Here is a 144179-nt window from a genome sequence, read left to right as displayed (position 1 = left end):
TGTAACGATGAGCAGCAGAAGCAGCCCTTGTCCCACATAGCGGTTCCCCACTCGCCGGCTATCCCCAACAGGAGTGTTATGACAAAAGCCACCTTAGCTGTCTCCGAGGGGAACGCGGAGGGCTGCAGTGAGAAAAACAGTAAGCACTGAGAAAGGAATGTGCAGCATGACCCCGCCTCACCTGAGTATGGAGCAGGAGGGTTGAGACAAGGTTCAGAGCGTCCGATGCTGGGGGGAACCGCTGGGGCTGGTGTGGGGGTTTCCACAGTGGGACCAGTATCGGGAGGCAGGCGAAGTTGTTGGACCAGTGACGTGAGCTCCGCAAGCTGGGACGCCATCATCTCAATGGCGCGGTTGGAGGTGGAGATCTGGTCCTGCTGGCAACCCAACAAAACTCCCTGCTGAGCGAGTGCAGATCGAAGGTTAATGTTCTCCGCTGGATCCATCCTGGCTAGATGGTTCTGTCAGAAGGATGAGTCCAGAGATCCAAGTGCGGAGGCAATGTAACAGAATTTACTGAATATAAAACACAACAGAGCTGGTGAAGCATGAGGGGAACCCAGCACCTGCAGTGTGGAGATGAAGACTGTGTTCATAGGCTTGTGTGCGATGTGGTAGTGTGGAGCGCAAATCCATGAGGAATCCTCTGGAGGATAGTGTGTTCCTAGGTTTGTGTGTGTCGTGGTAGTGTGAAGAGCAGATCCAGTGTAGAGAGGTAACCAATGAAGAATACTCAGGTGAAGTGTCAAGGTGAATGATGCAACCAACAGGATGGTAACCACAATCCAGGCACTACGGTGAAGACTGGCAACCAATATAGAAAACATGCAACAGGACCGACTAGGGCAGAGAGAGTGTGATGAGTAACTAAACACACAAAAACAATTTAGCAATGAACACAAAATAGAGTGGGGTAAATATAGGCAGAAAACAAATCAAGATCAGGTGCCGCACATCCGCTGAAAGTTGGCATGATCAGCGTTCCCATGGAAACGATCAGGGTTCCCATGGAAACACTGATTCCGCGAGCCAGCGGCACCTGAAACACATGAAGAGAATGTAAACACAAATGGAACAAACTGGCGGACTCACCGAGACCATGACAGAATGACATTCTCAGAATGTTCTACACTTTTTTCAAGACTAGATAAAACTATTTGTCCAATGCTGAGCAAAAAACTAGCTTTCGAACATTTTAAAACTTTTAAATGTTTGAAATCTAACCCTCTTCACCTCGGATCGCATTTGCTGAGCTTCTTCAGAAAATGTAAATTGCATTATGACCCTAAAATACATTTTAGATGCCAATCAAGTTGGTCATTAAAAGTTGCTGGGCAAATATGCGGGACATAATGCAGATGTGATGGCAATGCTTTAGATTAGATGATTGTTCAAAATAGCCTATTGAATATCAGGAATGTATCATATGTAAACCCTGATATTACCCTGATTATTTTTCTTTAATAGCAGTGCACACAGCATATACACATAGATGGATGGTCCTTATCCTAAGACTGAAAGTTTCCCCCATTACTTGGTGCAGGTTGCCAGCTTGAACAGGGCCATGACGATTCACTTTCGGGTCAGAACAGGTGGCAACCTGCAATAGGCGCAACATCAGGACCGATTTTACAGTCCTATCAGAAGGGCAACTGCTCCCTTTTGATTGCAATTCCTCCTCTTCCGATTGCATTTATTTGTGAAATTAAAATGACAGTAAGCTGGTTAATTTCAAAGAATTGTCTCAATACTCTCCCCATTTTACCAAAACTTTTTACCAAAAAAAATTAGGGCGAAAGGTACACAATTAGCGATATACACACATTTCTGTATGGAAACAGCTTAAGGGCAGATTTCTTTTGCAATTAACCAAAACTTATGCAACAAAGTGTTTTTTTTTAAGCATGACGTCATCACGCACACCATTTTTATAGATGAAAGGCCATTTGAGTTGAAACAACATTTTGCTAATTTTTTTAAAGCATTTTCACTTTGTTGATAACAAAACAGTGCAAAAAGTGGATGGAAACTAGGTTATTGTCGAACAGATTTTGAAGGAGAGCTCTAACGAAAGACAATTGGGAGGAGTGCTCTGACGTGACATCGGCTGATGTCAGCATTGAACATATTTCGAAGGAGAGCTCTGACAATGATAACTGGAAGGAGTGCTCTGACGTGACGTCAGCTGACATCATCGTTTGGTAAGAGAGGTTTAATGATTACAATTCAGAAGAGAGCTCTGACGTGTCGTCAGTTGACGTCATCATCGAAGAGATTTGGAATAAAAACTCTGAGGAAGATAATTTGGAGGAGAGCTCCAATGTGTCATCTGTCGACGTCATCGTTTGGGAAGAGAGGTTTGATGAAGATAATACAGAGGAGAACTCTGACATGTTGTCGATGTCATTGTTGAAGAAATTTGGAAGGAGAGCTCTGACATGAGCACTACAATACCCACACAGACCTCTGTCAACTGTCAGAAGACAACAGTGAAAAGAACCATCAAGCCACCGTACACCCAGGGGATCCAGAAACTGGCCTCATTGCACTGGGCATTTAGGACCCTGGCCTACTCTGACAGTGGAATTGACCAGTCCCATGGTGAAGAAGAACCCAGGCTCACAAGCATTAGTGACCAGCCCAATAACCTGGTCGATCATCAGTCTCTGGGCCCTAACACAGCTGAAGCGGTGATGGTCTTGTGAAAGAAAATTGGCTGTTGGAAAAAAAAAATTGTGCAACAAAAAAAGTGGCCATTTAAAAAATAAAATATTGTATCCCAGATGCAGCTGTTCAAAAAAAAAAAAAAAAAAAAATACTGAATGCAAAAAGAAAATGTGTGCAAATAAAATAAAAATACAAGGCACAACAAGAACAGATGGTGCTAGTGTTTTTTGTGTGCAATTAATAAATAAATGGCAACATCAAACTGCTGAAAATAATGATTGTTCCCTATCTGTCACTCACTCGACGTTGTGTCGATGTAGTGACACTTGGGGTCACTCTTGGGAGCCCGAGACACCTCTGGTCTTTAAAAGGCCAATAAAAAATGGCGAATGGTATTTGCATGCCACTCCCCCGGACATACAGGTATAAAAGGAGCGGGTATGCAACCACGCATTCAGATTTTCTCTTCGGAGCCGAACAGTCATGCTCACTGAGCTGAATTCCCACGACTGTTCATTCACCTCTGCTGGATTTGATGGTGCATTTCAGCGGCTTCTCCCCCCTCTGCACTGGTGCAATGCAGAGAATGCCCCTGGGCGCTTCGGCAGAAATAAGAGTATATTTCTCTAAAAGAGTATATTTCTCTAAAAGAGCGGCACACATGGAACGTCTTTTAAAAGATGCGTCTTTTTAAAGATGCCTTTCCGATTGTGTGTTATTCCTGGTTGCGCTCGTTATCTCTTGCCTTCTGACGGTCATGATCACTGTCTTTCGTGTCTGGGCACTGCTCATGCGGAGACAGCGTTTTTGGATGGTCATGTTCTCATTGCGAGGACATGTCCATGGCAACGATGCGGTCGCGGCTTGCCTTCATAAGAAAGCAAGCCACCCCAGAGGCTCCCCGCCTCGGTCCTTTTACCCACGGGTATGAGGCCAGCGCGGCTAGCACTGGGGGCGATTTGGGGACCCCAATGGGACCGCCTCCACCGGGTATCCCCCCGTGGACCTCCCATTCCCCAGCACGCTCGTCTGCCCCGATTGGGCTTCCGGATGAGTCCGCCGGCTCGTCTCTCGGCGAGTTCGACCTCTTATTCGGAGCCCGCGAAAGTGATGAGCTCTTGAGCACAGCATCAGAGAGCGGGCTCGTCCAGTCGGACGCGGAAGTCTCAGCTGGGCTCCTCCCTTTGGGGACGATTGCCCAGTCACAGGCTGATGCGGAGATGACAACATGCTTTCCCGGGCAGCCGTGAGTGTCGGATAGAGTGGAACCCTCTGCTCTTCCCTGAACCCTCGCGGCTTGATGATTGGTTCCTGGGATCACGGCGCCAATCCAATTTGCAGCATTTTTGTGTTGATTTACAGTGACAATCACAGTTTACTCGTGTAATTTGTGTCAATAATGGAAAGTGCAATTACCTGTAAATATTTTAGTACATAATAACTGAATGTGCAGCTAGCAAGCAAATAATAATAAATACACTCAAAAAATAGCATATGTGTAATTGGTGAAACCTGAGATGGCTAATACAAGTTCATTCCAAGAGATTTCAGAGACCCTTAATTATTTTTATGTAAAAAATGTCTGCTTTAAAGTAATGTTCAAATAGTAAACCTACTATAAAACTGTAAACTAAAAACACAAATGAGGACTCATAATAATAATGCCTGTCACAAGTATCGCCTGATCCTCATTATTTGATCTAACATTTTAGAAGTATTTTTAGATTTATATATAAAAATTAAAAAAATGCTCAGCAGTTAAGCCAATGGTCAGTTTTTAGTTTTTAAATCAGGTTTTAAATCAGTTTGAACCTAGCCCTTTCAACAGCATGTCATATACACAAACCTGGCATCAAAGCAGCAAATGCATAGATGGTGCAGAGGTGTATTTACAACTCTTCCCCTCCCCAAAACTACGTTCAATACCTCAAACTACCTTGGTTAGAGTTTTTTCAAGTAATAACAATGAATATTTTCAGTTGAAGTCAATTATTCACTTCATCAAATTATTAGTGAATTATTCATTATATTTCATTATAGTGAATTATTAGCATCTTCAAATTTCCCCAGTGTTTCAAAATGGCACAAAAACAAATCTATGCTTTCTTTTACTTTAATCAAAAAGTAGCTGCAGCTCATAAATTATTTAAATTATTTATATAATCCATAAAAGCCAAACAAATTTTTACCAAATCTAAACTCTACACACCTCAAGCTGAACTGATCTTGGCTGTTTTCTTCTTTCCTCTTGAGGTTGGGGGAAGAAGATGCAGCAGCAAGAGAATTGATGGCATTTTACTAATGTATATGCACTGAACCCAAGTAAGTAAGGGATAATCCAAGGCAAGGTTTGCGTTAAACAATTTTAATGCATGAGGTGGAGGCGCGAAGCGGTGGTTGCCTCTGGAAGAGCATTCAAATCATTTAATGCACAACTAGCCATAGATTATCTCGCTCATACCATGGTCAATTGCCAGCATTAATTAATTCCAGCTCTAATTTATTTTTGCAGCGCAAATTTCACCAGGAAGAATACGTTTCATTATACCTAGAGTTCTGCCCATTCTAATTCAGACACAGAAATAAAGTAGTGATAAGTTTAAATTTATTTGAATTAATTAAATAAAAAGCTGTATGAATAATTGGAAAAATTGGCAATGGAGTTTTTTGGAGACCAAAAACTCTGTGAATTGAAATGCACATTCCAGGAATAATAATAGCCATATAATGTAGAAGGGTTGGCACTATTATAGAACATGTAATGTTTAATTTCTATTTTTTGTCATTTTTATATTAAAGAGGAAAAACCGGCATTGGTGACATGACAGTTGTAAAAGTGCCACTTACATGATGAGGGGGAAATCATCGAAACACTCTGAAACCTACAGACATTGACCTCTGAGACATCGGTATGGTATCCATCCATTAAGGCTACATGATTGATTGAATTAAGAATGAAGGTGCTTTCACGCTTGGTTTGCTTGCTTGGTCTGAACCCAGTTCATTTAATCCGCTGGTCACTAATCTATTTGCGAGACCCAGTGCGAAAGTTCGAGGCAAACATCTGTGTTCTGCAACTGCTACCAGGTCCTTGAATAATGTATAACGTGCGAGTAAGGACAGCCAGTACAGTTTATGGTGCCCCCCATGAAGGTGCCCCCCTAGGGAGTTGGTGCCCTACGCAGATCACTTTATAGATCTAGAAGACATTGAAAGTCATGATTCCCAATGCACAATTATTTGTACACTTAATGGTGAAATCCTCTTTACAAAGAGTTAAAAGCAATTGTTAGTGCACAAACTCATCATGTGGTTTAGGTATTGATTTTAGATAATTTATTAGAACAGATTTTTAGAATGAGTCCAGAATTTCTTAACCATGTGATTCTTCATATCTGCAACCAGATGTGCTTTGAATCTCAGCTAGTGTTTTAATTCAGTCATGCTCTATGAAGATTTCATACCCTTTGGATTAGCCTTCAAAACAGTTTTAACTTCACCCACTTGCAAGAATGACATGATGGAGTATTATGGCACGGAAACAAAAAATAATATTTATTATTCTAAACAAATATTTTTTATAGGTCATTTTTAATAGTGTCATGTTTAATATAAGAAAGGTAGAATTTAGATCTAATCGTACAGTAAACAACATCTAAATCTTAGTATTCTTTTTATTTCAAGCATGGCACTACAGAAAATCACTCTTTTTATATCAGCTAAAAAGCAAATATCACTTTTCTTGCAATTAACACTACATTTCTTGATGAAATATGTTGGAATCAGAGCTTTCTTCAGTCTCTGGAATGTTCAAATTTGTATGCGTTTCTCCAAACTCAGGATTTCCTGAGCACAATGAAAGTACATTTAAAAAAGTTAGTTTAATAGCATTAAGCAAGATACGAAGTTAAAACTGACCTAAACAAACGAGCCAACGTCAAGTTGTGTGTGGGTGATCCTGCTGCCAAACTCTCAGAACCGAAAACTAGGGATGGGCGGATCAATCCTAAAGTATGGATACTTCCGACACTGATGTTGTATCAAAAATATCGATCCTCACATAAAAATATCGATAAAAAAATAAATAAAAATTAACTAGGGATGTTATTATTTGGTTACCATGAACATGAACAATAATCATAAGCTTCAAAGTGAAATAAAAAGGATTAGGTTATATTAGCAAATACTGGTGCAGGATGGGAACTATGGTTTTACTACAGTAATATTGTAGTAAACTGTGATTAATTGTGTGGTAACTATGGCTCCCTATCTGTCACTCACTCGACGTTGTGTCAATGTCGATGACAATGTCACTTTTGGGAGCCCCAAACACCTCTGATCTTTGAGAAAAGGCCAATGGGAATTGGCGAGTGGAATTTGCATGCCACTCCCCCGGACATACAGGTATAAAAGCAGCTGGCTTGCAACCACTCATTCAGATTTTCTCTTCGGAGCCGAGCGGTTGTGTTTCACTGAGCTGAATTCCTCCGCCGATCCATTCACCTCTACAAACTGCTGGATTTACGGCGCATTACAGTGGCTTCTCCCCCTCTGCACCGGTGGTATACTAAAAGAGTATATTCTTCCTCTGAAAGAGTATATTTTCCTCTAAAAGAGTGGCACTCACATGGAGTGTCTTTTTAAAGATGCCTTTCCGTTTGTGTATTCTTCCTGGTTGCGGTCGTTACCTCTCCGCTTCTGACGGCCACGATCGCTGCCTTACGTGTTTGGGCGCTTCCCACGTGGAGACAGCGTTCATGGACGGGTCATGTCCTCACTGTGAGAACATGACCATGGCAATATTGCGGTCGCGGCTTTCTTTCATCAGAGGGAAAACCACCCCAGCAGCTCCCTGCCTCGGTCCTTCTACCTATGGGTATGAGGCCATGTCGATTAGCATTGGGAGCGATTTGGGAACCCCAATGGGAGCCACTCCACTGGGTATGCCCCCACAGACCTCCCATTCCTCAGCATGCTCGTTCGCCCCGGTCGAGTTCTGGGATGAGATCGCCAGTTCGTCTCAGGGTGAGTTCGCAGTCTCATTTGGGGCTCGCGAAGAGGATGAGCTGTCGATCGCAGCATCGGAGAGCGGGCTCGTCCAGTCTGACGCTGAGGACTCAGCTGGGCTCCCACCTTCGGGTGTGGTCGCCAAGTCTCAGGCTGACACGGAGCTGGCGGCCATGCTTGCCCAGGCGGCCGTGAGCATCGGACTGGAGTGGAACCCTCCACTCCCCCCTGAACCCTCACGACTTGACGATTGGTTCCTGGGCCCAGAGCGCCGCTCACGGCCACGCCCCGTCCCAGTCCCTTTCTTCCCGGAGGTGCATGAGGAGCTTACGAGGTCATGGCGGGCACCTCTCACTGCCCGGACCCGGTCTCTCAGCTCCTCCGCTCTCACTACCCTTGATGGTGGGGCTGCCATGGGGTACTCGGCGATTCCCCAGGCGGATAAGGCGGTTAACCTGGCGGAACAGCCCGAGTCTCCTGTCCAGGGCCTGTAGGTTTACGCCGTCTCTGGTGGCTAAGGCCTAAGACACGCTCATGTCGCATGTCGCAACTCGCCCGCCATCTCCTCCTTTGGAGTCAGCAGTAACTGAAGTCATTGCGGGCCACTCATATCCCAGGCGAACTCAATCGCGCAATGGACGTGCTGTTGTGACGAGTAACACTCAGAGGTGAGTGGAGACTCCACCCCAGGTGGTCCAGCTGATTTGGAGTCGATTCGGCAAAGCGCAGGTAGACCTGTTTGCTTCCCAGGAATCCTCCCACTGCGCAAGTATGCGTTTCCCCCAGTGAGCCTGCTTGCACAGACCTTGTGCAAAGTCAAGGAAGATGAAGAACAAGTTGTGTTGGTGGCACCTCTATGAGGCAGCTATATGCCTTGAAGTGGCGTCTGTTCACGAATTGGTGTTCTTCCCGAGGTGAAGACCCACAGAGGTGCGCAGTCAGGTCAGTGCTTTCCTTCCTGCAGGAGAGGTTGGAGGGACAGCTGTCCCCCTCCACCTTAAAAGTGTATGTGGCCGCCATAGCATTTGAAGCATGCATTTACTGTGGAAATATAATTAGTAAGTAATAAAGATGGGCAAATGCAATGGCGCTGTAACAAAGTGAGCACATACTTTCTCTGAGGGATATAGCTCTTTAGTCATCAATGATACACACATACATCAAGACTCAGAATGCAAATCGCAACAACGGTGATAATTAACAAACTCATTTTCAGATTCATGCCACAATGTATTGTGGGTGTCCACATTGTACAGAACTCAACACTGGCACCCAGCATGCATTGCGGCATGAATCTGAAGATGAGTTTGTTGATTGTCACTGTTGTTGCATTTTGTATGCTGAGTCTTGATGTCTGTGTGCAAGGATTTTGTGCTGCGTGTTCAGTCTGTACAGATCTGACGGAGACAGAGGGCCTAGGATTCTGACTCTCCAGTTGGCCAGCTGCTTCTCTAAGAAGCTGAGACAAGCCAGACGTCTTTGATGGCTTAATAATGTGGAAACGGCATGAAACAGTGCAATCAACGAGAATTGACCAATGACAGCTTCTGTAACATCTGGTTAATGACTGATGACAGCAATTTAGGCACCGCCAGGGTTGGGAGGGTTACTTTTGAAATGTATTCCACTACAGATTACAGAATACATGTTGTAAAATGTAATTTGTAACGTATTCCGTTAGATTACTCAAGGTCAGTAACGTATTCTAAATACTTTGGATTACTTCTTCAGCACTGGTAGATTTTTTCACTTGTTTTGACTATAAAAACTCTGACAGTACAGTAAGACAAAATACACATGTTAAAAATACATTCTCTGAACAACCTAAATATCTTATGCAGTGTTGTTTCTAAAACAAGATAAATCAAATTTCTTGTTTTAAGGATTTTTAGATATTTTTACTGGAAAACAGTACAAAAATTATCAAGAATACTATTTTTGCCCTAATATAAAAAGTCTTACTAGAAAAAATAAATTATGATCCAACGTGAATTTTCTTGATAAAAAAATATGATCGTGCTGGTAACATGTGCATGTAAAATGGCTAGAAATAGCACTTTAGCTTAGTGTAAAGCTGACAATTTACACAAGGTTTATTTCTATTTCTTCTGCTCCAAACTTCAAACTTACTTCTCTGTCTGCTTGTATGAATGTAACACATCATAAGAAAGTGTTTCACCGCTGTTCAAATGCACTTTGGATCGCATCATTTATATGTATAAATGTTTTCCATCTGAAAGGACTAAATATTAAATGAAACAAATGACAATAAAATGCAAAGTAATCTCTTCAGTAATCAAAACACTTTTTGAATGTAACTGTATTCAAATTACCAATGATTTAAATTATAACTGTAGTGGAATACAGTTACTTATAGTATTTTGTATTTTAAATACGTATTCCCGTTACATGTATTTCGTTACTCCCCAACCCTGGGCACCGCCCCATCCTGTCTCGGTGGGAAATCGATAAAAGGGCAATAGATAATAAAAAAGCAATAGGCAAATTAAAAATACAATTATCAGTCACTACGTAATCACATATTAATAATAAAACATCTATTTCAAGATAAATTCTATATAATAAATTGCTAAATTGAATATTGCATTTTTTATCTGTGTATCTGTGTTTTTATTAATTGGTTATTTTTTTATTATCAAATTGTTTATTCTTTTTATTTATTTATCCACATGTGTATAATTGATTGATTAATTGATTTATCGATTTCTCAATTGATTGATTTATTTATCAATTGATTATTGTGTGTCACATATGGGCTCCCATATAATATAGACCATTTCAAGGACATAAACAATACCAAAGGAATTAGAATGCTACTGCACATGTCTTGCCCTGAAGCATTTCCGGTAGCAGCATTTTATAATCGAGTACTGTGATAATAAAATGACTAGCATGTACTTTTAGAGTCTATCTAAAACAGAACAAACGAGACGTGCAAAAACTGAAAATAAACAATGATGTGCCATTACTTGATCCTTTAAATATTCTCAAAGGAGATCAAAAGTTTACCTGAAGTGATGTGTTGTTGATACAAAGTGTCTACGACAGAGAGGCAATGAAAGTGTATCGTAGTTGAGATGCTCACAATTATTTCCTCAGCGTGGCAAGGTCAGGAATATTGGATCACTTCTGTTATAATTAAAGAAGCTGTTAACACTGTAAGCGCATCACTTGCAGACAAGGTACTGTACTTTTTTTATTATGATTAAAAAACTTTGTGTGTGTCTTTCCTCTGCGGTAGCTTCCATACTACTCCAGCTAATTTGAAATCTTAGCAGTGCAAAACTGCAAATATTGTTGAATTTTGTGTGACAAATTGCTTGGTAAGTTCCTCATTTGTAAGTTGCTTTGGATAAAAGCCTCTTATAAATGATGAAATGTAAATGTAAAGAAATACTCTGACTTAACTAGCCAGCTAAACACTTCCTATTTGTTGGCAAAGATGTCCTTCACCTACCAGAGATAAGATAAGATATGTGCTACAGTTGTTAATACTGCACATATCCAGCCATCTCGCTTCACTGCAGCGGTTCATGTGTCCATTTGTCGTTGCTTTTTTGGAGATCTAAACACTTCAATTTCTGTTACTTCCAGGCATCCAGGGGAGCATCCTGTCACCGAACAACATGGTCCACATTTCAATGACATTCTAGTACAATTGTATTAGTAACGTTAATCGTGTTTGAATCACTTTGAATGAAGCGCCTTCTGCTGTTGTTTTAAACAAGTTTGACAACTAGTCTGAAATGTTCAAGGGACAAAAACATCACTTCCTTAAACCAACAAATAGTCCTTGAAATGGTCTATATAGTGATGCCATCTGATGGTAACATGGTACTGAATGATTACCAAATTCATACATCAAGGTATTTGCATGGTACATTAAATGGTACTGTATGGTACTTTTTTGTTTGTGTAGGCTCTATGATTTTTGTTGTTGTATTTTTATTATGCTAGGCTTTACCAGAATGCAGTCTTTCATTTTTGCCTGCTCTTGAAAGATGCATTGTAGCAGTTTGACTTGATTGACATCTGTTGAGAGGCCTTGAGGTGAGGTAATCTCACACTGCAGTACCTACCCTTCTTCAAATGTGTCCTCTGGTGCTGCCTCAAATGTTTTTAAAACAGCTTGACAAGCCATACTGCGGTCTCTCTCCCCTTCATTCATCTCAGCATGAAGTGTTGACTGCTGCTCTACAGAAACAGCGGTGTCACTCTGCAGGAAGTCATCTTGCCTGAACCCATAATTTAAGTGCAAACGGGTCATCGGTGGGGAGCCGACAGCCTCTCTGATCGGCTTGTCTTCATTCTGCTCACACTGCTGAGGTAAGTGCAAGACTGCAGCAAGGGAGCTGTCATTGGCTGCTGTCATTCACCATTTATTTTTGTGTGCACACCTCTACAGATATTTTTGACCACTGATGGAAATTATTGGAAATTATTGTAACACCTCATTTTAGTCATTTAGTGAATTATTCCTTCTGATGTTTGTGCAGTGTAATTGTGGTATGGAGCAAAGACAAAAAGACAAGCAATAGCCTAAACAACGCAAGACATAGCTAGATTTTTATATTTTCTGGAGGTAATGCTAGAGATGGTTGTGTGGGCAAATCTCACTGCCACAGTGCTAATGGTATTGCTTTGTGGTTACTGAGTGTTTTTTTTAGCATGTTGCCATGTGGTCACTAGGGTGTTCTTGGTGATTACTAGTGTATTACTACAGTAGGTGGTTTTATTAAATGTATTTTTTAAAATATTGTATAATCAACATGTGTAATGTTATAATCATTGTTGGGTGTAATCTAATTACAAAGTAATTACCTACTGTAATCTTATTACTTTTAGTACAAAAAGTAGTGTAGCACATTACATTTTAAATTCTTGTAATCAGATTACTGTCACTGAATTTCAATTAAGTTAATTACTTTTAATCACTTTACTTGGGTTACACATATTTCTCAAATAATATTTTATATGTAGAGTACATTTAAAACAAGAATTACTTTAATGTATACATCTGTCCACATTTTGTAATAGCTGAAGTGTGTGCGCCCCCTAATGAGTCAATAGACAAAGAGGAAATATAGACATTATTTTGAATTTATTGAGCGGAAAAACAAAAGCTTTTCCATCCTGGTCTCATAGTAAAAATATTTTAACTAGTTTTTTATGCAAAATCACTTTTATGTGCCTCATTCTATGTATTTCTGCAGTTTTCTGGTGAAATAAACCTTAGACAACAACAGTGACTTTTATTCACTTTCACACAAATAAAACTAATAAAACGGCAGATTAACACTTCATAAACAATCTTTTTTTGCTCTGTGCCCCACACAATACTATCTTGTGATATCTAAACACTTTTAATATAACGCATGATTTGAAAGACAACATTTTAATGCTTGCATTATATAACCAACTACATATTCAAGCTTCCTCAAGTATGACTACCTTGCGCAGTGGTGCAACTGATAGAGCGTTGGACTTTGAACCCAGAACATGGGGTTTGAGACCATCAAAGCATGTAAGTTATCAACTGCTTTTATGACACTGTCGGCTAGGTTTAGGTGTCAGATTTAGGTTACGGATGTCTGTTTTGTTCACCTCACATTTGCTTTTATCACACTATCTGTTAGGTTTACGTGTAGCATTTAGGGCAGGGATGTCAGTTTTGTTCATTTCAAAATAGAAAAAAAATGTCATCTCACATTTGCTTTTTATGACACTAATGGTTAGTTTTCTGTTAAACGTTTTGGTTAGGGGGCATGTTTTTTATTTATTTTATTTTATTTTATTTATTATTGTTATTTATTTAAGACTCCATAGAGCATTAAAGGAATGTTCCGGGTTCAACACAAGTTAAGCTCAATCTGAAGCATTTGTGGCATAGTGTTGATTACCACAAAAATTAATTTAGAAAACAGCAAAAATGGAGGTTATAGTGAGACATTTGTTATGGAAGTGAATGGGGTAAATTCTGAACATTAAAATACCCACTTTTTCTAAATTATAGCCACAAGACATAAACAATATGCATGTAAACATGATTTTAGTGTGATAAAATCATTTATCAACATTTTCTTTGTACGGAAGCCCTGAACCGCAAGATGGAGAAAAAAAAATTACAGTGAAAAAAAATAATAAAAATAGTGTCTGTTCCTTCCTGAGCCTAAGTCTTACATTTTTTTCTCTCTTCCTAATTTTTTTTCCCTCTCTACAAAAAAGTTTTTTTCTCTCTCTTCAAAAAAAAAGTTTTTTTCTCTTCAAAATTTTTTTTTCTCTCTTTAAAATTTTTTTTTTCTCTCTTCAAAATATTTTTTCTTTTTCTCTTCAATTTTTTTTTTTCTCTCTTCAAAAAAATGCATGCGGTACCAACCTTGGCCACCAGGTGCCACTATCAGTAAACATGTAATCTTATGCTTTTAATGCTTTCTCTGTTGCTATATAGCTGAATAATATTATTATTTAGTTATTATTATATATTATTATTTATTATTTATTTAAGGGTTTGCAAACCTTAATCAAGACAAAATCAGGTTACATATGTTTGATATGGCATTCGTTGTCGTGTAACAACTAGAGTTATTTTTTTGTTTGAAATTGTTGGTCTTTCTAAACCATCTATGCGTTTGCTCAGTGTTACATTGTGGAAGCAAAGGAAAGTATTGAGGAAAACGGGAAACATGGGGAAATTATTATTATGTCTGTCATTTTGAAGTGTTAGGGGTACATCTGGTAATGTTAATATTTTTGTAAGTAATCTAATTTCTAAACAAAAGACTGAACGGGGATGACATGTGCAGACTTTCATGGTGGAATTTAATTATAATAATATATTTTATTATAACAAGTTGTCTATGCTTTTGAAACACACTGTCTACTGCAGAAGTGAAGAGTTCCAGATGAAGAATGTCAAATAAATATCCAAATATTAAAATAACAATTCCTTTAACAATTATAATTTATAAATACATTGTAGCCTATATGCATCGTTGACATGTGTAACACCTGGAGTTATTTTTTAGTTTGAAATTGTTGGTCTGTCTAAACATGAGCTAGACAGATACGGTGATGTAAAATGCTCATCCTAAACAAATTGGTGAGGGGTGAGGAATCACCTATATTAGGCCTTTCGCTCCCCGGGTTCCGCCGGGGGGAAGATTTTTATTAAAATATATATTTGATAAAATGATGGTCTAATTTGACATTTTGTGGTTTTAATTATTAGTAGTTTAGCAACTTGATTCATTCTCAGGTGTTAGGGGTTCATCTGGTAATGTTAATGCATGAGTCAGTAGACTAAACGCACATTCAACTGGACGACTGCAATGGAGATATAACGGAAGATACTTTCAGGGATTGAAAGAGACTTTTAAGAAAATATGTTTTTAAATATAATTGTAATTTTTTTTTTCCACCTTACGGTTCAGGGCTTCTGTATATTTGTAAAGTTACAACAAATATTACAATTTCGTTACCATGACGATGTAATGTCAACAAACCCTGAAACGTTAAAATGACTGTAAAAATGACAATAAACTTTACAGTTCATATAATACATGATTTGTAACAGAAGAATGAATGCAAGTGCTTTTATAAAATTATAAGCTTCAAATTTCTTTTTAAACCCTCCAAATATTGGCACCATTCACTTCCATTGTAAGTGCCTCAATGTAACATCGATTTTTAATTTTTTTATTTATTTATTTATTTATTTTAAGAAAAGGAGGAACAAGTCAAAAAAATGTTTGTGGTAATCAACATTATGCCACAAATGCTTTCGATTGAGCTTAACTTATACTGAACCCAGAACATTCCTTTAACCTGAAAAATGTCATCTTTTTGGGGAACATTAAACTCGCTTTTAGCGCCCCATAGTGGGCATTTCACCTTGAAACTGCAGCAATACATGTTTTGAACCATGTAATTTCATTTTGCAAAAATGTAGCTACAGTTATATCATTTTCATGAGATCAGGCTGAGCTTTTTGGTGAAAGATGTTTTAGAAATTAACTTAAATGTACTAGTAATGTGGTTACTTTTTTGATGAAGCAATCAAGGTAAGTAATCTAGTTTCAATTATGGAGTAGTAATTAGTCATATGTAGTGAATTACTTTTTTTAATTACTTACCCAACATTGGTAATGAGTGATATTATCTAATCAAACTGAACTTGGGAAATCATGTCTGAATGAGTGACTTTGCAGCTGACTTCATATGTTTGCTATATGTTGCATGATCAGAATTGTTTGAAACTTGTATGCAGGGGCGGGTTAATGATTTCTGAGGCCCCAAGCAGTCGACCAACCCGGGGCCCCATTTCAAACATTTTGCATAAAAAATTACATAAAATGTATTTTAAATCATAATTTTAAATTCATCCTATCAACCGTTGTACCAGTGATGGCAGTAGCTTCGCTACAAATAGTGAAGCTATTAGCTTAACTACATTTCTGAATAGCGAGGTGATAGCTTTGCTAGTTTTTAAATCAATCAACTTTTCAGTAGCGAAGCTATATTTTTGACTAGGTAGCGGCGTAGCGTTGACAAAAGCTACTCCGCTACATCATGCTTTGTACCCGGTGTTTACTATCACCAGTTTTGAATCAAAACTAAAGATGCGCAATCACAAATGAATCGCTCATCTGAGTCGGTTCTTTAAAATTAATTGGTGACACGTGATAGGAAAGCAGTGTGAATCGGTTCGCGATTCAATCTGAATGACTCAGAAAGCTTGCGCTCGCGCTTCTGAATCATTTTATAACATAAAAATAATGGAAAATAAAGATAATGCTGTTTGCAGTGGATCTATAATCAATGGAAGCGAAACCTGCAAATGCGTCCTAACGTTTGCCAGTGATGAAGAAGGTCTTTATAATGTTCAGCATGTTTGCAGCTTGTAAATGACTTCTGCAGGTAAATAAAGTTTCCAACCAAAAGTGAATCAAAATATGTATTAGCCTACACGAAAACACATAAAAAAGTACCATGACATTACCATGTTTTTTGGACATGTACCATTACCTAGACGAACTATGTTAATACAGTGGTAGGCTATATGAATATGGTAATCATATAGCGAAGTACCATGGTATTTTATTAATTACCTTGAAGCGCCATGTAAATACAATAGTATATTAATATTGTAATCATATATCAATTTACCATGGTTGTAACATGGTATACTTTGAAGTACTTTGAAGCACCATGCAAATGCAGAATGGTGCATAAATATGGTAATTGTATATCAAAGTACCATGGTATTACCACCTCATACCATCAGAAATCACATTGTTATTGCATAGATGTGCTCACACACACACACACACACACACACACAAGAAATTTGGCCTCTGATTATATTTCCTGTAATTCTGTGTCTAGCTGCTATATTTCTGTATTGTATAGATGAATATATAGATGAACAGTATACTGTATGTACGTAGAGTTTTTATAGAGGAATGTGCTAATAAAATTATGTTTAAATGGGTATGGGTTTGTGTGGAGGTAGTAGTATAAATATGAAAAATAAAATGTAAAGATAATGACTTAAAATGTTGAACACATGGGTTTGTATAAGTAGCATATCTAAATATGAATTTACATGTTTGTTTGTTTGTTTGTTTTTTTACGTGCACATACCGGTAGGTATTGCACCATTCTGTATACTTGTATACTGTATTGCATTAAACTGTATTATACTGTACCATGGCTTTGATAAACGTCATGTGAATACATCTTTTAGATGCTTTGTCTATGAAGGTATGTTCTGTGCATCTGAGGTTGAAAAAATATGAAGTGGCTTAAATGTAGAAAGCTACTTTTAGCATGTAGCTTGTAGTGTAACTTGCTACTTTCTCTGAAGTGTAACTTTTAGCTTAGCTTAACTAATTTTTCTGTTGAGTAGTTTGTAGCTTAGCTTGCTACATGTTTTTAGTAGCTTGCCCAACACTGCCAAGTACATTCAAAATGTTTAATGAGATAAAAATCTAATTAAAGATAACGAATGCATGTTTTCCAGTTTTTCCACAATACAGTGATGAAAAAGCAATATTTACCTACAAATATTTTTACAAAACCCTTTTTTTTCTTTCTTTTTTTTTCTTTTTTTATGAACAGGGTGTGCAAAACCTACTACTTCACCCAATAACATTTTGGAATTCAGTTGTTATTTATTAATATTATAACCCAACATTTATTTATTGTTGTCCAGTTTATCATAATAATATGATACAGTATTATTATTACTTTGAGCACTGTATACAATATTAATATATTCCTGTCTTATTTAATTTACTTTCACCTGGAGCTTATATTCTGACGTTGAGGGTGTATTTTATGTAAGCATTGTAGGCAACATTCGTAGATTCGTAAATCAGTCACCTCTTTGCAACTTAACTTGTTCAGAATGTTACATTTTGTGGCATCTGCACTAAAAAACAATCTAGACACTGTTCAACAAATGAAACAGAATGCAGGTGTCTCGGCATGCATTTTTGAAACCTGCTCTTATTAATTTGACACAGCGTCTAAAAATGTGCCGGTCCTCCGTGAGAAACTGAAGAAACAGTGAGACGCGGTGCAGCAGGTATGGATGTTTGTGCAGCGCGTTTACATAGGAAAACAATGGAAAAGCAGAGCAGACACACGCAAAAACACCTTCCATGTGAACAGCCCCTAACTCATCGTTCGCACCTATTTGTAAGTGAGAGCGCGTGCGCGAAACAAGTTCGGACGGCCTATATATTTTTTCATAAATTACAATCCTTAACCATACTTGAAAAACTCACCTGTCCCGACCCCGGCAACTTCTAACGTGAACCCCTCTAAGACCGCTGACAACAGCGTATTCGCGCATGTACCCAGAACTTCATGTCACTCCTCAAGCGTTATTTGCTGAGTTTTCCTACCGGGGCAGGCGCCCCCTACGTCTGGGGCCCCACGCAATTGCCTGGTTTGCGTGGTGGTTAAAACCGCTACTGCTTGTATGTATTGCTAGTCGGTATCAAATCAAGTGCAGTGCTATCATAAAGTGGCAATTCAGAAGATTCTGAGGCTTCTTCAACTTCAGGTCATTTCATGTCCAAGGGTTTGATTGTGTGGATGTGCTTTTCTTGTGCAGACAACCTGGGTTTGTTTCTGCCTTTTGTCCCACTTTTTCCTATTCTGTTTCCTGTCTCAACTCTTGATATTTCCTTTAATACTACTTACAATTATAAATAAAAAAGGTAACAGTTTAGTTTAGGGATCAGAAATTAGACTGTAATTCATGACTAATAATTACACTTGTAAGTGACTAGTTATGGACTTGCTTGGCATTATAAAGTATTTATTAAGCCTTTAATTGGCTGATTTTTCTTATTCTTGCTTTATAGCCCCTTTATATTTGCTTTTATCATAACAATGAATTTCTTAGCTAAAAGCAAAATATATCAATAGCTTGTGTGATGCAAAATACATCCTTTATAGGTTCTCAGTACTCTATGTGAATGTGTGGCTTATAAGTATGAAATACATGTAGAATGCATATAGTATTTCAACAAAGAAGGGAAGGTTAGAGTTAGGTTTAGGGGTAGGTGTAGGGTGTTTGTGGGACTCTAAATAAACACAATAAACATGCTGCTGTGATGCCCCTGTACTGTATGGTAATATTTAATAGTATCTGCCACTAATTGGATATAACACTATTTGTATTTGATCCAAAGAAGACGCTTTTGGTTGCTTACACTTTAGCCTCTGCCAAAAAAAAAAAAAAAAAAAAAAACATTGTTAAAAATCTTTACTTTCTATAAATCTACAGTGTTAGAAGTACCTGAAGTTGAAGAAGCATACTTATACTTAATTGTTAGTACAGAAAAACAACACATTTTAAAACAGTAAAGCTCAGGAAACCATAATCAATCAAACAGACATCTAAGTGTATTTTCTAAATGTTCTATATATTTTTTTTTTTTTATTATTTTTTTTCCTGTGGCTATCAAACTGATAAAGCTCTACACAGTGTAAAGAACATTCAGTCATTCACATATATTGCACTGCATTCTTAAGAGACGTTTACCTCATGAGTGATTAATTCAGAAGGGAATGTTAATGGCACTTCTTCCAGTCTGCTGTAAAATCAGTGGCACATTGCTTTCTCGAGTGGCTGTTGAACAGCTCTGTGAGTTGGTCTGCCCGCTGTCTGTCTGAGTGTAATCAGGAGTGGAGTCTCAGTGGAGTGTGTGATGGGCTAATTGACTCTGAATTAAAGAAGGAAAGGAGAGCACAATGGAGCGGTACAGAATTTAGCTGGCAGGAGGGTGATGGGAGTGATGAGGTACAGTCACATGGACAGACTCAATCCCTTCACTGCAAATTTCAACATCTCACACCAAAATGAATGTGCTGTTTCGCACACTGTGGTTTTAAATAACATTTTCACAGACTTCACCAAAGTTCACAACAGTTTGCTTTTGCTGACATTGGGGGTGGAAGCGGGGCCAGTGCCCCCATGTCAATAGACCTAGCCCCACTGATGGCCCCTCCTAAACTTGGAGTGGTAGAATAGTTAGAGTGGTATTCTCATTTTCCATCCCACTGAGAGTTTAGTGACCCCACATCACAGTAAATATTCCAAACTAATTATATTTAGACAAAACCTCAATGCATAATGAATGCATAAGAATTTTAGCAGAGTAAAGTTAAATTCAAGTAAAATTTTCATTGAATATTCGCTTATATTCACATTTTAGAGACCGTTTTAAAAGTCCACACACTGTGCTTAAACCTCGCTGGCATCCAAGCAATCAATTCAACTGACTTGCATGTCCTATCTTAAACACTGTTACTTAAAACATTTACACATTGTAAAGGTTGTCATTTTTTATGTATGACTTACACTTTAATTGAATGTGTGAATGCTTGGACACTGCCAACGTTGGTTTATGGCCATATGATATAGTTATATATTATTTAACCTAATAGTGCTAATGATATCTTTGTAAGATTGTCAGCTCCAAAGAGTGCAGCTAGGAGAAACCGAATGTCAAACGAATAACACCTACAACTAACTTAGTTTAGCGACAGCTCCTGATTTGGTTCTGCATAATGTATGTTATACATGCTGTTTTTTATTGTTTATAAAAATAAAAAAAAGTTTATATTAAGTTTACTTTCCCACTTTATTATCATAAAACCCAGTATGTATCTTCTGATATTCTGCACTATTGAATGCACCTGAGTCCAACTTGTTAAAGATCAGTCTTATTTGGCAAGCAGTCATTGTTTAGAGGAAATATTTGTGTATGTGTACATTTGTCAGGTTTTAATTTCTGAAACAACTTAAAGTATACAGACTAACATAGCTGACACAAAATACTTTTGGGAAGTTGGCATTCCCTATGGTATGACATGCCATTCTCCATCTAAATCTTTGTAAAACAGCATTTTCTACAATTACTATGTATGCAGCTTTTTTTAATCTCATAGTAATTGAGATTCATACATTTAAAAAATAACTTGTCACACTGTAGGGACATTTAAAATTAACTAGAGAAATAAAATAAAACATTGCTTAAAATGGCAACAAAAGAAATGGTGACCATTTACAAGACGTTTACAGAATGATAATAATGCTTAAATTCTAACCTAAAATCTTGATTGGTCATTCATTTTACATAATTATTTTACCGCATTATTAGTCATTCTAAAGAACAGCATGGCAACATGGCCATAAGTTTGTAGATAAAACCAGAATGCTAGGGTGTATTGACTAATTGAAACATTTGCCATATATTTTAATAATTTTTACTTAAATTTGGTAAATTTTCAGCTGTGTTAAAAAAGAAGAATTATGTCAGTAATTATTAAAACAGCAAATGTTGTTTTATACGTGTACAGAGGACATTTAAGGTATAAAACAGTTGACCCCCTACAACACACCCAACCTAACCCTAACCGTACGTTTCCACTGGCGTGGAAGAAGTCCGCTCAAAGCCGCTCACAACGCTAGGGAACAGTTTACTGCTGCTGTCAATCCCACAATCCACCTCTCGAGCTTGTAATGAATTGAAAACGCTCGCTCACCTTCACTCAAAACGCACCAGTGGAAATGTACGGTTACCCATGTGTGGAATTGTCACCCACTTTTGGAGCTGGCCCGACCCCCTTTTGGAGTAACCCCTCCCCCATCTGGAGTGACTCCACCCTCTTTTGGAGTTTCCACCCCCGTTTCGAGATACCTACTTGGAGCGTTCGCAGCAGTGTTGCCAATTTGGGGAATTGGTCACCAAATTTTGAGATTTTCTCACAGTTGCTGCTACTTTTAATGATGTTTTGGGACAAGGAGCTATTTTGGCTATTTTTAAATAGATTTTTTGGCGATTTTGGGCAATTAATTATTAAACACACACACAAAGTCATGCTATGTGTTAAGAAGTCAGATCTAACAAAATATGCATTGACCACTAAGCACACTGCGAGTGCAAAACCCTTTTCCGATCAAAAGCATGTTTGGATGGACTCATTTGCATCACTAAGAATTTGTCTGTTGCCAAAACTGAATGTACCTTAGCCCTTTACATTGCTAAATATGGATCAATTAATTTACCACTTAGAAGATTTATGTAAAGCCCGTTTTATGGCTGCTGCTATAAAATTACACACATTGTTGGAGAACTTGTTTTGTGCCCATTTTGATATATTTTTTATAATATATACATACATACGTAGGCCTATATATAGGAAAAGGGTATAGCTACAGGCATAGCTCCAAAAATGGGCGTGAGCTCAAAATCACCATTAAAGATATAGGGAGCCCCTAACCTAACCCATTCCCTAACCTTTACCCTTTTGGAGTTGGTGCAACCCCCTTTTGGATTAACTCCACCCCCTTTTGGAGTAAACCCAGACTGTTTTGGAGATTCCGCCCCCATTTGGAGGTGTCCGGCCTGCAGCTATACTTACATAATATATAGTGAGTTTTCTTATTTAGCGACTTTTTGTAAAAATAAAATTGAGACTTTCAAGGGTAGTTCTGGAGTTCCCTATCTGACACTCACTCGACGTTGTGTCGATGTAGTGACACTAGGGGTCACTCTTGGGAGCCCCAAACACCTCTGCTTTTTGAAAAAAGGCCAATGGGAATTGGCGAGTGGAATTTGCATGCCACTCCCCTGGACATATGGGTATAAAAGGAGCTGGTATGCAACCACTCATTCAGATTTTCTCTTCGGAGCCGAGCGGTTGCATTCAGTGCACTGAATTCAATTTCTCCCTAACGATCACCTCAAACTGCTGTATTTTACGGTGCATTTCAGCGGCTTCTCCCCCTCTGCACCCGTGGAGTGCAGAGAATGCCCCTGGGTGCTTCGGCAGAACAACAAAAAGAGTATATTCTAAAAAAGAGCATATTTGCAATTCTAAAAGAGCGGCACACACGGAACGTCTTTTTAAAGATGCCTTTCCGTTTGAGTGTTATTCCTGGTTGTGGTCATTATCTCTCCGCTTCTGACTGCCATGTCTTACATGTCTGGGCGCTGCCCACGTGGAGACTTCGTTCATGGATGGGTCTTGTCCTCATTGTGAGAACATGACAATGGCAACGTTGCGGTCGCGGCTTGCCTTCGCAAGAAAGCAAGCCACCCCAGCGGCTCCCCGCCTCGGTCCTTCTACCTACAGGTATGAGGCCGCGTTGGTTAGCACTGGGGGAGATTTGGGGACTCCAATGGGACCACCTCCGCCGGGTAATCCCACACGGACCTCCCATTCCTCAGCACGCTCGCTTGCCCTGGTTGGCTCTCGGATGAGACCGCCGGCTTGTCTCAGGGCGAGTTCGACTTCTTATTCATGGCCTGAGAAGACGATGAGCTATCGAGCACAGCATCAGAGAGCGGGCTCAACAGCTAAGCGTCTAGGCTTTGGCTGGGCTTCCCCCTTCGGGTGTGGTCACCCAGTCTCAGGCCGACGCGGAGATGACAGACATGCTTTCCCGGGCAGCCACGAGCGTTGGGCTAGAGTGGAACCCTCCACTCTCCCCTGAACCCTCGAGGCTCGATGATTGGTTCCTGGGCCCAGAGCGCCACTCACGGCCGCACCCCGTCCCGGTTCCCTTCTTCCCGGAAGTGCATGAGGAGCTGACAAGATCATGACAAGATCTACGGTGCCGCTGGATAAGCCACCTCCACCTTGCATGCCATGGCTCTCCTGCAGGTACACCAAGCCAAGGCGCTAAAAGAGCTGCACGAGGGTAGTTCTGACCCGGGATTGATGCAGGAACTGCGCTCGGCGACCGACCTCGCTCTCCGGGCGACGAAGGTCACGGCGCGGTCTCTCGGGCAGGTGATGTCCACCCTGGTGGTCCAGGAACACCACCTTTGGCTCAACATTGTCGACATGAGAGAGGCTGACAAGGCACGGTTCCTTGACGCCCCCATCTCCCAGGTTGGCCTGTTCGGTGACACCGTCGAGGACTTTGGCCAGCAGTTCTCGGTGGTGAAGCAGCATATTACCAGCATATACAGGTAGACCTGCCCGCTTTGGTACGCCCTGACCAAGGCACCCCTCGGTATAGACGCATTGGCACACAGCTGGCCCCCGGGATTATGCAAATACGCGTTTCCCCAGTGAGCCTACTTGCACAGACCCTGTGCAAGGTCAGGGAGGATGAGGAGCAGGTCATCCTAGTAGCACCCTACTGGCCCACCCAGATGTGGTTCTCGGACCTCACGCTCCTCGTGACAACCCCCCCCCCCCCCCCCCGGCGAATTCCCCTGTGGAAGGACCTTCTTTCTCAGGGATGGGGCACCATCTGGCACCCACGACCAGACCTCTGGAATCTCCATGCCTGGCCCTTGGACGGGACATGGAATACCTAAGTGGCCTACCACCCACAGTGGAACACACGATCACTCAGGCTAGGGCTCCCTCTATGAGGGGCCTGTATGCCTTGAGTGGCGTCTGTTCACTAAGAGGTGTTCTTCCCAACGCGAAGACCCCCAGAGATGCGCAGTCGGATTGGTGCTTTCCTGGGCCCTGACCAGTGGTGCCTCTTTGGAAGACATCTTTGCGAGGTTCTATAATCTCCGGGTTGAGCCGGCTTCGTCCCGTGTGTTGTCAGGTACGAGCAGGTAAGTTCCGGAACAGCTGGCCGGGTGTACCACTTGCGCATAGCGCCTTTCCCCTCCCATGAGGTGAAGACGTGCGCTTTTGACTCATTTTGACCAGTCGTGTTCACAAGCTGTGATCCCTGAATGACTTTCCTCCTTAGCCCTGTGGCAGACGAGTTTGCGGAGAAACTCGCTGCCGGCCCAGTACGTGTGCTGTAGAAAACTTGTAATTACAGTACATCCAACATCATGTGAACACACCATTAGGCTAGTAAATGTAAAACATTTTACAAATTTGCCAAGACTACATCTCTAAGGTTGTCACGTCTAGATGTGTTCATGTTCATGTTTTGTGTTTATGTCTTTTATTTTGAAAAGTAGTTCCATGTCATGTTATTTCCTGTTTCCCTGCCATGCCATGTGATTTCCTGTTTCTGTGTCAAGTCATGTGATTTATCCTGTTTCCCTCATGTTCATGTGTCTTGTTCCTATTGGTTCATAGTCTTGTTATTAGTTCTGTTATGTCATTGGTTGATGTTTCCCATGTCCATGTACTTAAGCTTCATGTTTTCCATTGTGTCTTGGTCAAGTATTGAATGTACTAAATGTTGGTGTAACGTTATTTCCATGTCAAGTCATGTCAAGTTAAGTCATGTTAAGTCAAGTTAAGTCAAGTCCAGTCAAGTTCATGTTTATGTTTTGTTCTCGTTCACGTTTATTAATAAACTGCACTTGGGTTCTACACTTCATCATCATCATCTGCCAGCCTGCCAGCCAATGTTACAAAGGTTAGGCTATATTCATTATAAAATATTATAATGTCCATTCACTATAAAACAATGCAAAGTGTTTTTAACAACAAGATCAACAATTTCAAGAGAGGCATATGCATGCAAACAAACAACCACCAAAACTCTATGCATAAAGAAAAACTACATACATTTTGAAGAGATTAATAGCTATTATATATCGTAATATATCTTAATGTCTTTAAAGCTTGTCTTGAGATTTACATAAGTTTAAAGCATTGTATCAACTGTAAAATACCTCCAGAAAAAAAATAAAAATAAATAATATATATATATATATATACAACATATTGCCAAAAGTATTCGCTCACCCATCCAAATAATTGAATTCAGGTGTTCCAATCACTTCCATGGCCATAGGTGTATAAAATGAAGCACCTAGGCATGCAGACTGCTTCTACAAACATTTGTGAAAGAATGGGCCGCTCTCAGGAGCTCAGTTAATTCCAGCGTGGTACTGTGATAGGATGCCACCTGTGCAACAAGTCCAGTCGTGAAATTTCCTCGCTACTAAATATTCCACAGTCAACTGTCAGTGGTATTATAACAAAGTGGAAGCAATTGGGAATGACAGCAACTCCAAGGCCACGTAAAATGACAGAGCGGGGTCAGCGGATGCTGAGGCACATAGTGCGCAGAGGTCGCCAACTTTCTGCAGAGTCAATCGCTACAGACCTCCAAAGTTCATGTGGCCTTCAGATTAGCTCAAGAACAGTGTGTAGAGAGCTTCATGGAATGGGTTTCCATGGCCGAGCAGCTGCATCCAAGCCATACATCACCAAGTGCAATGCAATGCGTCGGATGCAGTGGTGTAAAGCACGCCGCCACTGGACTCTAGAGCAGTGGAGACACGTTCTCTGGAGTGACGAATCATGCTTCTCCATCTGGCAATCTGATGGACGAGTCTGGGTTTGGCGGTTGCCAGGAGAATGGTACTTGTCTGACTGCATTGTGCCAACTGTGAAGTTTGGTGGAGGGGGGATTATGGTGTGGGGTTGTTTTTCAGGAGCTGGGCTTGGCCCCTTAGTTCCAGTGAAAGGAACTCCGAATGCTTCAGCATACCAAGAGATTTTGGACAATTCCATGCTCCCAACTTTGTGGGAACAGTTTGGGGATGGCCCCTTCCTGTTCCAACATGACTGCGCACTAGTGCACAAAGCAAGGTCCATAAAGACATGGACGAGCGAGTTTGGTGTGGAAGAACTTGACTGGCCTGCACAGAGTCCTGACCTCAACCCGATAGAGCACCTTTGGGATGAATTAGAGCGAAGACTGCGAGCCAGGCCTTCTCGTCCAACATCAGTGTCTGACCTCACAAATGCGCTTCTGGAAGAATGGTCAAAAAGTCCAATAAACACACTCCTAAACCTTGTGGAAAGCCTTCCCAGAAGAGTTGAAGCTGTTATAGCTGCAAAGGGTGGGCAGACGTCATATTAAACCCTATGGATTAAGAATGGGATGTCACTTAAATTCATATGCGTCTAAAGGCAGATGAGCGAATACTTTTGGCAATATAGTGTATATATATATATATATACACTGGTGGCCAAAGGTTTGGAATAATGTACAGATTTTGCTCTTATGGAAAGAAATTGGTACTTTTATTCACCAAGGTGGCATTCAACTGATCACAATGTATAGGACATTAATAATGTGAAAAATTACTATTGCAATTTGAAAAAAAAATTTCAGAGCTTCTTAAACTACTTCTCATAAAAAAGTCCTCCACGTGCAGCAATGACAGCTTTGCAGATCCTTGGCATTGTCAGTTTGTCCAGATACTCAGGTGACATTTCACCCCACACTTCCTGTAGCACTTGCTATAGATGTGACTGTCTTGTCGGGCACTTCTCACGCACCTTACAGTCTAGCTGATCCTACAAAAGCTCAATGGGGTTAAGATCCATAATACTCTTTGCCAATTATCTGTTGTCCAATGTCTTTGCCCACTCTAACCTTTTCTTTTTGTTTTTCTATTTCAAAAGTGGCTTTTTCTTTGCAATTCTTCCCATAAGGCCTGCACCCCTGAGTCTTCTCTTTAGTGTTGTACATGAAACTGGTGTTGAGTGGGTAGAATTCAATGAAGATGTCAGCTGTGGACATGTGAGGCGTTTATTTCTCAAACTAGAGACTCTGATGTACTTATCCTCTTGTTTAGTTGTACATTTGGGCCTTCCACATCTCCTTCTGTCCTTGTTAGAGCCAGTTGTCCTTTGTCTTTGAAGACTGTAGTGTACACCTTTGTATGAAATCTTTTTCAAGCATTGTATAGTCCTTCATTCCTCAACTCAGTGATTGACTGATGAGTTTCTAGAGAAAGCTGTTTCTTTTTTGCCATTTTTGACCTAATATTGACAAGACATGCCAGTCTATTGCATACTGTGGCAACTCAAAAACAAACACAAAGACAATGTAAAGATTTATTTAATGAATCAAATAGCTTTCAACTGTGTTTGATATAATGGCAAGTGATTTTCTAGTACCAAATGATCAATTTAGCATGATTACTCAAGGATAAGGTGTTGGAGTGATGGCTGCTGGAAATGGGGCCTGTCTAGATTTGATCAAAAATGACTTTTGTCAAATAGTGATGGTGTTGTTTTTAAATCAGTTTTGTCCTGACTATACTTTGTGATCAGTTGAATGCCACTTTGGTGAAATAAAGTACCAATTTCCTTCCGAAACAGCAAAATCTGTATATTATTCCAAACTTTTGGCCGCCAGTGAATATATACAGTATATACAGCAATATGGTTTCAATGATCCAAAGAGCATCTTCTATGTACCATGTGCTAATAACCAAGAGATGGCGTTGTTTCCTATTTGATAGTTGAATTATCCAACTGCTAACCAATACACAGGTGAGGTGCCTGGCAGGCAGATGCTATTATATCACCTTTAAGAACAGGCCTTTATACCGCATTACATTTTCGTGAAAATATAGTATATAAAATGTAAGTGAAATAGAAAGGATGTTATAAAATTATTATATGAGAGGAATAAATGGACGATCTTCTTCATCCATCCTTCTTCCAACGCGCACGTGCATCCTCAGTCTAGTCTAATCCAGATATTATGCAAAAACACTAACAGCTGCCAGAATCCGTGAGGATATGACTAGGATATTTCCATTCACTGACTTCAAAATAGCCCCGCGTCTGTCTCTAATAACCATACAGACAGTTAAACACACCGCAGTCCCAGAGCAACCCCTGCATCCCGCCAGCTCGCTCGCTCGCTCCTCTCTCTCTCTCTCTCTCTCTCTCTCTCTCTCTCTCTCTCTCTCTCTTTCAGCGTCCCTTGATTTCTCCTGATGCGCTGAACTTCCACTGACCGATCAAACTGTGAGATCTGAACTGAAAGCCCAAGACCTCTCTGCTGTTTTCTGCCACTCGGATTCAGGTAAGATGGGGACACCCTTCAGTTAGGGCTGTGTGTGTGTGTGTGTGTGTGTGTGTGTGTGTGTGTGTGTGTGTGTGTATATATATATATATATATATATATATATATATATATATATATATATATACTATAGTAATTAGTTCATACAATATTCTTAAAAGACTGATAGTAAACTTACTCAAACTTTATTGTGGACTATTTTTATGTAAAAAAAAAAAAAAAAAAAAAAAAAACATTTTGTGATCTTAAACACAGTGATAACACTTCACATTAATGTTCCCGTTGTTAAGGGTTTATATAAAGAGGCTCATTTATGTTTAATAATTCATTTGCAAATTGACATGCATTTATAACAGCATGCACATAAAGGGTCACTTTCATGCAATACTAGCCAAAAGTGGACATGCACAAAGTGTTTATCAAGGAGTTCCCAACATTATAGACCAATGTACACAAAGTTCAGTCTGGTTTAATGGTCATCAGGCTTTATTATGTGATATATGCTGTGAATGAGCATGAAGATCTGAAAAGTGTTTTTGTAGAGGACTTTAGGACTTTAACTTGGACTTGGTAAGTTAGGACAGCACTCGGAGTAGCACCATTCTTTTGACATCAACGTGACAAGGAAAGTGCCAACACAAGTGAGTCAAGACTTTATAGTTACAAATGTAAAAATGACTCCTTTTAACCTGACACTATAATAGTCAAATATTATGATTTTCATTAATATGTACGAATAAGCGTATTTAATAAGCATTTATAACATGGTTAAGTTAAAATGCTCAGTATTTGGCAAGTATAGTAGCAAAGTCACCCTAATTATTCATGTTGTTATAACTGCATATCAAAGATTTATAATGCATTTATAATTCACGTGTTAGTCATGAATGAACCCTTTTATGAACCTTTAACAAAGGGAACATTAAGGTGAAGTGTTACCAACATGGCTCTATAATTCTGTAATTTCAAGGTAAAGTTATTCAAGTTATTTAAAGATGTTGAGGAATGTTTTGCTTTAGTTCAGACCAGCTGTGTAGGATCCAAGTTGGTTTGGCCAGACGTATTTGTTTAAATCCCACAAAGTTTAGATAACAGCTAAACAAAGCTCTTCAAATGTATTGTGGACTTGCATAGTTAACTACTGCAGCTTTTGACTTCATACGTTTTACTGTATATATAAATTATGCCAATATATCTATCAAATCAAATTAGTATCAGTACTATTTTGGATTGTGCTATCTGTGCTGTGCTGCTGGAACAGTCAATTTTGCATAAGTGTGCTTCAAAACTTTCTTTTGACAGTGATCCCTCATCCAGTGATGTTTTAAACATCTAAATTGTATTTTGATTTAAGATTATGAGATATTTAAGAAAGATATTTTTTATTTTAGTGTCATGCCCCATGCTCATTTTCAAATCTTGTTTATTAAAGAATTCTCTTTCTTTTTATCTTTTTCCCACTCTCATACTCTAAAGCCATGCTGAGAGAGAGACTGTGGGATATGGTGGTTCCCATGGTGTTATGGGGTGTCTGGCTACCCTCCTGTCTAGGCCAGACCACTTCACCCTCTCAGGATGGAAAAATCAAGATTCGTCTGGCCGGATATCCCCGCAAGCACAACGAAGGGAGAGTGGAAGTGTTTTACAATGGAGAGTGGGGCACTATCTGTGATGATGACTTCACGTTGGCCAACGCTCATGTTCTATGCCGCCATCTAGGGTTCGTGGAGGCAACCAGCTGGTCGCACAGTGCCAAGTATGGAGCGGGCACAGGTGAGTTAAAAATGACTCAGACTGATAGAATCAGCACTTGATTCTCAGCCCTCGTGTTCTGTTCTGAGATGTCCTTTATGTTTGGTGCCCCAGACCCAATGATGTACATAAAAGTAAAAATAATAATGGTAATTATTAAATTAAATCTTTATTTCCCTCTGCATTCTTTTAATATGTTCTTCTGACTTGAATGCAGATATTATTGGAGATTTTATTATTGGAGATGTCTGTTGTAGGACTAACACAAAGTAGCACATACTTTTCAGAAATGAGACTGTTGTCCAATATAGTGAGGTTGTTTCTATGTGGGGTCCCAGCTAAAACACATTGCTGAAACATACAGTAAAACAAATCAAAATACAGAATAGATTGCAACAGTCCCATTAATTTTTTCCATAGGCGAATTAATGTTTAACGATAACAGACCCATCGTGAGCTCTGAGGTTGTTTATCGATGGTATATGCTTTTGTTATTCCAACTTCATCTTTTAAAATTGTGCTACTAGCTGAATTCATGGTAAAGAAGTACACTACCCATGCATTCCAAAGGGAAACGATCCACCAATCAGAGAACTGCGGCAAACAAAGCGCACCAAAAGAGATCTGCAGTGACCATTGACTCCCATGATGCACTGTGAATGACGTAATTGAATCGGCCTCACTACACTCTCAGAGTATTTATATATACTGTATGTAAATATAAAAATATTTTTTTAATAACCTATGACTAACATGAATTACGTTAATGTACAGTATACATCTGTTTGCGTTTTGTGACAGTAGAAGGCTGTGCGCCCCCTAACGAGTCAGTGAACAAGGAGAAAATATAGACATTAGCCTTCTTTGAATTCAATGAGTGAAAAAACAAAAACCTTTCTGTGAATTGCGGCAAACAAAGTGGGGTAAAAAGCTCTGCATCGACCAGCTACTTCCATGACGCAATCGAGTTGGTTTCCCTACACTGTCAAACTACTTATATATTTGTAAATATAATTTCTTTTTTGCAATGAACTTAAAATATATTGTTATTATACTTATAATCAGCAACATTTAATCAATAATTTAATATTTTTCCATAATTTTTATCAGATTACGCCATTCACAATGCTTCATAGGATTGTAGTTCATCAAGACGTTAAAGGGATTGTTCACCCAAACATTTAAATTCTCTCATGATTTACTCACCCTCCTGGCATCCCAGATGTGTTTGACTTTCTTTTTTCTGCAGAATACAAATGAAGATTTTTAGAAGAATATCTCAGCTCTGTTGGTCCATACAATGCAAGAGAATGGTTGCCAAAATTTTAAAGCTCCAAAATCCACATAAAGGGAGCATAAAAGTAATCCATATGACTCCAGTGGTTAAATCAATGTCTTCAGAAGTGATATGATAGGTGTGGGTGAGAAACAGATCAATATTTACATTAAGTCCTTTTTTATAATAAATTAATCTCCCAGTAGGGGGCGATATGCATGAATAATGTGAATCACCAAAAACAGAAGAAGGAGAAAGTGAAAGTTACAGAAACAGGACTTAAATATTGATCAGTTTCCCACCCACACCTATCATATCGCTTCAGAAGATATGGATTGAACCACTGGAGTCGTATGGATTACTTTTATGTTGTCCTTATGTGGATTTTGAAGCTTCAAAATGTTGGCACCCATTCACTTGCATTGTATGGACCTACAGAGCTGAGATTCTTCTTCATTCTTCAGCAGATGAAAGAAAGTCAAACAAATGAATTTTTATTTTTGGGTGAACTATCCCTTTAAATACACAGTTTTGTACCCAGTGGTGGGTGTCATCTAATTAAAAGTAATTAATTATTGCAATTGAATTACCTTTTTAGTAATAAAGTAGTACATTACAGTGCATTACATTTAAGTAGTCCATTACATTTAAAATTCAGATAATCTGTTAATTACTTTTTATTACTTTACTTGGGTTTCACATATTTCTAAAATAATATTATATACTGTAAGTAGAATACATTTAAAACATGAATTACCTTAATTATGTATACATATGTTTGCGTTTTGTGAGAGTAGAAGGGTGTTTGCCCCCTAACGAGTCAACGAACATGAAGGAAATATAGACATTATTTTGAAAAAAACAATATTTTTGTATTTTTTTTTTTTTTTGCAGAAAAATTATTTTTCACTAAAGTCAGTAATCTAATAACAATTGTTGAGTAATTAGTAATTTGTAGCGAATTGCTTTTTTGACTAAGACAACAGTGCTTGTACCTTTTTCTTTTTTTCCAGTTTTCAAATCCTTTTTTGCTTCAAATCAAAGTTTTCCAAGTTGTGATGGTTTGGTTCATGGCTTAGAACTATTTTATGAATCTGAACATTCATTGCATTTATTTGGGTTTTTTATGGGTCCTCTGAGACCTTTGTAACATTTTTCAAAACATGTGATGAAGCTGAAATTTTGTTCATTATCAGTTCTCATAAGATTAAGAAATATCATGAAGTATCAACCTCATACTTCAAAGTAAAGCATGCTTTTTGAGCTAGTATAGGGGCTTTTGGGTCAAACAGAACATGAGGGTTATAAGTTATTAGTAAATTCATGTAAATGTAAATGCACTGTTCTGGCCAGCAATGAAACCACATATATTGCTGAGTTTGTGCTATTTATTCCAAGATTTATTTTCCCATACCTGAAAGTCAGTTTTCTTTATGTGAAAGTTCTGTTGTAAGCTGACCTGGCCAATAAAGAGATGTGTTTCTGCAGGCAAAATCTGGCTGGATAATGTCATGTGTGGAGGAACTGAAAACAGTATAGAGAAATGTGTATCCCGCGGCTGGGGGAACAGTGACTGCACTCATCAGGAGGATGCAGGGGTCATCTGTAAGGATGAGAGAATTCCTGGTTTCACAGACTCCAACATTATTGAGGTAAAAAATCACAAACATGTCACAATGGCAAGCTGACTATGTACATTTCTTTTTGGACTTTGGACACATAACAGCACCCTTGCAACCGCCCCTAACATTGTAGTGGTGGATTCTGCATGGGCAAACATCACTCACATGTCAAACTGTGTGTGAACGCAAGCGCAGCTCTCAAAAACAGGACTGACAACCGTATTCTGCTGCAGTGTGAACAGATTATAAAACAGGAGGTTTGGAGAGGAGAGACGTGCAGAAGTGCTGTTGCTCAGTTCGTGAGTTCAGATTCTCTGTGTTCTTGTCCTGAAGGCAGAAAGAACACAGAGATCTTGACTGGGTGTTTGGAAAACCTTTGGGGTCGCTGCTTTGATACACACCATCAGATTTGTTCACTGGAATGTTGCAAATTACACATTTCAAATCCAGATGTACCAGTGTTCTCCAAAAGTTAGATTAACAAGGAGTATGTTCTTCCCAAAGAACTCTGAAATTATAATTAAAGCAGCATTTGGTTCGAAGAAATGCAAGTTTGTTTGGCATTGAATGTGATTTGTGTTTGTTTTATTTTGTTGTTTAGAGATCTAGATATCTAATCTATCAGTTATCAGTTATCTAATCCATCATGCAGACTGATGACATAACCACACACAATCTCACAGACACACAAATAAACAACAGAAAGCACTTCATTTATCTCTGGCAGTCCGGAGCATGAAAAATCCCATTGGCCCGATCCATATATTAGAACCAGAATATCATAGAACTTGGCAGTGGACTCTTTTGGCTTGGGCCAGTAAGCAACCACCTAGCAACCACTCAGAACACCCTAATAACCACCTGGCAACCACTCACAACACGCTTGCAATATGGTGGCACAGGCAACCGCCACTCGCATTTTTTTCAGAAAATGTTCAACTTTATTTTTGATTTCTTTAGATTTCTAGAAATTCTAATTTGAAAGATCTAATCGATCAATTGGAAACCATAATCTGAATATCGTCTCAATATGAATATTCCATATAATAAGAATATTAAGTATATTCCTTCATTAGATTTAAACATTTTTGTTAGCCATATGAACTACACTCACCTTTGTATCCTTTGTGCACACAAATACCAAGTATGTTTTTGTTCAATTAAACAAAACTGATATTTTTTTTCACCTTTTAACAAAAATCTGAACTTCTATCTTGAGGAGAGACCTCACTTATGAGGTCAGAGGTCAAACCAATTAAAGTAGAACAGGCCAGATGCAAAACTAAACTCATCATATAATCCAGACATTAGAGGGATAGTTCACCTAAAAATGAAAATTATGTAGTTATTTACTCTTTAAAAATTATTCGTTCCAAACCCATATGATTTTCTTTCCAAAGCTCCGTTCACACATGCTGTGACAAATCTACATTTTTTACCTCTGGCACCGACTGGCACAGATGTGGTTTACTGCTGCTGATTTGCCTGGCAGTTCAGCCAGTCTTGGTCCAGATTCAGCTTTCAGTAGATGGTCTTATGGCAAGGTGCTCAGCTGACTTTGTAGACTGTCAGTGGTGAGCGGTTTGAGGTCCTCTGCTGGCCAGACATTTGGAAGTGTTTGTGTACATGGTTGAGGGAATTTGCGCTCTAGCCAGAGCAGAATGAAAGTGGTCTGGATGCACACAATAGAGATCCAAAACCCTCATGTGACATGACTCGTTTGAGCACAAGCCAAAGAGACAGACACAGCCAATAAAAACATACGGAATGCTGCACGAAACTTCGATTGAAACTGAATACGTAAAACAAGAATTCTATGTCTATCAGAAAGAAGTATTTCACTTTCTCATCACAGTACACATGCATATACACAAACTGTCACATACACAACAATCTCAAAGCCAGTACATAATCTTTATCAGTGGTTCTCAACTGATGGGTCGTGATCCAAAATTGGGCCACGGGTCTGTTCTGCTACTGTCCCAGACAGCAGGGGGAAAACAGTGCTAAATGCAATTAATAAAAATGCAAGGAAAAAGAAAATATGTCCCAGACTACAGTTACATATGGCTCCCTGGTTACAGAGAGCACGAACATATTGAGAATCAGAAAACAAATGGTCAGTTTTCCTATTCAGCTCATCTCATAAATGAATAAATTTCATTTATAGGGGACTATGCAATTCATGCTAACATTTTATTGTCGAGGACGTTTTTATGTACAAACAATTTTGGTATAGTTAAGTCCTTTAACTTTTATCCAAAGCTGTGTTGGGTCGTAGGTCCTGAAGCAAAACCAGTTGAGAACCATATTGTTTCACATTTTATGTTTTAGATGCAGGTGGATGAAAACAGAATGGAGAAGATTCGTCTGCATCCTCTCTCCAGTGCCCATGCCAGCCACATGCCAATCACAGAGGGGGTGATTGAGGTGAAGTTTAAGGAAGGATGGGGACACATCTGTAACACTGGCTGGACCAAAAAAAACTCTCGTGTGGCGTGTGGCATGATGGGGTTCCCTTCACAGAGGACTATAGGAAGGATACCACACAGGTAAGGTCATGGCTATGTTGGAATGGAATAATATTTTACTACTTACTGAATACTGTTTGGTATATACTTAACACTGCCTATTTTTTGGAAAATAGTAAATAGTAAGCATTATTCCACAATAAGGGGTGCATTCAGTAAACAGTTGCTGCACTTTTGCACATAATATTTCAGTGCAAAAAGCTTCCCTTAGTCTAGTTTAAGCAGGCACAATCAGCGCTGAAATTGCACTGCATCTAGAGCATTTAAATTGCATTATTTTAATTTATTTTAGTGCAAAAACACCTCCTTTCATTGTACATTCGGCTTATTATATAGATTGCGCTTCATTCTAAAAAATTGCCCACCGCAATTTAAATCGCGCTATCTGACGAAAAAATTAATTTTATTTAAAAGAGATTTTTGTGTACATATAATGTCAATAATATCATCAGTGATTCATCAAATAATGATCAGATTAAGGAAAAGAGTGTTACAACCTGGCACATATCCAGATGTGCAGTGTAGTCATGTGCACTTTCAGCATGTTAAAGAGATGATTCAGGTGTTTGGATCACAGTTGTCAATGATGCTGTTCAGTCCTGCCAAAGTGTGTCAGATAATGGTGGTCTGCTGCATCCTGCGCTATATAGCACCCAGAACTGGGCCGCAGTGTTGGAATTGCATGTGCAAATTGCGTTCAACACACATTTTTGGGTGCGTTTGCGCTGTTGCCTGATCTGCATAAATCTGCATAAAAATGTGCAGACAGCGTGTGCAAATAGCCCGCGCTATTACAGGGTGCAATAAATTCTTAGTAAATCACCCCTGATATGTTTCAAAAAAATAATGTTTAATTCAGTGACTGATGTCCAGTCCAGAACTTTTCTCAGAACATATTTTTTCTGAGCCATTTTGCAGTTCCTTTTAACCAGCTGCCATCAATGTGATTTTTAGTGGATTTTTGAAGTCAGTTCAACCTCAACAAACTTGTGAAAAAGAGTGCTTGTGCTCTCTTTCTTTAGTTTGATGTTTAGTTATCTAATGCAATGACGTCCATACATTTTTAAGTGTGACTTAATGTCCAAATTCTTTTTGGAGGCCACTGTAGTTATTTTGTTGCTGGATATAAAATAAATATTTCATAACAGTTTATTCACAGTTGTAGTAGCTTTGTCCTTTGCACTTGAACAAAACAGGATTTTGAAATCAACATGGTCAGTTTAGAATTCCTCGAAGCTGACTATTTAATTTACTGCTGGCTGCCTCTCTCTCTCTCCAAATGTCTGTATGATCTAGACTATTTTGACTCTTAGTGGAATTTATGTTCTTTTTATGTTGTTTTTGAAAGCTGTGTGTATATATATATTCAATTGTGCTCAAAAGTTTGCATACCCTTGGAGAATTGGTAATACAGTATATGTACCATTTTTAAAGAAAACATGATTGAGCAGGCAAAACACATTTATTTTATTTCTTATGGGATTCATATTTAACTGTAGGTTATAACAGAATGGCACAATCATAAAACAAAACATGGCAACAACGAAAAAAATGAAATGACCCCTGTTCAAAAGTCTGCATACCCTTAGAAATGCTTGTACTCTTAAGCTGTATGTATGTGTGTAAGGGGGTTCAGTGGAAAGGAGGAGGCGAGAACCGGCTTGACAACTTAAATAATAATTTAATGAACAACTTAAACACACAACCAAAAAAACACACAGCACAGCTGTCTGTAATTCTCTCTCTCTCTCTCGAACTGTCGTCCCCGGCCGCCTTTATCCCTCGCGCGCCCCATCAGGCTGATTGGGGAACGGGTGTGTCTCATTCCAGCCCGGCCCCGCCCTCCTCGGCTCTACACTCCTCCTGGCGTTGCCTCAGGCCGGGGAGCCCCCGGCATGACGTACATCCCCCCCACCCTTCCTCTCCGGGGGGGGCGTGCCTTATGCCCCGACTGCCGGTGGGTCCTCCCCGCCTTCCTCGACCTGGGAGACAGGAGGGGAAAAAACAACACAAAATGGCGAGGGAAAGGCCAACTCGGAGCGACAGAGAGAGAGAGAGGAGAGAGAGAAAAAAAAAAACTCACCGGTTCTCTGATGCGCCGTCGCGTGGTCCTCGATCACTACTCCACCCTCTCAGGCGGACTGCAGCCGCTCCTCCCCGGGCGGACCGGAGTCAGACCTCCGATCCCCAGCGGACAGAACGCCCCTCCGCATTCCCGGCGCCCCGTGGGGACTCTCCTCCGCCCCTGGCAGCGGCCCTACCACTCCAGGCGGTCGGGGAGTCGCTTCCCTCCTCCCCCCCATGGACGGCGGTCTTCTCTCGACCCCTCCACGTTCCCGGGGGACGGCAGGGCACTCCTCCGCCCCCGGCAGCGGCTCCCTCGCTCCAGGCAGTCGGGGAGTCCCGTCCCCATTCGCCTCGCGGACAGCGGCCGTTCCCCGCGTCCGGGTGGTCGGGCTACTTTGTCCCCCGTCGGACGGCAGCGGCGCTCCCCTGGGTGGACGGCAGTGTCGAGGACCCTGCGACGGGAATCCCTCCTCCTTCCCGGGTTTCGGCACCAGTGTAAGGGGGTTTAGTGGAAAGGAGGAGGCGAGAACCGGCTTGACAACTTAAATAATAATTTAATGAACAACTTAAACACACAACCAAAAAAACACACAGCACAGCTGTCTGTAATTCTCTCTCTCTCTCTCTCTCTCGAACTGTCGTCCCCAGCTGCCTTTATCCCTCGCGCGCCCCATCAGGCTGATTGGGGACCGGGTGTGTCTCATTCCAGCCCGGCCCCGCCCTCCTCGGCTCTACAATGTGATTTTATTTTTTGTAACTTCATGTACACAGTGCAGTTTTTGAAAGTGCTCTATAAATAAAATTGAGTTGAGCTGAGTTGAATTAGTTCTTAATACTGTGTATTGTCCCCTTTAGCATCAATGACAGCATGCGGTCTTTTGTAATAGTTGTCTATGAGGCCCCAAATTCTTGCAGGTGGTATAGCTGCCCATTCGTCTTGGCAAAATGCCTCCAGGTCATGCAAAGTCTTTGGTCGTCTTGCATGAACTGCAAGTTTGAGATCTCCCCAGAGTGGCTCGATGATATTAAGGTCAGGAGACTGTGATGGCCACTCCAGAACCTTCACCTTTTTAACTGTAAAACCACTGGACCGGACTGTAACTTGGCCTTGTGCTTAGGGTCATTGTCATGCTGGAAATTCCAAGAGCGTCCCATGCGCAGCTTTCGTGCAGAAGAATGCAAATTGTCTGCCAGTATTTTCTGATAACATGCTGCACTCATCTTGCCATCAATTTTCACAAGCTTCCCCATGCCTTTAGAGCTCACACACCCCCAAAATATCAGTGAGCCACCACCATGCTTCACAGTGGGGATGGTATTCTTTTCACTATAGGCCTTGTTGATCCCTCTCCAAACATAGCGCTTATGGTTGTGACCATAAAGCTCAATTTTGATCTCATCACTCCTAATTAAAGTGTGCCAGAAGCTGTGAGCCGTGTCAAGGTGTTGTCGAGCATATTGTAACCAGGCTTTTTTGTGGCATTGGCGCAGTAAAGGCTTCTTTCTGGAAACTCGACCATGAAGTTCATTTTTGTTCAAGTATCGTCGTATTGTGCTCCTTGAAACAACCACACCGTCTTTTTCCAGAGCAGCCTGTATTTCTCCTGAGGTTACCTGTGGGTTTTTCTTTGTATCAAGAACAATTCTTCTGGCAGTTGTGGCTGAAATATTTCTTGGTCTACCTGACCTTGGCTTGGTATCAAGAGATCCCCGAATATTCCACTTCTTAATAAGTGATTGAACAGTACTGACTGGCATTTTCAAGGCTTTGGACATCTTTTTATATCCTTTTCCATCTTTATAAAGTTCCATTACCTTGTTACGCAGGTCTTTTGACAATTTTTTCTGCTCCCCATGGCTCAGTATCTAGCCTGCTCAGTGCATCCACGTGAGAGCTAACAAACTCATTGACTATTTATACACAGACACTAATTGCAATTTAAAAAGCCACAGGTGTGGGAAATTAACCTTTAATTGCCATTTAAACGTGTGTGTCACCTTGTGTGTCTGTAACAAGGCCAAAAGGAGCCAAACAACTATGTGATGATAAATAGCTTCATATGATCACTATCCTTAAATAAAAGACAGTTTTTTTTTTTTTTGCATGATCAGTCATATTTTCAAAATCAATGCCAAAATTTCACAATTTCTGCCAGGGTATGCAAACTTTTGAGCACAACTGTATATATATATATATATATATATATATATATATATATATATATATATATATATATATATATATATGGGTAGTTAACAAATATGCAGTAAAAAAAATTTTTTGTAAAGCAAAATTTTTGAAAAACAAAATATATATAAATACATCCATTTATGTAGTGTAAAGTCTGATATTTAAGAAAATATAAGGGGTCACTAACTTTGGCAATTCTTTCACTGTTTTTTGAACATTTTCACTGAACTGCACTGTAAATGTGTCCTATGGTGTGACATAACAAAAATGAAGAAAATAAAAAGTTTTATTGAGAGAGATTTATTTTCATTGTTAGACACTTATTTTCATATGGTGTTTTTTATTTTTATTTATTATGAATGCTGTCATCCTTTCAAAAATGTTGAAAATTATACCAGTTTAAGATGAGTGATGATTATATCCACCCTAATACAATATTCAACAGTTTTTTTGAATAACATTATTAACATATTTTTGAGTTAAAAAATAAATTTTTGGTTCTTTTATGTGTGTCACAACATAGGACATTATGTCACACTAAAGGACAGAAATGGTAGTTGTTGGATTAAAGAGAAATAAGATGTATTACATTCGAGCATTTTTATTTAACTGAATGAAAGATGATTGAAATTTTTAAATATAATTTTTGCATTTTTCAAAGCAACATTTAAACTATTTACTTTCTTCATCGTTCTCTTAGGATCTCCTCCCTTCTGTGTGGATCCCTGTTAATTTTCTCTCTATACTTTCGTGTTCTCTCTCTCCCAATCATTTTTCTCCCTCAATTCTTTCTGTCCAAAATTGAAACAATCCAAAAATGAAGGACCACATTTTATACTTCAGTAGTTTGCATGTAAATATAATCTTCAATAGAGTAAAGCATATTTGGCCTGCTGTCCGATATTGGAGGGCTCGGAGCTCGAGACTCTACTTGAGTCCTGATTACACCAATCACCCCCCCCCCCCCCCAGACTTTACTTACTTGGGGGCCGTTTACACAACAATGTTTTCAACTAAAAACAGAAAACTTTTTATGTGTTTTGGCTGTTTGTTTACACGACAATGGCGTTTTGGGGCCTGAAAACGCAAACTTTTGAAAATGGGTTTCAAAGTGCACGTTTTTGAAAACGATGACGTCATGCGCACGTGTATTACGTGTTCAGTCTATAGGCATGTGCGCGAGTACTTCAAAACAAAGCGCAAGACATTCAAAACTACAATGGTGGACTACAGGACTGTGTTTGTGCTGCTCAAGATTTTGAGTTTATAGACGCTTCAGATTTACAGTTTTACTGCATCACTACTACGAACAGCGATCGCCATCTTCATTGTTTGTATTCACCGCTCTGTGGAAGAATGCTTATGTGCGCAGGCGCGTAGTGTATCTTTACAAAGCGACATCACCAACTACTGGCCTGGCATGCATAATACAGCATTTTTAGTCGTTTTCGCGGATCTGTGTGAACGGGGATTGTTTTGACAATGTTGTCATCTGTATGCGAAACTTTCAAAAACGCAAAAGGAAAAACTTTTCCGTTTTTAGTATATCGTTGTCATGTAAACGTACCCTTAGATGAATAGTGAATATTTGAAAATAGGTGGAGATGGGAAGGAGGCAGGATGCCAAGAAAGTCTGTCACGGGAAGCAGGTAAGCTGCGGCTTATATACTCCTGCCGCGAGCTGTGATTTGGTAGATTAAAATTGGCATTCTACTCCCGAACCTCAGTTAATTAACTTTTATAACTATTTATTTTCATGACACTGAATAGCAGTATCATCATACATCATATCATCACTATAACAGTACAAATGTTCTGCAAAAACAGCAGAAAGTAGTTAAATTATTGCAATTAAAACACTGAAAATGGTAAAAAAAAAAAAAAAAGAATACAAATTAGTTACATTTTATTTAATTATTTAAAATGCTTCTTTAATAGACCTTGTCCTCTTGTGTGACATGTTTGTCCTCTGGTGTGACAGATGAGGTGGTGTCACACCAGAGGACATTTTCTGTCACACCAAAGGATGTTTCAGCCTTTTGTGTGAGTTAATGACCTTGCTATTCTTAGCTAACATGTCATTAGCAGTTAGCAAGACACATTTGCACAATTTTCCATAATTATGCAGTTTAACATAGTTTTTAGTAAAAAAAGAAATATCTAATTTAGGGGTGTCACACCAAAAGACAACAAAACGTAAACACTTTTAGAGCTTTGAAACAAGTTAAATATTTGAACAATTTAGAGACAAAAACGTACCATGTGCACATGGCCTGGCCTTAACAGGGGGCTTCAGAGACATGACCTTGAATGGGGTTATAGAATCTAAAAAAAGTCGTCCGTGGAATTGCCCGATTTAAAATGAGGATATGGTGTCACACCAGAGGACGTGGTTTTCAGTGACTAAATGTATCAACTTCCTACGCTTTTAGAAATATATGGATGAAAAAAACTAATAGCCATTTACTAAAATAGACACTTGTAAAATTATGCCAGTGGTATTTATCAACATTTTTATGCTTTTCTTTTTAATTTATAAAAGTTCGAATTTATTGAACCTTGCTTGAGACAGTCACACCATATGGCAATTTTGAGATTTGGCTCAAAAAATTTAAAAATCTAATGACAATGCAGTTTGTATAATAACAGGTTGATATAAAGCAAAGAAATGGTTAATCATTTAATGCATTTTTAAATGATGACAATACTATTTATAAATTTTTATCTTGTGTGACAGTGAAAATGCCATGTCATGTCAACAACCCATATATATATATATATATTGTGTTTTAGACAGAGAATCCAGAGATTCAAACGGTTGCATCATTTTAAATGCAGTTTGATGTTTTTTGGACTGTTTTATGAAGTGATTATGGCAAAGCCACATGAAATAGTTTTCTTCATTCCCTCAAATATGACAGATGAAGATTTCATATTAACCTTTTAAAAGATACACACCCACCGAAGGTGCCCTTCTGGACGTCCAGAAAAAAAGTAGAAATTTTAATAATTAATTTAAAATTGTTAAATAAAACAAAATGAAAATCTTGTAATAAGGTACAGAGCCCTTGAAATGGGTACTCTGAAGGGAACAAGGAATTACTGTATGAATGTGCCCTTCGTCTTGTGGAAGGGCCCATTCATTTACTCACTTTGTTGGAACGAGCTTTCGAGTGGCGTCCCCTCCCGCAGCAGTGCCCTTTGAGGGAGCAAAAATGTCGTTTTGAATTTGCCCCGGAGCATCGAAGTCACATCACGGAGCATCAGCTGTTTTATTATTCTGTTTGTGTTTCATGACGTTACAAGTGAAACGAGACAGAAGATATTTGTTTACAGCATATACACTCTAAAAGCTTTTTCTCTAGGCCATTACTTGATATTAATTTAATATGTGAGTGAAATAATATGTTGTTTTCTATTCGCAAACTTTCAAATCGGCACAATGATTTGACTGTATGTTTGACAGTTTGTGTAGAGTAAATAATCATATTTCATAAGTTATGGAAACCGAACACAGTCAATGGATTCCAGTAGTTCAGAAAGACAGGAGAAAAAGAAAAAGAAGCCAAAAGAGAAAGAAACACAAGACAAAAAGTAAAAGTAAAAAAGTAACCATTCAAAAACATTCACAAGCAATTATAGTCATATGCAAATTGAATTAGAGGTGTCATATTACAACACTTTCTAAGACTCTGATAGGTCACTTACTTCAAACATCCTAACACTTTACAAATATGATCTGTTTCCTCCTTCGTGCAAACCATAATTAGTTAGCCATAACATTAATCAATTTCCCATCATTTTTACAGAACTTATGTGCAGATGTCATGGGTTAGCTATCAGTTATGACTACTCCTCTTTACATCGAGAAGGTACCAAGGAGAGCAATTAAAATCCTTTGAAGTTTAGACTGTGGCAGAGTCATGTGTTATGAGGCACCATAAACAATCCAAACACTGAATGATTTAGACATTGCAATGGGTAGGCGTTATCTATTTCCCAGGACTGGAGGTCGTCTCCCTAACTTTAATGGAATGCAGTTTTTCTTTTCACCATCTGCAGAAAATTAAGACAGAACACTACAAAGAGCGTGCACACAAGGCCTGCTAATGCACATAGTCACCTAATATGACAATAAAATCATATCATAACTAAAATATCTCTCTCTCATTCAATTAATAGTGATTAAATTAAAATAGAATCAAATGATTATAGAATAGTTATTTAATTATGTAATAATTCTAACAGATATAGGTTTAGAATGTATTTGTGTCAGTAATTAATGACCTTAAACTTATACACAATGAAACTCTTACATAAACTGAATAAGTGATCAATGAAATAGTTGCAACTCACATACTGTATGTATCAGTATCTGGGAGCCGGGCTAAATGAATAATTACTGTTATTGCATTCCTGATATAAATCAGACCCTCAGTCACACCTCAGAGGACAAATACACAAATGATCTGCAACATTCATAATTATAACATAACCAGAATAAATGCATGACTAAAAATGCATTGATTACCTTTTGATTATAACAATTACTAGTAAATGCATTCAACTCATCAATAGGCTGAAGGGACAGGGGTAAATCCACCCCTTCAGTGTATTATTATTTAAGCGTCTCAAGCGCAAGCATACAATAATTTCCTCATTTATTTTCTGCCTGCAACATGAATAATAAATAATATGTAGCCTACATTTCAACATGTTCACATACTTTAAACAAATTTTTGATGCTACAATAATTGAATAAATACTGTAGAATCCAGAAATTACATGCTTGCATTGCTTTGTTTATTTATGAACATATACTTAGCATTTTGGCTGTGTACTCACAAAACAACGCTGACACACCAATGCAGAGCTATAAATGCAAACCAACAAAGGTCAGATAAAATGTATACCTTATGTATTGTGTTGTAAGTCATCAACAGATTAAAGGCCCAAACAAACTCTACTTAAGTACATGAACGCAGACGCATCTTGCTATGCAAGCTTGATTTCATGCGTCGTTGCATTGTGAAACGTGTCAGAGTGCAATTCAGAACCTAAAGACGCGTCTTTGTGTTATTCCAGGTTGCGCTCGTTATCTCTCGCCTTCTGATGGTCACAATCACTGTCTTTCGTGTCTGGGCACTGCTCACGCGGAGAAAGTGTTCGTGGATGGGTCATGTACTCATTGCGAAAACATGTCCATGGCAACGATGCGGTCGCAGCTTACCTTTGTAAGAAAGCAAGCCACCCCAGAGGCTCCCCGCCTTGGTCCTTCTACCCACGGGTATGAGGCCAGTGCAGCTAGCACTGGGGGCGATTTGGGGACCACAATGGGACCACCTCTGCCGGGTATCCCCCCACGGACCTCCCATTCCCCAGCACGCTTGTCTGCCCCGATCAGGCTTCCGGATGAGTCCGCCGGCTCGTCTCACGGCGAGTTCGACCTCTTATTCGGAGCCTGCAAATGTGATGAGCTCTTGAGCGCAGCATTGGAGAGCGGGCTCATCCAGTTGGACACGGAAGCCTCAGCTGGACTCCTCCCTTCGGGTGCGGTCGCCCAGTCACAGGCTGACGCAGAGATGATGACATGCATCGGGTTAGAGTGGAACCCTCCGCTCTCCCCTGAACCCTCGCGGCTCGATGATTGGTTCCTGGGCTCTAGGTGCCGCTCAAAGCTATGCCCCGCCCCATTCCTTTCTTCCCAGAAGTGCTATTTGGCAATCCCCCCCGTGGATAAAGGCACTCGCGGTGCACCTATGCCCGCAGAGCGCCGCCACCTGGTGCAGGTGCCCAAAGCTCCTGTTCAAGGTCTGTAGGTTTACGTCATCTCTGGTGGCCAAGGCCTACAGTGCCGCTGGACAAGCCACCTCCACCCTGCATGCCATGGTTCTCCTGCAAGTCCGCCAAGGTGCTAAAGGAACTGCACGAGGGTAGTTCCGCCCTGGGATTGATGCAAGAGCTGCGCTTGGCAACCGACCTCGCTCTCCGGGCGACAAAGGTCACGGCGCGGTCTCTCGGGTGGGCGATGTCCACCTTGGTGGTCCAGGAGCGCCACCTTTGGCTCAACCTAGTCGAAATGGGACAGGCCGACAAGGCACGGTTCCTTGCTGCCCCCATTTCCCAAGTTGGCTAGTCTGGTGACACCGAGGACTTTGCCCAGCAGTTCTCAGCGGTGAAGCAGCAGATGGAGGTTATCCGGCACATCCTGCCCCGGCACGGCTCAAGATCCCGCACCCTGTCTGCTCGTTGTCAAGGGCGTCCCCTTGCGGTGACCGCACCGGCTCCGCCACAGCCCGCCCCTATACCTGCGAAAAGCTTCAAAGCGCCACTGAGATGGGCGACCCAGGGATGATGAAACCCGCTGCTCTGGAGCTGGTAAGCAGACCACTCCATCCCCCCAGTCAAGGGCTGGGAGGAGAATCTTTTGTTACCTTTGCATTTAATTGCGCTGCATGCCCAAGTGGCTGCAGTACCCAAGAGTTCAGCAAGAGCAGTTTCCTTGCTCCCTAGGTCACATATCCGTGCACGGCGGTCATCACGACCACCATCCACCACTATTTGGCAGGTTTGGCACTCCAGCAGCGGTCTCCCCGCCCCTGAGGGCCCAGCTGTGGCACAAATCCGCCCCCGATGTGACAGTCTCCACGGGTCATGAGGACAGGCCTTTTCCTCCCCTGTCCCAGGCTGTTCTGGGGGTGGTTACAAGGAGCCAGGTAAGTAATTCGATGTCCCTGAACTCAGCACGGCCACGACACGGTGTGGCACCTCAGGCTCCGCCGCGAGGCCCCACCCGCCGGTACATCTGACGAGATTGTCCCTCCGGCCGAGATGAAGAAGGGGTTTTACAGCCCCTTCTTCATTGTACTGAAAAAAGGCGGTGGGTTGCGGCCAATCTTGGACCTGCAAGTACTGAGCCGGGCTTTACACAGACTCCCATCCTAGATGCTGACACAAAGACACACTCTAGCGAGCATCCGGCATCAAGATTGGTTCACGGCGGTAGACCTGAAGGACGCGTACTTCCACGTCTCGATTCTACCTCGACACACACCTTTCCTGCAGTTTGCATTCGAGGGTCGGGCGTATCAGTACAAGGTCCTCCCTTTCGGTCTGTCCTTGTTCCCTCGCATCTTCACGAAGGTCACAGAGGCAGCCCTTGCCCCGCTAAGGGAGGTGGGCATTCACATCCTCAACTATCCCGACAGTTGGCTAATCCTAGCTCACTCTCGGGATGTGTTGTGTGCACACAGGGACCTGATGCTCTCACACCTCAGCTGACTAGGGCTTCGGGTCAACTGGGAAAAGAGCAAGCTACTCCCAGTTCAGAGCATCTCTTTTCTCGGTTTGGAGTTGGACTCAGTCTCATTGACGGTACGTCTCACGAATGAGCGCACACAGTCGGTGCTGTGTTTGAAGGCGTTCAAACAGAAAACAGCGGTTCCAGAGGCTCCTGGGGCATATGGCATCCTCAGTGGTGGCCACTCTGCTCGGGTTGATGCATATGAGACCGCTTCAGCACTGGCTTCAGACTCGAGTCCCGAGATGGGCATGACGCCGTGGGACACAGAAACTGTGTAAGGTCAGGGAGGATGAGGAGCAGGTCATCCTGGTAGCACCCTACTGGCCCACCCAGACGTGGTTCTTGGACCTCACGCTCTGACGGGAAGACCCCCAGAGATGCGCAGTCGGATCGGTGCTTTCCTTCCTGCAGGAGAGGTTGGAAGGGCGGCTGTCCCCTTCCACCTTGAAGGTGTACGTAGCCGCTATAGCAGCACACCACGACACAGTGGACAGTAAGTCCTTAGGGAAGCACGACCTGATCATCTGGTTCCTGAGAGGCGCCAGGAGGCTGAACCCCTCCAGACTGTGCCTCGTTCCCTCATGGGACCTCTCTGTAGTTCTTCAGGGTCTACAGAGAGCCCCCTTTGAGCCTTTGTAGTCAGCTGAGCTTAAGGCACTCTCCTTAAAGACTGCCCTCCTGACTGCGCTCACTTCCATCAAGAGGGTAGGAGACCTGCAAGCGTTCTCTTTCAGCGAAACGTGCCTGGTGTTCGGTCCAGGCTACTCTCACGTGATCTTGAGACCCCGACCGGGCTATGTGCCCAAGGTTCCCACGACCCCTTTTAGGGACCAGGTGGTGAACCTGGGACTCCCAGGAGGAGGCAGACCCAGCCCTGTCGTTGCTGTGTCCGGTGCGCGCTTTACGCATATATTTGGATTGCACGCAGAGCTTTAGAATCTCTGAGTGGAAAGGAAGTGCTGTCTCCAAGCAGAGAATCGCCCACTGGCTCATAGATGCCATAGCTATGGCATATCATGCCAAGGACGTGCTGCCCCCGGTAGGGCTACAAGCCCATTCTACCATGGGTGTAGCGGCCTCCTGGGCCCCGGCAAGGGGTGCCTCTCTAACAGACATTTGCAGAGCAGTGGGCTGGGCAACACACAACACTTTTGTGAGGTTCTACAACCTCCGGGTGGAACCGGTTTCGTCCCGGGTAGTGGCACGCAATACAAGCGGATAAGCCCGGGATAGCCGGCCGGATGTATCGCTTGCACATAGCGCCTTTCACCTCCTCTGAGCTGAGTGTTCACAAACTATGTTCCCTGGTTGACTTCCTCTGAGCCCTGTGGTAGTCGCGTTTTCAGAGAGACTCGCTGCTGGCCCAGTACACATGCTAACTAAAATCCCTGTTCTGGGGTAGGTGCTCCACATGTGGCGGTTCCCTGTAGACAACCCCATGCGATGTATATCTTCTGCTAATTGCTTTCCCTGTTGGCAAACTGCATCTTCCTTGGGCTGAGGCCCCTCTGCCACAGTCTCCATGCTTGTAGTAACTCCTCCCCCGTTGGGTAGGACCTACCCAAGTTTTCTCCACATGATCGGCAAGACCATGTGACGTATTTTCCATTTAAATATCCCCCCTCTCTCTGGGCAAGGTGTGGTCTCTGCGGTGTCCTCCCCTTGGGAGGGACACCCCCCGACTAGACCTGGTCGGCCCAGTTGGATAATCCCCCTTTTTTTAGGGAGTGGAAAAAAAGGGGAAAAGAGGCCACGACTGGGCTAGCCTGTCTCTATCTTTTGGGTAGTTGACTTGTCCCCAAAGGGCCATTCGACACTCATAACTATGTTGGGGGAGGTTACATATCAGCCTGGTGCACTGGCTAAGAGGCACACAGTTGTCTGCCCGTCACACACCGCCAGTTCACGTAACACAGTTCAGCCAGTTGCGGCGTTTTGTATAGGGACCCCTAGTGTCACTACATCGACACAACGTCGAGTGAGTGACAGATAGGGAACATCATGGTTACTTGCGTAACCTCCGTTCCCTGATGGAGGGAACGAGATGTTGTGTTCCTCCTGCCACTACGCTGAACTACCCGCTAAAATGACCGGACCTTGTCTCGGCTCCTCAGCATAAAACCTGAATGAGTGGTTGCATACCAGCTCCTTTTATAACCGTATGTTTGGGGGAGTGGCATGCAAATACCACTCGCCAATTCTCATTGGCCTTTTATCAAAGACCAGAGGTGTCTCGGGCTCCGAAGAGTGACCCCTATTGTCACCACATCAACACAACATCTCGTTCCCTCCATCAGGGAATGGAGGTTACGCAAGTAACCATGACGTTTTTGTTTAAACTAGTAGACTAATAACTTTCAGAAAATACCATGGTATTATCATTTTTGGACATGTAGGCTACCCATTCAAAACCATGGTGACGAGGTCAGAATGGAAGCAGCAGAGATAAACTGATAAAGTGAGGGTGCAGAGATGAGAGAAGTGAAAAGAGTGATGAAACAAGAAAAAGATTAGAGCCGTATATATATATATATATATATAAGACTGTGTCATTACCATGGTAATACCGTGGTACTAAATGATTATATTCATATTTCATGATACTGTCATAGTACTCCAAGATACTTCAAAAAATACCATGGTTTTACTATGACACATGTTTAAAATATGGGATTTTCACAGACCATGTCTGAAAAAAATTGTAAAATATGGTGCTTTTTGTTAAGAATATAACAGAATAGGCTATTATTTGTCAAAAAGAAATAATGAAAAAAAAATTATAAAATGCTTTAATACTCAAAAAAACAAAGAATTAGTTAAGTATATATAAGTGCTACTCTTAAAAAGAAAAGAAAATAAAAGAATCAGTGCCCTTTATTATCCTTTCGCCCCTGTCCCTGCTGAGGTCTGTGCACGCCACTGCTGTGTGTGTTCAGACGCTCTTGAATATATTATCATACACTTCCCATAATGTGACCAAAATGACAACTTTCATAAGAGTCCACTTATGCAAGTCTGCATATGTTATCATGAATTACTTGGCTGCTTGTGTGAGCACGTACACTTGAGTCCTAACTGATATATGGACTGTGGAGAATGATCTATTACTGCAGTACCCAGTATTAGGTGGGTCCTATGGCTTGTCCATTTTAAACATGGAATGTTTCAGTGTTTTTTTTATGCAGTGTCATAGTAGAAATGAAGAGTGATTATGAAGTCCTTCAATGTTAAATCATTCCCATATGTTGGCTCTGGGCCGTCTGCCATATATTTTAAATGTGTGAGAGGCATGGAAGTTTATTCTGTGGGCCAGTGAAAAATGTACCGAAAACATTTCATACTGAGCAGTGATGTTTGTTCTTGTATCTCTGATTCGTCCTGACAGTTTTGTAGTATTGTAGCATTTAGTAGCAAATCTAATTCATTTGATAATTTGACTTGACCATCATGAGTGATCAGGTATGATGGTTCTTAATGTGTCATTCCGTTTCAACTCAACCAGAGGTTGTTGGTGAAATAAATACGTAAGTGATGATGAAAGCCTAACTATTAAATGCTATGGATCAGTATTAACTGTGTAATCCAATATTGCATAAGATATTGGAGAAAAACTACCGGAGATACACAGAGATAGGTCTATAACTAAAATCAGTTGATTTCAGCACCCCTTGTTGTATTACCAAGGCGTCTTTAGAAATATGAATTTGTGGCAGTTTTGAGGCAATGTTTGGCAGCAGATTGTCTAGCTTAATCTCATGAACACAAGATTTTTGCAAAACAAAATAGCATGTCTTATTATGTTTCACTGCAATTTCACAGTGAAATGTTCATCAGGGGGCATTGAAAGCGAGTGAAACTGTGTCATGATCAGACGAGGTTTCTAAGATGAATATTAGGAGTTTTTAATGAGTAAAACATACCTCCCTAACCTAAAACTTTAACCTAAACCTAACCTATAGTGACCTAACATTAAATGAGAGGTGAACAAAACAGACATTCCTTTTCTTAAGCCAACAACTAAACCTAACCGATAGTGTCCTAAAACAAAATGCAAAAAAATCACATTTTTAGAAGCAACCACATTTGTATCACTTCTATGACACTTTAGTCTCATGTGTCAGCTTGCGTGTTTTGCTGGGCTCGAACTGCAGACCTCCGAGTTCATAGTCTAACACTCTATGAGGTGAACTAACATAGAAGCTAATCATGCTTGGATAAGTGTGTAAATGTAGGTTAGTCTGTAATACAATCATTAAAATATATTGCTTTTTCAAATTATGCATTAAAGTAAAAGTGTTTCAATATCATAACAAAGCAGTGTGTGAGTAATAGTGTGAAAAATACGTGTTTTGTAGGGGTGACAGCTGGGTCCTCAATATGGATATTGAAGAATAAAACTCAGAGTCAGGTTTTGCAATAATCAAATGAGAGAGGTTTTACTGATTGTTCTCTGTAAGTCCAATAGGCATTACAAGTCATTAAGATACAACAGTTAGAGCAGCTGGAGTTTGTTTTGTAGAAGAACACACCTTCGGAACAGTTATGTGGATGGATCTACACGTCTTTGTGTTTATCTCGCCTATTGGCTGGAGTTTGTTTTATAGATTATTTTCTGTTGTGTAATTCTGTCTCACAAAATTTGTACAGAGGCACCGGACTTGAGCAATCTGACGGCAAAGTTATCGCGGGGGCTCTCGGAGGCGTACATGGACTGTTTGAGTTTAGAGGGATGGACGCCGGTTGGCACTGTCGTGCGCAGGGTTAATGCGCATGTTTTTCTTTTTTCTGTTTGTTTGGTTCGGGGGGAAGTTCAGGGTTTGATTGTTGCACTAATGTTGGAATGTGGTCTTTATAATTTTATTTTTGACACACAATCTATTTTTTCTAATATGTCAAAATGTAAGAAATCTGATATTGTGTTTCTTCAAGAAACGCATCTTTCCCCGCAGGAAGCTGAAAAATTTGGGAAGATATTGGGGTGGACATGTTTTCTTTAGTGCTGGCTCAAGTAAGAGCAGAGGAGTCATTACATTGATAAGTAAACATCTACAATTCAAATGTCTCAAACAGATTAATGATAAATTAGGAAGAGTCATTATTGTTTTTGCAGAAATTCAGGGGGAAAGATTGATTTTGGCTAATATTTAGACACCTAACGTTGATGATCAGGGCTTTTTTATAGATCTTGAAGGGATGTTGCAAGCTGCTGGCACCCCTAATGATATAATACTGGGGGGAGACTTTAATCTTTTGATGGACTCAATCCTTGATCATAGTGAAGCAAAAATGTGTAAGCCCCCTAGAGCAACACTGGCACTTCACAGGATGTGTAAAAATCTTGGTGTTAGAGATATTTGGAGACTTTTGAACCCATCTGGTAGGGACTATAAATTTAATCATCAGCCCATAAGATTTATTCTAGAATAGATCTTTTTTTATATATATATCTAAGTCCCTCATTTCATCTGTTGTTGATTGCTCAATAGGAAACATCTTAGTCTTAGATCATGCCCTGGTGAGTTTAGAGGTGTTGCCAAATATTGAGAAAAATAAATCATATAGTTGGCGCTTTAATGTATCCCTTTTTCAAAATTCTGAATTCCAACAAATGTTAAAGGCTGAAATCAATGTTTATATGGAGACTAACTGGTCTTCAGTATCCTCTGTGGCTTGGGAGGCACTTAAGGCAGTTCTAAGGGGTCAGATCATACAGTATGCCTTCGACATCATGATGGCACTGCGGATGGCTGCCTCGGTGTGGAGCGTTCCTATTGTTTTGTTGTTTTTGTTTGTTTGTCCTGTGTTTAGTAATCTTTTTCCAGTCAGTTTTACCAGAGACGAACTGCTGAACATTCGACAGCTTATACCAGACAGTCTTTTCCTGGTTTTTGAATATTCAGATGTTTTGTTGGACATTTTAGTTGGAGGCGTGGCTTTGTTGTTCAGGAGATGCAGGCGAGGGAGACGAGCCGGTGCGCTGGTCAAAATCCACCAGCGTGGCTTTCGAACAGCGCTGCCGAACATTCATCTTGCGAATCTCCGCTCCCTAACCAAACGGACGAACTACATCTCCTCATCCGCACAAACAAGGACTTTTCAACCTCTGCTGCCTTGTGCTTCACAGAAACCTGGCTGAGTGAAGCCATTCCGGACAGCGCGTTACATCTGCTGGGATTTCAGCTGTTCAGAGCGGATCGCGGAGTTAACGGGAAAACGAGAGGCAGTGGAACATGCTTTTACATCAATGAAAGTTGGTGTACAGATGTAACAACATTAAAGAAGATGTGCTGTCCTAATTTGGAAGCGCTCTTTATTAACTGTAAGTCTTCTACTCACTGCGGGAGTTTTCCTCGTTTATTCTGGTGAGTGTGTATACCGCGCCAAATGCGTGTTTGAATGCAGCGCTGCAACAGCTGGCTGATCAAATCACAGACACGGAACAACAATACCCGGACTCAGTTATTATTATTCTTGGGGATTTTAACAAAGCAAATCTCACACGTGAACTGCCCAAATACAAACAGTACATTACATGCCCCACCAGAGACAGGAACATACTGGATCATTGCTACACAACAATAAAGGATACATATTGCTCTGTCCCTAGAGCAGCTTTGGGACTCCATGATCACTGTCTGGTTCATCTTCTTCCAACCTACAGGCAGAAATTAAAATCAACCAAGCCAGTATTAAGGACTGTAAAGAGATGGACCAATGAAGCAGAGCGGGAACTACAAGCCTGCTTCGATTGCACGGATTGGAGTGTTTTTGAGGCTGCAGCCACAGACCTGGATGAGCTCACAGATACTGTTACATCATATATCAGTTTCTGTGAGGATATGTGCATTCCTACTAGGACTTATTTAAAGTTCAACAATGACAAACCATGGTTTACAGCAGAGCTCAGGCAGCTTCGTCAGGCCAAAGATGATGCTTACAGGGGTGGGGATAAAGTCTTGTACAATCAGGCCAGGAACACACTGAACAAGGAAATCAGAGTGGCTAAAAGAAGATAGTCTGAGAAGCTGAAAAACAAGTTTTTAGCTAAAGACCATGCATCAGTGTGGAGTGGCATGAAACAACTCACAAATTACAGGACTCCTACCCCCAACCCTGTGATGGACCAACAACTGGCTCACGACCTGAATGTGTTCTACTGCAGATTTGAAAGGCCCAATCTCACACCCCACACCCACTCTGACCTTCACTTCACACAAACACTAACACCTCCTGCAACCCACCTCCTCCCCCCTCCTGCTACTCAACCTGCACTTAAGATCTGTGAAGATGATGTGAGCCGCGTCTTTCGGAAACAAAAGATGAGGAAAGCTTCAGGCCCAGATGGCGTCTCACCAGCGTGTCATCGATCCTGTGCTAACCAGCTGGCCCCCATCTTCACACAGATCTTCAATAGATCACTGGAGCAGTGTGAAGTCCCATGCTGCTTCAAATGCTCAATAATCATTTCTGTCACAAAGAAACCAAAAATCAAAGGACTTAATGACTACAGACCTGTTGCCTGACGTCTGTGGTCATGAAATCATTTGAGAGACTGGTGTTGGCCCACCTGAAGAACATCACTGGACCCTTTCTAGATCCCCTTCAATTTGCTTATCGAGCAAACAGGTCTGTGGATGAGGCAGTCAACATGGGATTGCATCATATCGTGCAACATCTGGACAGACCAGGGACATATGCAAGGATCCTTTTTTGGACTTCATTTCGGCTTTACAAATATAATACTATTTTGTCATGGAAGGTGGAGTTTTGGCTGTTCAGAGCAAGACAGTCATACTTTGAGTCAGGGGATAAAGCAGGGAAACTTTTGGTTAGATATATAAAGCACAGAGAGTCTTTTTCTACCATTCCCTCAGTGAAAACTGCTAGTGGTGAAATATTTACCTCTGCCATTGATATTAATAATGCTTTTAAAGAATTCTACCTTGATCTTTATAGTTCCACGTCTCCGTCTACTGATGAAGATATTAGAAATTTTGTGGAACCATTAGATCTCCCTAAACTGACGACTGAGCAAAAAAATTCTCTTGAATCTGAGATGAACTTGGAGGAGCTTGACGAGGTAATTAAGGCCTTACCTGCAGCAAGTCTCCGGGGCCAGATGGCTTAGCCGCTGAATTTTCTTATGCTACAGAACTGGCTCCACTTTTGTTAGAAGTTTATACGGAATCATTAAAGAATGGAAAGCTTCCGCCAACCACAACACAAGCCCGGATCAGTCTGATTCTTAAAAAGGACAAAGATCCAAGCGAGAGTAAGAGTTACCGTCCAATTTCCCTGATCCAGCTAGACAATAAAATGTTGTCAAAAATTCTGGCTAACCGATTGAGTAAAGTTATGACATCTCTTATACATATAGATCAGGTGGGGTTTATTCAGGGTTGTAGCTCTTCTGATAACATTAGGCATTTCATCAATATCATGTGGTCAATGGCGAATGATCAGACTCCGGTCGCTGCCATCTCACTTGACGCCGAAAAGGCATTTGATATGGTAGAATGGGATAATCTTTTTTAGGTTTTGGAAATACATGGGTTCGGAAATACTTTTATTGAATGGATTAAGTTACTTTATAGACACCCGGTAGAGGCGGTACAAACAAAAGGATTAATTTCAGATTATTTTACTCTGGATAGGGCACCCGGCAGGGTTGCCCTCTTTCCCCATTATTGTTCTGTCTTGCCCTGGAACCATTAGCAGCTGCGATAAGAAAGGAGGAATATTTTCCAAGGGAGATGGCGGGATGTGTAGCGCATAGCTTTTGCTTTACGCAGACGATATTTTGTTATTCGTCTCTGACCCCACTAGATCTATGCCTTGCCTCCACAGGATTATTAATTCCTTCTCTAAATTCTCAGGATACAGAGTCAATTGGTCTAAATCCGAAGCTTTGGCTTTGACAGTGTACTGCCAGTAACAGCTTTTCAAACGGGCGCCTTCCAGTGGCCCAAACAGGGCATTAAGTATTTGGGCATTTTATTCCCAGCAAATTTGTGTGATTTAGTTAGAGTTAATTTTGACCCTTTAATAAAAAGGTTTCTTGTGATGTGAGTAGGTGGGCTTCATTACATTTATCTATGATTGGGAAGGTTAATGTTATTAAAATTAATTGCATTCCAAAATTCTACTACCTGCTACAGTCTCTCCCTGTAGATGTCCCCCTCTCTTATTTCAAGCAATTTGATGGCATAGCAAAGACCTTTATTTGGAAAGGTAAACGTCCCAGATTACATTTCAACAAGTTACATTGGCCAATTGACAAAGGTGGGCTAGGACTACCCAAAATTTTGTTTTATTATTAAGCGTTCGGTCTCAGACATTTTGCTCATTGGTCGCTTCCACCTGAGAGCCCCTCACTGGTTTTGTATTAAACAGGAAGTCCTTGCCCCTATTTCACCATTGCAAAGCCTTTCTATTAAACTAACTGGAGAAGTTAAGTCATACCCCGTTGTCGCGCATTTGCACGCAGTTTGGACAAAAGTGTCCATAGTGTTTAATTCAGACATTTATTTAAATGTAGCCTCGAACATATGGCTGAACCCAAAATTACGTATTAATAAGTCCCCTTTCTTTTGGTTAGAGTGGATTGTGAGGGGGGTTACTACACTCGGTGATGTATATGAGTGTGGAGTGTTGAGATCTTCTGAAAATTTGGTTCAACATTTTAAGATTCCTAGATCTCAGTTCTTTAGGTATTTACTGTTGCGCCACCTGTTCTATATTATTTTTGGGAGTAGTATAGACCCCCTTAAGTGGTAGATACTCAGGAAGTGGTGATTAGTGCTTTTGGAAAAGGTCCTGTGGCATCGGTGTATTACTCCCTGTTAATTCAGAGTGTGGGGGATGGAGTTTCATCTTCTCTCAAGAGATTATGGGAGAAATAATTAAATTTGGTATTGGAGGAGGGAGTGTGGGCTAGGATTCTAAAAAGCATCAAATCTACATCTAGAGATGCAAGCGTCCATCTGATGCAATTTAAGATTTTGCATAGATTCTATTGGACCCCTCTAGATTGTATAGGCTGGGTCTTAAAGACATACCCACTTGCTGGTGGTGCCAACACAACACATGTTTTTTGGGGATGTGTTAAGATCCAAGAATTTTGGTTGAGGGTTCAGAGTTTTATGTGTGAGGAATTGGAAACTCAATTTTCATTTTGCCCCAGACTCTGTATCCTGGGTGATGGGATGGTTATTAACATTGGGGATAGATATTTAAAAAGTTGGGTCCTAGCCAGCATCATGATTGGCAGAAGAGTCATCCTCAGGGGATGCGGCTGGGGCACCCTCGTTTAGGGAGTGGTGCGGGGAGATGGGCAGGGTGGCAGCATTTGAGGAGGTGTGTGGCAAGGAGGAGGGCCTGATTAGCCTGATTAGGGGCCGGGGCGTGCATCATCGCGGCTCGGCCCCTAATCAGGCTAATCAAGCCAAAGAGAGGAATAAAGGCTGCTGGAGGTGGCAGTTCGGGAGAGAGAGAGAGCTACAGGCAGCTGCCCTGTATGTGTTTATGTTTGTGTGTTTTTGTTTAATTAAATATTACTTTGATGCTTCGCCCGGTTCTCGCCTCCTCCTTTCCCTTTTACCCTGTTACATTGGTGACGAAACCCAGGAAGGAGGAGGGATGCGCCGTAGTAGAGTCCTTGCCACTACCATCCAAAGGAGCAGCCGCGGCCAACCTCCTGGGGACTGAGGAGCCCGGCCGCCTGAAAGTGGAGGAACGACCACTGACCGCAAGGGGAGGAGGGGCTCCCTACCAACCACCTGCAGCAGTCGGGCCACTGCCAGGGCAAATGTAACAGGGTAAAAGGGAAAGGAGGATGTGAGAACTGGACGAAGCATCAAAGCAATGTTTAATTAAACAAAAATACACAAACATAAACACATACAGGGCAGCTGCCTGTAGCTCTCTCTCTCTCCCGAACTGCCACCTCCGGTGGCCTTTATCCCTCTCATCAGCTTGATTAACCTGATTAGGGGCCGGGCGTGCGTCATCACGACCCAGCCCTGCCCTCCTCCTTGCCACAAGGTGATTTTTAGAAGGCTGGGGAAATGGGATTTGTTAGTCAGGAAGTGGGGGGGTTATTTGGCTTTTTTGGATGCTTCTTGGGGAAGGGCTGTGGAGAGGGATTTTTTGTTTAGTTATGTATGTGTATTATTGATGTTGTTTGAAAGTATATCTTTTTTTATGTTTTGATTTTATTTTATTTTATTGTATTTATTTTTTTCATTTTTTTTAATGTTCTAGTTGTTGGTAACCACAGTAGTGTGTGTTTGTGTCGGGTGGGGGGAGAGGGAATGTTCAGGGGGAGGGGTTTAATGTGAATAATTGATTCAGTATTTAATGTTGTGTTTGTATGTTTTATGATTGGAATCAATAAAAAATTGTTAATAACAAACAAAGGATATGTTCTTGCATTCAAACACAGCTGGAAAGAGCACAACTCCGAATGCAGTCTCGAGAGGTGTTTTTCTAAGTTTCAAACTACACTTAACTTGACAGAGCATCCTAAAAATTCTGCGTTTATGACACAATGCAACCAAAGTGAGACTCTCCAAAAGTGTCCATCTGATGCATGTGTACATCTCGAACGAAACTTGATGGCGCCAGTGAGGTCAGCTGCCGTCTCGACTACTCCGACCACAGTTTGCTTTTTTGGCTTTTTTCTCTTGCACTTTAAGTTATTTTAACCTTTCTTACTTCTCACCATGGTTACTATCAATTACGACAGACATACTCTTATCTCTATTGGTCTACAACTTACTCACCCATTGTCGTTTTTAACACCGGACCCATGCTGGCCAAGCGAGATTCTAAGGAAGAACAAAGGACACGACCCGAAACGGCGGCCCCGAGGGAAACGAGCCGGCATCAGGCACAGACTGAGGACTCGCGCCCACCGCACTCCTCTGCCTAGTATTCTGCTAGCCAACATTCAGTCACTGGAGAACAAGCTGGATGACCTCAGGGCCAGGGTTAAGTTCAAAAGGGACTTTAGAGACTGCAACCTCCTCTGCTTCACTGAGACATGGCTGAACCCAGCGATTCCAGACCATGCCATCCAGCCGGCCGAGCTCTTTTCGGTTTTTCGCATGGACAGAACAATGGAGTCAGGGAAGTCAAGAGGAGGTGGTGTATGTCTGATGGTTAACAATAGCTGGTGCAATAGCATGAGTATTGTTCCTCTCACATGTTCCTGCACACCCAACCTGGAGCTTCTGACCATCAAATGTCGCCCTTTCTACCTTCCTTGAGAATTCACCTCGATCATAATAAGTGCCGTTTATATACCACCTCAGGCAGACATGAACACTGCCTTATGTGAACTACATGAGGCTCTCGTTGTGCATCAGACTTATCACCGGGACGCTGCGCTCATTGTGATGGGGGACTTTAACAGCGCCAACCTAAAACGTGCAGCGCCAAACTTCCACCAACACATTACCTGCCCTACTAGAGGCAACAGGACTCTTGATCATTGTTACACCCCATTTAAAGAAGGCTACAAAGCACAGTCTCTACCACAGTGTAGGAAATCAGACCATGTTGCCATCTTCCTCATACCTAAATACAAACAAAGGCTGAAACAAGAAGTTCCGGTTCAGAGGGAGGTCGCTTGCTAGACAGACCAATCAGTGGCCACTCTGCAAGACGCTCTAGATGACGTAGACTGGGACATGTTCCGGCGCAGCTCTGATGACCTCGACGTGTTTACGGAAGCAGTCGTGGGACTGATCAGGAAACTGGTAGATGATACAGTCTGCAAAACCACCATCAGGATGTTTCCCAACCAGAAGCTGTGGGTGGATAAATCCATCCACGATGCTCTGTCATCCTGCACCGCTGCCTATACAGCGGGGCTCGCCACTGGGAACATGGACAATTATAAAATTGCGTCTTACAACACATGCAGAGCAGTGAAGGAGGCAAAGCGGCACTACAGTAAGAAATTGGAGTCGCAGTTTCAACAGGGTGGCTCTAGAAGCCTGTGACAGGGACTGAGAATGATAACGGACTATAAAACACCATCCCCCAAAATCGCAAACACTGATGCTTCTCTCGCAGATGAGCTGAACACTTTTTACAATCACTTCGAGGCTGCAGTTTACTGTGCTAACGGTGCTGACAGCGCCAGTAGTGATAACGGCTGCTTGTATGCAGAGAGCATTAATGCTGGAAATGCGTTCACCATCACAGATTGAGACGTGAGAAATGATTTCCGGAGATTGAACATCAGGAAGGCAGCAGGACCAGATGGAATCTCAGGTTGGGTCCTCAGAGCCTGCACTGACCAGCTAGCACTGGTGTTCACAGAGATATTCAACCTCTCCCTGGAACAGTCAGTAATTCCAACTTGCTTTAAATAGTCCATGATTGTTCCTGTCCCGAAGAAACCCCAACCTTCCTGCCTTAATGACTATCATCCTGTAGCACTGACCTCAATTGTGATGAAGTGCTTTGAAAGACAGGTCAGAGACTTCATCACCTCCTCACTACCTGACACCCTGGATCCTTTACAGTTCGCTTACCGTCCAAATCGCTCAACAGATGATGCCATCACACATCTCCTACACACAGTCCTAGATCATCTGGACAAGAGGAAGGGAAATTATATTAAAATGCTGTTTGTTGATTACAGTTCAGCTTTTAATACTATAATTCCCTCTAAACTCACCATCAAGTTGGAGGACCTAGGATTTTGCTCATCTCTGCGTCAGTGGATCTCCAACTTCCTGACTGACAGGCCACAAGCAGTAAGGGTGAGCAGACATGTCTCACTCACCCTCAGCACTGGAGCCCCCCAAGGATGTGTTTTAAGCCCTCTGCTGTACTCATTGTACACTTATGACTGTGTGGCCACTTCCACCTCCACCTACATTGGCAAGTTTGCCGACGACGCTGTTGTGGTGGGCCTGATCTCTGATAAAGACGAGAGGGCCTATCTGCAGGATATCAAAGGCCTGGAGAACTGGTGCCAGGAGAACAACCTCCTTTTGAATGTCAGCAAGACAAAGGAGCTGATAGTGGACTTCAGCACAAAGCAGGTGAGGAACTACCACCCCATTATGATCAACGGGGCCACAGTGGAGAGAGTGGACATTTTCCGTTATCTTGGCATACACATCTCACACGATCTGTCATGGACCTGCCACATTAACACCATGGTGAAGAAAGCCTGTCAGCGTCTTTACAGGTGCTTAAAGGACTTTAAACTGCCCTCTATGGTGCTAAAAAACTTTTACACCTGCACCATTGAGAGCATCCTGACAGGAAACATCACAGCCTGGTTTGGAAACTGCACAAAACAAGATCGACTGGCTCTACAAAGAGTGGTGCGATCAGCTGAGTGCATCACCCACATCAAATTCCCTGACCTGCAGTCCATCTACAGCAAATGATGCTGGACCAAAGCCAGGAAGATCATGAAAGACCTCAGCCATCCTAATAAAGGACTCTTCTCTTTGTTGCGGTCAGGGAAACGCTTCCTCTCCCCGATGGCCAAAACAGAGAGAATGAGAAGGAGCTTCTTTCCCCAGGCCATCTGTGTCCTGAACCAAGGACAACACCAGGACTAGGTTCACTATTCAACACCACACACTTGAAGCAATATACACCCTGCATTATCATATTATTATATTATCATTATTATACATCTACAACATCACCTCTATAACATTAGCCTGTTGCAGGTCAACATTACTGTACAGTTGCACTTTACCTTGCACAGTGTACATATTGCCAATCAAACTGTTGCTGCTACCACCTCTACATCTGTCATTATGCACTATTTCATATTCATATGCATACTTTGTAAATACAGTATATTTCTTCTATTTTATTGTGTATTTTATTGTGTTGTAAATTGTGTTTTTTAATTGTTTTTTTACTTCTGTTTCTACTCATATATATACATATATATATATATATATATATATATATATATATATATATATATATATATATATAAATTTTATCGTAAAGTGTGGGGAGAAAAGTCACACTAAGAGTTTCACTACATGTCGTAATGTGTATGGTTATGTATATGACCAATAAAACTTGAAACTTAAGAAACTTAAAAAAAAACATAGACGTGTCCTTAGAGAAACCCTTATAATAAGTCTACCTCGGATTCTATTGTAAAATGGATTGCAGGCCAATGATGGGCTTATGTTCAGTGATATGGTAATAAACAATATAATGCCATCTAAAAAAAGAAAAGGAAAAAAAAGAAAAAAGATACAACAGTTAGAAAGACAGGAAGTCAAAGGGAAGTTTTACAAACTTTCCAAAGCAATTATTGTCATATGCAAGTTACATTAAGGGTGTCATTGTACCACAACTTCTAGCATTCTGGTAGGTCAGCTAATTCAAACATTTTAACATATTACAAATATGGACTGTTTCCGTCTTTGTGCAAAATATAATTGTTTGCCACAACATGAATTGAGGTCCCATCCTTGGTTAAAACAACTTATGGTCAGATATCAGAGGTTAGCTAACAATTATGGCTACTCCTTATTTCTTTACGTCAAAGGGGTACCAAGGAGAGCAATTAAAATCCTTGCAAGTTGTTTTCGACTATGGCAAAGTCACATTTGAGAGGGCACAATAACTGTAAATAATTCAGAGATGTGAGTTATTTAGACATGCAATGTGTAGGTGTTATCTTCTCCTCAGGAATAGAGGCCTCCTCCTAAACCTTGCTGTGATACCGGGCCCCACCATCTGTGTAACATTAGGACAGAGCACAGAGAGAAACAAAAGGGCACAAAAGAGCACTCCATTGCTGTATCTAATTTAAGTAAATTCATGAGGTAGATGTGTTGTCCAGTCATGGTTAACTTTTACAAACCATAAAACAAAGATAATAACAAAAATCATAACTACGATCTCTCTCTCTTACATTACTACTTGTGATTAATCAATCCTCAATATAATCAAATGGTTAAATAGGGTATATGATTCATTATGTAATACAAATTGAAATAGAAATGGAATAAATGCAATACAACATAAAATGCACATTCTCCGGAAGCCAGGCTAAATGAGTAAACACTGTTACTGCACTCCTGACATGGGCCAGACCCTCAGTCACCCCACAAATCATATACATATTACTTGTACCTTTTAGGAAAAGAGAACAGAACATTGATTAATATAATAAGAATAAGTGAGGATTATGAAATATAAGATATAACTTCCAAGAGCAAAGAGGGATTACAATTTTTCCCCTTCACTCCCCCATTTTAGACCAGTGTGGGATTCAGTACCCCACGGTGGTCTACCGGTGAGGACACTAAAGAGACGAGAGAAATGGCATGTGTTCCCCTGATAGGTCCTACACATGTCTTCACCTCCACACAGACATGCCAGAACCTAAAAAATTCTGGTCCCCATGAGGAGGCCCTCTTTCCTCCCACTCACAACAGGGCACTGGTGTTTTCTTCCTTCAGGTGGGTCCTGAGCTTTGAGGCTAGCTTCACCAGACACTCATCCTCTTCGGAGGGGTTAATAGTTCTGCAAGCAGACTTGAACACTTAGGAAAAGCAACAACGGAGCATTATCCATACAATTAAGAAAAGGGCAATAACTCCCATGAGTGCGCCGAAGGCATATAATAGATATTTCCCTACACCGAATATTACTGTTTCTGAAGCTTCAACAAAATCCTCCCCAGCTTCTTCAACGAATTCTTCAACAGATTCAGAGATGTCCGTAATGACACTACCAAGAGTAAATGCAAACATCAAAGCTATAGCTAAAGCGGTTGGTCCCTTAGGGTCACTTAAAAAGGGTTTACCATCAGATCGAAGCCAGGCAGAATTTATATATTCATATCCTCCAAACACATCATTTGTTTAATCTGTTTAAGAAAGGAGACAACATAGGTTCCTTGTGCTAGCTTAGATTTCAATTTGGGGTAATATTCAGTTTTGTCCTTTAGTTCAGCTACACACGAGTCAATTTCTGCACACTTAGCATGGGCACAACTGTCTTTTGATTTCCACTCAGTTGCTATAGAATGAACAATTTTGAACTTCACACATTGCTTAGTTTTGGGTTTAGACTGAATGTCTCTCAATTTTTGTACAGAAGGAACTGGTCATAGAAATTGCAAAGACACCCAAATTCAAAAGAATTGTTTTTCTTGCCATCAAACCTAAGGTTACATCTGAAACTTAGGGCCACATGAAAACCTGGTAATGTTCATAATCTTTCCATTCAAGATCATTAATTGGCAGGGGCACATGATTTTTGAGGATCATACAAGAGACAATTTCCTTAATCAAATGAAACATTTCAAATGCATCCAAACAGTGGTTATAAACCATAGAAGTGGGGTTTTGACATTTCCTCTCTAAGTGATCATGAAGTTGTTCCATTTTAATCACAGATTATTTAGTGAATGATATTGCCATGTTATATTGTACATAAATATCAGTGAAACTAGCCCAATTATAATCTTGCTTAACAAATGGGACATTACACAGGTGGGTTGGGACATTCATAACTCTAGTTCCAGTGAGCTTCTCAGCGATTTTAGCACAAATGTCCCTTTTACCCGGAGGAAAGCTATCGAGAAACCATGAGTTCCCCGCCAATGAGTCATTCAGCATGAATAGTCATATTCCATGGATCATCAGTTTTTGTGTATCTAGGCCAGTATAGGGAAAGAGCATTAAGGAGGGGTAATTTATTATTACTTCCATTCAGATCAAAGCCATCTTTTGAAGTTTTGTCAATTCTACCTAGTTGATCACAAATCGCTCTATACGTTCTATTTACATCCCATCTAACAACATGAACTTTAGCTGGCCAAAGTACATTCCATCTCTTCAGAAATGTATCTGTCACTATGTTTTATTCCAGGTCGAGGTAGGAATGTCACGTGCAAAGATATTTTTGTCTATGTAGCTACGAACCACTGCTTTCACTGCAATGTTGGATTTTTTCTCGTGCTCCAGGCACATGGTAAGACATGATGTCTCTAGGATCTGGTGCTTTAGGTTGCAGGGGAATCTGATTAACCTGCCTTCTTTTATTTCGTATTGGCTGTCATTCTCTGGGGTAGATCTTTTCAATCTGTTGTTATCTTTGACAGGCTTCTGATTGATTACATAATGGCCTGTAATTTCAAAGGTCACATTACATGCATTAGAGTTTTCTTCAGCTAGGGCTTTAGGGATCCAACTAAGAGTAGTGAAATTAGCATCAAAGACATCTAAGTCTCCTCGGTTCACCCATCGGCCTTTCTGCAATGTGTGGGTACTCTCTGGATAATTTGGGCCAATCCAATAAGTCACCATTGCTTCACCGTCCATTCGGAAACATTTACCACTTGAATCAACAATCTTGTGATAGGCTGCTGGATTTAATGTTTTACCCTCAGTAGAATTTAGACATGGGTATTTAACCCATGTTGGACGGCAGTCTTGAACTTCACAATCCCAATTGGTAGTAAAAGAATGATATTGACCTTCCAGAGAGAAATTTGGATCCACATCAAGAATGATAAGGCAATAATGATTACCAGCAGTAGTGAGAGCTGGAGGCCCAATCGAATGAAAGCCCACCTCACTTTCCTAATATTCCTCCTGGAGTATTAGCAGCTCAAGTACATCTTCTGGTCCCACCATCTGCAAACACAAGACACTGGTTCCAGAATGTGGTTAGTCACACAAAAGACAGGAAAGAATGTTAACGTTACCCACAGGAAAATGAGAAAACATGGTTTAGATGATCTGGCCCTCCCAAATGGGTTTCACCTGTGACCAATGTCTTCATACTGATCCTAAAGTTCCTCTGTCTAACAAAACGCATGTATCTGCCTGTCATGATTTCGAAAGGGCTGAGCTGAATTGTTTTGTTTGGGCACGCCCACATGCTGAAAGCAATAATTGGCAAGGCTGTGTGCCATCCCTTCCCCCACTCAAGAACTCTCTTCCTCAGAGCAGTTTTCAAAGTATGATTTGTACACTCCACAGAACCACTAGACTGTGGTCTAAACAGTATGTGAAAATGCTGTCTGACTCCTATCAACTTCATGACATTTTTCATGACTTTACCAGTGAAATAAGTTCCCTGATCTGAATCAATTTGCAAAGGCAGGCCCCATCTAGGGAATTCCTCATGGAGCAATGTTTTGGCAGTGGCATCTGCAGTACAGTTTCTCAGAGGAAAAGCTTGCACCCATCTTGAAAATAGATCAACAATCATTAATATATATATATATATATATATATATATATATATATATATATATATATATATATATATATATATATATATATATATACAGCCTCCACTAGGAGGTAAAGGACCAATGAAATCAATCAACTGTGTCCATGGGCCCTGTGGCCGGGGTGCATTTCCTATAGGAATTTTTAGCTTGTATGAGGAATTTACCTTTAGACATATCAGACATCTTTTGCAAAAATCAATGTAAGCAGCTCTCATTTTCAGCCACCACCATGTTTTTGAAATCAAAGAATACAGTTTTTCAGTACCTGCATGAACCAATCTATGATACAGAGACATAAGTTCAACATGGACAGAGGTAGAGCACACAACACGATCATAAATTTCCATAGGCCATCAGAGTTCAACTGAGCCCCTAATTTTGTCCATTGTTCCTGCTCATCACCATCATCAACAGCACTGAGTTCAAAAATGTCTTTTTCAGGTGCACCCCCACCGTCTGTGTCAACAAGAGATAGAGAGAGAGAGCCTCTGCACTGTCTGTGTGCTTTTTCAGAAAAGCAGCCTCTCTTGCAGCCAGATCCACTGCGTTGGTTCCTCAAGATTTAACAGAGTTGTCTTTGGAGTATCCTGTCAACTTGATAACAGCTCCCTCTGTTGGGAGAGAGCAAGAATCCATCAGTTCAACAACCTGCTTTTGATGAGAAACGGGTAATCCTGCAGTGGTTATAAATCCCCTACATTTCCACACAAGTCCAAAATCATGAACAACACAGTAATCATAAGTACTGTCTGTGTACACATTTACTCGTTTCCCTTTGGCAAACTGCAATGCTCATGTAAGGACTATCAGTTCTGCTACTTGAGCACTATCCTCAGAAATAGATCCACAAGTGACAGTCTCGAAATGTTCTTTGTTGTGAAAGCTGGAACCATCTACAAAGAGATTTAGCGCATCTGTCAAGGGTTCTGTGCTCAAAGGACTCACAGAGTCATGTTGCAATGCATGTACACAGTTATGAGTAGTTCCTTCATCAGGTAGGAGAGAAGCAGGGTTGACCATATTTCCAGGGTCAATTGAAATGTAAAAAGTTTCCCATTTAGCATGTCTCTGATTTGAAATGGAGCCCAAACGAGTGTTAGTGAGCAGCTTTAAAATCTGGTGTCATGTGTGTACAACAACTCACTGGTGACTTACTGCTTCCTCAGTAACTCTCACAGCCCACTTTCCACAGTCACAAATCAACAAACAGGGATGCTGTCCTGCCATAGAAGGAGGCACAGGGGTAGAGTAATAGCCAACTATTCCATATGATGTTCTCTCTGGAACATGTTGTCCTAATGCTGCAGAGTAAGATTTATTACCCACCCAAATCCACAGATGAAAAGGCTTGTTAATATCAGTGTATCTCAATGCAGGCGTAGAAGCAAGTGTCTCTTTAATGCTCACAAATGCCTCATCCATTTCCTCTGTCCAGTCAATCAATTCAGACCCAGGCTCAAACCAGTAACAGTTTGCGGTTTTGACAATTCGACTATTACTTTAACTCTTTCAGGGGTTAATGCGTCGGCCATGAATTTCAACTAATTGTCCCAAATAGGTTACCTCAGATGATGCCACCTGTGCTTTTTTCAAATTCACCTTAAAACTCCCATTTTGCAGAGCTTTCAAAACATTCTGAACATCAGCTATGTGCTTAAACTTGGTGGGGCTGGCGATGAGAATGTCATCCACATACTGCAAAACAATAGATCCATCATCCCCGAGGGCTTTGCGAATAGGATCAATAAAAGTAGCCAGAGTCTGATGAAATAATGTCTGAGAATTGCAAAACCCCTGTGGTACACGGGTCCATGTCCTTTATTGACCCCCACAGATGAAAGCAAACTTTGGCTGATCCTTTACAGCGATGGGATATGTCCAAAATCCATTAGAAATATCCAAAGCAGTAAAATAAGCATGCTGAAATCCTGTATCATTGAGAATTGTTGTAGGGTTGGCCACTAGGGAGTGCACTTTAGTTGAGACTGCATTTAGTGCAGTATAATCAATTGTCAAGCGCCAGCTTCCATCAAGCTTGCTGACAGGCCACATGGGAGAGTTAGTGGGAGATTTGCAAGGAACAATAATCCCCCGTTTTCTTAGTTCATCTACAGCTATCTCTGCTCCTCTACAAGGATAATTTTTGAGGGGATATTGGCATTTAGCTTCATGCATAGGATGTGGAATGCTGATTGGTGACACTTTAGCAAGACCACAGTAAAATGTATCTTTAGCCCACACAGCAGGGAATTTAGAAATCAAAAGTTTCCATTCAGGGTGCTTCTCTGTTACGGCTGTAACAGCTGCGACTGAATAATCTGGGTCGTCCTGGTGGGGACCAACATGAGATAAGCAGAGTACTTAATTGCAGCCAAGCACAATCTTATCTTGTGATAATAAAATATTTGCTTCCAACTGTTTCAAAATATCAACACCAGTTATTGTACCAACTGTGTTTTTCCCTACCCAGAATTCTGACCAATATACATTTGGGGAATCCTCTATCTTGAAGGGAAGTGGGACTGATCGATAGAAAATTTATTTACCATTCAACCCTTCTATATACATTGATTCTGATATAGTTTGAACAGGAAGACTAGTGATAGAAACGAATGCCCCTGTATCGATCAAAGCAATGCATTGCTGGCCTGCTAACAATGCATGAGATGAGAATCAGTTTTATCACAAGAGCCAGAGGCCGCTGACCCCTATTCATCTTCTTCCTCTAATAACAGCTGGAGCTTCAAAAGCTGGGAATCAGTTAGCCTAACATTTTTTATGTTATCCTCCCTTTTCCCTCCCTCCTTTTTATTGCCACCCTCCTGCCTATGTCCTTGTGCTCTGTATCTACAGGCTCTCTGGATATTGCCTATTTTTCCACATTTGTGACACTTACTGAGTTTAAACCTACAATTTTCAAAAACATGTCCACTAATGCCACATCTATGGCAAATTACATCAGGCGGAATCTCTTCCTCCTCTGCTGCAGCAACAAATGCCTTGCCTTTCTTTACATCTTCTCTATTTGGCCTACGTGTCCAAGTGAGATAACACCATGTGAGAAACTTTTTTCCAGGAAGGGATATCAACTGAACCAGAGTACAGAAGATCTTGATAATCTCTTGTCAACCCAGATATTGCTGTCTCTATCACTAGAGATGAGTCATAACATGATGTCATGTTATTTGCTGCACAGTAATTGTCATATGCAACACAGAAACGCTCTGCATAAGTGAACAGATTTTCATTTGGGGCTTGTTTCACGTCTGTGATACTGGTCCAGGGGAAAGATCCCCACCCTAAAATCCCCTGCACAGAAACTTTGTAACCTCAAGAGCATCACAGAATTCACCCCAATTAGCTGGTATGAGAGGAAAGAACTCAAGCTGCTTTACCTCGGCTAATTTGGAAATGGAAACCAGATTTTCCACTAAATCTCAAATGCCACATATCCCCAAGTTCTGTTGTCTAGCTACAGTCTCTAACTTAATCCACAACAGCCGATTTGGGTTATGCAATTCAAATTGATCGAGACCTAACATCAAACTATTCTTTTCAGCAGAGGTCATTCTATTATGTTCTCCCATTTCTCCTCCTGCACCCATTTCATTATTTCTTTCACTTATAGAATTACCCTGATGGTCATTTATTGTCCTAATGGGGGCAGCACAAAGCTTCTTTAGTGGAGTTAGTATTTTTTTATCTATGTTTTATGTTTTGCACCTGTAGATGTTTTCACTTTATCAGTTTCTGTAACTGTAACATCAGTTTCATTTGCATGGGGGGAGCTTCAGTTTTTTTCAACATTTCCCTAACTTCACAGTAAGGGCTTTGATTTTGCCCCAGCAGAGATGTGAAGCTTTTATCTGGTGTGTGAGCTGAGCCTTCAGAAGAGAACTCAGGACTGACACCTTTTTTCATTTCTTCATATTGTTTAAACACAACCCCTAAACCATTTCCTAAATCACTCAGATTGTAACAGACATTTATGCCTGAAATCTCAACAACTTTGTCTTGTACTGCCATCACTTTTTGAACCCCTTCAACCACCTCTACAATTTTTTCCCTCTGGGTTTAACGGAACTCCACCCATTTTGCTCAACCGAGAATATGCACACACAACTCCAAATTTGTACTTCTCTGTATCCTTCCTCGTTTCCAACCTTTCAAGCTGTAGTTCTACTTTACAGTCTGAATTAAATCTCTGACTAGCCATTTTCATGATTGTTTCAGTATACTTCTTAGATATCAGGGCATCTGAACAAAATTATTTACAACGTTGGCTTAGTTCATCCTCCTTATTGGAGGTTTGGACCTGGCTTTCCATTTTATTTAGCTCAATTGGTCACAGATCAAACCCATTGGAAAAACAAAATATTGGCAAGGCTGCCACACATACAAATCAGGAGAACAGGTATTAAGAGCATAACTTCAGCAAATCATTATTGAATTTCTTTTCCTTTAATTTTAGTCTCAAAGGCAGATCTCAGTGTACCCATGATCAACCAATCCTACACTGTGTATATAAAACAAGAAAATAAAAGAAAAATTAATATCTGATCTGAACTAAAATAATCTGCTGTCTATCTTTTTCTAAACTCCGGGTGCCCCTGAGTGGAGACACCAAGAGAGATGAGGTTTCCCCATTCAAAGTCTGCAGACTATTATTTGCGCCATCCCTCTGCGGATGTTTCCGATGTCACAAGGACATCCTCACATTCTAATCAAGATACCAACATTCTGGTGTGATATCTAGCCACTGTCTGATTCTTAATAAAGACTCTAAATGAGGACTAGAACATAAGCATGGACTGTCAGAACCACTCCCGCCCACTCTCGATACAGATGCGCGGTGTGTAACCACTCTCGCTCACTCTCGGTACAGAGCGCGGTGTGTCTTAGGCCTCTTTTATTCAGGTATTAACAGCAGCGTCTCACTCAATCTCTCCTCCAGACAGTCCCTAACAAAATAATAAAATCTACCTACCTTATTTTTGTTGGTTGATCAAGTTTACACCGATAAAATTGCCACGTATTCTCCACCATAAGCTGTAGGGGGCGACAGCTGGGTCCTCAATATGGATGTAGAAGAATAAAACTCAGAGTCAGGTTTTGCAATTATCAAATTAGATTTGACTGATTGTTCTCTGTAAGTCCAATAGGCATCACAAGTCATTAAGATACAACAGGGGGACCTGGGTAGTTCAGTGAGTAAAGATGCTGACTGCCACCTCTAGAGTCGCAAGTTCAAATCCAGGGCATGCTGAGTGACTCCAGCCAGGTCTCCTATGCAACAAAATTGGCCCGGTTGCTAGGGAGGGTAGAGTCACATGGGGTAACCTCCTCGTGGTTCGCTCTCAGTGGGGCGTGTGGTGAGTTGTGCATAGATGCCGCAGAGAATAGCGTGAAGCCTCCACACGCACTATGTCTCCACGGCAATGTGCTCAACAAGCCATGTGATAAGATGCGCAGATTGATGGTCTCAGACGCAGAGGCAACTGAGATTCATCCTCCGCCACCACGAGGACCTAGAGCACATTGGGAATTGGGCATTCCAAATTGGGGAAAACAGTGCTAACAACACTTAGAAACACAGGAAGTCGAAGTGAAGTTTTACAAACTTTCCAAAGCAAATTATAGTCATATGCAAATTACATTAAGGGTGTCATCATACCACAACTTCTAGCATTCTGGTAGGTCAGCTACTTCAAACATTTTAACATATTACAAATATGGACTGTTTCTGTCTTCGTGCAGACAGTAATTGTTAGCCACAACATGAGTCGATGTCCCATCTTTGGTTGAAACAACTTATGGTCAGATATCAGAGGTTAGCTATCAGTTATGGCTACTCCTTATTTCTTTACATCAAAGGGGTACCAATGAGAGCAATTAAAATCCTTGAAAGTTGTTGTCGACTATGGCAAAGTCACATTTGATAGGGCACAATAACTGTAAATAATTCAGAGACATGAGTTATTTAGGCATGCAATGTGTAGGTGTTATCTTCTCCTCAGGAATAGAGGCCTCCTCCTAAACCTTGCTGGAATGCCGGGCCTCACCATCTGTGGAACATTAGGACAGAGCACAAAGAAAAACAAAAGGGCACAAAAGAACACTCCATTGCTGTATCTAATTGAAGTAAATTCATGAGGTAGATGTGTAGTCCAGTCATGGTTAATTTTACAAACCATAAAACAAATATAATAACAAAAATCATAACTACAATCTCTCTCTCTTACATTACTACTTGTGATTAATCAATCCTCAATATAATCAAATGGTTAAGTAGGGTATATGATTCATTGTGTAATAAAAATAGAATGGAATAAATGCAAAACAACATGAAACAAAAAACATCTAGTAAGCGGCAGTTCTGCGGACAGAAACACCTTGTTGATGAGAGAGGTCAACGGAGAATGGCCAGATTGGTTCAAACTGACAGAAAGTCTACGGTAACTCAGATAACCCCTCTGTGCAATTGTAGTGAGCAGAATAGCATCTCAGAATGTACATGTCAAACCTTTTGAGGCGAATGGGATGCAAACTCACCCCATATTAACTGCTACTTTGTTGGAAAAATCAATTCTTGCAAGGGTTTACTCCTCTATCTGTGTTGGAATCAGTGACGCAGCAACCATGATAACTGGATGGTTTCTTCAGCAGTGGGCGGAACTAACTCAAAAGCGATAATTCCACTGGCTAGCCCTCACAGGTCACAGTCCCTGTTTTGATTCATCAAATCAGTTCGGGTGAACGCAGATAACATAATTAATATTAATGAGCCCAACAGCCTGCCAGGCATTAGTATGACAGACACTGCGCTGTTGATAATATGCAATCAACCTGAGTCGTAAGCAAAAAGAGAAGTTATCATTGACTATTGACTAAGTTAGTGTTGTTAAACAGATGAAAACATTTTACATTTTGGTAACTTTTGACTTTTAAGTTTTTAATCTCGGACATCTTTATTGTTAGTCTTTTTCACTGCAGTACTGAATGACCAGTAATGTCTCATGCACAACAACCAGCCAAAAAAACTGAAGGGGACAGACAATGGGTTATTTCTTTCATAGGGTCCCGTGTGTGACAACAATAATTTTATGTCATAATATACATTTAAACAATGCTATTGTTCTTTTACTTTTCCGTGTTTTTTTGTTTTGTTAGGCCATTATTATTATTATTATTATTATTATTATTATTAAATTAACATTAATGGTAATGGTGATATCTATTTTAGAAAAGAAAAAAAAAAAGATATCAGTGACCAAGTTGATAGTGTAGATAGAGAGGTGACACAAGCTTCTGAAATTGTTCAGGTAAAATCCGATTTGACATTAAGGAATATTTTTTATGATTTGATTCTTGTCACGTGTTTTTTGTTCATTTCATGTCTTTTATTTGGAAGTTTAGTTCTAGTTCCTGCCTATGTCATGTTCAGATTAGTCATGTGTTCTTCTTGGTCTTTGTCATATGATCATCCTGTCGTGTCATGTGACCCTCATGTTCATTAGTCCTATCTTTTCATTGGTTCATGTTTATTGTCTTGTTATCTGGTTGTCAGTTCAGTTTTGTCGTTGGCCCTCATGGTTATTTGTTCTGTAATGTCTTGGTTTTTGTGTTATCTTGTTTCCCTTGTCTGTGTATTTAAAGCCCTTATGTTCTCTTGTCTATTGTCGTGTATTGTTGTTGTAATGTCACTTCATGGTTAGTTCATGTTCATGGTCTTTGCTTATAGTCAAGTCAAGTTAGCATTTAGTTAAATCTAGTCTAGTGTAAATCTAGTGTTTTTGTATCTTTTGGTTCATCCAAAATAAACTGCACTTGGGTTCTTAAAATCATTGTCTCATTCTGCTCATTCACCCCACCAGTCATGAGCCCAGAATAAAGGCTTCACTGTTTATGCCAGGGGAATGTTCTGGGCTTTTGTGGGCGGTCACCAGGATTATTGTAAAGGGAAAGTTCACCCAAAAATGAAAATTATCACATCATTTCCTCACCCTCATGCATCCCAGATGTATATGACTTTTTTTCTTCAGCAGAACACAAACAAAGATTTGTAGAAGAATATGTCAGCTCTGTAGGTCCATACAATGCAAGTGAATGGTGATAAAAAACTTTAAAGCTCCAAAAAGCACAGACAGCTGTAGTAAAAGTAATCCATTCGACTCCAGTGGTTAAACTAATGTCTTCTAAAGCAAAACAATTGCTTTGGGAGAGAATGTATGTCCTATTCATTATAATTGTTTACTTTGGGTCGCTCTTCAATGCGCGTCCATGAGGGGAACCTGTTCACACTGCCTCTTACCTCACACTAACCCTTTAATGGCATTGCTCTCAAAGACTTTTATCATGTGGGCTTAAATGAGTTAGTCTACTCCAGGATGCCTAGAGTTTTATGAATGAATGAATGGTGCATTTTATATAGCGCTTTTTCAGACACTACACTCAAAGCGCTTTACAAAGAGAACAGGGGACTCTCCTCAACATCCACCAGTGTGCAGCATCCACCTGGATGATGTGACAGCAGCCATAGTATGCCAGTATGCTCACCACACACTAGCTATTGGTGGTGAGGAGAGAGTAGTGTTATAGAGCCAATTTATGGATGGGAATTATTATTAGGAGGCCATGATTGAGAAGGGCCAATGGGGGAATTTGGCCAGGACACCAGGGTTACACCCCTACTCTTTTACAAAAAATTGCCCTAAGATTTTTAATAACCCCAGAGAGCCAGATTAACATCTCCTCAGAAGGACAGTGCCTTCTTACAGTATAGTGTCGCTGTCACTATACTGGGGCATTAGGACCCACACAGACTGCAGGGTGAGCACCCCCTGATGGCCTCCCTAACACCTTTTCCAACAGCAACCTTACTTTTTCCCCAGGAGGTCTCCCATCCAGGTACTAGCCAGGCTCAACCCTGCTTAGCTTTAGTGGGCAATCAGTCTTGAGCTACAGGGTGATATGGCTGCTGGACAGAGTCAGTTGAACTCTGATGGAGTACTGTATATAGTGTTGGGCCTCATGTATTCAGATATAAGACAAAGAATAACCTTTAAAATAACTAACACATTTCAAATTATGTCCTTTTTTATGTCCTTAGATCTCCTCTTTCACTTTCTTCTTATTTTGTTTTTGGCAATTCACATTCTTCATACATATTGCCATCTATTGGGCAGGGAGGATAATATCTAGTAAAAAAAAAAAAAGAAGACTTAAATATTGATCTGTTTCTCACCCACACCTATCATATAACTTCTGAAGGCATGGATTAAACCATTGGAGTAGCATGGATTATGTTTATGCTGCTTTTATTTGCCTTTTGGAGCTTCAACGTTTTGGTTACCATTCACTTGCATTGTGAGGATTTACAGAGCTGAGATATTCTTCTAAAAATTGTAATTTGTGTTCAGCAGAAGAAAGAAATTAGGGTAACAGCATGAGGATGAGTAAATGATGAGAGATTTTTCATTTTTGGGTGAACTATCCCAAGGAATATGATAATTGAGGGATAGTTCTCCCAAAAATGAAAATTCTCTCATCATTTACTCATCCTTGTGTCGTAACCCTCACTGACTTTCTTTTTTCTGCTGAACACAAAGATTTTTTGAAGGATGTACTGTAAAATGTATTTTTGGAGTCAATGTCAATGGAGTCCAAAACTTTCAGGTTCCGAAAATGATATAAAACATGTTTTTTTTTTTTTTATTCAAAAGGACTCAAGTTGTTTAATCCATGTCTATTGAAGTAATACGTTAGTTTTGGGTAAGAAACGGTCAAAATTGAAGTTTGCCAGGCTGCTGACATAAAATATTCAGAGTATAGTTTGAGGCACTTTGGACATTGGATATCCAACAAGCAGAACTGTATATTCGTGCTTTGTTTTCTTGGTTATGTCTGTGAAATAGTCTGTACTTAGTAGTACTTTTTTTGGACTGTACTAAGGCTCTACTCATTTTCCTAATTTCTTGGTCTGTTTTCTGTACAATTGTTCATGGAGACAGCCATTCCATTCTTAAAATTAATATTTAAAAAAACAAATTCCCACACCGATGTTTGTTATTATGGTATATCTCAGATATCCCTGCCTCTAAAAAATGGTGTGTAATAACATAACAAACTGTGATTGATTGCTTTACATGTGAGACAAAGTGGGTGGTTCTTGGCCAGTTTAAGCTGCAATATGTCCCTTTGGCTGCAGGTCAGACTATGGCTATGCAAGACTATAGCTGAGGCTATGTCAGATTGTACTAGGACCTTGGTGGAAAAGCAATGTCAGCAATGCAGTGTTTATGCACACTGGATACTCTTTCACAGCAAGCTGATAAAATGTGAACAATGTGTCATGCTTTCCATTCAGCTTCCCTCTCTCAGCACTATGAACTGTTCAAGACTAAATAAAAAAGTACTGGTGTATGACATTTGGTGCATAATAGATTGAGGTTTTGTTATTGTAACTTTGCACAGACTGTTCGGGTCCAACAGACAAAAATCTGAATATGTCAATGTCTCTGAAGCAGGGATTGATAAAGATAATTGTTTTGACTGTATAATTGGTGCCCCATAACTTTATTAAATGTAGATTACAAAATTTTAACTCTTATATGTGCCAGCCTTTTAAAGAAATGCTTATTGTCAGGATCCTGCCTCATCTGTTGGTATTGTTACTAGTTTTTGTGGCTGGATCCTGACACACTGTTTTTTTGTCTCTCATCTGTGTTTCTCTGTAGTCCCCAGAGTGTGTACCGGATCCACTCTGTGTCCTGCACAGGAAATGAGGCTCATCTGTCAGCATGCACTATGGAGTTCAGTAAAGCAAACTCTAGCACCCCCTGTCCTGGTGGAGGACCAGTCGCAGTCAGCTGTGTGCCAGGCCCTCTGTTCACACAGGGCCGAGCACGCAGAGTCAAGCTCAATCCAATGGTAAATAGAAAGTCAGTTCATTTTAAATCTGAGAAGCTAGGAACTTCTGTCAACTTAATGACCTTATGCATCCACTATATTTATAAACCAGTGAATATTATATTTGTTTATTGTCCTAATCAGAAATATCAATCAGGAGTAGTAAAGTAAATATCAATGACACTGGAAAACTAGTGTATTAGGTACCTATTAATGGCTTGAAATGAAGACTGATGCCTGTGGCACTCCTCATTCCCCAGTCACAGGCACGTCTGAAGGGTGGGGCGAAGACAGGTGAGGGTCGTGTGGAGGTGCTAAAGGGGAGTGAGTGGGGTACAGTGTGTGACGATCGCTGGAGCCTGCAGTCTGCCAGTGTGGTGTGTAGAGAGCTGGGTTTCGGCACTGCTAAAGAGGCTCTGACTGGAGCACGAATGGGCCAAGGTGAGTATGAATGGACTGATGAATAATTGGTTGATTGGTTAATTGGTTGGTAATTGATTGATTTATTGTTTTATTTATTAGTTTGTTGATTGGCTTGTTGATTGGCTTGTTGATTGGTTTGTTGATTGATTGATTGGTTGGTTGGCTGGTTGGTTGGTTGACTGTCTCTCTGACTGACTGACTGACTGGTTGTTTGGTTGATTGATTGATTGATTGATTGATTGGTTGGTTTGTTGATTGGTTGTTTGGTTGATTCATTGGTTGGATGGTTGGTTGATTCATTGATTGGTTGGTTGGTTGATTCATTGATTGGTTGGTTGGTTGGCTGGTCAGTTGGCTTGTTGGTTGATTGATTAATTGGTTGGTTGGTTGTTTGGTAGGTTGATTGATTCATTGATTGGTTGGCTGTTTTGTTGATTGATTAGTTAGTTGGTTGGTTTGTTGCTTTGGCGATTGGGTGGTTAAATGACTGATCCATAGGTTGATTCATTAATTTGTTGATTGATATATTGATTGATTGATTTATTGATTGATTGATCAATCGTGGTTTCATTTTAACCTAGCTTTATTTATGTCCCTTGATAAAAGTCAAAGTGAACACGGGCTGTTAAGATGCTGTAATCTTCAGATGGTCTGTTGTTCACAGGCATGGGTCCCATCTACCTGAATGAGGTTCAGTGTCGTGGAGATGAGAAGAGCTTGTGGGATTGCCCACATAAGAACATCACTGCTGAAGACTGCAAACACATGGAGGACGCCTCCGTCATCTGCAACGTTCCCTACATGGGCTACGAGAAAACGGTCTGATACGTACATGATGATTTTAGTAGAATTCATGAATGTTTGAAATGCAGTGGAATTGGATGTAATATATAAATTTAGTATTAAAAAATGTTCACATGCTTTAAATCTTCTGTCAGCTAACACTCAACAGCTAAACTAATCAACCAATCTTTCTCAAACTTGTATTATTTGAGTTCATGTACAGGAAACCTTTAAGGCGCTCATCAAAGTGCTTTCCATTTCAACTATGTTTATGTGCTTTTACAGTTTTTCCACTGTGTGTATTGTACATACAATACACTGCTAATTTAACAGACAGGTTAGTGTGTAAATGTTTCTCTTAGCATAGTTAAGGAGCTAACAATGCTGCCGACTGAACTGATCAGGGCTGTTTGAAAAAAAAACAAAAAAAAAACATTACCACTAAAGTCATTAAGATTCTCCAAGACCTAGAGCAACACAGCTTCAGAACTACGATAAATGTTCAAATGTTTTAACCCCTTATTGCTTTCTCCTGCCCTGTAACCCTTGACAGATCCGTCTGACAGGGGGACGTACGAGGTTGGAGGGGAGGGTGGAGTTGCTGCTCTCTTTGGGCAGTGGGGTGAGGGATTGGGGTTTGATCTGTGGGGATGGATGGACGTCTCGTGAGGCCATGGTAGTGTGCAGACAGCTGGGGCTGGGACATGCCAGAAGTGGCTTGAGAGTAAGACAACTGCTGTATAATATACAACACATTCACACACATGAGGTAGATGAGGAATTAGGATGAACATAATAAATGTAGGCACAAAGAAAAGTGATAAAGTCTGCTTAATTGCTAAACTCTGAAATGGCCAGACCACGAACTATGAGCCATGAAACCTCCTAGTCAGCAGCCATATCACCCTGTAGCTCTAGCTTGGTTGCTCACTAAAGCTAAGCAGGGTTGAGCTGGGTCAGTACCTGGATGGGAGAGCTCCTGGTTGCTGCTGGAAGTGGTGTTAGTAAAGCCAGCAGAGGGTGTACACCTGCTGTCTGTGTGGGTCCTAACACCCCAGTATAGTGATGGGGACACTCTACTGTAAAAAGGCATTGTCCTTAAAATGAGAATTTAAACCACGGTCTGTAGTCATTAAAAATCCCAGGGCAATTTTTGTAAAGAGTAGGGTTATAACCCTGGTTTCCTGGCCAAATTCCCCCATTGACCCTTTTCAATAATGGCCTCCTAATAATCTTTATGAATTGGCCTATCACTCTACTCTCTCCTTTCCATCAACAGCTGGTGTGATGCGAGCATACTGGTGCACTATGGCTGTCGTCGTATCATCCAGGTGGATGCTGCACACTGGTGGTTGTTGAGGGGAGTCCCCTGTTCATTATCTGAAGTGTGAAATGTTCATTAATTCATTCAGTTGCAAAATCTGAAAGCTATTAGACAGTTACCTGATGAGCAGTACCAAGAGATCAAAACTGTAGTGACAGCAGGTTTGGGCAGAATTGCTCACCTTTTGTTGCATTCCTGAGCTGAGTTACTACTGCAGATTCAAAGGAACAGTTCACTTTAAAATTAAGATTATTCAATGCCCCAAGACCAGCCAGAACACTCTAGCCACATAGCCTTGTGCTACAAATGCTAAGAACACCTTAGCAACTACATAGCAACATGCTGGTTGCAAAATTACTGTTTGTATGCAATAAAAAAAAAAAACGTATCAGATTAATTTATAGCCAAAAACACAAAACTTACGTGAGCATTAGGGTTGCCAACTTGCGACATGAATATAGGACATTTGAGCATTTTAAGTGCTAATATGTAAGACAAAAGGCTACATTTCAGCCAAAATTTGGGACGTCCTAGCTAATATGGGACAATCGGAAACCCTAGCAAGCAGTCTCTTCTCTTTAAATTACCAAGTGAAGACACAGCATGTGTTGTCCAGAGTGCTTCCCTTGTAAATTTGATTAAAATTCATAAAATGGATTGTTTAGACCATTTTTCAAACCAATTTTTCTAATTCAAAAGAATAAAATATGAAAGATTCATTTTAAAATGATTCATTCATGAATCGGACAGAAATTTCATTTGAGTGCACTATTCTTTAAACCTAAGCAATACTGATGATGTCTTGCACAGACACAGAAATCAGAGCAATGCAAAATTAGCTTAGCATATGGGCACAAAAAGGAGCTTTTTGTAACATGCTTTCCACATCTTAAACCTAATACCTCTTTTCCCTGCATATACCAAACAACCCACCAAATTCTTGGCCTGCCTATGGGACTAATCCCTATAATCCACTAAAAAGACTACTATCGGATAATATGGAACTTTGTAATTCAAGCATCAGAATAGCCAGCTAATATTCATTAGTCTAGTTTGCATGCTAAGCCCTTGCAGTGGGGGTCTGTGTGCAGATCCGTATGGTGGGGGGCAGGATGGAACACGAGGGTCGTGTGGAGGTTCATGTCATGTCCAGGTGGGGAACTGTATGCAGTGACAAATGGACAACGAGAGAAGCCATGGTGGCATGTAGACAGTTAGGCCTCAGTTACTGCCTGCATGCTATCACTGTGAGTAAAAGAGTTAGTATGGGACTATAGCTAATCGAGCATAGCAGCGTGATATGTTCAGTGAGTTATTCATGCATGTGAAATAGAAATTAATGTAACTCAAATTTGTTTGAGGCTATAGAGTCTTTTAAGAATTAATCCGGCCCTTAGCTAATAGGTTAAAACTGTACAGCACTGGTTACCAAAAGATTTACATCTTTTCTATATGTTTGAAACCTCAAACTGATCTTAATATTTTACTAGCTGTGATCAGGGTTGGGAGGGTTACTTTTAAAATGTATTCCACTATAGATTACAGAATACATGCTGTAAAATGTCATTTGTTACATATTCTGTTTGATAACTCAAGGTCAGTAAAGTAATCTAAATTACTTCAGCCGTGGCTGATTTTATCACCTGTTTTGACTATAAACAACTATAAAGAGCATGTTGTAGATACATTTCCCTGAAAAGTGTGGGTCTGTGGCGTTTTCAACATTGCTTGGTTTGTTTGACCATTCTGACACAGTAACTTTGGCTCAACCAATGGCGTGAGTTTGGGGCGGGGACAGGGTTTCCAATGTTAAGTGAGTGGAGTGGATACCCCCAAGTGTGTTTTTATTTTTTTGTTTGTTTTTTCAGTTCTGTTCAGTATGTGGAAATTAAACACGTCACCTTCAATTTAAGTTTAAAACTGACATTACCATACTTTTTTTCTTTACTTTGCTTGAGTTCAGTAATGTACCATATTCATTCATATATTGATGAGCACTTCCCTGTATTAAGGAAACGTGGTACTGGGATAGCAGTAATGTCACAGAGATGGTGCTGAGCGGGGTGAAATGTAAGGGAGATGAGATGATTCTGACCGACTGTCAGCATCATTCTGTCATCAGCTGCAACAGAGCGGGAGTGCAGTTCTCCGCTGGCGTCATCTGCTCAGACAGTGAGTGATATGCAAGTCTGTAAGGAAGAAATATTTGTTAACATCTTACAGTATTTCACTGATCTCTTGTGGATTCTGTTCATAGAATAAGGCATGTAGTAACTGATAACACATTTTAATGTCACATTAGATAACATTTTATATAAAGTCTGTTGACAGGACAGCATGCATCTCATATTTAAATGCTAATCTAAATGCCGGCCCCAGCGGTATGGGCGCTGTCCAAATGTTCACAAACAGTATACTGCTGCTCGACTGTTTCAAACTTCTTTCTAACTCAAAGCGAATAACAAGAACATTACCATGAGTGTATCAGCACCTTAATACAAAGTGCTAAACTGCTAGACTTGTGCAACTGTATCATGAATTCACCTCAGAGGGACTGCTTTTTTAAATTAGTTATTTGCAGATTTTCTTCTATACATTTCTCATCACATTGTGGCCTTCTTGTTCTTTTTCCTCCTCCCACAATCCCTAGCGGCTTCTGACCTGGTCTTGAATGCCCCATTGGTGGAGCAGACTGTTTACATCGAAGACCGACCCCTACACATGCTGTACTGTGCGGCAGAGGAGAACTGCCTCACCAAATCTGCTGCTAAAGCCAACTGGCCGTACGGCCACCGTCGCCTGCTGCGTTTCTCCTCCCAGATCCACAATATCGGCAGGGCTGACTTCCGGCCACGGCTCGGCCGCCAATCCTGGGTGTGGCACGAATGCCATAGGTAAACACCAATGCTCTTGTTATGGCTGATTTCCAGGTCTCACTTCCTTGGCTGGGCGTCTGTGTGTTCTGTCTTGCATGTGGAGCATTCGTTTAATATCTGAAACATATTCTACGCAATTACGTGAACGCAAACGCTTCTAGATCCGCAAGCTCTATTCATGCATCTTTGCGTTCCGGTCCGTGCACTTTTGCATCCATTACTTTTTCTTTTTTAACCTAAAAATTAAAAACTAAAAACACCTGACTGGGAGTTGGTCTATTATATATTATTTTTATTTTTAATAACATTGTATGATTTTGTAGTGACTGTAGTGCCGCATACCATTGATAAATGTAATTTTAAAAAGTTGCGTCACTTTGTATAAAAGCCACACGAGTTAATATGAGTTAACACAAGTTAACACAAGTTAATTTATTTTTGACATTTAATAATATATTTACTAAATGTTCATCCAGGCTTAGGCAATTACGTCGGCAGCACACTCTATCAGCAATCTACGGCTTGCAGAAATTAACATTGCACTTATGGAGATAGGGTGAATAGACGTCCCAATAACAGGGACAGTCCTGATTTTACACGCCATGTCCCACATCCCGACGGACTTACAGTCGGGACGCCTTGTGTCCGAATCTTAGCTATTAGAATTTTATGTCCACTCCAATCCATGTTCATGATGCCTGAACATTAATTTATCATTCGCTTTTATTCAAAGCAACAGAACTCTTTTTTTTATCAATGGGACACGAATACACAGGTACTACTAAATCATACAATGTTATTAAAAATAAAAATTATATATAATAGACCAACCCAGTCAGCATATGGCCAAGTGATGTGGCTTGAGATCTCTCACGCGTCGTCCATTAAGAGGCAACAACACCATGATGTGACAAGCAGCAAGATTCTAATACATATGGCTTTCATAGGTTACAGTTAGTGGTGGTTCGGGTCAGGACAATATTTAATGAAAATTGAGACAAATTTGCAGAGCAATCACAGCTCTAATTCTAGCTGATAGGATTAAGGCAGTACAGAAGATGGGGCGGGTTGACCAATCAGATAAAAGGGGCGTTTAAGTGCCGCTTACATGTGCATATCAAATTTTCAAGCCTTAAATTAATTTTTTAAACAATGAAAGAAAATGAAAATTAAGCCATTTTCCCTTTTCTCTTTATTAATTTTTAAATAGAAATGAAATAGTCAACAGAAAATTAGTTTGTATCTGCTTATTCTATTCATCAGTGTTAAAACCAATAAAGAAGAAACCACATTTTTCGTTTTTCATTTTTGGGTTTAAAAAGTAAAAAAGAATTGACGCAAAAGTACACAGACCCAGATTCAATAATGTATTGGAAAGTAATTCATAACTCAACACAAGTATGCTTTGTATTTTCTATGGTCAGTTTTCACTTTCACGTCAAGTACTGTATATTTCCACTAGCGGCACCAAACAAAATTGCAAAAATAATAGTTTTTAGACAGGTGTCCCAAACACTCCAGTCTGCCATTAGTCCCACAACAAACTCATGCTATTAGTTGAGCCAATGTTACTGTATCGAGATGCTCAAAACAGAGTAATATTTTGATAGCACCAAAGAGCCAATATTTACACTTGTATGGAGAATCAACCTAAGAATGGCTTATTGAAATCTTTGCATTTTAAGCTGAGATAGGAGTATAAAGTAGTGAGCCTAATCCCATGAAAATTATGTGACTCTGGCTGAATTTTTTCAAAATATTACGTGGTTCCATACACGTATCATGGCAGTTCCGAGGTGAAATGTCCACTGGATGGCACTAAAAGCAAGTTAAATATTCTCCCAAATGAATAGGTTTATAAGGTTAATGGTCTATCAACTTTTTAATCAACAAAACCTACTTCCCTACCGTAAACCTTAAACCTAAACCTTAACCATTAGTGTCATAAAAAGCAAATGTGAGATAAAAAACACTAAAGCAACCACATCATTTTCTGGTGCTTTTAGGACACTTTCGTCTCACGTGTCGACTCTTTATGACTCATACACCAATCCATTGCATTGCAAGGCAAATGCTCTATCAGTTGAGCTACCATGCAGTTTGATAGTGACATTTCAAGGTTACTCTACTGCCCCCTTTAATACAGAAGTTTGTAACTTCAACATAAATTTGCACAATGGGCATGTTGCGATTCGTTGGCCAAACATGCGTAGAGCCTACGTATATAGTGTAAGGTGATGGTATTTAGAGCATGACAGCATCATGGCTTGAACTAAGACAGGAAAATTAATAAAAATATGCATATTCACTAACAGTAAAATTGGCAACAAGGTTGGAGTGTTTGTTTTGAACAGAGATCTGTGAACTCTGTGTTTTTCTTTTAAGGGTCTGGTAGCTTCATTGAAGCTTCTCTCAGTTAATTCTTGTCAAGCAGCAGCACCATGTACCCATATGGCCTTACTAAAACTGAGTGCTAGTGGTAATATCTGATTCTAAATCTACAGGCCATAAACGGACATAAATTTCTTCCTACAAACCGGAGCAAAAACCTACAGACCTGCAGGGTCAGTGAGACTTCACGCTGATGGTCACTGATTTAAATGAACACATGTGCCAATGTGATCCAGGGCTGCTATTGTCAATCTTACTGTGATTTCTGATTGACATGGTTCTAACCTTCAAGTGTAAAGCATGTTCTAAGCACTGAAATATTTTGTACTGCCTGCATATTATCCATTTAAACCTTACTGTGTTTCTCCTTATAATTTTTACTTTTGTATGTGTTGTTGAAAGTCCAGCCACAAGATGGCCAAAGTGAAAAACTAATAGGTCCTACAGATTTACAGATATCACCATAACCATAATCAAAGTGCCAGATATATGCTGGTCATACTAACAGCTTGATTATGGTTATGGTAAAACCAGCATTGTGTGAATCTCAATATGCATCAGTTTCTTTTTAACATCCATATTTTGGTTTCAGACTTTATTCCTTTGGTCTTTTTCTCGTTCCAAAAAAGTGCTGTTTCAACAGCTTGGCTTTTCACAAATGGCTTCCCTGCCGCTAAACTCCTTGTGTACGCCAATCTAAAGAGAGCCAAAATGCAATGGGTCGGTCGTAGTCCAGAACACTGTTGCCAACACTTGCGTTCCCTGAGACTGGGAAGGCACAGCCGCCCATTTGCCTTCACGCAGCAGCTCCGAGAGGCCTGCCAGAAATGGTTGCAGGCTGAGGGGACCTGCGGCGCCCAGGACATCATAGATCTGGTGACACTGGAGTAGTTCATCTCCTAGCTTCCTCGTGGCATGTCTGAGTGGGTCCAGTGTCACTATCCAGTGTCACTGTAGGATGCGGTCCAGTTGGCAGAGAACTACATGACGACATTTCCGGGAACCACCGAAGCAGATTCTTGTTCTCTCTCTCTCTCTCTCTCTCTCTCCTTCCCCCAAACCCCGCCCCTGCCCATCCTCTTTCCATACCATTCCTGCCCCCAGGAGACAGGGCAGTACCATGCCCAAATCTCTTCCCTCTGCTAACCCTCTCTCCACTATCCCTCCCAGGTTGGTGAGCCCAGTCCCATGGGTGTGGTAGGGAAACCTGAGCCAGTCTGTTGGAGATGCGGGAGCTAGTGCACTTCCAGGACCGGTGTCCAGTAATGGAGATGGGTACTCTGGTCCATGTACCCAATGCTCCACAGGCCGCCCCCGATTGAGCTGGGGTGTATCGGATATCTGTGAGTTCCCAGGGGGATATATATCAAGCATTGGTGGATTCAGGCTGTTCCAAAACCTCCGTCCATCAATGCTTGGTACAAGACGGGGCATTGGGCACAAATAATCGGGTGAAGGTGTGGTGTGTGCACAGGGATATTCACACGTATCCGGTGGTTACCATTGAGATACTATTCAGGGGGAGAAAACATAGGGTGGAGGCCACGGTTAATTCCCGACTCACCCATCTGCTGATTTTGGGGATGACTTGGCCTGATTTTAAGAATTTATTGAGGGACATTTGTGCGGATGGGTCCTATGAAATAATGTTTCGGTGTGTGTGACGTACAATGCTATGGCTGGCGAGGAGGTGCCAGGGCCATCTACGTCTGCTCTATGTCAAGATGACGCAAGGGCCATGATCCAATGGCCAGCCATTTAGGACAGGAAAAAACATTTAACTGCATAATGGCCCTTTTTTTTTGGCTGGGCATTCACGGGGACGTTCACAGGTGGTGTGTGGCATACCGTGAATGTCAGTTGGTGAATCCGCCATCCACCCCAGAAACACCATTGCTCCCTCTACCGTTAATCGAGGTCCCCTTTGAAAGAATTGGTATGGACCTCATTGTGCCATTAGAACGGACCGCACGCGGTCATCGCTTTGTATTAGTTCTGGTGGACTATGCAACACAATATCCGGAAGCAGTGCCCCTGCGCAACATCTCCACACGTAGTGTTGTGGAGGCACTCTTCAGAATATTCTCCTGAGTGGGGATTCCAAAAGAAATCCTCACTGATCAAGGCACTACATTTATGTCATGAACACTACGCAAACTGTATGAATTATTAGATATTAAATTGATTCGCACCAGTGTTTACCACCCACAAATGGATGGGTAGGTGGAATGATTTAATAAAACCCTGAAAAATATGATTCATAAGTTCGTACATGAGGATGCTAGAAATTGGGTAAGTAGCTCTATTTGCAGTGCGAGAGGTCCCACAAGCCTCCACAGGGTTTTCCCCATTCGAGCTGCTGTATGGCATCGGCAATGTGGCGTGCTCGACGTCATATGTGAAACTTGGGAGGAGGGACCTTCAAACAGTAAAAACTAAATTCAGAACTTGCATGATCTTAGAGAAAAACTCCACACTTTGGGTCAGTTAACACAGGGGAATTTGCTCCAAGCTTAGGAAGGTCAAAGCCGGCTGTATGACAGGGGCACTCGACTATGGGAATTTGTACCGGGAGATAAAGTGCTCGTATTGCTGTACACCTAAAGCTCTAAATTACTCGGCAAGTGGCAAGGGCCCTTTGAGGTCACACGGTGAGTTGGAGATCTCGATTATGAGGTTAGGCGAACAGATAGGGGCGGGGCATGTCAAGTTTACCACCTCAATCTCCTAAAAGCTTGGAGGGAGGTGGCCTTGGTGACGGTAGTCCCCGTGAGGGCGGAACTCGGGCCAGAGGTGATGCTCAAACCTAATCAGTCCCAGTCCCATGTGGAGACCATCTCTCACCATTGCAGCTCACAGAGGTAACCAAGTTGCAAGCAGAATTCGCGGACGTGTTCTCGCATCTACCCGGTCACATAAACCTCATAGATCACCACATCGAGACCACCCCGGGGGTGGTGGTTCATAGCCACCCCTATCGCCTTCCTGAACACAAAAAAAGGTTGTTCACAAAGAATTAGAGGCAATGCTCGAGATAGGCGTAATAGAAGAGTTCCGATTCTGTGTGGACTACGTGTGTCTAAATTTGACGTGTACCCAATGCCCCAGATTGAAGAATTGCTCGATCGGTTGGGTGTGGCTCAATTTTATTCAACACTGGATTTGACAAAGGGTTATTGGCAGATCCCCTTAACTCCAATCTCCAGAGAAAAAACTGTGTTTTCCACACTGTTCAGTTTACACCAATTTGTGACCCTTCCGTTTGTTTTTTTCGGGGCCCCCGCCACGTTCCAGCATCTCATGGACAAAATTCTCAGGCCAAATGCAGCATATGCCGCCGCTTATCTAGATGATATCATAATTTATAGTAATGATTGGTGGCGGCACATGCAACATCTGAGAGCCGTCCTGAGATCGCTGCGGTAGGCAGGGCTCACGGCCAACCCAAAGAAGTGCACAATTGGGCAGGTGGAAGTTCAGTATCTGGGGTTCCACTTGGACCATGGTCAGGTGCGTCCCCAAATTAACAAAACAACAGCGATCGTGGCTTGCCCAGCGCCCATGACCAAAAAGGAGTTGAGACAGTTTCTTGGGCTGGCTGGCTACCACCGAAGGTTTGTGCCTAGTTTCTCTGACATCACTTGCTCGCTGACTGACCTAACTAGAAAGGGGGCTACCGATCTGGTCCAGTGGACGGAGTTGTGCCAACAGGCTTTTCTAAAAATGAAATCTGCACTTTGTGGGGGACCGCTCTTATATGCTCCAAACTTCTCTCCCCCCTTTATTTTGCAGACGGATGCATCTGACAGAAGGCTGGGGGCAGTGCTCTCACAGGAGATGGAGGAGCGACCGGTGCTGTACATTAGTCATAAATTCTCGCTGAGGGAAACTAAGTACAGCATCATTGAAAAGGAGTGTTTGGCGGTCAAGTGGGCTGTCCTTACCCTCTGCTACTGCCTGCTGGGGTGGGTCTTCACCCTCTTTTCAGATCACGTCCCACTCCAGTGGCTCCACCGCATGAAGGATACCAATGTGCGGATCACCCGTTGGTACCTGGCACTTCAGCCATTCAAATTTGAGGCAGGCGGTGGGAGTATGTGGTGATGGGGGCATGGTTGTGTGTCTGCTTGTGGGAGAGAGGGAGTGGTGTGGCTCGTCAAGCTGGTTGACATGATTTCAGCTTTTTCTTGTTACAGTGATAGCAGGGAGAGACCTCAAAAGCAGCCAAAACACACCAGAGAGGAGAGAGAGAAAACGACACCAGAGTGCAGTGACTGGCATGCTTTATTGTGTGTTTTATTGTTATTGTGAAGCTGAAGTGTTCGAGAAGTTTGTTAACAGAGTTTTGTTACATTGAACTGACTGAAATAAGAAAGACTTAAGGCAGATAATAAAATCCTGCCTGACGCGTGCCACTGCTCCCCATCTACTCCTTCCATATCCAAACCTTTAACTTGTGTTACAGACTTGAAATTATGAAATGGTGTGCTAGTGAGCCACTTGAGCGCTTGCTCTTAAATGTGGTAGCTTGTGCCATCATGAAACCTGCTGTGTTTACCAAGGAATAGATGACAAATGATCCAAAATGGAGAAGACTATAAAAATAATAGGCAAACAGATGAAATATACATAAAATATGCTTGTTGCTGTATTCTTGTACTATGATGAAATGCCACTGTAAGACTGACACAGAATTGTTTGCATCACTTCCGGGAAAGTCAAAGAATTCTGTGAGAACCAATGTCATAAAACTCTCACACAGAGGAGCATCTCCACCTGAGAAAACACACCCTACTGATTGGGGACCATAAAACGCAAATCACACTCACATCTGCTCTCTCTCTCTCTCTCTCTCTCTCTCACCTCAGGTCACTTTAAAGATACAAAAAACTAAGTTATGATGTATCCTGTTCTGTAATGTAAAAGGTTTTCTGATCATACATGTTTGGTATCATTCAAGAGGTCTCAGTGCAACAGGTAAAACGGTATCATTCCCTTTCAGCAAAGTCAAATCACAAGTAAGATTTAAGAACTTAATAAAATACAGTATTCTATCCGGGGCATGCCCCTCCCAAGTCTCACACAGAGACCAGATGCTGTATGCAGATTAGGTGTATTCTTTGTAAACATCAAACAACCTACTCAATCAAAGGTCGACTTACAACTCCCTAAATTGTATACCAAATCCTAAATAACATCAAACACACACATCTGAAATAACAATGGAATCGTTTGGTACTTAAGGAAGAATGGCAGAGAAGCTCGGGGAATCTGTAAATCAGATCTCCCATGCTTCATCGTTTGCATGTAGTTTTTTCTCTACCAGGTATTTTTTATTATTGATAAATGTTTGAAGGAATCTGTAAATCAGATCTCCCATGCTTCTTCGTTTGCATGTAGTTTTTTCACTACCAGGTAATTGCAATTTGTATTTCTTATGTTTGGTAAATATTTGAATGGGAAACAGCTTTAATTATATTATTATGTTTGGTTCACTGATAGATTTGAGTTTGATTTATTATTTTAATTGGATTGTTTGAATGTATTACTATTACCTGGTAAATAAATTGTTATTATGATTCATTCTGAGGGACTGTTTTCTAGTATATTTCTTGTTAACTACAAATCTATGGTCAGAGTTGGCTTAATTAAGCTAATTCAGATGTAACCCATTAGTTAAGTATGTAAAAGGCTAAACGGTAAACCGAGAATCTATAATAGAACTTAGCCAAGTAGAATTAAACGGGAATACTAAGGGTAGGACAGAGAATTTGTAAAATAGAACTTAATTGACTGGGGCTAAACGGTAAACCGAGAATCTATAATAGAACTTAGCCAAGTAGAATTAAACGGGAATACTAAGGGTAGGACCGAGAATCCGTATTAAACAGAACTTAATTGAGTGGGGCTAAACGGTAAACCGAGAATCTATAATAGAACTTAGCCAAGTAGAATTAAACGGGAATACTAAGGGTAGGACCGAGAATCCGTATTAAACAGAACTTAATTGAGTGGGGCTAAACGGTAAACCGAGAATCTATAATAGAACTTAGCCAAGTAGAATTAAACGGGAATACTAAGGGTAGGACCGAGAATCTGTATCAAACAGAACTTAATTGACTGGGGCTAAACGGTAAACCGACAATCTATAATAGAACTTAGCCAAGTAGAATTAAACGGGAATACTAAGGGTAGGACTGAGAATCTGTAAAACAGAACTTAATTGACTGGGGCTAAACAGTAAACCGAGAATCTATAATAGAACTTAGCCAAGTAGAATTAAACAGGAATACTAAGGGTAGGACCGAGAATCTGTAAAACAGAACTTAATTGACTGGGGCTAAACGGTAAACCGAGAATCTATAATAGAACTTAGCCAAATAAGACTAAACGGATAAAGCCGAGAACCTATAAGGACTTACTAATATCTGAAACTGATGAATTTGTAGTTAAAGGACCTGTGTCCGGCCGGCACAGGACCCAAATAACATTGAAATAACAAATGCAGTCTATAAGAGAGAATTACTCAAATTCAGAGCATAGATACATCATCGAGGTTTTTCATAATTGGAGTCAGATGAAATAAAGAAAAGAATTAATGATAAGATTAATAAAACATGGAACTCAAATCAAATGATCAAAGTATTATTTAATGTCGCGCACGATCAGACAGAACACGCAGGAGACCTTCAGCCACGCCATTGGATACCGTCCTTGGACCAGTGGGTGACTTCCCCCTTACACCACCTGTCCAGGGTGTTTCCCTAACTTCGGCCCGAGACAGTTGGGTTAGGCTCCAGAACTCCCTTCATAGGAAAAGCGGCTATAGAATATGGATGGATGGATGGATTTTTTTTGTGGGTATTGTTTTTAAAAGTAAAATAATACTTACACTGATGAGCCAAAACATTATGACCACTCACAGGTCAAGTGAATAACATAACAAGGCCACATGTCAAAGTCTGGGTAGATGGTAAGCAAACAATCAGTTCTCAAAGTCAATGTGTTGAATGCAGGAGAAATGGGCAAGAGTAAAGACCTGAGTGACTTTGACAAGGGCCAAAGTGTTATGGCCAGACAACTGGTTCAGAGCATCTCTGGGGTTCTGGGGTGCTCCCGGTCAGCAGTGATGAGTACCTACCGACAGTGGTCCGAGGGTCACCTGGTCCGATGAGTCCAGTTTTCTTTTACATCACATGGACAGCCATGTATATGTGTGTGCCTTTTACTTGGGGAAGTGATGGCACCAGGATGCACTGTGGGAAGATGACAAGCTGGTGGAGGAAGTGTGATGCTCTGGGCAATTTTCTGCTGGGAAACCCTGGGTCAGGCCATTCATGTGGACATCAATTTGACAGGTGCCACCTACCTAAACATCGTTTCAGACCAGGTACACCCCTTCATGGCAATGGTATTCCCTGATGGCAGTGGCCTCTTTCAGCAGGAAAACGTGCCATGCCACACTGCACACATTGCAGTTTGAGGAACATGATGAAGAGTTCAAGGTGTTGCCATGGCCTCCAAATTCCCCAAATCTCAATCCGATTGAGCATCTGTGGGATGTGCTAGACCAACAAGTCTGAACCACGGTGGCTACACCTCGCAACTTAAAGGATCTGCTGCTAATGTCTTGGATCCAGATACCACAGGACACCTTCAGGGGTCTTGTAGAGTCCATGCCTCAGGGGGTCGCCCTGTTTTGGTGGCACAAGGGGGAACAATAGCATATTTGGCAGGTGGTCATAATGTTTTGGCTCATTAGTGTATATAACAATGTATAAACTTGAGTCTTTGATTCGACTTGATTTAATAAATAGTGTTAATATGAACATACAAAATAAAAGTATTTCATGCTTATTTACAGTGAAGTTAAAAGGCATTTAATACACCTTCCCATACAGAAATCTGACAAATGAAAATAAACACATACAGTATATAAAACTATAGTTTATTTTGTTTGGGCATATATGTACATAGCCTATTCAAATGAGATGATAATAAACAATGATTTAAGGAAAATATATGTTACATATAGGAGAACAACCATTTTTTTGTATTTTGAAATGTTGCATGTATATGCAAGTGTGTGTCACGGTCCTGGTGAGTTCGCTGGTTTGTTCTGTTTGTTTTGGTTGTCTCTCCCTCATGTGTGTCAGGTGCTGCCGGCATGCGTTTTGTTTCATGTTCTTTGCTAGATGGTTGTCGTGTGTTTTAGGAACTCACCTCGCTCTCTCTGCCTCAGTTGGTCCTGTCTTGTGTTTCTGTGTTGGTTTCCAGTCTCTGCCCGTGTGTCTGGAGTGTGGTTACCTTCCAGCCTGCTGCTGGACCCAGCTTGCCTTTGTACCCACACGCTCTTCACCGGAGGATTCCTCTTGGATCAACCCTCTACACTGAGGAATCCTCACAGATCTGCTTTCACACTGCCACGACGCACACATGCCTATGAACACACTCCATGCAGTTGGACCGGTTTCTGTATGGGTTATCTGACAACATTCAGGATGAGATCTATGCCTTGGACCTGCCCTCCCATTTTGATGATCTGGTGGACCTGGCCATCCAAGTGGACCAGCGCCTTGCCCTGCGTTGCCGTCATTCTCCACCTGACTGGGCGGCGGTTCACTGTACCCAGTCCAATTTTCCGGCCGGGCCATCAGAACCACGGTCCGAGGCAGAACCCATGCAGGTCGGGAGGACTCAGCTATCTCCAGAGGAGAAGCAGTGACGCCTCACCCAAGGACTCTGGCAGTATTGTGCCCGTCCCAGCCATGTCTCCGCCTCATGCCCAGTAAAAGCCACCACTCATTAATAGGCAGGGAGTTACTGGCGAACGCAACACCCCTGAGCAAAACCCCCAGACTACGGACTCTTCTCGCGGCCAGACTGCAGTACGGATCAACCGATCACACTGTTTCTGCATTGGTGGACTCCGGAGATGAAGGGAAATTTCTGGGCATCGATGTGGCTTCCATGTGGCAGGTTCCAGTGGTCAAGTTGGATGAACCCATTACAGCCCATACCATCAGCGGCACACCCCTGACCATCGTCACTCATTCCACCGAGCCAGTGAACTTCATCTCCGGCAACCACTCAGAACAACTGTCCTACTACCTGGTCCAGTCTCCATCGGTACCAGTGGTATTGGGACATCCTTGGTTGGTAACACACAACCCACACATAGACTGGTCAACCAATAGTGTTCTTGCTTGGAGTCTGTATTGTCTGTCTCATTGTAACTTCCTTGTCCAGTCTTATGTTTCATTTCAGGATGAAGCTTCAGATTTATCCGGAGTACCAGTGGCATACAGTGACTTGAGGGCAGTGTTCAGCCGGTCCCACCTTGCGACCCTTCCTCCTCATTGCCCATACGATTGCACTATTGATTTGCTTCCTGGCACTTCTCCTTGGATTTTTTCGCTCTCCGCTCCCAAGAGGGAGGCCATGAACAGGTACATCAGTGATTCTCTGGCAGCCGGTCTCATCCATCCTCCCTCTCCTCTGGCAGAGGCAGGGTTCTTCTTCGTGGAGAAGAAGGATGGCTCACTTAGACCCTGCAGAGATTATTGGGGGATGAATAACATCACAATAAAGAATCGTTATCCTTTGCCGTTGATGTCTTCAGCTTTCATACTCTTGCAGGGAGCGTCCGTCTTTACGATGTTGGACTTATACAATGCTTATCACCTTGTCCAGATCAGGGAGGGGGATGAGTGGAAGATGGCTTTTAACACCCATAGGGGCATTTTGAATATTTGGTTATACCTTTCAGGTTGGACAACACCCCTGCCATCTTCCAGGGGCTCGTGAATGACGTGCTCAGAGACATGATTTTGTGTTTGTTTATTTAGATGATACTCTGATCTTCTCCCAGAATATCCAGGACCATGTCCAGCATGTCAGGAAGGTGCTTCAGCGACTGCTAGAGAACAGGCTATCCATTAAGGTGGAGAAGTGTGCTTTTCATACGAAGTTAGTTCTGTTCCTGGGGTTCATTGTTTCGTCCGAGGGAGTACGCATGGACCCTGCAAAGGTCAGAGCCATCTCCGATTGGCCAACCCCAGATTCCCACAAAGCTTTGCATAGGTTTCTGGGGTTTGCTAACTTTTATCGCTGGTTTATTCAGAATTACAGCCAACTCGCCGCACCTCTGACAGATCTCACCTCCACCCGCACTGAGTTTTGTTGGTCTTTGCGGGCCGAAGCCGTGTTTTCTAAATTAAAGAAAAGGTTTACAACCGCCCCAATTCTTAAGACTCCCGACCCTTCGTGTCAGTTCATGGTGGAGCTGGATCATAAGAACCTAGAATACATCCACAGCACTAAGCGTCTTAATTCCAGACAGGCTCGCTGGCCGCTGTTTTTCACAATATCCGACTATGTTCTCTCATATCGTCTGGGCTCAAAGAGATGTAAAGCCCAATTCGTTATCTTGATGTTTCGAAGTCGAGACCTCCACCATCCCACTGGATACTATTCTACCTGCCACTTTTGTGGTGGGCATGGTATCCTGGGATGTGGAGGCCAAAATCTGTGCTGCGCTACGAAACATCTCTCCTCCCGCCGGATGCCCAGCAAACCTGTTATTCGTTCTGCGATCAATCCGGATGCACATCCTAGAGTGGGGCCACTCATCCAATGTAGCTTGTCATACAGGGGTGGCTCACACCCAGGCACTCATTCGACAGAGATTTTGGTGTGGATCACTAGCGCAGGACGTACGCCAGTTCATTGCCGCTTGCTCCATTTGTGCATCTAATAAATCCTCCTGTCAACCACTGATCGGGCTCCTCCAACCTCTGTCAGTCACTTCGAGACCCTGGTCTCACATAGCCATGGATTTTGTTACCGGTCTTCCCCCGTCCCATGGCAACACAGTCGTTTTGATTGTTTTGGACCAGTTCTCGAAGGTGGCTCATTTAATTACCCTCCCCAAATTACCCAGAGCGAAGAAGACAGTGGTGACGGTCATTAACCACATCCTCCGCATTCTTGGCCTCCCGGTCAATGTGGTTTCTGACAGAGGCCCCCAATTTGTGTCTCGTTTTTGGGCAGAATTCTGCTGACAGCTGGGGGTTACTGTGAGTTTGTCTTCTGGGTTCCATCCCCAGACAAATGGGCAGGCGGAGCGGGCTAATCAAGACCTTGAGAAGACCCTGCAATATATGACCTCTCGTAATCCGTAATTCTTGGAGTTCTCATTTAGTCTGGGTCGAGTATGCCCACAATTCCTTGCCTTCGTCATCTATGGGGTTATCATCCTTCCAGTGTAGCCTTGGGTACCAACCCCCTTTGTTCCCCACCCAAGAGCTCGACATTCTGGCCCATCCACACACACTTTTATTCAGATGTGCCCTTGTACCTGGAAAGCCACCAGAGAAGTCCTCCTACAGACTGGCGCCCACGTTAAGAGGTCGGTGGACTGACACCGGTCTGAGCCCCCAGCTTATGTGCGTGGCTAGAAGGTCTGGTTGTCCTCCAAGGACATTCCGCTCTGACTCCCCTCATATAAGCTGGGCTACAAGTTTATTGGGCCTTTTCCCATCATTAAGGTCATTAGTCTAGTGGCAGTCCATCTTAAGTTACCTACCTATCTTAAACGCATCCATCCCATATTCCATGTGAAATATAGTGCCATAAGGATTGATCTGTGTAATTTTAGCCAACTTGATCTTGCCTACTAACGCTGACGAATTGCAAGCTACCTTGCTTTGTAACTTTGAAATAATTTCAACGATCTTCTCTTTATACTAAAAGTCAGGTATATGGGATAAATTTAAGCAAATACGCTGGTTTCTTATTTGTAGTACAACATATGACATACAAAACATACAATAGTGCAACATAACAGTGCAATGCAACAGTAAACTGTCTGGTATTGTTCGGTAGTATGTAGCTGTATGTGTGTATCATTATGCTATGTTAGCTGATAAGTAGCTTTAGTTTAGTCTCAAAGTTTGTAGTCAAAAACAATCATAACTGTGTAATTTTAATTATGCTACCTCATCTGTCAGCATGATGCCAGTGGATCATGTTCAGTCTCTTTGTATGCTACATCAATGTTTTGGCCAATGCTTGCTCGCTTGCGTCCCTATGGAGTGTTTGCATGAGCACGAGCACGAGCAACAGGTAGCTGGCTGCAGTTCACTTAACGGCCACAGGTGTCATTAATAACAAGGGTTTCTGAAACTTACATACTGCAACTTTAATACAGTGCTGGGAATGTGTTATGGTAATGAGGATAATCAAACTCAAAAAATGGGAATAGAAAAATTCAAATGTATGGACGTGTTACAGTAACGATTATATATACGGAATATATATATATTGTCATATTTTGTAATGATTTGAGGCTAAATGTTACCAGGAAATTTTCTTGATTGGTTTTAATGAGAATCACACCATGAATTAAGTCAGGCTGTAGTGTAGTAGCTTTTGTGCTTTAAGAATGATTCTCCCTGTTTATTTTTTATTAATAAATAAGGGAAGAGAGGATTTTATTCTCTCATCACCATGCATTTTCCAGTTGATGTATGAGTACGCTCTAAATAGTTTACAACTCTTGTGTGAGTGGCCTGTATTTACACTGCAAACCTCCAAGCAGACATCGGGTTTCTCAATGTTTGTATCTGAGAGTATGATGAAGAGGAAACCTGATGTGTGCTCAGGCTGAAGGACACACAGACTGGGGTTTGGCACTGAGGCCAGCGGCTGAGAATCTGGTGTTTACACCGTGGGTTCAGTTCCCTCCGTCACCCTTACAGATCTGTTTGTGTTCTGGATGGCCTTCATCATCTTTGGAAATTATAGAACTGTAGGTTGCAGTACTTAGGATTCAGAATAACTGAAAATGTGTCATTGTGGACAATTTACATGTCAGATATTGGTAGGTTGAAACACTTTATTAATTAAAATGAAATAAAAATGGACCCTTTTACCCTTTTAATACACATTTCAGTTTTTTATTGTGTGTGATTTATATATTCAGCCTGAAATATGTCACACTGTAGAAGTAAATTGGGTTTTGACTTTAAAAATTAACTCCATACACTCTTTCTTTGAATGATATGTGATCATTGTTTGATGTAGTAGGCAGACTTTGTGTGTAACCTACTGTATTTTATCAGACACTATCATAGTATGGACATCTTCACATATTATGACCTACTGTCTCTAAATGGGACCAAAGTGGCAGATGGACATAAAGCAAGTTTCTGCCTGGAGGACACTGAGTGCCATGAAGGTAAGACAGAGGTCAAAATATAATATCACAATGGTAAAACTCTTAATGTTCCCACAAACGGGGGGGGGGGGGGGGTGGAGTGGAATATGACCCCAACAGGTGAACCATGGTCTTTTTGCTTTCAAGGCAGTTATTAAAACTCCACTAGGGTTCCCTAGACGACTAGGTGTAGTAGGTGTCTAATATTGACATTTGTTTCTAAATCAGTTGTAATGCCAATATATTATGGTGACCAATACTTTTAACTTGCTCTGTCACCCTTATCGTTCTTGATTTAATAATGTAACCATTGGACACATCTGTTGTTATCAAATACTTTCATTTTGAAATGATAACGGTCATATTTACCATATGATGTCACCTCCCCCTTCTCAGGTGTTTCGAAGCAATATGAATGTGCTAACTTTGGCGAGCAGGGCATCACAGTGGGCTGCTGGGACTTGTACAGACATGATATTGACTGCCAGTGGATTGACATCACAGATGTTAAACCAGGAAACTATATATTACAGGTATTTGACATTATGTCCAGAGAGAGTTACTACTTTAGTACCTAGTTGATGTATTTCCATAGGGCAGATAGTCTTTGGCTGGTGTGCTGGGTTACCTCACCAGGCTTTGGTCCCGCAGGACCCCATTGTCTGGGTTTTAGATTCAGCGGTAAGATGTTGCAGTGCTGTCCTCTAGTGATGGAGATGTGTCAGAGCAATCACAGTTCACGAGGAAGTCTAGGGTCAGAAGAGTAATAGGATTGGGTTTGATTAAGAGGGTGGAGGAAGGGTTTACTGGGAAAGACCCAATTGGATTATGATTAACTAACCAAAGGTCCAGAATACAGCCTTTAAAGATCTCTCTACGGTGTCTCTATTTGACCCACGCTGATGCTTTTTGCATTGCAATATTATTTTTGTGACAAGCAAGAACATTTCCCACCAAGTTTTATTACTTTAATGAAAAATAAATAAATAAAAATAAATAAATAAATAAATAAAACAGACATGAAAAGCATCCTGTCTGGACATAATGATTTTTTATTATTAAAATCAGCATAAAATAATGCTAGAACAACAAATACTACAATGCATCCATACTGCCTTTTACCATTTAGATAATCAATATTTTTTCACATTATCGTAATGAAATATGACCCGTACATCTTGACAGTTTTTGTGAGATTCACTCAACCACTGCAATATTCTCACGAAACATGTAATGAAAATGGGTCCTATTTTGGAAAGAGACCTATTTTAATTTAAAATCAAAAGAAACAAATGTGAAATTATATTTTTTTCTGATGGAAAATGAAGCCTATTTTTTTGGACCCATTAAGTTTATTTACATTGAGACATTATTTTCCTGACAATTACACATATTTTACCCCCAATTCTCATTACTGCGATGTGAAAAGAAGATGGTCATTATGATATAATCATTACCACAATGTGAAAAGGCATTTACACATCACAGTAAAACACTCTTGGTACTGCCATAAATTTTCGCTGTTTTTTATTTAAAATATAATTGAACAACAGCATCTTTTTTACTGTACTACGGTACTGTGAATGTGTTACGGTAATGAGAATCAATGAATACTATTCTACAATGAGAATAGTAGAGGTAAAATGTCTGGACACATTGCGGTAATGAGAATTGGTGGGGGGGGGGGGTAATGTGCTTAAGTGTCCTGAAAATAGTCACAATGTTAAAAATATTAATGAACCTTGAGTGTTGGTTGTAATCTAATTACAAAGTTATTAATTACTGTAATCAAATTACTCTTTAGAACAAAAAGTAGGGTAGCACATTATATTTCAAATTCTTGTAATCAGATTTCAGTTACTGACACTCAGTTGTTAATTTCTTGTAATTACTTGTGTAAAGTGTGTTTTACAGTTTTTCTCAATCACTTTGGCTAATTTTTTTAAACAGTCTTAACATTCTCTAAACTGTAAGTGCAGCTGTCATAACTGTTTTATGGGACATCACAACTCTATTGCATGTCTGCAAAATGTTGTAACTCACCCAAAACATGCCATTCATGCTTCAAAACCTTGTTACTGTGTCAGTAAATTGGCCAATACCACCAAAATGAAAAGTATTTTGTCATTGTGTGAGCCAACAAAAAAGTAGAACAAAAATGAAGTTTGTATATAACAAACATTTCCACGGTTGACTGCCACGGTAAAACTGCCATTTTTGTTCTACTTTTTTGTTGACACTGACTGCTTATCAATCAGTCAATCAATATTTATTTATATAGCACATTTAAAAACAACCGAGGTTGACCTAAGTGCTGTACAGTCAAAATATACAAACCAAACAAGCAAACATTAAGATGCACTAACAGGGAACAGAGAAGATTCAAGGAAGGTTAGAAGCCAAATTAAACAGATGAATTTTAAGTCGAGTTTTAAAAACTGAAATAGAAGGGGCAGTTCTAATATGAGTCGGGAGACTGTTCCAGAGCTTGGGACTGGCGACTGCAAATGAACGGTCTCCTCTGTTTTTAAGTCTGGATCTAGGGATAGTAAGCAGGTAAAGACCACTAGATCTAAGAGATCTAGATGGTCTGTGAGGGTGGAACAATTCAGAAAGATATTGTGGGGCCAGATTGTTTAGGGATTTGAACACAAATAATAACATTTTAAAATCAATCCTATATTTGATGGCGAGCCAATGCAATGAAATCAGGACTGGTGTAATGTGGTCTGGTGTAACATAATTTCAGTTTTTCTCTCGTTAAGGTTTAAAAAATTGTGTGCAAGCCATGATTTAAGTTCTTCTAAGCAAGCTAAGAGCGGCTGTATGGCATGCTTGTCATTACGCTTTAGAGGGAAATAGATTTGGGTGTCGTCCGCATAACAATGTAAGGACACTCTGTACTTGTTGAAAATGGAGCCTAAGGGGAGGATATATAGAGAAAACAATAAAGGACCGAGAATTGAGCCCTGTGGTATGCCACAACAGAGATGCGATACAGAAGATGAGTGAGGTCCAAGACGGACAGTGAATTTCCTATTAGTTAAGTATGAACGAAACCATTTCAGGACTGTACCTCGAATGCCCAGACATGACTCCAGGCGGGACAGAAGGATGTTATGATCAATCAAATCAAAGGCTGAGCTAAGGTCTAATAGGACCAAAGCCATAACTTTCCCAGAATCCGAAGCAAGTAAAATGTCATTAGAAACTCTTAGGAGAGCAGATTCAGTGCTATGACGTGCTTTAAAACCTGATTGAAATTCTTCATAGAGTTAGCAGTAATTTGCATGTTCATTTTTACACATTTCTTACATGTAAAGTCATATATAGTGAACAGAAAATTGCCAAAAAATGACATTCATGCAAAAAAATAAATACAATAAAAAAACATCAACAATGAAAAAACCTGCGGTAGTTCTGTAAAAAAAACAATAAATTGTACCTCCTCACAGTTCATAACACTACAAGTTCCCATCTTCTTGGTGGACATCCTGTCACTCTGGCCAGAGATTTAGCAGACATCACAAACATTCCATGTCATAGATATTTATGGAATATACATGTCTGACAGATTTTGAAAATTAAATAGCCATTTTGCATGTGATGGCTCACGCGATGAAAGAATGTTTAGAAGTTGTGAAGAGTATGACAATTTCACTGAGAATCAACTCATCAGTTTTGATCATCAAGCTATGTGCATTTAGTTATTTTGCAAATTGTAGACAATTGTACTTACTCTTTTGCACACATCTGCCAAAACACGCGCAATTTGCTTAAATTAATAAGAAATTCAAATCTGGTATGAACAAGAAACTAACTTTTCAGAGATTTGAATTTATTGTTTTGAAAAAATAATTCTCATTTGAGAATTGAGCCAAAGCGATTGAGAAAAACTGTAATATAAATAATATATATGTAAAATACATTAATATGTACTGACTGGTGTGCTCCCCCAAACAATGAACAAGGAGGAAATATAGTAATTAGTAATGTTAAGTGTTAAAGTTTTTGAGTAACTTACTCAACACTGATGATCCTAAATATACTTATATATATATATAATATAAATAATAAAAAAAAAATAATAATAATAATAATAATAATAATAATAATAATATATATATATATATACTGTATATTGATTTGGGGTCAATTATAATTTGGGGTTAAATATAAGCAGGATAAGTTTTGTGAGAATCATTCCAGCATGGGTCTTATCTGTTTGTTTCTTTTAAGGTCGTAATAAACCCCAACTTTGAGGTAGCTGAGAGTGACTTCACCAACAACGCTATGCGGTGCAACTGCAAATACGATGGCAACCGTGTCTGGTTGCATAAATGTCATCTTGGTGAGATGTGCCACTTTTCACTGGGCCCTTCCCATTGTGTTAAGGACTGAAGGGAATGAGATGACCTGCTGGCTTAATCAAAAATCCATTGCTTCTTTCACTTTCCTTTGACATACCAACAATTAAGCCAACCATCTTGTCATTTAAACAATGGTTTTATATTTTTCAGGTGATTCATTTAGTGAGGAGGCTGAAAAACAGTTTGAGCACTATCCTGGGCAGCTGAACAACAAGATCTCATAACATTGTGCAAATGAGAAAGCCAAGGAACTGCAAGAACCACATGGATCTGGACTGAAACATTTAATCACTTTATATTGCTATTTATTCTCATTTGGATTTGATGATACCGTGGCCCAATCACATGTTCTTATATTGAGTTTACTCTTTGATTAGGTCATCGAAAATATAGAATTATCATGTAGCCAAAGGCCTCAGAGACAAAACAGGGCTGTGATTGTGGCCTGGGCTTTTATGTAAATTACATGAATCTGTGGTTAGAGGAACACAATGACTGTGCACTTCCTCTTTCATGAAAGCAATTAACTTTAGAACAGACATCCACATGAAACACAAGTTTCAGTAATTTTTATATGTTAAGTTATAAAAGATTATTTCAAATGTTTACAGACTGTGAGTTTACATTTAACTTTTCAAATCACAATATGTACATTAGATTTTACCAAAGCAGAATTTTGTAATGCTACTCCCCTTTTGTTACATTTCTGTACACTTGTATTTCCAGGATATTTCTGGAATATTCTGTAACCATGTTTGTAAAATATACAAAACTGCACTTTTTAAAACATTCTTGATGGCATAAAAATCATCTTGTCTACATTCAGACCTAAACTCAAAGAATTGGCCAAAACCAGTAAGTCTTATTTGAACAGTACTCATTTCTCAAAGCTGGATTAAAGTGGAAGCCGTACTGTAATGAGTAAATGGCACTGGAAAAGCTACATTGCAACAGAGCCCAATAAGATTAGAGTATTCAATGCCAATTACAGGAATATTCTGGGTTCAATACAGGTTAAGCTCAATCAACAGCATTTGTGGCATAATATTATGACAAAAACTTACTTGGACTTGTCTCTCCTTTTCATAAAAAAAAAAAAAAAAAATCTTTAACATTAAAATACTTTTTAAAAGTACTGCAATGACTTGCATGCAGTTCAACTGAAAACCTTGGTTAAAAGGAATATTCCAGGTTCAGTACAAGCTACGCTCAATTGACAGCATTTGTGGCATTGTTGATTTCCACAAAAATGTATTTCAACCTGTCCCTCAGTTAAAAAAAAAATAAAAATGACAAATACAGCTGGGCTACAGTAAGGCACTTACAAATGTAAGTGAATTGGGCCAAATCAGTAAACTCACCATTTTAAAAGTATAGCCATGTAAACATTATGCAGTAACATGATTTTAGTGCAACAATTGCTTTTGCAACCTTTTATGTAGTTATCCCCAATTTTACAACTTCTATTCCATTACAGCAGAACACCCTAAAATGCTGATTTAAACGACAATGCTCAAATTAAAGGAAATCGCCTTTAAACCCTCCATAAACCAGCCCCATTCACTTCCATTGTAAGTGCCCCACTGGAGGGAAGAGTAGAAATAATTTAACATTATGCCACAAATGCTGTTGATTTACCTCAACTTGTACTGAACGCAGAACATTCCTTTAGCTGTTCAACGACTCTTGCCACAAAAGCACTGGAATGCAAGAACTTGCTGCAAAGTTTCATACACCATTTTTGCAAGGTCCCTTTCCACACATTACAAAATAAACTAAATCCAAAATGTTTCACTTAGTTTTTAACATTCATATTGGCTTACACCACCCCTAGTTAAAAGAACTGAGGAAACAGACAACCAGCGATTTCTTCATTTGTTTTATTAAACAGTACAACTGAAGTTTGTAAGTGACAGGAAATGCAGTAAGAAAAATATATGACAAAAGGAAAGTTTTGAAAAAGAAAACATTGAACACAGAAAAATTGTTAATTTAAGCAAGCTCCTCTTCTCCCTCCTCCTCAAACTCTCCTTCCTCCTCAGCGGTGGCATCCTGGTACTGCTGGTACTCAGACACCAGGTCGTTCATGTTGCTCTCCGCCTCGGTGAACTCCATTTCATCCATGCCCTCTCCAGTGTACCAATGCAGGAAAGCCTTGCGCCTGAACATGGCAGTGAACTGCTCCGAAATTCGCTTAAACAGCTCCTGGATGGCCGTGCTGTTGCCGATGAAGGTGGCGGCCATCTTGAGGCCACGGGGTGGGATGTCACAGACAGCGGTCTTGACATTGTTGGGGATCCACTCGACAAAGTAGCTGCTGTTCTTGTTCTGAACATTGAGCATCTGTTCATCCACCTCCTTCATGGACATGCGGCCACGGAAGACAGCGGCGACAGTCAGGTAGCGGCCGTGACGCGGGTCGCAGGCAGCCATCATGTTCTTGGCATCAAACATCTGCTGGGTAAGCTCGGGGACAGTGAGGGCGCGGTACTGCTGGCTGCCTCGGCTGGTCAGCGGAGCAAAGCCAGGCATGAAGAAGTGCAGACGGGGGAACGGTACCATGTTGACCGCTAATTTACGAAGATCGGCATTCAACTGGCCGGGGAACCTCAAGCAGGTTGTGACACCACTCATGGTAGCGGAGACTAGGTGGTTGAGGTCGCCATAAGTGGGCGTTGTGAGTTTGAGCGTGCGGAAGCAGATGTCATACAGAGCTTCGTTATCGATGCAGTACGTCTCATCTGTGTTCTCCACCAGCTGGTGGACGGACAGTGTGGCGTTGTAGGGCTCCACCACTGTGTCCGAGACTTTGGGAGAGGGCACCACGCTAAAGGTGTTCATGATACGGTCCGGGTACTCCTCGCGAATTTTGCTGATGAGGAGGGTGCCCATGCCAGAACCGGTGCCACCACCCAGGGAGTGGGTGAGCTGGAAGCCCTGCAGACAGTCGCAGCTCTCTGCCTCTTTGCGAACCACATCCAAAACAGAGTCCACCAGCTCAGCTCCTTCGGTGTAGTGGCCCTTAGCCCAATTGTTTCCAGCACCACTCTGGCCTAAAATAAGAGTCTAGTTACAGCAAAGCCAGAGGAAACCAATATCTCAGACCGTAAATCATTTAAATCTATTCAAATTTTGTTCCCAGCTAGTGCTGGATAATACCCCCCCAGTTCAGAGGTCCTAGTTTGGGCCAACTTAATACACCCACCAAATACTGAAACTTACCAAAGACAAAGTTGTCTGGTCTGAAGATCTGACCAAATGGACCAGACCTCACGGAGTCCATTGTGCCAGGCTCCAAATCCACCAGCACGGCACGTGGAACGTATTTCCCACCTGAAAGACACAAATACAGAATTTCATGACAAATTAAACGAGTCTAACATAACCCATTGTTGTCAATGGATAAGAATTAGTAACAAAAGGCCTCATATCTGCTCACCCGAGGCTTCATTGTAATACACATTAATTCTGTCCAGCTGAAGGTCACTGTCGCCATGGTAACTGCCTGTAGGATCAATTCCATGCTCGTCACTAATGACTTCCCAGAACTGAAATAAAATGCATTCAGAAGGAACACGTAGTTATACTTCCACAAACGTAATCCACCCATTTTAAACGTAGGGCTCTGAAACTTGACCAACACCCACAATTGCGAGCACACTGTAAAAGTCAATAGATGGGATTAAAACCAAGCAGATATTCAATAGGCTTGAGCTTGCCGTTACTTGCGCGCCACACTTTTTAAAATGGAGTTTGCCAAGTCAACGGGGCCATTTTACACCACCGGGAGCTTAAGATACGGCGTACGAGTCGCATTACATCATGAAAATAGATTTGAGATTGCTCATTGACACAAAGAGATCCGAAACCCGACATCGTATGAAGACATGAGGGTATGCCCGTCATATTAGCGTTCCCGCACTTTTCCATGAGCTGAACCAGATATAACCGGCCACATTACGACACGAGTCACTCTAGCGAATCGGTTCGTTCGGACAGTTCGTTTCAAAGACCGACTCACCAATTCGTTCAGGTCATAAGCGTGGCAGTTTAAGATGTTTATTTTGCGGTCAAACACCTATTTCACTAAATAGAATTGACTAATCACTACGTCTCTTAAGGTTAATATGTAAAATATTGCGCTGTGTACTGCCAAAGCTCCCTGTAACAGTAGGGTGACGTCATGACGTTAAGCTAATCGGCTCAACCAAATAATTCAACAGAATCGTTTAAAAGAACAGATTCGTTTGCGAATCGGACATTACGCCGGTCAGGCGCGGCCAACACCCTAAAACTAACGCATTGTTTCTACATTAGGTCATAATAATTAGGTCGTTTTTTTTCCTACACAGCAATTTCTTCTAAAATAAAAAGCAAATTCCCATTCGATTCGTAGGGACGCAAAACAAGCCCTCGTTTTAAAACAAAACTTGTTGCTTATTTGAAATTTTGCAAGGAACATACTTATGACTTTGCAGATTAAACGCCCAAAACGTTAGGGAAAACACAAAAATGATACAATCTGTTGGAAACAAAATTTAAATTAAACAGCCGCGCGGATTGTCTTTCTTCCCCAAAAGCACTACTACAATTTAATGAATAACACACATTCAAAAAACAAATATTCAGTTCCTACCTTGGCACCAATTTGGTTACCGCACTGCCCAGCCTGTAAATGCACAATCTCCCTCATTTTGAATCGCTTGTTTGTTAGAAAACACAAAAGCAACTGAGACGGACCCCTCCACACTCAAAATCCTCGACAATGAGATCATGATTTGAAATGTGCTCCTATTTATTCAGTCTGGAGAAGTCGCCTACATTTCCGTCAATCTCATTGGCTGCTGTATGCTAGGCCCAGCGTTCTCATTGGCTGCTTGGTGTGCTCATCGTCGTGATTGGCGCTTCAAGATGCAGGCGTCACTACGCAGACTTTATGGCCATTGGTTTAACAGGCGGCTGTAACGGCTCTCGATATTCAAAACGGTAATCTAAAATAACAACTAAAAAAAATTGTCTTGTTTTCAGGGAGAAGATGCAGGGATATTTTCCCAAACTTATTTGCGTCGAGTGACCATTTAAAACTGAACTGCAGCCCCTCTCGCATGACTATTACAAAATGAGAACTCATAATGCAATAAAAAGGAATGTCAAATTTCTCTTTGATAAGTTTGAACTCATTTTTAAGTGGATGCACTTTGCAGTCTTCAGTATATCTCTGGACAAGGGACACATTCTTTTTTTATTTCTATACGATCTTTAATGTCTTTAAAAGCTGATATTGCATCAACACAAATTCTTAACAACAATGAACCTCAAGATGTGTTTTGTTTCTATGAACCCCTATTCTCTACCCCTGGTCTGGACCTTATAAAAATAATATGAAGTGTGCCAAGGTCACCGAGTCTGAATAGAAACTGTTTACCAAAATAATTATTTTCTGTTGCAGAGAGAAATGATAAAAAGACATGCATGACTGCCATGCAAGAGAATTAAAAAAAAAAAAAAAAAAAAAAACAACACAAAAAGGCAAAATATCCAGTCTGACAGAAATCAGTCTTCTCTCATCAAGTTTGGTGAACACATGTCGTTTCATTCTGTGTCAATGTTATTTCTTCTTTTTGTGTTAAGCAGCCGTCTTTCCTAAACAATTCTTCAGGTGTGTCTTTGTCCGCAGTCATAGACCGTCCTCTTTGTTCAGTCCTTTTTCAATATATCGTCTGTGGGTGAGGTTGACAGAAAGAAAAGAATCAGGTTACAACTCGACTAACAGAAATATAGTAAAACATCTTGTGCAACAAAGCCAGTGGATGCTGATAGAGCTTATTTTATATTGTGAGATAACATTTCCATCTGAAAAACAATGACCACATTTAAAATGCACTTAAGAAAATTGTTTATTCCAGGGTTTTTGCAGAAAGCGGCATTCTGAAACGTCATATAAAAAGGAGAATGCTAATGTCCTTACACCGTTTAAGGGATTAACATAAAGAGAAACACAACTGTGTTTCTCCTGGAGAACACTGCTTATTTGGCCATGCAAACTACAGCATTTTCCAGAGTGTGCATGTGCGTGAACAGACCAGATAACTAACGTTGTAGGATGTAGCCCTAAATCATATCAATAAGTCAACACAGTGAAATTCAACATTTCTGGGAGTACAGTGGGAAAAGGGAAAACAAAAACTAAAATATACCCATTTATACACAACCATTTTAAATATTGACTACTGTCCCTCACATTGGCCATATGTGCTCAAGTACACTGGGGGAATCCCAGAGTAAGCTGTAAGAGGGAAACCTCAATATTGCAGCGCAATTCAGCTACAGGTCCTGATAGAAAATAAAGGAAACAAACACTGCAACAACTCTGGACTATCTGGATATAAAGCGAAGCAACAGAGGATAAAGTCTTCCTCAGATCCCATGTTTGCTATTTACAGAAGCAATGCAAGGAAATTACGTCGCAATGGAGAAAGCTGCTTTCATAGTGCATGTAAACGGGAACGCCACTTTCCAGCCATAAACAGCTTTTTTGCAATAAACAGCTTTCTGGTGTCCATGTAAACGAGTTCAATTATTTTCCAATGCCCATCTCTATTTGGGTAGTTGACATATTACATGACACTGTAACAGTGAGGCACTTACAATGGAAGTGAATGGGGCCAGTCCATAAATGCTAAAATACACAGTTTCAAAAGGATAGCCACAAGACACAAATATTATACATGTTAACATGAGTTTAGTGTGATAAAAATCACTTACTAACCTTTTCTGTGTAGATACATACATTCAATATTGGATTGCATGGTTTTGTCATCATGGCAAAGTTTTAATATTGGATATAACCTTACACAGACAAGGTAAGTGATTTTATCAAACTAAAACCATTTTATCATGTATAATGTTTACATCTTTTGGCTATACTTTTGAAACAGTGAGTTTATTTTTTTATGTACTTTCATTGTTATTGCCTTACTGTAATTTCTGCCTTTTTTTTAAAAAAAAAAAAAAAAAAGAGGAGAGCAGTCAAAATTTGTGGAAATCAACATTATGCCACAAATTCTATTAACTGAGCTTAAGTTGTATTGAACCCGGAATATTTATTTAAATGTTCCTGGTGTGTTTGTGACAAATTAATTGTAAAAAGTACAATTATTCTATGCAGTTTCTCCATTATTGAGGTTTAGAAAAACTATGTGCATGATAATTATAAAAACAATTAGCAAAATGCAAATTTTAAATAGTTTTAAAAATTTAAATCGTATAGCATATATCAAAAGTATTTCATGTCAAACACCCATACTTTATTTTTACAAATCACAATTACCTTCTTGCATATTCATACAAGGCGTCTTTTCTCTCCTGTAGGGACATGTGTCTGTCTACTGGTGTTTTCTCAAAAGATTTGGCAGCTGGCTGTTAAATAAATACACGAGTATTAATGTGAATATTCTAACACACAAAATGCTTCACAGCTTTTAATTATAGGTAAATTCATTTGTGGTTGCAATACTAAAACTACTTTAATTGATAGATTCATTACAAAGAGCCATAACTAACAATTTGAAGAGCACCATTGGTAGCAACAAACATCCCATGCAAAGATAAGAAATTTTCATTGGGGGAAAAAAAAAAAAAAAAAAAGTTACATGTTATCTGGTGATATAAAATTGGACAAAGTTAATTTTGGCTCTGAAGATTCACTTGCTTCTGCATCTTTGAATGCAGTGATGAGAGGGGCACCTGTAGCTTTAGATCAGGTGAGGATGCTGTAGCAGATGGGGTGGAGGAAGCTGCTGGTTTGGCTGGACCTGATGCTGTGCCCACAGAAGCCTCCAAGTGGAACTGGTCATTGCGCTCCAGCAGGTTGGTTATGGTTGTATCAACACAGTTTGTTTGCACTGCACAGAGACAAAGGAAAGGGGTTATTTAACCGGAATCCATACTGGCTGAAACTGCACAGCTTAAACCAAAAGACATCTGCTTTGCATTAGTAAGTACTATACAGTGCATTCAAAAAGTATTCAGACCCCTTAATTTCACATATTGTTATGTTGCAGCCTTATGCCAAAATGTTTTAAATTATTGTATTTTCTTTCACATCAATTTACACTCCATACCCCGTAATGACAAAGCAACAAACAGATTTTTGATAACTTTGCAAATTTATAAAAAAAAAAAAAAAAAAAAAAAAAAAAAAAAAAATCACACTGACCTAAGTATTCAGACCCTTAACTCGGTACTTAAAACACCTTTGGCAGCGATTACAAACTGAAGTCTTTTTGAGTATGATGTGACAAGCTTTGTACACCTGGATTTGGGGATTTTCTGCCATTCTTCTCAGCAGATCCTCTCAAGCTCCGTCAGGTTGGATGGGGACCGTCGGTGGATAGCCATTTTCAGGTCTCTCCAGAGACGTTCGAATGGGTTCAAGTCCGGGATCTGGCTGGGCTACTCAAGGACATTAGGGAGTTGTCCCTAAGCCACTCTTGAGTAGTCTTGGCTGTATGCTTAGGGTCATTGTCCTGTTGGAAGGTGAACCTTCAGCCCAGTCTGAGGTCCTGAGAGCTCTGAACCAGGTTCTCATTAAGGATATCTCTGTATTTTGCTGTGTTCAGCTTTCCTTCAACCCTGACCAGTCTTCCAGTCCCTGCTGCTGAAAAACATCCCCATAGCATGATACTACCACCAATCTTCACTGTTGGGATAGTATTGTGAAGGTGATGAGCAGTGCTTGGTTTCCTCTAGACATGACACTTGGAATTGAGGCCAAACAGTTCAATCAGACCAGAGAATCTTGTTTCTCACAGTCTGAGACTTATAGGTGCTTTTTTGTGTCTTGCACTGAGAAGAGGCTTCCATCTGGCCACTCTGCCATAAAGCCCAGATTGATGGAGTGTTGCAGTGATGGTTGTCCTCCTGCAAGTTTCTCCTTCCTATCTCCACACATGATCTCTGGAGCTTGACCAGAGTGACCGTCAGGTTCTTAGTCACCTCTCTTACCAAGGCTCTTCTCACCCGATAGCTCAGTCTGACCAGGCGGCCAGCTCTAGGAAGAGTCCTGGTTGTTCCAAATTTCTTCTATTTAAGAATTATGGAGGCCACTGTGCTCTTGGGAACATTCAACACAGGCAAAACATTTTTTGTAGCTTTCGCCAGATCTGTACCTCAACACAATCCTGTCTCTGAGCTCTGCAGGCAGTTCCTTTGACCACATGGCTTGGTTTTTGTTCTGATATGCAATTTTAGCTGTAAGACCTTATATAGCCAGGTGTGTGCCTTTCCGAATCATGTCCAATCAATTGAATTTGCCACAGGTGGACTCCAATCTCAAAGATGATCCAGAGAAATGGGATGCACCTGAGCTAAATTTTAAGTGTCATAGCAAAGGGTCTGAATACTTATGTTAGTGTGATATTTCAGTTTTTTCTATTTAATAAATTTGCAAAGTTATCAAAAATCTGGAGACAGTTTTTAATTCTGTGCTTGTTGGCGAATGTACCATTAGCTGCCTATCAGGGTCAGAAATTAACCAGGGCAAAATGCCCCTGAAATGAATTTTTCTCTCTCTTTTTTTTTTTTTTATTTTTGTTTTTTTTATAAGACATCTGATGGATCCAAACACCAAAGGCTACTGTATTTTGTATTCTTTTTCTGCCCTGAAAGTGTATGGGCATCAGAGGTCCACCCCAAACTTGGCCGGATAGTCCCAAATCCCAGCTGCTACTCAGACATATGGTATAATAAGATAATTTAAATTGTTAGTCAAATTAAACAATTCTGATTTTATTTCTGCCAATACAAGTTTTCCACCATTTTGAATTTTCTGAAAAGCCTACTTTTCAAACTCCTCCGTTGTTTGTCCAATTCTCACAAAATTTGGTACTTATCATCTACAAACCCTTCTGACAAAAAGGTATCAAAGTAATTTTGATTCATCAAAGCACTTTGGAGTTACAAGCCAATTAAATATTTGGTCATGGCCCATATTTACACAGTCAAAACTTAACTAAATCTTGTAAATTCAACAAGAAGACATTTTGAAGACGCATGCCCAATTTCGTCAAATTCTGGCAAAGGGGGCGCAATAAAAAAAAAAAAAAACCATCAAAACTCTGTAACTATTTCATCAAGGAAGTTGCCATTTGGCATGGTCTCTTTATCGGTTTGCGTGCTGAAATATCCTTCAAATATCAACTGGACCAAAACAAGAATGGCCACCAGCAGCCAAACAAATTATAACAGCTAATAACTTAGTGTGGATGGCTTGTGGACATGAAACGTGGTATAAACAAGGTTTCTACAAGAAGCTGTATAATAAATTTTGTGAGAACTGGCCACAAGGTAGCGTTATAATAAGCCAATTCATGTTTTTGCTAATAAGTCTGGAACCCTAAGAGCTAAAAATAAAAAAAACTGAATTTCCTCTGAATCCTTCAGTGCCCCCAGATCAATGTGGATTTTCATTTCCATGAGAATATGTTTTGAAAAAAATAAAATATCAGAGGTAGAAAAGTTATTTGTTGACCTTGCCCCAGGCCATTTGTCTGATTTGCACACAATTTGGAATGTATCATCAAGAGATGCTCCTGACAAAAAGTAAATAAAAGAAAAGTGATGAATGTAATATTGTATAAGAAAGAACACAGAAAACTAAGTACACATGGACAGTGCAACATTCTAATTTCGCACATGCCAAATTTTTATTAATTTCCAATACTAGGCGGAGCTATACCTTAAGAGAATCCTAACTATAGAACAAAAAAGTTTAAATGTGACCCCAATGCAACTTTGTCCACAAGACCAATTCTTTCAAATGTGGTTATTTCGGTCATGTTTTTTTCATACGTGCATGGACCACATCAACGGCAGCTTGCTGCAATATTTAATTACTGTAATTATTCAGATGATTAATTTATTTTAATGAAGTAAATACATTTTTGACAAAAAGATAATGCACACTGTGTTTACATTTGTTATTAAAAATCCCTTCATAAAGGTTAAAAAAGCCCCTGAAAACCAACTCCAGGGGGCAAATATCATCCCTTAAAACTAATTTCTGCCATTGCTGCCTTTCAACGGTATCAAATTTCCCTGGAGTGAAACACAAGAATGTGACTGTTTAGCTTTTCTTCTGTAAAACACAAGGAAGATTTGAACAAATGAAGCAGGTCTGAATGAATATTTTTAGAGATTTCATGCCAAAGGATTATTTGTCTGGGATTAAGGTGGCTAGATACTGTATTGCATTTTGCAGAGCGTTCCTAGTGGTGACGTACACAAATCTCTGGTGATGACAGAGAGGGGGACATCAGGCAGCACTTCCTTCACCTGCTGCGCCATACGCACTACACGCGAGTCTTCAGCCCCTGTACTTGAGCCCAGGAAACTCTGTGCCACTGTACGAGGTCTGGCACCCAAATCTTGACAAAGATGAGAAAATATAGTTTCATAATTGTTTTGAACATTTTTCCTAAGGAGACAACTAGGACTGGGTAACAATAGAGCACATCCTCTCGTTAATATGCGCTCACTGACTGAACTGCCAGTAGTCTTAAAGAGAAAAGATTAAGCACATTTTCTACACATCAATGTAAATACTGGTAAATAGTACAAATTGTGCATGTAAACAATAAACGTAATATATATATATATATATATATATATATACACATACACACACACACACACACACACACACACACACACACACACACACAGTGAATCTGGAAAGTATTCACAGCACTTCACTTTTTCCACATTTTGTTATGTTACAGCCTTATTCCAAAATGGATTAAATTCATTATTTTCCTCAAAATTCTACAAACAATACCCCATAATGACAATGTGAAAGAAGTTTGTTTGAAATCTTTGCTAATTTATTAAAAATAAAAAACGAAAAAAAAAAATCACATGTACATAAGTATTCACAGCCTTTGCCATGACACTCAAAATTGAGCTCAGGTGCATCCTGTTTCCACTGATCATCCTTGAGATGTTTCTACAACTTGATTGGAGTCCACCTGTGGTAAATTCAGTTGATTGGACATGATTTGGAAAGGCACACACCTGTCTATATAAGGTCCCACAGTTAACAGTGCATGTCAGAGCACAAACCAAGCCATGAAGTCCAAGGAATTGTCTGTAAACCTCCGAGACAGGATTGTATCGAGGCACAGATCTGGGGAAGGGTACAGAAAAATTTCTGCAGCATTGAAGGTCCCAATGAGCACAGTGGCCTCCATCATCCGTAAATGGAAGAAGTTTGGAACCACCAGGACTCTTCCTAGAGCTGATCGCCTGGCCAAACCGAGCGATCGGGGGAGAAGGGCCTTAGTCAAGGAGGTGAACAAGAACCCGATGGTCACTCTGACAGAGCTCCAGCATTTCTCTGTGGAGAGAAGATAACCTTCCAGAAGAACAACCATCTCTGCAGCACTCCACCAATCAGGCCTTTATGGTAGAGTGGCCAGACGGAAGCCACTCCTCTGTAAAAGGCACATGACAGCCCGCCTGGAGTTTTCCAAAAGGCACCTGAAGGACTCTCAGACCATGAGAAACAAAGATTGAACTCTTTGGCCTGAATGACAAGCATCATGTCTGGAGGAAACCAGGCACTGCTCATCACCTGGCCAATAACATCCCTAGAGTGAAGCATGGTGGTGGCAGCATCATGCTGTGGGGATGTTTTTCAGCGGCAGGAACTGGGAGACTAGTCAGGATCGAGGGAAAGATGAATGCAGCAATGTACAGAGACATCCTTGATGAAAACCTGCTCCAGAGCACTCTGGACCTCAGACTGGGGCCAAGGTTCATCTTCCAACAGGACAATGACCCTAAGCACACAGCCAAGATAACAAAGAAGTGGCTACGGGACAACTCTGTGAATGTCCTTGAGTGGCCCAGCCAGAGCCCAGAATTGAACCCGATTGAACATCTCTGGAGGGATCTGACAATGGCTGTGCACAGACGCTCCCCATCCAACCTGATGGAGCTTGAGAGGTCCTGCAAAGAAGAATGGGAGAAACTGCCCAAAAATAGGTGTGCCAAGCTTGTAGCATCATACTCAAGAAGACTTGAGGCTGTAATTGGTGCCAAAGGTGCTTCAACAAGGTATTGAGCAAAGGCTGTGAATACTTATGTACATGTGTTTTTTTTTTTGTTGTTTTGTTTTTTATAAATTTGCAAAGATTTCAAACAAACTTCTTTCACGTTGTCATTATGGGGTATTGATTGTAGAATTTTGAGGAAAAGAATGAATTTAATCCACTTTGGAATAAGGCTGTAACATAAAATGTGGAAAAAGTGAAGCGCTGTGAATACTTTCCAGATGCACTATATATATATATATATATATATATATTGAAGTCAGAAGTTTACATATACTTAGGTTGAGCTCATTAATACTCATTTTTTAACCACTCCACAGATTCCATATTAGCAAACTACAGTTTTGGCAAGACGTTTAGGACATCTACTTTGTGCATGACACAACTAATTTTTCCAACAATTGTTTATAGACAGATTGTTTCACTTTTAATTGACTATATTACAATTCCAGTGGGTCAGAAATTTACATACACTAAGTTAACTGTGCCTTTAAGCAGCTTGGAAAATTCCAGAAAATGATGTCAAGCCTTTAGGCAATTAGCTTCTGACAGGCTAATTGTCTAATTGGAGTCAATACCAGTACCTGTGGATTTATTTTAAGGCCTACCTTCAAACTCAGTGCCTCTTTGCTTGACATTATGGGAAAATCAAAAGAAATCAGCCATCAAATTGTTTGGAACTCCACAAGTCTGGTTCATCCTTGGGAGCAATTTCCAAACGCTTGAAGGTACCACGTTCATCTGTACAAACAGTAGTACGCAAGTATAAACACCATGGGACGCATGCAGCCATCATACCGCTCAGGAAGGAGACGCATTCTGTCTCCTAGAAATGAACGTAGTTTGGTACGAAAAGTGTAAATCAATCCCAGAACAACAGCAAAGGACCTTGTGAAGATGCTGGAGGAAACAGTATCTATATAAGTATAAGTAAGATATAAGTAAGATATAAGTATATAAGTAAGATATAAGTATAAGTATAAGTAAGATATAAGTATCTATATCCACAGTAAAATGAGTCCTATATCGACATGACCTGAAAGGCTGCTCAGCAAGGAAGAAGCCACTGCTCCAAAACCGCCATAAAAAAGCCAGACTACAGTTTGCAAGTGCACATGGGGATCTTACTTTTTGGAGAAATGTCCTCTGGTCTGATTAAACAAAAATTGAACTGTTTGGCAATAATGACCATCGTTTTGTTTGGAGGAAAAAGGGTGAGGCTTGCAAGCCGAAGAACACCATCCCAACCGTGAAGCATGGGGGTGGCAGCATCATGTTGTGGGGGTGCTTTGCTGCAGGAGGGACTGGTGCACTTCACAAAATAGATGGCATCACGAGGAAGGAAAATTATGTAGATATATTGAAGCAACATCTCAAGACATCAGCCAGGAAGTTAAAGCTCGGTCGCAAATGGGTCTTCCAAATGGACAATAACCCCAAACATACCTCCAAAGTTGTGGCAAAATGGCTTAAGGACAACAAAGTCAAGGTATTGGAGTGGCCATCACAAAGCCCTGACCTCAATCCGATTTTGTGGGATTGAGTGGGCAGAGCTGAAAAAGCATGTGTGAGCAAAGAGGCCTACAAACCTGACTCAGTTACACCAATTCTGTCTGGAGGAATGGGCCAAAATTCCAGCAACTTATTGTGAGAAGCTTGTGGAAGGCTACCCAAAACGTTTGACCCAAGTTAAACAATTTAAAGGCAATGCTACCAAATACTAACAAAGTGTATGTAAACTTCGGACCCACTGGGAATTTGTAGAAAAAAATAAAAGCTGAAATAAATCACTCTCTATTTTTCTAACATTTCACATTCTTAAAATAGTGATCCTAACTGACCTAAGACAGGGAATGTTTTCTACGATTAAATGTTAGGAATTGTGAAAAAGTTTTAATGTATTTAGCTAAGATGTTTGTAAACTTCTGACTTCAGCTGTATATATATCAGCCACAATATTAAAACCACCTGCCTAATATTATGTAGGTCCCTCTCGTGCCGCCAAAACAGCACCAAACCGCATCTCAGAAAAGCATTCTGAGATGCTATTCTTCTCACCACAATTGTAAAGAGCAGTTATATGAGTTACCGTAGACTTTGTCAGTTTGAACCAGTCTGGCCATTCTCTGATGAGCTCTCTCAACAACAAGGCGTTTCCATCTGCAGAACTGCCACTCACTGGATGATTTTGGCACCATTTTGAGTAAATTCTAGAGACTGTTGTGCGTGAAAATCCCAGGAGATCAGCAGTTACAGAAATACTCAAACCAGCCTATCTGGCACCAACAATCATGCCACGCTCCAAATCACTGAGATCAGATTTTTTCCCCATTCTGATGGTTGATGTGAACATTAACTGAAGGTCCTGACCCGTATCTGCATGATTTTATGCACTGCTCTGCTGCCACACGATTGGCTGATTAGATAATTGCATGGATGATTGTTGGTGCCAGATAGGCTGGTTTGAGTATTTCTGTAACTGCTGATCTCCTGGGATTTTCACACACAACAGTCTTTAGAATTTACTCAGAATGGTGCTAAAAACAAAAAAACATCCAGTGAGTGGCAGTTCTGTGGACGGAAATGCCTTGTTGATGAGAGAAGTCAACAGAGAATGGCCAGACCGGTTCAAACTGACAAAGTCTACGGTAACTCAGATAACCACTCTGTACAACTGTGGTGAGAAGAACAGCATCTCTGAACGCTATTTCGAGATGCGGGTTGGCGCTATTTTGGCAGCACGAGGGGGACCTACACAATATTAGGCAGGTGGTTTTAATGTTGCGGCTGATCAGTGAGTGAGTGTGTGTGTGTGTGTGTGTGTGTGTGTGTGTGTGTGTGTGTGTGTGTATATATATATATATATATATATATATATATATACTATACATACACACATACACACACACAAAATTTCAAGACATTTATTGCTGGAATACACAGATTTGTAAATTTTTAAAAAGCTAAAATGTGACCAATATGATGAAAAACTAACGATCAAATCTAATTAGTAAAATTTATATTTTCCAGTTGTATTTTGAGCTGAGAGAGATTTTTTTCATACGAAAGCAAAATGGACACAATAACCGAAATATACCCATATGAATTGATATCGAATCAAAATCAAAATGTAATCGAGAGCTTGTGAATCGGAATCGAATCGGGAAATCTGTATCAATACCCAGGCCTAGAGACATCGGCAGAGAGACAACACATTTTTTAATATTTACATTATGATTTCATTTCTCACCATAAAATCCGTGCTTACTTGAGTGTGCAGTCTGAGGGACAGTGTGTCTATTTCTTTTGATGTGTTCTGCTTTATCTGCTTTAGTGATCTGTGTGGAGATCACACCCAGCTCAGTCGCCAGAAGCTGACAGAGGGAAACAATGGACATTACATCAAACAATCCAGCAAAACAATTCCGAAAGCTTTGGACAAGAAGTTTCAATACATCTGAAGGTTTTGTAGATGAAAAGGCATGTCAGCAGACAATGAAATAAATTATCGTTCCTGAAATTTGTTTGAACGTGTTTTTTATTTTGTTTTTTGAGGTAATCACTACAGTTCGACATGCAATATTGCAAAAAAGTGTTTCACATCATTTAATTCCACGGCAATTAATAACACAAAATATAAGAGTTTCACCTCCTGGACTTTGCTGGCAAATTCTTGATGAGTTTCACCATCTTCTCTAGATATCGGAGGAAGCCATCTGGTTTAGAAAAGAGTAGAGAAAGAAGTATTTCAAAGAAACTACATCTTACATTGTTGTATAGGGACAAACTTTGCGACACTGAACAAAAGCTGGGATATTTCTTAAAAGATTTAAAAGACGGATTGAATACAGGGTGCTTCTTAATTTCCTTTATTCGCTCAATATATATATATATATATATATGAAACAGAAAACACCTATATAATAATACATAAAACAAACTATTTGTAAGGGTTTTTGATTTTGTTAACAATAGCGAAAATGACAAGACTAAAAAGATGCATAATGACGATAATCAAATGGTTTTAATTAAAACATGCTGTTAATGACAAAAAATTATAATATTGTAACTTTTTATTTATATATCTATTTTAAAGAACGACAAATCTATAAAATAACCCAGTCATAGTATGTTGGTGACTTCACGGAGAGTACGCGCAGATGACGAAATTTGCATCATGCATACTTTGCGTGTTCTGATCAGCAGACAACCGAAGTATACTTTGGCCTTTAACGCAATATCCTAAACTTCACACAAAAGCAAAGGAAGCCATTAAGACCATTAAGATTATTTTTTCATTGATTTGTTTTTCATTGTGACATTATTTTCATGACAATTATCCACATTTTCCCTACAAATTTTCATTACTGTAATATATCAGGACATTTTACTTTTGGGTTTGTTTGTATTTTACATGACTCTCAAAGATGAATTTCATTAGATTCTCATTTATGTAATAAATTTATATTTTTTAAATCAGCATGCAGTACAAAAATGTCAAATACAGCCATAATGTACAAATACTTTTACATGACAATTTAAATAATATATATATATTTTTTTCACATTACAGTAATGAGAATGTCATAAGAAAAAATAAAATAAATTATATTATATTATATATAAATAAAATGGTCCAACAATAGGCTTCATTTTCTTATTGCGTTTCTTATTTCTTTCCTTAATTTTTTTTTTAATGATGAAATATGAGCAGGACATGTTCTTGACAGATTCACCGAAATGCACAAATGTGACATTTAAAAACCCCAAAGAACTACTGTTGTATACTGACTGTGAAGAAGTTGATTTTAATTCAGAACTTACTTTTAATTACTTGAACCAACTCGTTTAACTGATATTCATTATATTCATTACATTCCATTATTTCGGAAGCTCAGGTTTTTAGGACAATTTTCTGATGTTGTTATATCTTACATATTAAACATAAATCTTGAATATATTTGATATGTTTAAATGATTGTAAGTAGCCTATGCATTTGTCAAAATACTTAAATCTTTGGTTGAAGTTTGGTCTGTTATGTTTGTTAGCCTAAATCTTTGCACATTTTTGTCAACTAATTTTTTTTTGTTATTTGTCAAGTAAAATTATATGCCATTTTAGTCAGAGTAAAACTGGCAATGACATGAGATATTGAATAAATTTAAAGAAAGTTCTCATAAAAAGACAAGAATTATGACTAAAATAAAAAAATTATAAAAGTGCAATCTGTAACATTAGGCAAGTACATGCAAATATTCTGAACTAAAACTTACAGGTCCATTCTGGACTTACAGAAGGGTTAATCCATTTGAAGTGGTCCAACATATGTTGCTTGAACATTTTTAATGTTCCTATTTTTTTTTAATTTTGATTACTCTATGTATTTGAATTGCAAAACCACCATTTTTTAATTTAATTTTTATTTTACTTGGTTTAGTCATGGCGGCCATCTTTGTGTCATGGCGCACAACAAATTTTGGTTTACGGAAACCTCAATATCTCAGCTCATGATGGTCCTAGCTCCTTGCAACAAAAACTGATCTCTAGAGCACCATTACAAGGTACATGTACTGTACATATCTAAACATTTTTCACATTCTTGTTCCTGAGACTTAGAACTTCAGTCCTAATGTAATGATCAAGATCGCTGAAAGTTCCACATTTAGGGTCAATTTATAATGGGAAGGGTTCAAGTCTCAGTCCTAAATTTTTTTAGGGGGTACCTAGGTAAGTATAGTGTGCATACAGAGCATTTCATGTTTTAGACTTCTCTTATTTTTTTTTTTTTTTATGGAGCGAGACAGATAATTTCATTTTTGTTTGGATTATCTCTGGTGAGGGACCAGACAGGAACCTGAAATTTTCACAGATATAAATCCTCTATGGTAGCATTTTTCTGTAAAAAAAAAAAAAAAAAAAAAAAGTTGATTTTGAGATTCCACTGGTTACAGAGCTAGGGCTAGTAGAAATATGTGGAAGAGCCTACGTTATTCATGTGTTTTGAGAAATGAACAGATGTAATATACGCATAACAAATAAAAAAAAAGGAACAGTATTTTACAGTAATTATGCTTATGATTGACACACCACAATTTCAATCTACATGTTTGATTAGAAGCTGTGAGATTTCCTCACTCAGTCACTTGTAAATGTTGTGGGAGCATCCGGTGGCAGCAGTCAACTCGGAAGGTGTCAGTTTTCTGAGAACATTGTTCATGGGAACCCACACATTGTCCTCAGCAGATATCTTGAATGATGTTCTTGGTCCAGGAGGGTGGAAGAATTTTACAAAAACGTCACAGTTTTCATCGCTGATGTTCTCAACCAAGCCTAATAATAATAATAACTCCTTACATTTATATAGCGCATTTCTAGGCACTCAAAGCGCTTTACACAGTATAGGGGGAATCTCCTCAACCACCACCAGTGTGCAGCATCCACCTGGATAATGCAAAGGCATCCATAGTGTGCCAAAACGACCACCACACACCAGCTATTGGTGGAGAGGAAAGTAGAGTGATGTAGCCAATTCAGGGATGGAGATTATTAGGAGGCCATGATAGATAAGGGTCAATGGGGGGAATTTTGGCCAGGGTTATACCCCTACTCTTTACAAGAAGTGCCCTGGGATTTTTAATGACCACAGAGAGTCAGGACCTCGGTTTAACGTCTCTTCCGAAAGACGGTGCTTTTTTACAGTCTAGTGTCCCCATCACTATACTGGGGTATTAGGACTAGAGGTCGACTGATATATCAGTTTTGCCAATTAATCGGCACCAATAACAGATTTCTGGAACTATCAGTTATCTGCAAAAATCCACACTGATAGTTTTTCCCCGTTGCATCCGGTGCTGGAGCGGTTGGGAAGGGTCCGCTGTCATTATACAGTATGAGAGCTGCCTCTAGAGGTGAAATAAAAACTTCACTTCACTGATGCCTCGTGGTGTTTGACACGTGAGATTATACTCTGCATGGAGCGGAACACTTCAGATGCGGATTTAAAACATCAACAACGAAAAGATATGTATACAGTACACGTTGTCATATCATTATAAAGTAATTCATCTGTTGACTAGATGCTGCATTAGTAGAGAACAGCAGTATGTTTGCTGCAAGGCTGAGAGGATGCTAACCTAAAGCTAACCTCAAGCGGTTAGAACAATGTGACAAAAATACACGCAAGTCTGACCCAAATGTTTAAATGTCACGATTGTTACCATCTATTTGCATTAGTTTATATCCAGCTGGTCACGTTTATGCATTCATTAGCCAGCTAAGTTGCATATTTAAAGCTAGTGACGTGAGAAAGCAAATTAATATCTTCGTGCAGCCGAGAGAAACGTATAAACAAATCAGAAACGCATCCGATTTCAATTAAAAAAAATTATCCTCACTGTAATACGATGACTTCAGATTGATCACATTCTTGTGTTAAAAAAGGCTAGACACAGCACAACAAATGCAGTTTAACAGAAAGCAAGCGTCTCAATATGCTTTTAAAGTTCTTTTTAATTAGACACATTATCTAACAAACAGCGTTCCTGCACGAGATGCTGAATAAACAAAAACAAAGGGAAACAAAGACGTTCGTCTAGCACGCATTTCCATAGAAAGACAAATGGACGGTTGCAAAAGCGTTTGGTGTGAACAGCCCCTTACAGTTGGTGAAGGTCTTTGGCCATTGCGTCTTGCTCTCTTATAAGCATTTCTCAGATTAAGCAATGAGTTGTTTAAATGCTTTGTCAGGAAAGATGTTCAACTTGGAAATGTTTGTCTCGCAATCCTTGCATTCGGTTCCAATCTGTTGAGTTCCGTCTGTATGAACAGCCCCTGACCTGGGCCCATGGTCTGAGCCGATTCACCACCGACTTCAGCCGAATACCACTGCTATCTGGGAATGTGGCTACTCCATATACAACTGTACTGAATAAAAAACAATGTGGTATTTTGCTGTTATTATGAAGCTCGAGTCTGGAGTAGTAGGGATCAGTGCAAGTGTAACACCATGTGAACTGTTTATTGAAGCGTTTTCCCCCCTCATTTTACTTTGACTTAACATTTGAGAATATTGGCTGACTAAAATGTATTTATTTATTTTATGCACATCAGTCAGGATAGGAATGTTCTATGCAATAATATAATGGTGCTGAATGGTTTATGTATTTATTGCACCCTCTTGTGGACTAAGGAAACAACGTCAATTTAAAAACCAGCTGACTTTAAAATTGGAATATGAGTTCATATTTATTAATATTTATATATATTATTTCATTTTAAAAAGTACAATACATTTTCACAGTTCAATCAGTACTCTTTATGTTTGTAATAAAGTTCAGCACTATTTTACTTTGGGTGTTATTTTTTCATTCAGTATCAGTTTTAAAAACTATCGGTTGATTAATCTGTTATCAGCAAGTACAGCCCAACTTAGTTATCGGTATCGGAAAAATCCACTATCAGTCGACCTCTAATTAGGACCCACACAGACTGCAGGGTAAGCACCCCCTGCTGGCCTCTCTAATACCACCACTGGTCATTATTCCGTAGGATCAGGGGGACAGATTTCATCACTACATGTTCCTCAAACTCTTGTGACGCAGATGTAAAGAAGCACCTGGTAATACTTTCTGATCCTGCCATTTTGAGGTCCTAGCTCTGTAACCAGTGGAATCTCAAACAAAACTTTTTTACAGCAGAATGCTACCACAGAGGACTTATATCTGTGATTTCAGGTTACTATCTGGTCCCCCAGCAGAGATAATCAACCTAAAAGTGAGGGGAAATGTTACAAAATTTCACCCATTCTCACACCCATAAAAAATTAAATAAGAGAAGTTTAAAACCGGAAATGTTCTGCACGCACACTATACTTACCTAGGTACCCCCTAAAAAAATTTAGGACTGAGACTTGAACCCTTCCAATTATAAATTGACCCTAAATGTGGAACTTTCAGCGATCTTGATCATTACATTAGGACTGAAGTTCTAAGTCTCAGGAACAAGAATGTGAAAAATGTTTAGATATGTACAGTACATGTACCTTGTAATGGTGCTCTAGAGATCAGTTTTGTTGCAAGGAGCTAGAACCATCCTGACCTGAGATATGGAGGTTTCTGTAAACATCTGTATAACCAAAATTTTACGTGCACAATGACACAAAGATGGCCGCCATGACTAAACCAAGTAAAATAAAATAAAAAAACTGGTGGTTTTGCAATTTAAATACATAGAGATAATCACTCAATTTTTTTTTAAATAGGAACATTAAAAATGGTCACGCAACCAACTTTACATTTATTGGGCCACTTCAGATGGACTGACCCAGAAGTCGCTCTTGTAACTTAGGTACATATGATGCTATAGAATACTAAGAAGCTTCCTAAGTGTCGTATTACCAGTCCTGGCCTGTCGATAGCAGCAATAGCAGATTGTACATTTAAAAAAGGAGAGACTGTAATATGTAGTACCTTACATGGTACACTGTGAATGGTACAAAAAAGGCCCACAACAGTTCTGCCAGCCATGAAGACTCTGGTGTATTCTGAAAAGAAAAGAGAAATACCTTATATATCTTGTTCTTCATGTTTACTAGAACACAATATATTTATATTGAAGCTAACATGAAAGTTACATGTTATACTATTGTCTATGACAATTACTTTTTTAAGTCATTTGCTAATGCTAATGGGAGCACGGCATCAGAAAAGATTGAAGTATCAGTAAAGTATTAAAAGGGGGCATATAATTAAAAACAGGATTTGTCTTGATCTTTTGAATTCAGTTTAGAGATGAACTATGTAGACGTACTCTAACTTTGACAACGCAAAGCTCTCTCCCCAGTCTGCAAGACCGTTTATGAAAACTAGAGTGGCCAAAATGATGTCTTAAATGCTACCTGCAGAGACAGCTCACTAGAATGTATAAGTAGACTCCAGGTAAAAAAATTAAATAAAACGCTATGAAAGTGTGGAATGTTGCCCCTTTAGCTACACCAAGAAAAGAATGCTAAAGTTGAATGTCAGTGTGAGTCCTGTCAATACAACAATGTGCTCACTATACTTTATTCTAGCTGGGGGAATGGATCATATACACTTCAAGTCAGAAGTTTACATACACTTAGGTTGAAGTCATTAAAACTCATTTTTTAACCACTCCACAGATTTCATAATAGCAAACTACAGTTTTGGCAAGTCATTTAGGACATCTGCTTTGTGCATGACACAAGTAATTAATATAAATAATTGTTTACAGACAGATTGTTTCACTTTTAATTGACTATCACAACTCCAGTGGGTCAGTTTACATACACTAAGTTAACTGTGCCTTTAAGAAGCTTGTAAAATTCCAGAAAATTATGTCAAGCCTAATTTAGCTTCTGATAGGCTAACTGGAGTCAATTGGAGGTGTACCCGTGGATGTATTTTAAGGCCTACTTTCAAACTCAGTGCCTCTTTAATTGACATCATGGGAAAATCAAAAGTAATTAGCCAAGACCTCAGAAAAACAAATTGTGGACCTCCACAAGTCAGGTTCATCCTTGGGAGCAATTTCCAAATGCCTGAAGGTACCACGTTCATCTGTATAAACAATAGTATGCAAGTATAAACACCATGGGACCACACAGCAATCATACCGCTCAGGAAGGAGACGCATTCTGTCTCCTAGAAATGAACGTAGTTTTGTGCGAAAAGTGCAAATCAATCCCAGAACAGCAGCAAAGGACCTTGTGAAGATGCTGGAGGAAACAGGTAGACAAGTATCTATATCCACAGTAAATGAGACCTTTATCGACATGACCTGAAAGGCTGCTCAGCAAGGAAGAAGCCACTGCTCCAAAACCACCATAAAAAAAGCCAGACTACAGTTTGCAAGTGCACATGAGATCTTACTTTTTGGAGAAATTTCCTCTGGTCTGATTAAACAAAAATTGAACTGTTTGGCCATAATGACCATCGTTATGTTTGGAGGAAAAAGGGTGAGGCTTGCAAGCCGAAGAACACCATCCCAACCGTGAAGCATGGGGGTGGCAGCATCATGATGTGGGGGTGCTTTGCTGCAGGAGGGACTGGTGCACTTCACAAAATAGATGGCATCATGAGGAAGGAAAATTATGTGGATATATTGAAGCAACATCTCAAGACATCAGCCAGGAAGTTAAAGCTCGGTCGCAAATGGGTCTTCCAAATGGACAATGACCCCAAACATACCTCCAAAGTTGTGGCAAAATGGCTTAAGGACAACAAAGTCAAGGTATTGGAGTGGCCATCACAAAGCCCTGACATCAATCCAACAGAAAATTTGTGGGCAGAACTGAAAAAGCATGTGCGAGCAAGGAGGCCTACAAACCTGACTCAGTTACACCAGTTCTGTCTGGAGGAATGGGCCAAAATTCCAGCAACTTATTGTGAGAAGCTTGTGGAAGGCTACCCAAAATGTTTGACAATTTAAAAGCAATGCTACTAAATACTAACAAAGTGTAAGGAAACTTCTGACCCACTGGAAATGTGATGAAAGAAAAAAAAAAGCTGAAATAAATCATTCTCTCTATTATTCTGACATTTCACATTCTTAAAATAAAATAGTGATCCTAACTGACCTAAGACAGGGAATGTTTTCTACGATTAAATGTCAGGAATTGTGAAAAACTATGTTTAAGTGTATTTAGCTAAGGTGTATGTAAACTTCTGACTTCAACTGTACATACTCTAATGTTCACCAAAAGACAAATAAAATGTAATTTCTGAATTGCAGTGCTGTAATGGGAGCGAGGAGCCAGAGGTCACCATGTGCCGATCGGCAGAACCTATTGCACTGTGAGTCACTTATTTTCAGTGCTGCTATAAATATTCTCCTAATGAGCCACACAAAGGCTCTCTTGTGTGCGTGAACGGGAAATCAAGGATGAAAAAGGATCTGGAAACTCTTGACACAAATTCTGCTGACTGAATATTGTCTTTTCAGCATTAATTTCTTGGTTGGTTACATGTCAAAGTGACTTGTAATTATAGGTGCTGTTAGGGTTAGGGTTAGATGCGTATGAAATACACAGTCAGATCAAAGGAGGCACAGATTATATATTAAGTGTCTACAATATGAGTAAGACCTGGTAACTGCAGTAGTCACGCACACATCATTCGGCAAGTGTAGATTACTGAAAAGGGCTTAAATGTATTTACCACAGCTATGAAAGGCCTCTTGACCAGCAATGCCACAGGCTGGATGGAGTCAGACACTGAGAAAGTCCAAGAGCTGAGGAGAGAGAGCAGGATACAATTATGAATAGGATTGGAAATCAAGAACAATGATTTTTCTAATGAATCACAACTCTCAATGGACACATTAGAGATAGAATTTACCCGGACAGGGGAAATCTTCACATATATATAGTATTCAGCTATTCATATACCTTTCACTATAAATGCCTTCATAGCCGGAACCGGAGCAAAAAAAATAAAATACAGTTTCTGCTCAGAACGAACCGAAATGAAAAACGTTTTGTTATCAGTCCCTGCTTTTAACTATAAAGAAGCCTGAAATACACCTAGGACTCTTATTTTGAAATGTCTGCACTCCCAGTTGTGAACTCACTGACAGCTGATTCGCTGAGAAAGTGACCAATTCAAACTGCAAACCTGAGCTCCTGAGTTCAAACCCTGAGATTTTTTCGGTCGTTTCATTAATAAGACATTTGTCATTTGTTCACTAATCGGACACCTTGCGTCATGCTGTGTTTTTTGTTGCGTGCAGTGAGCTCATCTGAACAGAAAGGTTGAAAAGTGGTGCAAGACACACTGGTGCGCGCTCTGAAGATGTTTCAATAACTCAGAAGTTGGCATCTGACAAAACCGCATACGAACGCACACAATCCGACTGTTGCCAGTGGCGACTAGATTTAAAATTATTGTCTCAATCGTTAATTTTTATGCGGCCAATTTAGTCGCAGTCTGGAGCCCTGGGAGTGAACAAGCTTCTTTCATGAATGTGCCAAGCAGACAGCAGATGTCAACATTTTTTGTGAAAAAGGAGTTACATTTTGGTCTGTTCTCACCAAAAAAACTATCATATCGCTTCAGAAGACATAGATTAAATCACTTGAGTCATATTGATTATATTTTTGCTGCCTTTAAAGGGGACATATTATGCAAAATCCACTTTTTCAATTTTTTTGAACATAATTGTGTGTCCCCAGTGTGTGTAGACAACCACAAAATATGGTTAAAACCATCCCCTCATTTCTTTCCTTTCCCCATCAATAAAAAAAACAGTGTCTCTGATCGAGCCGTTCAGGTTTGCAACCACTTATGACGTCAAAAGAGGAAAGGTACCGCCCACGGCTGGCGAAGAGATCCGCCCGAGTAGCTTAGATCTGCCCTCATTAAAACCTGAGCGAGCAGCGCACAGACCACCATATTTATCTCATCGCTAGAGTCGCTTGTGCTAACTCGGGCTGCTTCATCAACAATGGTCAACACAATGCTGGATTTGCGTCGAAGCTAAGGATCAAGGATGGATCGATACCAACTCTCCGTGACCCAACTTCAGATTTGCAAGTCGTAAGTTTTGCACTTTATACCTTTTTAATGTTTGCAATTTGACTTTCTAAATCTGCTTGTTTGCACGTTGCATGAAAAACGCTTGTTGTGAAAACATTATGCTTTGTGTAACATAGCAACTAGTCCCTAACTACCTTATTCCATAACAATGAAGCTGTAGCTCTGCTTCGGTTACGATATTAACTGATTGGCATCCTCCACATTCCCGCTTGAGTGGTCATGCGATGAAGATTTTCCGTGTAATAAAACCAGTCATTATTTCAAAAATTATTATGAAACGATAGTGGTATTTTCGACAACTATAGCGGTTTTTCATATTTCATAACTCAACCTTTGTTATGCACAATACAGTAAGATGATTGACTTGGTGTGTTCTCAGTGTTATTTATAATTTTGTTGTCACCGGGGTATCCATGGCACCAGCAGGAAAGGCACAGCCCACTTCCAAAAAGGGGTGTGGGAGCAGCAGCTCCTTTGCATTTAAAGCTACATACACTAAAACAGGCCATTTAGAACAGGGCTACAAAACGGGTATAAAGGCATGGTAGAATAAACGATCTGTGAGGTATTTTGAGCTGAAACTTGACAAAGACATTCTGGGGACACCTGGGACTTATATTACATAGTGTAAAACGGGGCATTATATGTCCCCTTTAAGGCATTTTAAAGTTTTGGACCCCATTGGCGTGCATTTTATGGACTAAAACACCTCATATATCCTTCAAAAATCTTCATATGTGTTCCGTAGAAAAAGTCATACAAGTTCGAGACGGCATGATGGTGAGTAAATGATGAGAGAAATATGGAGTTTTGTGTTCCTTGCCACTGTCACCTTTGAACTGGGGGCCTAAAGACAAATAATATTTTACGGCTCAATCTACAATCACGTTTTTCATCAAAATGCACAATGAAGATTTTAAGACATTATGGACATTAGCTGCTAAAGTTATGTGCTGTGAAAAGCACTATACAAATACAAATGACCTGACCTGAAAATTTTCATTTTTGAGTGAACTATTGCTTTAAGTCTGTTAAGTACACATATAGGCCCAAACGTACTTCACGCAAGTACGTGAACGCAGACGCACCTTGCTATGCAAGGTCGCTTCCACGCGTCGTTGCGTATTGAAATGTGTCAGCGCTCAATTCATAACCCAACGCAAGTACGCGCTGCATTCTCAGCGTTGCGCAAGGGGCGCTAGAGCGGATTTTCTGTTTTCAGTCAACAACTGTCATGGCAGAGCAGCAATTTGAGGAGAGTCTTGCTGAACAAGTTAGATTATTCAAACATATTTATGACCCCTCATCCCCTCTCCATTCGAATAAAACAGCGATTGAAAACGCTTGGCAAGAAATTGCAGCTTCCCAAAATTCAGATAACGACACTGTAAAGAGAAAATGGAAACAACTGTGAGACCGATTTGTCCAAGCCAGGAAGAAATGGAAAGGCGTCTGCAGCGGAGATGCCGCAAATAGCTATGGATATCAGTCATTTTGGACATGTTGGGATGGCATTTTGACTTCATAAAACACCGGACCACAGAGTCAAATTTTCGTGATTCAGTAATGTTGTTTAAATGTGACTGATCATAAGAATGTTTTATTATTGTTATTAAAAGCAACAAGAACGAGTTATACAGAATATGATGAAAGTTGTGTATTTTAGGTAGAAACTTAAAAATGTATCACTGTGCCTTTATTACTAATCCACCTCAAATCTGTCATGTTTGTCTTTGTGGCTCTAGCAGTTGGAGGTAGGTCAGGAAAATATTCAGAGAAGTCAGACACCATCCAGTACCCCTGCCCACATCCCCCCTCCCTCTGTGCCTCAACCACAGACTCCTCTACAGCCAGAAACTCAACAACAGTCTGATGCCCAGAAGCAACCACCACCACAGCCACAACCTGCCCCCTATTCCTCCCCTCATCCTTCAACATCACACACTTTGTGGCACCTAAAAAAACCGATATCGCCCCCTTGTTGTGTGAGGTTTGTAACTGCCAGAGCAATGCAAGAGCGCACGTAATCTATGTACAACGGGACCACGCGTAGGCTATGCGTCGGCCAAGCGCTCATGTCTGCGTTCGCGTACTTGCGTGAAGTACGTTTCGGTCTTAACACAGTAACAGTTCTTGGTTCATTTTGAGTTGAAAATGATCAAATAAATGACCTGCGTTTAGTAAATTGTTCACTTAAAAGAACCAGCTGAGGCCACCTACAGGCTATACTTGTCATTATTATGAAATTGTCATATCATTATCATATCATTGTCATGTCATATCACTATGCAAGAAATTAGTTCAGAGGTGTGACAAACAAAACTGTCAAAACATGCGTTGCTACGTGTATTGGAAAACAGGTGTTACAAGAAGACTGTCCGGAAACATGAAGAGTGGTAGCACAATATGAACAAGGCAGAAAAAGGGTTAAAGGAAACCTTAATTACCAAACATTATTTATAACAGGCACTTGACTGTCTGTACATAGCAGTCACGTTTAATACCAGATCAGATACATCACAGACAGTATTCTGTATATTTACACCTTAAACAGTGATTCACTCTTGGCTAAATGTATGCTTTTTCTTTCAGGTATTTAACTGTAACAGAGTGCCCTCAAGAAGTATTTGGAGACTTAAGTTGTCTCAGAACTAAATCCGAACTAATTTATTACAATTACTTTTAACCAGCTGGTGTCACAGTGACTTTTAGTGGATGTATGAAGTCAGTTTCACCTCAAGTTCACACAGGTGTCCTGGCAGAGTAACCACATGTGAAGTTCAGCACATGAACTAAAGACCTCGTTTGACAATCAGAATTTGTCCAAATACTTTCCGTCTTTATTTTGAACCGTATATCTTTTGTTTTATCATTTCAAATCCAATCAACTTCTTTCAGTGAAATGTTTTACTTAAAAAGTGTGCCCGTAACAAATCGAATTCAGTGACATTTTCCATTTTTAAGAGTCCAAACACTTCATCGAGCCCCAACATTTCTAGCTGTATTTCAATCTAGACAGCCAGACAGAATATACAGCATATCACTATTTTCCAGCCTGTAAAATTACAAATTCTGATTTTATGGTGTCTATGTTTACCATCCAAGCACAACTTCAAAAAATGAAGGGCGAAATAATTCATGTTTTAACAACAAGCATGATGTTAAAATACCTGAACTTGAGGAGGCCAGCACGACCGTTGGTGGTATCCTCCTCTGGAAAGAGCAGGAGGGGTAAAGCACCGGGAGACGAGCAGTACCTGCGGAGGATCTCTGTCAGCTCTGACCTGCTCCCTACATCCTGACCCAGCTCCATATAACCCCTCGCCCAGCACAAGAACCCAGCGGGGCCCTCCAGCAGAGGCTAAACAGAGACAGGGGAACACTGTTAGATCATGCGGAGTTCAGCTGTAACACGTTGCTAGTTTAAGCATGGTAATGGATTGAAAATGTACATTTAAAGGGATATAAATGAATTAGCGGAAGTGAAAACTCTTCTCAGCTCTTGGACTTTCTTAGTGTTTGAATAAAAATGTATACAATTTAGTATCGTAAATCTGCACAAAAAAATCTGAATTTTAAAAAAACAATGTGAGCAATACATGCCTTATCCTTGTGCGACCCCACGTCCTTCTGCAAGGTCATTGCATTTGTCTTCGCTATACGTAATTTAATTTCATTTAAACCAACTGATATCAGTTCAGAACACTCTGGGCTGTCAGTACAGTGGTCAACTTTCATGTGACAAAACAATATGGTGCTGATCACAGCAAAGTTTGTCTTTGGTAGAAACGGCTACAAAACTACATCTGATAAGAAATGACCACAAAGGCTGCAATGGTACATGTATCCGCGCTGAAGCAAATGGATACAGGGCCTTCGGTGGAGTACATGCAGTCACATGAAAGATTACATATCTTAGCATGTGTGAAACCAATATTAAAACAACATATAACGAACAACACAAACAGCGTAGAACTAAAATGAAAACAGATTGCGGGGCAACACGGGACCGCACAGAACCAAAACTTAACAGATCAGAACATCACATGGTACACTAGAAACTGCGGATCAGATAAATGCATATGAAGTTTATAGTAGCTAGCTTGCTATTTTTCCCAACTGTGATGGAACTAAACAAAATATATATATATATATATATATATATATAATGTCGAACTTAAATAAGCCAGAGATTGGAGACCCACCACTGTCTCTAAAATCTGTTGTTTGGGAGCATTATGGTTTCACAGTAAACTACAGTAATACTGGGGACAAGTAGTGAACAGGTTGAAGGCTGTGTGTCGGCTCTCTTTCACCGAAGTCGGGTATGTCTCAGGAAGCACATCTAACATGATGACTTATTTGTGGTGACATCATCCACATGTGTCTCTTGAGCTTACAGGAGCCTATCATAAGCAGACTGTGTAAGTTAGTCTCACAACGGCATTCAGGCAGCCTCTCACTGCAAGCTCAGACAGAGCTAAAGATATAACAAACGCCATAGGAGCATTTATTACTGCAGATATGCGACCATACTCAGACGTCGAGAACACAGGATTTAAGCATCTGCTTAACGTGCTTGAGCCCTGTTTTAAGTTCCAACAAGAACGCATTTCAGCAATTCTTTAGTGCCTGCTCTATATAAACAAGCACGTGCTGTAATTGTCCACGAATTGCCCTCTGAAAATGTGGATATTGTGATTTTATTGTGAAGTGGTGAGCTGAAAGGCAAAATACACAGAAATCTGCACTGCTAATGTCTTAATTTCACTTTTTATTATTATTATTGCTTGTGTTTGTATACAATGTGCATACAGGGCTCCAGACTGCGACTAAAATAGTCGCAAATGCAACCAAAAATAAATGATTGCGACAATAATTTAAAATCTAAATCGCCACTGCTGACAGTAACTGAGACTTGTCCTCCGCCACCCGGATTGAGGTGAATAACCGCGCCACCACGAGAACCTTCTGAGTAGTAGGAACTGGGCATTCCAAATTGGGACAAAAGGGGATTAAAAAAAAACAAAAAAAACCGATTAATGAGTTATCAGCTGTCTTTTCTTTGGCTTTCTATCTAGTTTTTGAACAGCAAACTAAATTGAGCAGTTCTGTGATGTGGCAAATAAAACAGCCATTTGGCTCCTTAATGTTTCAGTTTAGGAGCCAATGGCTCCTTAGTCATTTTTTTTTAGTCTGGAGCCCTGGCATAAACGAGGCTCTCAAGTTTTGTATTGTAATTTCATTGAAGAAATATGCATAGTGAAGTCATGTACAAATGAGCCTTCACAATAAGAATTGTTGCCAATCAACCACTGTTTTCAAAATAAATAATTTAATAAAAGATTCATTTTCCCTGCTGTACCGAAACCATACCGAGCCGTGACACCAAAGCCGAGGTACGTACCGAACCGTGAATTTTGTGTACCATTGCAGCCCTAATGACCACTGATGTGGACCATAGCCCTATTTTTTCCCATAGAAATTCTATATTTACTGTGCATTATCACATTGAGAAAAAAAAAAAAAAAAATCCTTTCAGAGGCTGTATATGGTGTTAGGATAAAAAATAAGGTGCATTTCGAACTGTTCTGAGACCAGTGCAGACAGACAGCACACTGGAGGTTAAGTCATTCACTAAATAGGGAGCAAGGGAGCATCTTATAGCTTTCCTATGCAGCTAAGTGCATTCTCTCCTAACATCCGACCAACAGTTCAGTTTCAGGCTGCAGATGATGTTTGGACCACTCAACATGTTTGGCAGACACGGGACAATGATAATCAATACATAGATTCAGAATTTATGAAGCTAAATTTTATTATAACATGGTTGGCAGTGATTGGACGATACTGGTCATTACTTTGAAACAGAATGATTTATGCTAATTTGTTAATTTTTACATTTTCACTGGCTATCATTTGTTTGTTCGACAGAGCAAAAAGAGAAGATTGAGATTTTGTTGCCAAAGTAGAAAAAAACATTGTATCATAAAAGTCAAATCAAGTGACAAATCAAATTTATTTGTGCTTTTCTCAATACACATTGTTCCAAAGCAGCTTTACAGAAGATCAGCTGTAATGTCTGTAATGTCTTAAAAACATGAATAACCAACACTCCTGGAAACATAAAACAATTTGATTTTAAAAAATCTGACTTTCTACAGCTTGGTATTATTTAACATTTCACAACCTAGTCCCGCTGTCCACATATGAGGACATTCGTTTTTAGGAAAATTATTTGTTCTAGATTTTTTTTTTTTTTTTTTTTTTTTGCATGTTTATTAGGTGCTAATTGTAACAAATAAAAAAGGAAAATGCACATAGCAGTCACACTTGGGTCTCAGGAGTTTAAAATATATTGTGCATATTGTGTATTCTGTGGATGTGCAAATTCATATATTGAATAAATATAATTCATTAGAAGTGGGCAGTATGACCAATGTCATCATGGTATTAAGAATTACACTGTACACAGTATATCATAATGCAGTTAATTTTTGCTGGAAATTTAACCCAAACTGTTTTCTTTTATATTTGATAATTTGATGGACAGCTGATACATTTCTACCAATACAGAGTACATACAGTCCTATATTCACTTAATTTTGATATTCTCTTTAATTTGCTATTTTATTTATCATTTTTTTGTGTTTATTGTACATGGGTGAATCTTATGAAACGAATGATGTGGTAATGATAAAGTGCATTGTGGTAATAATAGGGGGTGGAGCACCCCTTAGGATTGGGCAAAAATGATTGCTTTATATTACTGAGGTATTAAAAAACTAATTTTGTGGTCAAAATTCAATTAAATCATTAGTCTTACAAAATTTAGCATCAGTTGCAATGCATAGTTTTGAAAACAGGTCATATAAACTCCGCCGCTGGAGGATTCTACCGTATAGCAACCTTTGCCTTCACTAAAATCCTTGTTTGACATTTTCGTGGTAGTTTGGATTGAACCTCAGCAGATGGCACGTGCATCACTGCATTTTAAGTCTGGTTCAGAAGCAGTTAATCTTCACGTGCTTTTCAGGAGCTGCACTAATAAACAATTTGATTTGAAAAATCTGCCTTTTTATGGCTTGGTGTTATTTAAAATTTCAAATCTTAGTCCCACTGTCAACATCTGAGGACATCAATTTTTACACCATGTCTACACCGGGCATGTCTGTTGACGCGGCGTGACGCAGCGGCTTGAGGCCGTCTACGCTGGACGCATCGACACAAAAGTTCTAAACCGTTAAATATGTGTAGAAGCGCCAGCGCAAAATGGAACGGGACACCCGTTTATTGTCGCATGATGGGTGCGCCGCAACAGACACTTCCAGTGTAAACAGCATCATTGATTATAATGTTGTTGTATTACTTTCGACGTGCCACATGCGTCTGATGTAGACAAGCTGTTAGGAAAACAATTTGTTCTAGATTTATTTTTATTTTTTTTGCATGTTTATTAGGTGCTACTTGTCAATCATCATCACTCGGTGCGGTTTGCAGCGCAGCTCAGTGAGACGGTCGGAGTTAAATTGAATGAGACACTCAAACGCGCGGTTTATTCACTTATTTAAACATTCAATGTGGTTAAAATTTAAAAAGCACAATAATCGCGGTTATCTGCGATAATTTTCTAATCGCCACAAGCCTAGGTAGAGGTGAAATAAAAACAGTCACTGACACCTCATGGGGATTTGTTGTATCTAATTCCTTCATAATTTACAATATTCATCCTTATTTCTCTATACACACTTCAATGCTTTTTTAACATTCCATAAAATGATTTTAAAAACTTTTAATCTTAACTTTCGATTAATCAGCTGATAGATGGTTTCGTGTCAGCCAAATCCACTATTGCTTGACCTCTAATTTTTATATAGAAATCTTCACCTCCACGATTCAAGCAGTGTGCCCGGTAATACACCACAATTTCCCAAGGCTCAGTGAAGTATCTGTTTAGTGATCTGAAGAAGGATACTGCAACTAACTCCTCTACAACCCATGCAGATACATAAGATCATTCAGAATAGCATGCCCTAATGGTAAGAGATGAATACAAGACACTCCTACATCCAAACAAAGTGAATGGTTTGAAGTGAGCAAACAGACAGAATGAAACCTTGAATCGCTGGCCGGTGGCCCAGTATTAAGTCCACTCGGCTGTGAAAGGAGAAGCAGACCTCATTGTGCGTGTAACAACTGAGTAAACCAATGAACGAACTGAAAGACATAGAATTCAAGGGCAGAGCAGAGGAGAGAAAGAGATGACATCATGCTGACAAAGACACTGACACACATGCACACATACACACTCGCTCACCGTGTTACAGGAGGTCAGGAGGTTAATAATATTGTGGTCGAAGTGTGTAACGTGATTGCAGATGTACAGTCGGGTGCTTTTGTCCCGTAAGCGCAGGCTGTTCTGCCTGACGTGAAGGCCCAGCACGGAGCACATAATTCTCACTATGAACCTGAAACAACACAGAGAACACAGACACTGTCATCATTCCCAGTGTTTCTCATGATCCCAAAAACCTTTTGATCTCAAGGCATATGCTTAATTGCTCGAAATTAGTATTGTAGAAAAGTATTGTAGTAAAATTTGAACTTGAAAAAATGACTATTATTATAACGTGTAAAAGAGTAATAATGAAGAATGAGTATGTGCAGTGTTTCCTACAGAATGGCAGAGGCCCTTTATTTAGATATACTGTAAATAGGCCTACATGTTGCTACACCGAACCCTTAAATCTACTGCAAAGCCTTACCAGTATTCAGTGTCATATACTGAAACACCACTAGGTGGAGCCGTAATAGCCTGCATGTTTGTGTATGAGCTTGAGTTGTCAGGTCAGATTTTACATCATAATAAATTAATAGCCTAATAATAAATTGTAGGTTGTACCCGTTTACTGTCCTTGCTGCACATCCCTGCCATTCGCCATGATATATGTTCTCACATTTGTTTATCTGCCATAACATTACCCACAACGAAATACTATGTGAAACACCAGATGCACAAATGTATGAGTGAAAGATGTTATGATAGCTTAGTATTAAGTACAGTAAACGTTATATCACCCCCTTGTGGTTTCTCAGAGCTATTACACCAGACAACATTAAATGGAATGCCAACTGACGGTCAACTGGAAAGCATACAAATTAGGCTTCTAAATGTTCATTTATCAATTAGAGGTCGACCGATAGTGGGTTTTGCCAATACCGATAACTAAGACTGATATTTATCTGTAACCACCGCACATCCGGAGATTAAGACGTATCAGACCGCTTACCTGGTTACTGCAAGTCATCTTTCCTGCTTCTCAGAATACTGTGTGATGTTCAATGTCCATTTATTTGTTTATTTGGAAAGTAGCTTTGTAAAATGCTGGATAATGAGGAGTCAGATGGACAATTTCACAAAATAAACACCAACAGAACTCTGATGCAAACCGGTGGTTGATTTCAGATGTTCAGCGATTTATTTCTTGTCATATAATTAATTAAAATGCAAATCAATATAAAACGTCCATGTTTTTATTTATTAGTTTAGTAGCTGTGTAATAAGCGGGATAATGTGCAGTCAGCCGGTTGTTATTGCAAAATAAACCCTGTCAGGGTGATACAAGACCCCTCCGCTTCACATCGGGATTCTGATCACACTGTCAGGGTTTATTTTGCGATAATAACTGGCAGACAGTACATTATCCCTTACATATTTATTATAATTCAGTTAACATGCAATAGGGATGAACCTGCCTGGTTTTGTTATAAGAAGATGGGTCAATTTAGCAGACTTGGCTATTAAGAGACCAGTATCTGTTATGCATTACATTTAAAATGTCACGTGAACAATCTTACAAAAATAAAATAAAATCGGATCTAAGGAAAAAATCAGATTTGGGTCAGTGTTTATATCCCAATGTGGCTCTTACCTTCTTACAACACTGTCAGGGAGTGCACAACTCACTAGGAACACGTGGACACCAATAAATATTCGTAATAGCATCAAACACAGGCCGACAGGGGCGTACAGCAACAACAGCAGCAAGATGAAGCCATCACTTGGTAACCTGTGAAAACAGATGAGGGTTCCGTGTATGAACATGCTATGGCTAATGGTATTAGCAGTGAAACTGTCATTCGAGTCTTTAAATATGTGTCATTTACCGCTGGAAGTCGAACATCTGATCAATCCCTCGCGTTTCCATTATTCAAACTCGTTTTGAGAAATGTTCGAGAGCTGCTGCATACTATTCCTCAGGCTTTAACAGAAGGAGTAAAGGGGAAAGACGCTAGCCCCGCTCTTAGCCTGTGCTGTTACTCGCCATGTTGAGAGACTGTTGATGTTTCTGGATGAAGAACACAGAAGTGCGCGAGAAGAGCGGGATGAGCCACTCTCAAGCTTTTTCCGCGTTGGGTCACGTGTTTCGCAGCGGCGCATTTGATTGGTCTTTAGAGGGCGGAATCTTTAGGCATCCTTGTTTGGAATAGTTTGTTAAAGGTGCAATATGTAACAATTTTCATGTAATATTCGACTTTTTTTGCCAATGTGTGAACGGCTTGTAACGCAACTTAAAAAATGAGCCCTTGCCGGACTTCCTAGGTTGCCTATTAAAGCCTGTAGACTGATTTTCATGCGAAGGGAAAATTTACTTGTAACTTAGGTCTTTGCACGACACTTAAACGATAACTCTTCTTCTGCTGTGCAGAGCGCTTGCAGCTTTTTGGTGAGTGTGCTTCTACTGACATCTAATGGTTAGACTAGAAATATACTATCGCCTCATAATATAATTAAAGGAATATTTCACCAAAAATGAAAATTCTATCATCCACTACTCCCCCTCATGTCATCCCAGATGTGTATGACTTTCTTTCTTCTGCAGAACACAAATGAAGATTTTTAGAAGAATATCTCAGCTCTGTAGGTCCATACAATGCAAGTGAATGGTGACCAAAACTTTGAAGCTCCAAAAAGCACATAAAGGTAGCATAAAAGTAATCCAGACGACTCCAGTGTTTTAATCCATGTTTTCTGAAGTGATCCAGTCAGTTCTGGGTGAGAAAAAACTAAAATGTAACTCCTTTTTTTACTGTACATCTCGGCATTGCAGTCTCTAGGCATGATCATGTGATCAACAAGCTCGATTACACTGCCTAGTGCTTGACGCATCCACGGAGTGCTAGATGGTGCTGTAGGAAGTGCAATCGAGCTCAGGATCATGCCTAGGGACTACTGTCAAGATTTATAGTGAAAAAGGAGTTATATTTTCATCTGTTCTCACTCAAAACCGATTTCCCCAAAGCATCGCAAGTTTAAGTTGATTGTAGACACCACTGGTGCCAATGGTTTCTACGATCTACTTAGCTTACAATGCTTTTGGGAAATGCAGCCTGGATCGCTTCAGAAGACATGGATCCTCAGAACTGCTGCTCACTGGATGTTTTTTGTTTGTTTGTTTTTAGCACCGTTCTGAGTAAACTCTAGAGACTGTTGTGTGTGAATTTCAGGAGATAAGCAGTTACAGAATACTCAAACCAGTCCATCAGGCACCAACAATCATGCCATGGTTGAAATCACTGAGATCACATTTTTCCCCATTCTAATGGTTGATGTGAACATTAACTGAAGCTCCTGACCCGTATCTGCCTGATTTTATGCATTCCACTGCTGTCACACGATTGGCTGATTAGATAATCAAATGAATAAGTAGGTGTACAGTTGTACCTAATAAAGTGCTCAGTGAGTATATGTATTGAACTTGACAAAAGCTACACCAGTACATCATGCCTTTTACCCGGTGTTTACTATAGCCAGTTTTGAATCAAAACTAAAGATGTCCGATCACAAATTAATTTCTCATCTGAGTCAGTTCTTTAAAAAGAACTGGTCACACATGATAGGAAAGCAGTCTCAGAAAGACTGAGAGTCTGTGTCTAGCTGCTGTATTTCTGTATTGTATAGATTAACATATAGATGAATAATATACTGTATGTATGCAGAGTTTTTATACAGGAATATGCTAATGAAATTATGTTTAAATGGGTATGGGTTTGTAGAGGTAGTAGTCTAACTCTGAAAAATAAAATGTAAAAAATTTGATTTTTCATATTGAACACATGGGTTTGTATAAGTAGCATGTCTAAATATGAATTTACATGTTTGTTTGTTTGTTTTTACGTGCACATATCAGTACATATTGCCCCACATTGTTTACTTGTGTACTGTATTGCACTAAACTGTAATCAAATCAAATCAAATCACTTTTATTTTTACACAACCATATACACGAGTGCAATGGTGTGTGAAATTCTTGGGTGCAGTTCCGAGCAACATAGCAGTCATGACAGTGATGAGACATATACCAACTGACAATAAACATCAGATTAACACAACACAATTTAAAGTCTAATATACACATAATTACACATAACACAATATACAAATAATAACATACACTGTACAGTATACAATACACACAATATAGATACACATTATTCAATAAAAAATATATATAGTATATATAGAATGTACAGTAGGTTGTATTGTACTGTATTGACATTCAGGCTGTCGGTTGATAGTAAGTTGTTAAGAGAGAATATAATATAATAACAATATAATTTATGACAGTTCGGTGTGAGATATAAAAGTAAGAGTAATAAAGTGCAGTGCTGATGTATTTTGATCGTGGGAAATCAAGAGTTCAAAAGTCTGATTGCTTGGGGGAAGAAGCTATCATGAAGTCAGCTGGTGCGGGTCCTGATGCTGCGATACCGCCTGCCTGATGGTAGCAGTGAGAACAGCCCATGGCTCGGGTGGCTGGAGTCTCTGATGATCCTCCGAGCTTTTATATATATACCACCGCCTGGTATATATGTCCTGGAGGGAGGGAAGCTCACCTCCGATGATGTGTCTGGCAGTTCGCACCATCCTTTGCAGTGGTTTGCAGTTGTGGGTGGTGCTATTGCCGTACCAGACGGAGATGCAGCCAGTCAGGATGCTCTCTACAGTGCAGGTGTAGAACAGTGTGAGGATGTGGCGGTTCATACCAAACTTCCTCAGCCGTCTCAGGAAGAAGAGGCGCTGATGAGCCTTCTTCACAACGACTTCAGTGTGGATGGACCATGTGAGTTCCTCAGTGATGTGGACACCCAAGAACTTGAAGCTGCTGACTCTCTCCACTGGTGCTCCATTGATGGTGATGGGACTGTGTTTTGACTGTCTTTTCTTCTGAAGTCCACCACAAGCTCCTTTGTCTTATTGACGTTGAGGGAGAGGTTGTGCTCCTGACACCAGTGTGTCAGAGTGTGCACCTCCTCTCTGTAGGCTGTTTCATCATTGTCAGTGATCAGACCTACCACCGTTGTGTCATCAGCAAACTTAATGATGGCATTGGAGCTATGTGTTGCCACACAGTCATGTGTGTACAAGGAATACAAGAGTGGGCTGAGAACACAGCCCTGTGGGGCTCCAGTGTTGAGGGTCTGTGATGAGGAGATGTTGCTGCCTATTCTAACCACCTGGCATCTGCTTGACAGGAAGTCCAGGATCCAGCTGCACAGCAAGCTGTTTAAGCCCAGAGCCCAGAGTTTCTCATCAAGCTTGGAGGGCACTATGGTGTTGAATGCTGAGCTGTAGTCTACATATAGCATTCTCACATAAGTGTTTTTTTTTCCATGTGGGAGAGAGCAGTGTGTACTGTAGATGCAATGGCATCATCAGTGGAGCGGTTGTTGCGGTAAGCAAACTGCAATGGGTCTAGTGAGAGAGGCAGCACAGAGCAGATGTAATCTCTGATTAGTCTCTCAAAGCATTTGCTGATGATGGGGGTCAGAGCAACAGGATGCCAGTCATTTAAGCAAGTGATTTTGGATTGCTTTGGAACAGGCACAATGGTGGATGTTTTGAAGCATGTGGGGACTACAGACAAAGAGAGGGAAAGATTGAAAATGTCCATAAAAACACCAGCCAGTTGGTTCGCGCACGCTCTGATGACGCGGCCCGGAATGCCATCTGGACCCGCGGCTTTGTGGATATTCACCCGTCAGAAGGATCGGGTTACATCCGCTACAGTGACGGAGAGTGAACTAACCTCTGTAGCTTCGGCTGCGAGAGCTCTCTCCACGAGGGCGGTGTTATTTCCCTCAAAACGAGCATAAAAAGTATTTAGCTCATCCGGGAGAGATGCAGCGGTGTTCATGGCAAAGTTTTTATTCCCTTTAAAGTCCGTG

At 40.3% G+C, this 144179-nt stretch overlaps 3 protein-coding genes across 11 annotated transcripts; 1 reads left to right on the top strand and 2 right to left on the bottom strand.

Moving 5' to 3' along the window:
* The first annotated feature begins 28868 nt into the window (after positions 1-28868).
* On the top strand, positions 28869-105013 carry LOC127418338 (lysyl oxidase homolog 3A). 5 transcript variants are annotated; one of them, XM_051658916.1, is made up of 15 exons: positions 28869-28990; positions 30467-30763; positions 33507-33670; positions 35975-36192; positions 77727-77919; positions 78159-78339; positions 78986-79140; positions 79658-79828; positions 81520-81675; positions 82441-82600; positions 83079-83322; positions 98820-98935; positions 99311-99447; positions 103154-103265; positions 103435-105013. In XM_051658916.1, exons 2-15 carry the CDS (start codon positions 30469-30471, stop codon positions 103506-103508), a joined length of 2376 nt encoding a protein of 791 aa, XP_051514876.1. In that variant the 5' UTR covers positions 28869-28990; positions 30467-30468; the 3' UTR covers positions 103509-105013. The 5 variants fall into 5 exon arrangements, with proteins under 5 accessions (XP_051514876.1, XP_051514873.1, XP_051514872.1 ...); XM_051658913.1 differs by lacking the exon at positions 79658-79828; XM_051658912.1 differs by lacking the exon at positions 81520-81675.
* Positions 105014-105148: 135 nt separating this feature from the next.
* Positions 105149-108056, bottom strand: LOC127418340 (tubulin beta-4B chain-like). Its single transcript, XM_051658918.1, has 4 exons — positions 107921-108056; positions 106724-106832; positions 106507-106617; positions 105149-106337 (listed from the first exon to the last, which is right to left on the bottom strand). The coding sequence occupies exons 1-4, from the start codon at positions 107975-107977 to the stop codon at positions 105277-105279; spliced, it is 1338 nt and encodes a 445-aa protein (XP_051514878.1). The 5' UTR covers positions 107978-108056; the 3' UTR covers positions 105149-105276.
* Positions 108057-108546: 490 nt separating this feature from the next.
* Positions 108547-140557, bottom strand: LOC127418341 (lipid droplet-regulating VLDL assembly factor AUP1-like). Of its 5 annotated transcripts, none has more exons than XR_007893412.1 (12): positions 140118-140557; positions 139883-140020; positions 138268-138418; positions 133121-133311; positions 128574-128646; positions 125865-125938; positions 120046-120112; positions 119647-119770; positions 114567-114710; positions 110992-111188; positions 110615-110699; positions 108547-109004 (listed from the first exon to the last, which is right to left on the bottom strand). XR_007893412.1 is itself a non-coding variant. In XM_051658919.1 (12 exons), exons 1-12 carry the CDS (start codon positions 140156-140158, stop codon positions 108962-108964), a joined length of 1293 nt encoding a protein of 430 aa, XP_051514879.1. In that variant the 5' UTR covers positions 140159-140436; the 3' UTR covers positions 108547-108961. The 5 variants fall into 5 exon arrangements, 4 of the variants coding, with proteins under 4 accessions (XP_051514879.1, XP_051514880.1, XP_051514881.1 ...); XM_051658919.1 differs by having other exon boundaries at positions 110615-110703; positions 111031-111188; positions 140118-140436; XM_051658920.1 differs by having other exon boundaries at positions 110615-110703; positions 111031-111188; positions 119665-119770; positions 140118-140431.
* Positions 140558-144179: the final 3622 nt, after the last annotated feature.

Source organism: Myxocyprinus asiaticus, chromosome 27, assembly GCF_019703515.2.
Source record: "Myxocyprinus asiaticus isolate MX2 ecotype Aquarium Trade chromosome 27, UBuf_Myxa_2, whole genome shotgun sequence".
In the NCBI taxonomy this organism is placed as follows: Eukaryota; Metazoa; Chordata; class Actinopteri; order Cypriniformes; family Catostomidae; genus Myxocyprinus; species Myxocyprinus asiaticus.
This window is presented reverse-complemented; position numbering and strand designations above follow the sequence as displayed.

Bases quoted from the DNA above. Each gene is read 5' to 3' on its own strand.
- LOC127418338 (XM_051658916.1), top strand. From the start codon at position 30,469: ATGCTGAGAGAGAGACTGTGGGATATGGTGGTTCCCATGGTGTTATGG. The intron at 33,671-35,974 runs GTAAAAAATCAC...TTTATGTTTTAG, and splicing joins CAGACTCCAACATTATTGAG to ATGCAGGTGGATGAAAACAG. The intron at 99,448-103,153 runs GTATTTGACATT...GTTTCTTTTAAG, and splicing joins CAGGAAACTATATATTACAG to GTCGTAATAAACCCCAACTT.
- LOC127418340 (XM_051658918.1), bottom strand. From the start codon at position 107,977: ATGAGGGAGATTGTGCATTTACAGGCTGGGCAGTGCGGTAACCAAATT. The intron at 106,833-107,920 runs GTAGGAACTGAA...ATTTTATTTCAG, and splicing joins GTAACCAAATTGGTGCCAAG to TTCTGGGAAGTCATTAGTGA. The intron at 106,338-106,506 runs GTAAGTTTCAGT...CTCTTATTTTAG, and splicing joins ACCAGACAACTTTGTCTTTG to GCCAGAGTGGTGCTGGAAAC.
- LOC127418341 (XM_051658919.1), bottom strand. From the start codon at position 140,158: ATGGAAACGCGAGGGATTGATCAGATGTTCGACTTCCAGCG. The intron at 138,419-139,882 runs GTAAGAGCCACA...GTGTTGTTTCAG, and splicing joins CCTGACAGTGTTGTAAGAAG to GTTCATAGTGAGAATTATGT. The intron at 111,189-114,566 runs GTACGTCACCAC...GTCTCTGTGCAG, and splicing joins TGTCATCACCAGAGATTTGT to TGCAAACAAACTGTGTTGAT.